Source organism: Lytechinus pictus, chromosome 13 (genome assembly GCF_037042905.1).
Source record: "Lytechinus pictus isolate F3 Inbred chromosome 13, Lp3.0, whole genome shotgun sequence".
NCBI lineage: Eukaryota > Metazoa > Echinodermata > Echinoidea > Temnopleuroida > Toxopneustidae > Lytechinus > Lytechinus pictus.
This window is the reverse complement of record NC_087257.1, coordinates 20,944,402-21,084,432: the sequence shown is the minus strand read 5'-3', so window position 1 is coordinate 21,084,432 and position 140,031 is coordinate 20,944,402. Positions and strand designations below refer to the sequence as shown.

Sequence of the window (140,031 nt, the reverse complement as noted above, 5' to 3'; positions counted from 1 at the left end):
AATATTTACCAAATACCAGAGGACGACACCTTGTACCTATTTACTCATCATCTTCGTGAAACAAGACCGCAGACAGACACACTTTCTGTTTTTAAGTTTTAAGAACATGATAATCATTAGTTCGAGAATGTTTGTTGGTGTGGTTTCCTTGGTAACAAGCGAGGACGTCCTCATTTGTTAAAGTCGTATATTCACACTGACTTGCCTGTTGTACTAAACACCTTCATTGTTTCTTCCTTTTAATCAGTTAAAGGGAGTGTCAGGCTGGAGATATTTTTACCTAAATGAATAGAGTAGAATTCACAGAGCAAAATGCTGAAAATTTGATCAAAATCGGATAACAAATAACAAAGTTATTAAATTTTAAAGTTTTGCATTATTCCGGTGAAACAGTTTTAGGCATGAATATTCATTTGGTTGGCTGATGATGTCATATTCTCACTTGTTCCTTTGTATTTTATTATATCAAATTAGGTTTATTCACAATATTTCTACCAAGAACTAAACTAATGATTAAGTGCATTATAGTTATTTATTGCCGCAACCTATTTCATCATATTGGAGACACATCATGTATGAAAAAATTAAACATTAATGATTTAATGTAATAACATAAGAAAAATGAAAGCGGGGATGTGACATCATCAGCCCACCAATATATATATATATATATATATATATATATATATATATATATATATATATATATATATATATACACACACACACACACATAATACCCCTTTCATACTGCCCTCTTCATTTTTCACCGGCGAACTTCTCCGCCTCGCATTCCTCACTTCCCCGGCGAAGAAAAAAATGTACCCTTTCGCACTGACATTTCTTCCCCGGCGAAAGTCAACGGGCGATTGCAGAACAAACGAAAGAAAGTTGTAAACATTACTTCTTACCTATTACAAAAGGTATAAAAAAAATAATTACAACATATTTTGGAAGTATTACGAGAAAAACAAACATTATCACCTTGTTTTTATATTTTAGCGCATTTTATACATGTAAAAATTGCTTTTTAATAAACATTGTTAGTAAAAAAAAATTATGTTCGAGGGTATCTACTTGGCCATATAGCATTCAGCTGAGCTTGCAACTATCGCGCGCGGAATCTCGGTACAGGGGACTTCGGGAGAGAAAAAATTGAACTCTGACGTCATTAAAGAGGAGAAGTTCTCCGGTTTGCTTTCATACTGGCCTTTTCACCGGCGAACTTCGCCGGTGAAACAGTTTCGCCGGCGAAGTTCTCCACCTCTAGAGGTGGAGAAGTTCACCGGCGAACTTCACCGGTGAAGTTCTCCTGTGTACCTTTCATACTGGACACTTTCCCCTTCGCTGGCGAACTTCGCCGGTGAAGTTCGCCGGTGAAAAGCGCAATATGAAAGGGGTATAAGTTTGTCACTCTTATTCTAGATTTAGAACTCAATGTTTTCCTTATGAAACCCAAGTTTGACATTAAATCTAGATCTACAAAGTAGCCTAGCCTAAATACACCTGTCTCTATTTCTAACGTCAACATTACAACTGAGTAATTATGTAAAGCCTTTTCATAGCTTTAAATCAAAACATTCACTCTGAGCGGTATAATTCCCGAGATAGATCGAATTTAATTGCATTTATCCCAATCGTGGGCTTCGTGATCTTTTTAGTAAACATTTCATGCTTTTCTTACACTTTTTTTTATTTGCGTGAAATCCTGAACGATAATGTTTGTTGTTGCTACTGTAGTTTAAGCTCTTGTTTAACGAGGGGTGCATCGGGGCCACGCCCGGTGATGGCTAATTTACCTGTTTGGTGTTTACTAAAAAGGTTTTCCCTGTTGGAAAGGGGGACAGGGGCATATACAGTGCGTCCCACAAAAAAACGAAACCGAGATTTATCGATGATTTATCATAACTCAATCGCAAATACAATAGTCAAATGACCTACCATTTTAAAGCTTAGAATCTCCTCTTTCATCTGAAATTGCTTAGATTATTTCTCATTCACGCATGAGTGAGCAAACACAATTTGAAAAGGGGATACCAAAAAGTCACTTGGCGGGCCGTATCTGGGTTTTAAAAAGAAAACCACATTTTTAAAATGTTCAATATCTGCTCTTTAATTTGATACCTCAATTACAGAAAATGGTCAAGAAATAACAAAGTTCTGGTTATTTGAAATAAGGCTTGAATTTCAATAATTTCATAAAATGAAGAGGTTTTACAGGCTAGCGTTCAAACTCTCTCGACACTCCGTTTTGTTGACGATCAGCCATGCATTAAGTCTTTTGTAACCGTGCGATAGCTTCTGTGGGAAACCGGTGAAAACACGTTTATTTAATGAAATTATGAAAATACAAGCATTGTTTCGAGGGATCATAACTTTTTTACTACTTGACCATTTTCTGTGATTTAGGAATCAAAGAAAAGAGAAGATATTGAACCTTTTAGTCATGTGATTTTCTTTTTGAAATTCAGATACCCCCCGCCAAATGAGTTTTTGGCATCCTTTCTTCGAATTGTATTTGCTCAATCATGCGTGAATCAGGAATAATCTAAGTAATACCAGATGAAAGAGGAGATTCTAAGCTTTACATTGGTAGGTCATTTGTTTATTTTATTTATGATTAAGTTATGATAAATCATCGCTAAATCTCGGTTTCGTTTTTTCTGGGACGCACTGTATATTTTTATTTAGAATTTCAACAAAAAGTTAGTTGATGTTACAGATTCCTCCCCCCTCCAAAAGGGCGCTCACACTGTAAAGGACGAATTTCTCATATTGAAAAGTTGCTTTTTAAGGGCCAAAGTTCTCAAATAAAAGAATGATAGTTCTGGGGGACTTTGATTAAATCTTCGCCTACCATTGGTTTTTATTCCAATTTCTTTCACATTGTATAAGAAATAATAATTGTGCCTTATTCGATTATCTTCAGTTTCTTCTTGTTTTCCTATTCGCGACGCAGAACATATTTTCATTATTCTCTGTCATAATATGTATGTATGTATACAATTTGTTAGTCCACGTATTATGATTGTGTATGAGAGATCTATTATAATGACAATATCATGAAAAGACAAAAAGGAACCTGCCAAACCTAACTTGGAATTGAAATGTCATATTCATTTTGGTAATTCGATAGCACACTCGACAGCTGCCTTATCTCCGATCCATAAACAATCACCTAACTTTGACATTCATGTGCTATTGTTGATCTGCTGATCACGTGATAACCTTGTCCCAGGTGTCCATGTTTATTAACAATCCATATGTTCTCCCCTTTATCATTCCTCTTCTAACATGGCCCCCATAACATGAAAAATATGACTATTTGGGGAATTGATATTTCTTCTTCATATTTTGCCGACGAATCAAAATGTTGAAACTACACAAAAAAATGTATAGTTTATTAATAAAATATGAAAAGTCTTCAGATGTGCGGTAAAGACTACTTTTACGAAGTTAGAAATCGGTATAGCTATGATAACCTACTTTCGGATGATTTTCACACCTTAGATGGGATTAAACAATCGATCTTATCTGATGTTTCTAACCTTTATCCATGTTATCTCGTTATTTGACATATGTATGTTAGTTCATCAATTATGATATTTCATAAGATATGATCGTGATATTTATATTCTGTTCAAGTCCCATCCCAACTTAGCTATTTTTTCTACCCTTAAATAAAATAAAAAAACGATTTCAAAATCGATATTCATTTACCAGTACTCTTCGTGATGTTTAACACATTTTGATTTATTTTCAACACTTCGAAATGCTTATAGATTTAAGGTGTCTCCAAAATGAATGATGATCTCGATAAAAACTTAATAAACAGATATAAAGAAATTGTTCTATATAGGTCTTTTTTTAGTATATCAGGTTTAGAAACTTATAGAATTTCGAAATTTACCCCTTATCACAATATATTTATAGATAACTTTAAAAAGGTAAAATTCTTCGGATACAAATATTCCTTACCGACCTATTCGGTGTAGGAGAAAAAACAACTTCTAATATGTGTATATTGCATTCTTTCAGAATTATTTCATGCCTTAATGATTAGGAAGATAAAAAAGGGGGGCAAGACTATTACGTACATTGTTAAAAATAGTTTAAACAACGCTGTTTACTATTTGAATCGCAAAGTAGTTTAAACATTTTAAACAAGTGTTTAATATCTTAAACAACAAAGTTTAAATTCAAATATTTAGTTATCAATAATTTAAGCATGTTTGTTTAAGATTTTAAACACTTCTTTAAATTGTTGAAACAACTTCTGTGCGATTCACATTTTAAACAGCGTTGTTTAAATTATTTTTAACAGGGTAAAATCTAATTTTCAATGCATGTCGACATGGTATAAATGCTTTTCTCTATAATATAGCTCATAAATTAACGATAGATGTATACATTTGGTATATATATATATATCGTTAATGTATGGGATATATAGAGAAAAGCAATTATACCATTTACATATTCTAAGGAAAATGCAATGTCGGTAACGTGAATTCCATTCGAAATACATTGGGTCAAATCAAACGACAAACACGTGTTACGTCATTGATTACGTCACATAGCTCATTAACGATGTACCTGTCCTTTAAATAACGGAATTGAAAGTCATATGGACTGACCTGTCTGTGATAATTGCTGGGCGGGAAGTCTCCGAAAAGGGTGTTTATTAAAAGGGCAATAGAGCAAGCGTTTAGGGGTGGCAGTGGATGAGTGGATGGGCCGCCCCATTATCTTTGAAATGTCTGACTTAGTGTGAATAATTTATTAACAACATATAAACTCTTGATGTACAAAGATGAATTGCACTCTAGACCACACTTAATTCTTCGTGAAACAACCTAGGTATTTGGCGAGTGGTTGACCGCCCATTATGATTGCTTATGTTTTAAACAAAACAAAAAAGTTTTTAAAAAACAAGGAAGTGGGGTGAAATGTCTGGATCGTGTTACACTTTAAACCCCATTTGATTTAATTTAGAAAAAATATTGACATAACCTTTTTTTTTGTCTAGCCCCCTATCAAATATTCTGGCAAAGCCCTCATTATGCACCATGTACCCAAACTCGTCGGTATTTTTTTCCCCTGTTCGGAACCAATCATTGGTTGTGTTGTTTTGTTTCGCTCTATTTCTTGTTTATGTAATACATAAACAAGAAATAGAGCGAAACAAAACAATTTATGTACATGTATTTTCGCTTGCATTTTGCTCGGTGTGCTTGGTTTATTTATTTGGTAGGCCTCTATCCGCAAAAGGTATAGGAAAATCCTGAAAAGGGCCAAGTAGAATAATGAAGACCTGCCATAAGTCAGAGATTATTTAGGCCTAATTAGTATAGCATTGGGCTTTCTGGCGTACTGTTTAAATATAGCAATAGGCATCTTAAAGTAAATAATTGTAGACCTTTTTTACACATCGTATTTCTTTTTAAAGAATACCTTTATTTGGCCGATGTGATTTTTTTCAGATTCAAATTTATTACCGACGTAATCATCGATTTAAAACTCATGTGTTTTTGCCAGGGTCAATTTGCGGAAACAAGATTTTTCAAAAGAACATGTTGACAGATTTTCCTAGAATATGGAATACAAACTCAGATTCAGCATGTTTAATGTCGTAATGAAACCAAAAAAAATTTAAAGGGAGCCAAACATAACGAGTGAGCGAAAAATTATAAACAGTCGCGAGTGAGCGAAATGAAGGAAAAAATATGTTGGGCGCTTTTAAATGACAATCTTATTTCGTGATAAATTGTGACATAATATTCAACAAATAAAATCTTATTTCACCCTTTTATTCCCTTTTTGTTCTTGGCCGTGGAATTTTACGAAGGAGCAGAGCCGCCCCCATTAAAATTAAAGAACAGTGCATCAATACATCAAGAGTGAAAGAAACATGTATACGTGCGCTTCCGCGTGTGCATAAAAAAATAACATGTCTTGGTTGGGCTGGGAAACAATCGCTTTTTGAGATTGAAAACGATGTTTTTGACGCTTTACGGTGACACAACTAGACCAAAACTATACCTAGGAATTTAGACTGACCTCGGCCCCAGGGGTGTACTAATAGCCCTCCCTTCGGACGACTTGTCAGAATGGGAAAATTTGCATTACCCTAGAAATATTGGCTCACGTTGTCATGTATACGAATCAGATCCCATCGTTTTCCAATCATCCCCCCCCCCCTCCTCCCACCCCCCCACCATGTCTCTCTTTCTCTCTCTCCTCTATCTCCATTTATCTGTCTTCTCCCTATTCTTGTTGACATGCTGTTATTCGTCCTTCACGTACTTTCTTACTTGTCTTCTTCACGTTCTTCTCGTCATCTTTTTTTTTTTGCTTTTCCTCCTCTCCCTTTCTCCTCTTCTTCATCTTCCATTCTTCTTCACCCCCTTTCCCTCTCTTCATCTTCATGAATTTTCTCACTTTCTGTTTGTTACAATTTCTTCCTAATTTTCCACATGTTTGCTTCTACTCTCAACTTTACCCTGCTTTACAATTAAAGCAAACGCTATAGGGGAAGACGAGTGAGATATGATATCAAATCGATCTGCGCATTATCAGTCATAAACTGACACTGAAAACCTTGGTGTTAAAAACAACACTGGTCGGTGTTTGGGAGATGACCGCAACCTAAAGTGTTAAAATACACCTTGGAGTTTGAAATGTCAATGTGAAAAAAAATAACCCAGAATAAAACCCCGAATTTGACACCAAATCAAACTGATTGTTGCCGATGCGACAAGATCGACTGCTTTATATAGTTTTAACACCACTTTTTCTATAGCAGCTCTTCAAGGGGGTACTCAAGGCTGAAAATAATATGATTTGAACAGATGAATAAAGATCAGACAAACAAAACACTAAAAATGTGACCAAAATAGGACAAGGAATAACAAAGTTATGACATTTTAAACTGCATTATTTCGGCGACACAGTTCTGTGCATGTCTTTATGAATATTCAATGCGCAATCTGGGACCCGTTGCATAAAACTTTTGCCATTAAAAATTCTGGCAAATTTTTTGCCAGAACGTTTTAATGTGTAGTTTTCAATGGCATAATTTTGTTTGCCAGAGTTTTTGTATGGCAAAAGTTTTATGCAACGGGTCCCTGATGTTGTCATATCCCCACTTGTTCTTTTGTATTTCATTACATGAAATTATGTTGTTGTTTTTTTCTTCCAAGAACTAAGAAAAAAAATGAATTGACAACTGATTTAATGCAATAGACATTCATTGCTGTAAGTTATTCTATCACTAGGGAGACATATCATTCAAATATGAAAAAGGAAATGGGGATGTGACATCATTAGCCCACCTAATGAATATTAATGACGACGTGCATATAACGATTTTCACAAATATTGCTAAACTTTGAAACTCAATAACTTCGTTATCCGATTTTGATGAAATTTTCAGCATTTCACTCAGTGAATTTGACTCTATTAAGTTAGATGTAATTATTTTCATCCCGGAGTACCCCTTTAAATATCCCATTCTCTTTGCCATACATCTGTTTGCTAAGGTTTCCTATTATCCAGAGTGTTGACTGACCGTACCATACCTGTCATTTTACTCTGGTGTTATACTTTGGTGTAAGTTCAACATCTTTGGGTGTTATCGCAACACCTTTGGCTACTACTTTTACCCTATATGGAATATGGTCAATCAATAGGGTGTAATTTTTAGCACCTTGGGGCGTGGTCCTCTATATACATATGATACAGGTGCATCATCTGGTGTCAGATTTTACATCCCACTTTTTTTACAATGAGCACACACTAATATTAACACAAGAGAAATGCTAGTACATGTATGTACATGATATATGCCTTTTATTTCATATTATAGGATTTTCAGCTCGAATTTGATATTCATAATAAAGATACGGGTGTATTTTATTACTTCAGTATTTCCTTCCCCACATAATATAAGCACCATGTGATATATAAGAAGAATCAAATCATAAAGGCGCGCCTTTTTAAAGATTTCACAAAGAAAGTGAAAAGCAATACCTACGCTTGTTTAAAAAAAGATATTAGCAGCCGGAAAAAGTAAAAACATGATCGAGAAATGGAATAGATGAATCAAAACTCCCATCTACCTTGATAGATAATGTACAAAAAGTAAAGTTATTCGTTATTTTTACACAGATTTAAATTAAATTTCATAATTGTAATAACTCGAGAATATCACCGTGTCATCATGGTCAGGTCAGCAATTATTGGCTTTCCAGATTTTTGTTCATTCAGTCAAGCATTTTAAGAAAAGAATCGATACGAGAACAGAAATCTAAAATTTTCAGAAGTAAAGAATCGATACGAGAACAGAAATCTAAAATTTTCAGAACTACTATGTTTTTTTTCTTTCATGAGTCAGTTGGGACAGGCAAAAGAATGATTTTCTGTGTTTTCCGTTTTGGGATGAAAGAAAGTAAGCACGAATTAATATGAAAGTTTCTGTCCAGTGAGTCTAAGTTCTACGCAGTATAGTGGACGCGCCTGGAGGAGAGATAGACTCCTCAGCTTATTCTGGACTCAGCCTTATGACTTCAGATAAGCGTCATTTTTCAAATATGTATATGCATTATTTTTCAGCGCGTGGTTTATGTATCACTTTCTCGGCGATATGAATGTATAATGAACCAAATAGTCTATTTTCTACAGTACATTTTAAAAAAGATACAAATACATATATACAGTGCGTATCATAAACAGTTTACACTTAGAAAAAATCCTGTAAAATTATACATCTGTCATATCCTGAAGATTTTTCCGCATTTTAACATTGGTACAAATACATTTAAGTAAATGACGATATAACTGTCGAAAAATACTTCCGCTTGAGTGAGCACCACTTACTTTTGAAAATTTAATGAAAAATTATTTGCGCAGAACTTTGAAATAGTTATGCGAATAAAAGTAGACCTTAATCATGAAGAACACATGGAATTTAGCTAGTAAAATTGATTTGAAGATATCTTTTATCTTTTTTAACTTGTTTCCTTGCCCAAAACACTTCGAAGAGTGCATTGCGCCCCACCCCGATCCCCCACACACCAAGGCCATCGTGACAATATTTGCTTTACACCGAGTTGTGATTTACATGAAATGGCTTAAGCTTGAATTTCATTTTGTTAATCATTGTCGAGCTTGCAAAAAGTGTGGAGAAACAAGTATTAAATGAAAAATGAAATGTAAACCCACTTTAAATGATAACAAACTTAGTGAAAAATGCTGGAGATGTCTAATATAAACTTTTGTTCAGATTCAGTTATTTCCTCAGATCCAGCTGGCACAAAAAGGGTAAAGGTTGTGCTTACTAACAGGCGCGTAGCCAGGGGGGGCGGTGGGGGCGGTCGCCCCCCCCCCAAAAACGTCCCCAAAAAGAAAAAAAAAGAAGGGAAAAAAGAGAGGAGAAAAGGAAAAGGGAAGGGAGGAAAGGGAAGAAAGGTAGCTTTGTGTTTTTTTTTTTTTTGTTTTTTTTCTCAAAAGAGAAACTCCTTCACTCTTGCTCTAAATTTATGATTATGAATTTTGCTTCCGCGCTGCGCGCGGTTAAATTAAAATATTGAAGATCTCCATTGTTTCCCCCACCCTTTCTCTAACCCTGTTTTTCTACCTCAGCTATATGTGTTTATTGCCAGTTAAAGTTCAAATGTATACATTAGGGCATGGAATTAAAGTAAGGTTAGGCCGAAGTATATGAAGTTATCTTTTTTTTTAATTGATCGCGCAACTTCTGGTCGGGTCGGCTCCGGGCGGGTAAAATCTTTATATCAATTTCTGCCGTCACCTCCATAAAGTCAACTTCTCCCGCTTTTCAGCTCATTACTAAACAACCATAATTTTTGGGGCAAACAGGTTCCTAATCCAAAAAGAGGAAGGTATAAAATTCGTATCGTATAAGGGTATTAAATAAAAAAGTACAATATTATTTATCAAATTCTATTCAACTTCATGTCATTTCCCTGTACATTCATCTCCTGTCCTGTTTTTCGCCCTCAGTTTGAAATTTTGAATGACTCTTAAGTTTCTTTATAATTCAAAATGAAGCGCTTCAGGATAAGTCAAAGAAATTAGGCATCCTTTTTATATAATTTCAATAAATCACAGAAGTTTCAACTTTTTGCGCACTATTTTCCTTTTAATGAAGTTCAATAATCTTAGAAAATTAATTGAATTAGAGCCGATGGGGTATTGGAGATATCTGCATTATTTTGATGAAACATCCGCCATTTGAAATGTCAGAGTTTCGTTGCTCTGCGCGGGGAGGAATATCTTCCTCCTGGCATATACACTTCTTCTCCTCTGTTTTGCGAGTTAAAGATATGCACTGTCGCTAAATTGTTTGTAATCAAATCTGATCTTTCCAAGGGAAGTATTCAATATATGTTTGAGAATATCCTTTTCTCGGGACCCTTTTCATGGCAAAAAATTGATAAAACGCTTTAGCTTCCGCACTTCGCGCGGGGTTATTATCATTTTAATTTCCTCCATTGTATTCCTTTTTTGTGCGTTCACAATCTTTTTTTAAAACAAGGTTCATGAAAACCAGGTTCAAAATCACAATATAGTCAACTGAATTGGAGCTGATATAGATACTAGAGACAAGAGAGACGACTCCTTTTCATTTTAATTTATGAAACACCAAAAGCTTCGCGCTTCGCGCGGGAGGGGGAAACTCCCCCTCCCTGCACCCACCCCCTAGGGAGCGCGCTTCGCGCGCTCTGTAAGCTTTGGCACGCTTTGCGTGCATTTACCGCCCCCTCCAAAATGAAATCCTGGCTACGCGGTTGCTTACTAAGTGTTGACATTTTTAATTTGGGTGGCAAAATTGTTACAAAATGCTTGAATGTATCCGTTTTATTTCAATTGACTAAAAGTGCAAGGGAAATGTATGAGAAATATTTCGCAGGTTAAGTTTGATTCCGCCCTTTCCCCTTGACACAGCGTGAAAACGAGCATTTCTGCGCAAACAGATTTCTGCGAGCTTTACAAAAATGGACAGTGCTCACTCAAGTGTAATATTCTGTCAAATTTTTTACTTTCATTGGATAGATGAGACCCAAACCCAAGATTATTTGTAAAAAAAATACCCACATGTTGTATATTTTTTAATTCCCAGGGCTTTTTCAAAGTGTAAACTTTTTTTTGATACGCACTGTATATATATATATATATATATATATATACTGTGTTTATATATATCCTAGTCATCGTCGTCCGTGTCCCAGTCGGAACCGCCACTCTCAGTACCCGTGTCCTCATCTGAGCTGAGTTCGACGGCGATCCGACGTCGTAAGATCGCCTCGACGCTGTTATTTTCAGGCTCTTGCGGTTTGTCCCTCACCTTGACTTCGACTCGTCGAAGTTGCATACCTGCAGAACAATACAGTTAAGTAAATATATTTCATTATGATTAATGATGAAAATAATAATGATAATATTTATCTGCTTTTGTATGATAATAATAATGATGATGTCTTATTGAGCGCACACACCATCCAGAGACGCTCATGGCACTAGTGCAGCATAAATACAACAACTACAAATATATTAAATGAAGTAAGAGAAAGAGATCTTAAGTTACTAAAGTACAGTTTTGCATCACCCACTTGAATTCTTAGCTACATCCTGGTGGGGCCTGGCGCCCTCTTTGCTGCTCCGTTCACCGACAGTTTAAGGGGCAAGCCCAGTCAGCTCAGTACTCACAGGAGCTCTAGCAAATAAGGGCACCATTCCCAATAGGAAGCTAGTCAGACCAGTGTGTGATGATAAATAGAATGTACTTTACACGTCTACAAAACAAATTTTATTTCTAATTTAATATGGATTGAGTTGTTGAAGGCACTATACCGGTTGAACAAATAGGTCTTTAGATGCACTTTGAAAGTGTCATGCATGCACTTTAATGCAGCGGGTTGACTGAGACATGTAAAAACTGTTTTTTTTTATCCTATAATCAAAAGGAGATTGTACTGGACAAAAGCTATAATGAATGGTGCTATAAAGGATGTGATGTCAGCAACGTAATTATGTTGATGATAGGATGCAGGAATGCTTACAATTGTTACGAAGATAATGATGATTGGACTATATCATCCGATATAGTGATCCGAGATTCGTTATTCCCCTGAGCTGTTGACGAGGGAAAGATGAAATTCCCCGAAGCCCCCCCCCCACCCTCCCATTCTTAGATTGCGTTGCATTGTGTACCATTTTAAGCAACCTCTTTCCCCCATAGTTATTTGCTAGTATTGTAAGTATTTATTTCCATATAAAAGAATACAATATTCATGTTTAAATCTATCAAATCGTATAAATCATATAAAATATGGAGGATATTGCTATGTTATTTTTCTGCCCATTTCAGCGGTATTTACAAATTACCACTGTTCTTTCAAATTGTTATTTTGAGGAATATTCGGGGGGGGGTGGGTATTACCAGGGTATTACAAACCTTGTTTAATTGCTGATAGGAGATCGTCACGTGCACCAGTGACTTGGGACACAGCAGTAGTTGGTCTTGGGTTGTTGGTTGTCCCACTCTGTTTGGGGGTTGGTGGCGGTAGCGGTGGCCCTCCAGCAGCTGAATGATGAGAATACGAATATACTAGTGACGATGACGTTGATGAAGAAGGAGAAGAAGATGATGATGATGATGACGATGATAGTATGATGATGAATACCATAATAATATGATGTTGATGATGATGATGATCATGATGATTTATGATAATGGGGTTGATGATGATGACGATGATAATATGTTGATGACGATGATGATGATAATGATGGTGATGACATAGTAGAGGAGGTAAAGTTGATCAAGACGATGACATGATCATCACTATCATCCTTACCATAATGATTGAGACGGAGGAGATAGTGCTGATGCTGAAGGTAGTAATTATGATGATGGTGACAAAGATGATGTACATAGGTGATGGTAAAGATGGTGATTGTGGTGGTTAGAGTGATGAAGATTGAGATAATGATAATGATGATATTCATGACGGTGAATTTGATGACGCTGAATATGATGATGATGACTACGATGGCGAAATTATTAATAAAAATCTGATCAGCCTTATTAACATTTTTCCAGTGTTAATCTTGTTTGGGTTATTATGTTATAGGTTTATCAAATTTCAAGTAATTTCAAACAATTCTGATGGCGACACTGGAGGCAATAATGATGATATAGATACTGGAATATAGTAAAGATTGGAAGAGGATGAATTCATTGAGATAATTGAATTAATGACAACAATAATGATTGTGGTGATGAATGCAATGGTTTCCTACGAAGAAGAACCGAACTGAGATAAAGATAATTGCATAGAACAAAGAATGAGAAAGAGTCTACAAACTTTTTCCCGCTGTATCATCAGAAAGTTTCTTGTTTTTTTAATTTTCGTTCACAGTGTTTGTACCGTACCTGGAAGTGGTGGCGGTGGTGGAGGTGCAGGTCCAGCTGTTGAAGGCATAGGGGGCGGAGGAGCTGGTACCGGTGGAGCCCCTGGAGCCATCGATGGTGGGGCTGGAGCACCGCCATTGATGGGAGGAGGAAGCGGCAAGTCCCCTACCTCCGAGTAAGTGCTATCACATTCAAGCGGAGGCGGAGGGAGCGGGAGGTCGCCCGAGTCATCCACGCCTCCACTCGGGAAAGTGGGCGGGGGAGGAGGCCCCGGTGCAGGAGGTGGAGCCGTGCCAGGTTTCCGTACGGAAGATGGGGTACCAGGAGCCCTTCCCGACGGGGTGGTGACAGGGCTTGCATTTAGGGATTTTCCTTGACTGCTCATCTTCTCTGGAGACGCGGCATCTGGCGAAGTGGCGCCGGATGCCTTCTGTTCTTGCTCCCTTTTCTCTCGCTCCATCTCCGCGAATTCTATCCCCAGAGCTTGGTCTTTGAATTTCTCTTTGGTTGTCAAAACTTTCTTAGGTTTGCTCACATTGCTGGAGTGTGGTCTCTTCTGTGAAACGCAGATAACAGAAAAGAGTAGACAAATTGAATGTAGATTTCGGTCGAGGAAAAATAATAAGAATTAGGCCTATACATACCAGCTGACTACGACTATGGATTGTGATTGAAATTCTTGGACTTGAAAGCTTCATCTGGCCTATCATAGAGCGAATGTCTCACTTCAAATGGGTAAATGCGCGCACATTGATAAAAAAATATATTTTCAGAATTTATTAATCGTATTTTTTCAATAAGAAATAACATAATAACCTAACCCAACCCCCCCCCCTATTTTCGGGGCAGACAAGAATATGTAAACTTTAGGAAACATAATTATGATGATGGATCGAAGCGACAGACCCTATCAACGTGATAACAGGACCTGTTGTTTGTTTTTCTATTCAAAGGTTGAAAAGAAATGATTTGGCGCACACTTTTGGAGTATTTAAGCGAAAAAATTGCAAAGATAACGAAGAATATTTTCTACCTTGCTTGGGAGTAACTACGTCATCCCGGCACCTCTTGCGGACGGACACGATCCCTATTCTCAAATATTTTTTTTACTCATTATGATATCGAGCAATTATTGTAACGGGGTCTTTATAACAAGCAAAAATTATGGTCGCAGATATGTCGAGTCACTAATAACCCACCTTTTTCTTCTTTTTCTTCTTATCGATATCCTTGTGCTGTTCGTTTTTCCATCGTTCAAAGAAGAATTTTGGATCTGTGTAAAGCTTTAGACCATCCTTGCCGTCTTGTCTAGAATTAAAAAATAAACATAAAACCAGCATTAAATAAATGATTGAAATTTGAGTATCTTTGCATCTAAGGCAGTATGTCACAGCCACAATGAATAGCGTCACTTCAAGTCCTGTTCGTGGCGGACTGCAAATTTATATGAAACCACCATTCTGATTGGTGCGTAGTCAGTGTTTTGAACAAAATGCGCATGCACCGATAATTTTGATTGATCGCAAAACTTCGTGTTACCATGGTTATGGAGCCCTAGGTTCCATCTTACCATGGTCCTACTACTCTGTTGGTCCATGGTCTTACAAAAAGTTGCGATGATGCCATCAACCTCAACTGTATGGAAATCCATCGATGTCATACATTTTCCTACAGGAAATCTGCACAATGTCCCCTTGTCGTGTTAAATAAATCCCCCATGATACAAGCCTATCTTGAGTTAAGAAGTATGCAAGAAGCATCTTCTGAGATAGCTGTGAAAGTATTTTTTTATGTATAAAACATGGGAATTTGTAGACATGTCACATGAAAGACATTTCCAATTACAATAAATTTAGACTTTTCAAACTTCCCATTTCTTCACTGATTTTGATGGATTTTTTATATGCTTCTTTCTACCCTTTCTGTTGATTAAAAATTATTCTCGCCAGGATTTTATTCTCCTTTACGTGATATAATAATAATAATAATATAGGGTATTTATAATGCGCACATATCCACCTTGTTAGGTGCTCAAGGCGCTCCTATATTACCCGGCTAAGCTAGGCGTTCATAGCGCACACAGCTTTTTAAGGAATCACTTCCTACCGGTACCCATTTACCTCACCTGGGTTGAGTGCAGCACACTGTGGATCAGTTTCTTGCTGAAGGAAATTACGCCATGGCTGAGATTCGAACCCACGACCCTCTGTTTTAAAGTCCGAAGACTAATCCACTGGGCCACAACGCTCCATATATGCTTCTTCCATATGCTTCTTTCTACACTTTCTGTTGATTAAAAATTATTCTCGCCAGGATTTTATTCTCCTTTACGTGATATAGGATCTATAGGATTGTTTACCTGAACTGGTTGAGAATAGACAACGGTGGGGGCTGCTCACATCGGGTGTATGTCGACTTCATTGCCGAGGGCATGGTACGAGAAGAAACGACCTCAGCGTCGAGAATGAGAGAGCTTTGGAAGGCCAACCGGGTGTTGATATCCCTCACGGATACTGTGAATGAAATAAGATTGGGGAAAAATACTTATTTTCAGAGGAATCAATGCCAGTAAGATATTTCAATAAAAGAAGTTGCCATAGAAGATGGCTTCTGCAAATGGCCCAAAATTTCATGCAAAGGGCGGTTCCAGGGTCCCCGGTGGGGGGGGGGGGGGGGGGGGAGAAGAAAAAAAAGGAACAACTTAGAGGGTCATTGGTCATCACCAAAGAAAATATATTGAAATAAATGTAATTCGTTTCAGTTCATTTCATGTTTTATTTTTCAAGTAAAACAATCATACAAGTCATACCACAGCTAGAAAGCTGAAATGAATGCATTCACAATAACAATTTCACAATACATGTAGGATAAAACAATATTGAAATGATGATAAAAGTAAATGGGACAAATGTGTATTTTTCTTTATAAAGAGAGCCTCTCATGCAATTATATTGGTCGCTAGTGTTTTGCAGATTTTGTTTGTAAGACAGAAAAGGCCCCGCCTCCGGAAAATATCCGGCATTCCTACTCACTAAACAATTGTGAACTATTGTTCACAAAAGGAGGTCTCTGCTCCTAAAAGGACAGTGCACAACTTTTGGCCAAGTGGGGGTTCATGTCCCATTTCTACATTATAAAAAGCTGCGAGCGAAGCAAGCGATCAAAAAGTTGACCTTTTTGATACAAAAATCTAATTTTGTGATAGACTTTAACATAATATTCAGAAAATTATATCATATTTCACCCTTTTCCCTTTTCTTTCTTTTTCTCCTTTTTCTTAATGATCGTTGAACTTTTTTGAGGTCCATGGCCTCCAAGTCCCCCAGGTGTATGTCAGTGCCCCCTCCCCCTTCTCCCTTCCCGAACCGAATATACCTGTACTTTCTCCATACGTCAAGAATATTAATTCAGTTGCTTCAAGCATAACGGATGCACGTCGGGTTAAACTTACTTTTCTCCTGGACGGATTTCACTTTAAATTGATTAATACCTCGCTTCTTCAATCATTGTATAATATTCTACTTAAACTCTGTCTAACCCATTTTCCACTGAAAAGTAACATACTTTTCCGTGATGAAGATGATTTGCTTGGGGCATCAGTGCATGTTCGCCGCTATGTTAGGCGAAATAACTGTCACCGATTTAATCTCAATGTCAAGTGCGTCCGATATGATCATTGAGAAGTTTTGAATCGAAAGGAATTGGCCTGTGGGAATGCATTAACGAATATGATGATTAGGCCTGTACCGTACATGCCATAATAAGACGGTATTTCATTGAACCAAATACCGGACCTTGTCCATGGTAACGATTATGGGGGGGGGGTCCAGAAATTTTTAAATTCCTACTTTTTATATTGCGAATTTACAGATAATTTCGCCAAAATTTGCACCAAATCTTTTATTTCAGTTATTAAAATACATCAAACACATTCGTGTTGTATCTTTTTACCAATGCTTAAAACTACAGATTTTTGTCCACAAGGGCGGATCCAGGATTTTTCGAAAGGGGAGGCACATTTTCCCGAGAAAAAATTTGACAAGCAAAAAAAGGGGGTTAACCAAAAATTAAGGGTATTTCGTCAACGAAAAAATTTGACAAGCAAAAAAAAAAAGGAAAAAAAAAAAGTCTTCACTTTCAAAGGGGGGGGGGGCATACTTTTGTTTTAAAGGCATTTTTACATTACAAATTTTAATTGTGCCTCTCAAAAGGGGGATCCGCCAGTGATTGTCCAGGATTGACAAGGCGAGAGCAGTGGTGCAGAAAAAAAATCTGACAAGCCAAATTTTTTTTTAAAATATCAAATAATACAGGTTCAAAGTCACCTACATGTACATACAAAAGTCACCTACATACCAAATAGACAATATATACCAAAGATACCTAAAGAAACGTCCTGGGGCAGATGTAGGATATTGTCTTTTATAAGGGAGTCTCACATAAAAAATATTTGAAAAAGTTAAATTTACAACTTTTCGCCAAGAAAGGGGGTCGGACTCACTGGAACCCCCCCCCCATCCCCCATGGTGTAATGGGCCAATATTTTTAGGGGCTAGACATCGTGAACGGGGCAAAATTTCTTCATGAAAAAAGACTGCGAGCAAAACAAGCAAGCAAAAAATGAATATTTTAATACAAAAATCTACGTTTGTAATAATCTTTGACATACTGTAGTGAGTAAAACGTATTATATTTCACATTTTTCCTTTCCTTTCCCTTGTTCCTCTTTTTTTTTTTTTGGTCTTGAAACTTTTTGGTGTCCAGGGCCCCACCCCATGCGTACCTGTCTCTCCATACGTCACGAATATTAATTTGCATCAGGGATGACGGATGCAGGTGTGAGGACGAGTGCTTTTCCTCGTGGACGGATATCACATAAATTAATACCTTGCTTCTTCAATAGTATTTTACTTAAACTCTGTTTAACCCGTCTCTCGACTATATATATTCTCTGACGATTAATTACTTCGGGCATTAGTGCATGTACGCCGCTATGTCGGGCGAAAGTGCTGCCTGCGTATCCTTCACAGATTTAATCTCAATGTCAAGTGCGTCCGATATGAACCTTAAATATTAATGGAGATGTTTCGAATGAGAATTGCCCTGTGGGATTACATTAACGAATACGATCATTAGGCCTATACCATAATCAGACGGTATTCGTTGCCCCTTCATACCGGATCTTGTTCATGGTTATGATTGTGGGGGCGGGGTACTGGCGGATCCAGGGGGCACATCCGGCCCGTCCCCCCCCCCCTCCCTTGAGAGGCATAATCAAAATTTGTAATGTAAATTCGCCGTTCTAACGCAAGTTTGCCCCCCCCCCCCCTTTGAAAGCGAGAACCTTTTTTTTTGCTTATCAAATTTTCCTCGGGAAAATGTGCCCCGCCCCGTTTGGATAATCCTGGGATCCCAATAGTATTTCAATTCCTACTTCTTGTATTACGAATTTACAGATATTTTCGCCAAAAATGTGCACCAAATCCTATTATTTCAATCATTAAACACATTCGTTTTGTATTTTTTTTTACCAACGCTTATCAAAATTAAATTATTTTGTGTGGGGGTGTGCGCAGGTGTATGTGTGCGTGTAACGTAAGGGCGTATGACTGTGAGCGGTTGTGGGTGGTGGTGCGTGCGTGCGGAATCGAGGTGGGAGGGACATTGTCCTCCTCTATGAAAACGTACACTCGAAATTATTGTACCCTAAATTTGACTCAAATCATGGACCTACTAGAGTAGTAGGTCCATGTCTATGCTAAGTTGAACTCGGGGTTGAGGCCAGCGATGGATCCAGGATTGAAGGCCAGCGGGAACCAACTCAACCCCACCCCCTACCATGACACCATGCTTTGGTACCCATGTTTTTACACTCACATATATTGTATTTTATAATAACCCCCCCCCCCCCCACCAAGGGTGCGGACCCTTAGCCCCTACCCTGGCTCCGATCCTGGTGTGGGGGACCCAGGGGTGGGTGGCGATGTGGGAGTAAACAACCTTACCCGAATCTGTCTTCGAATCAAGCTTCTCAAAGGTAGTATTCAGCTTGTCCAGGCGATCCTGTACGGACCTAGCCCGTTGGGTCAGCGATGTCGCCTCGCTGAGGAGATCGGCAAAGATGTCCTCGGCATGCTTGCCCAGATTCCCCAACTGGCGGATGATGCTGGCCAGGGTGAAGTTGCTGACGCACTCGAGCTCGTCCTTGACCTCCTTCCCGATATCGACCTGGCTGACGAGTACGGGTGCGACCTCGCGCTTGATGAGCGGCATGGTAGTTTATTGAGAAGGACCACGGAAATCTGGAAGACCAAAGGATGTGAGAATTACGTGGTTATCTCAATTCATTTTGAACCGGTCAGTACACTTTCAATTGATTTTCAGGGGGGGGGGGAGTTAGTTGGTTAGACATTTCAAAGTGATCTTTAAAAAAATCCTAAGCCCGGGATTCAAAACAAATTAAAAATCCATGTACACAAAAATCCATTTCCTTTTCAGTTCCAAAGACGCCCAATTTATTATTCGAAATTCAAAATGCAAGATTTAGATTTTACAATTAAAATTTCGAAATTCTAAAATGCAAAATTCAAAATTATAGATTCAAAACTCTAAGATCTAAATTATGAATTAGTGATATGAATTATGAATTCTTAAAGATCAAATTTCATAGATCATGATGACCAAATTTTATTTTTATAGAATGGTCTGTCAAATAATATATCCTGAAAACTAATACGTTATAGTTCAAATGTCTTATAAGGTTATTTTGCGTCAAACTTCTATTATGCATTGATATTGTTTGTATTATTTTCTATTTTATTAAAGCCAACATGGCGTCGGGGGCTCGGGGCGGACTTTCCATTTTGAGTATAGTCAAGTCCTTCAAGCACTCCACTCGGAAGGATGATTACTATATTCCTTGCCGTATGGGGTGTTAAATCTATGTATATTCAAGGGGTGGTTTTTCCAACGAGCTATACAGCTGCCCTGTGTATTCACACTATACACTTGAAATTATGACTGATCTTCAAAATCAAATTGACTCGCCAAAGTCACTTCTGATAGAAAAGCTTGCCCACGTAGGAGAGTGAAAATAGAATTCCAAAGCCCACGCACCATTTCCATCCAGGGGCACTGCAGGTGAAAAATATTTGCAAAACCACGGATTTTCATCATTTAGGCCAAATTTCATAGTTAATAGACAAATTGAATCGCTTGTTATTGGGTATGTATAGTTCAGTGTGAGGTCAACTTCATGCACAATGTCTGCTGATAAATATGGATAATTAAGTTCCAAATGAATAAAAGATCACTATTCTTCTAAGCATGCTTAGAAGTTTGTTTGGTTTTCTTTTAAAATGAAAGATAAATTTTATCTTATATTGGTATTCACAATCATGGTTATCGTCGTTAGTTTTATATTACTATCATTAACATAATTTATTGATGGGTATTTACATGCTTTTGATTTACATTCATCATCATTGTATCACTTATGCAATTATATCCATAGTTCTAAATGTCATTGCCATCATTATTTACAAGTGTTGTCAGTAATATTATTGAAATTGTTATTATCATTGTTACTAACTTTTATTATTATTATTACTATCATCATCATCGCCATATCATTATATTACCATTATAATCATCTTAATCACCACCGCCACCAATACTACCATTACAAACTTAAATGTTTTCATAGTTATACTCATCATCATCATCATCATTATCATTCATTACATCATTGTATAAACATGATACGTAGGCCTATGTAATAACAAAACAATCGGTAAGATCGAAGAATAAATTATACCACAGCATCATTAAGCTTGCTCTTTTATTTTCGTCATAAATAAGGAAATAAAACAAATTCAGAAGATGAACGTCAATTTTCTCACAGATCCACTGTCAAGTAAACGGAACCGCGTGGTTTTTGTCAAGCAACGGGACATGCTTTGAGGAAATGAAAAAGTCATGAATTCGGAGTGGAACTGACCTTTGGACGAAGGCAGAAATTATTATGATTATGATTAATATACCTAATTTCCACTGTCACGTTTTGCGCTATGATTGAAGCGGTGATCTTATTAATCTGGGAGTAATCGTAGTGAATATCAGATCAGTCGTGGCAATCGTATTGATTGAAGAAAAAAAGGAATGGTTCAAAAGTTTTCGCGATCAGTTACGAAAGGCCAATCGTCGCGTTCGTAACGGATCGCACGACACTGTGAACGAGGTTTTAATAAGTGTATCACCGATTCTTTTGGAATTGAGAGATGCAGGATGTTTTTAGGGTCTTGTGTTTCATTGAAATTATATGGCCTAATGAAATTTCCTTACGGTGTTATACTGCTTAAAAGTCTACACTCTCAGAAATTTGTCCAACCAACCCAAAGGTTGGTTGAAATATGAATTGATCAACTGTTGGAGAAAAAAATATCCTATTCATTTTGCACGCATTTTTTTAACCAATAGTCAGTCCATATTTGAACCAACTTATAGGTCGGTTTAAAAAAAAATCTGAGTGATATACACGACATTTTACTATGGTGTCAAATCCCTTAAAATGTGGCGGAAATCGAGAGGGGCAGACTTTTTCATCTGGTACACTTTTACCACTAGTATATAGGTGAGAGCGCGTGCAGTAATTACTTTAAGTATAAAGTTTTTTTGTATTTGACGGGGGTGTTAGTGGGGGTGTTAGGAAGAAAGGGTGCAGAAAATCTTGTTCTTGCTTCCGAATTCTTTATTCAATTCTTCTTATTCTTATTCTTCTTATTTTCATTATTATGATTCCTCCACCTCTTCTTATTTCCCTTATTTCTTTGCTTCTTCTTCCCCTTCTTCTTCTCTTTCTTCCCCGTCTGTTTCTTCTGCCTCCTTTTCTCCTTCTTCCTCTTTCTTTTCCTTTTCTTCCTCTTCTTCCTCTTCTCCTAATTCCTCTTCTTCATCTTCTTCTTCTTCTTCCCCGTCTGTTTCTTCTGCTTCCTTTTCTTAATCTTCTTCTTTCCCTTTCTTCTTCTTCTTCCTCTCCTTCTTCTTCCTCTTCTTCTAATTCCTCTTCTTCGTTCTTCTTCTTCGTCCTCTTCTCCCTCTCCTTCCTCTTCTTCTTATCCTTCCTCTTCTTCTTCTTCCCCTCCTCCCCTTCTGCTACATATTTACTCCTTATCAATTTCATGATTGGAATGTATCTATGTCAATACCGTAACAACTTAATCAAATAACTTATTCAAATAGTTTAGTAGATTTGGCTTTAATATTCACTTGTACTTCCTCATATGCTTTCCTACAGACAACTTCTTCAAAAGACTTCCCGCACCCCCCCCCCCCCACACACACACAACTAGCCTAATGTTATCCCTTAAGAAAAAACTGCTATGTCAGGTAGTTCTGACTCGGCATGGAACAATTATTTATGTACAGTTTTCCATAACAATGAATACTGTGAATGTTAAACTCTGCTCGATAATATTTCTTATTCTATCCACTAGCTATGTGCTATACACAATATTTCGAATGCAGATTATTGCATTTGAGCGTTATTTCATTAATATCAAGCCATTAATGTATGGTAAATGCATAGCAGTTCTAGTCTAATATCAGTGTAGTGGTTACACAAGCGCAATATACTTACCTGAACGTAGGATGGTCTTATGTTGACGAAAAAGGGCAATAGTAATCCATATATCCCGATCCCTCGTGCTTTAATGCGATGGTAAACTGACAATATTGAAAGATATTTCTACCTATTGCACTGGAACAACTCCTACATGATCGCTCCACACAACACTGTATATATCTGTATATCCGAAAGGACAAGTACAAGTTTGGGTTGTGTTTATATCGCACAGTTACTTCCTACTTTCAAAGTCTGATTGAGACATGAGAGTTAGGGGGGGCAATCTGTGGAATAACGATAAATTCCATTCATTTATGGCGGCTCTCTAAACCGTGAAACATAAAGGGAGTGTTCCGATTCTGAACTTTTGTCCTTTTTACGGTTTGTGATTTCAACCAAAACAGATCGGGTTGATTTATTCCATTATCACCCCCTTTTATTTAAGTTCCTGGGAGTTGTTCATAAAACTTGTTATCATACAGAACGCAGTTGCTGAAAACTATTATTCAGCTTTATACTGGCTGCCAAAGCAAATGTGTGATTGATTTAAAACTTATCATTAATCCGGAAATATTATTGGGCATTGGTATATAGGGGTCATGAAATATTCCATGACGAAATAAGGACGGAACAATCGTACACATAAAGTAAGGGATATCGGAGGGAATGGGAGACGTAAGTTCGCTTGTCTTCTATATCTTGGAGCAGCACTTCTATTGGAGGTAGAATTGAGACGTTTTCAAAAGATTGTTCTGTTATACTACGAATTTGGGTGAAAAATAAAGCAATATTATGCATAATATCCGTCAGTTCTGATTTGAGAATACAATAACAATCTACCCATGATTAGGCCCTAAATAGTTGCTTCGCTCCCACGCGTCTAACTCTTACCCCCCCCCCCCTTCCCAGGAACTTCGCTTGTCTTCTATATCTTGGAGCAGCACTTCCATTGGAGGTAGAATTGAGACGTTTTCAAAATATTGTTCTGTTATACTACGAATTTGGGTGAAAAATAAAGCAATATTATGCATAATATCCGTCAGTTCTGATTTGAAAATACAATAACAATCTACCCATGATTAGGCCCTATCTAGTTGCTTCGCTCCCACGCGTCTAACTCTAACCCCCCCCCCCCCCTTTCCCGGGAACTTCGCTTGTCTTCTCTATCTTAGAGCAGCACTTCCATTGGAAGTAGAATTGTAGACGTTTTTAAAAGATTGTTTTGTTATTACTACGAATTTGGGTGAAAAATAAAGCAATATATGCATAATATCCGTCAGTTCTGATTTGAAAATACAATAACAATCTACCCATGATTAGGCCCTATCTAGTTGCTTCGCTCCCACGCGTCTAACTCTAACCCCCCCCCCCCCCTTTCCCGGGAACTTCGCTTGTCTTCTCTATCTTAGAGCAGCACTTCCATTGGAGGTAGAATTGAGACGTTTTCAAAAGATTGTTCTGTTATACAACGAATTTGGGTGAAAAATAAAGCAATATATGCATAATATCCGTCAGTTCTGATTTGAAAATACAATAACAATCTACCCATGATTAGGCCCTATCTAGTTGCTTCGCTCCCTCGCGTCTAACTCTTACCCCCCCCCCCTTTTTTTTTCCGGGAACTTCCTGCGCAAAACTATGAAAGAATGAACATGGGCGGCTGAGCAAGATCCATTTCCAATATTATTGCCGGATTGGATGATAGAATTCGTATCAGGGATACGATTAACTTTAAAGGTCAAGTCCACCCCAGGCCGAAAAATGCTGACTTGAATAAATAGACAAAAATCAAACTAGCATAGTGCTGAAAATTTCATCAAAATCGGATGTAAAATAAGAAAGTTATGACATTTTTAAGTTTCGCTTATTTTTCACAAAACGGCACAACTCGGTGACTCAGTCGATGATGTCCATCACTCACTATTTCTTTTGTTTTGTATTGTTTGAATTATACAATATTTCATTTTTGCAGATTTGACAATAAGGACCAACTTGACTGAACCATATAAAATTAAACAATGCTAATGCCAAATGTTCAGGGAGGAATTAATCGTATCACTTGACAATGAGGAGAAAATTAGAATATTTCATATAATAAAATACAAAAGAAATAGTGAGTGGATGACGTCATAGTCTCCTCATTTGCATACCAGCCAGGATGTGCATATAACTGTTTGTGAAATTAAGCGAAACTTTGAAATGTCATAACTTTCCTATTTTACATCCGATTTTGATGAAATTTTCAGTGTTATGCTTGTTGGATTTTTCTCTTTTTATTCAAATCAACTTTTTTTTTTGGTTTGGGTGGACTTGTCCTTTAACTTTGCCTTACGTTTTGTATCACGCAAAATTACTAGATGACCCATATCTATTTCCTTTTATTATCCCCGTCCCGATTGCTACAATAATATTTATCAACGTATAGGCATGTAATAGGCCTTTATGTGTGGCATTCTACTATCCTTTCTGCTTTGGGAAAGCATTGGTTTTATTTGTTTAATTGTAATATATCCGTATTGTATAGTGCATCCATTATATCCTACAAAAGGAAACTACAAAATACGATCTTTGACTATGAAGACAGTGCGGTTGAATTGAACTTCGCTGTTGCTTCCTGCTATATGTCAATTTATACTTGATATCGTTTTCTCATTCCTTATGATGGGGTGGATCCAAAGGGGATTTTAAAAGGTACTTTCCCCTTTTATAGACTCTCCTTGAGCAGTGGCGTAACAGGCGGGGGGCAAGCTGCCCCCCTGGCGGATTTCACCGGGAAAATTAAAAAAAAAAGGGAAAAATCTTTTTTTTTAAGGAGGAAGAAAGAAAGGGAAAGGGGGAGGAAATGGGAAAAGGAAAGGGAAAAGTGAAAAGAAAATGAAGATTTTTTTTAATGGAAAAGGAAAAAAAGCGGGAAAATGTACGAAAGAAGAAGATTTGACAAACAACAAATCATTTCGAAATAGGCTTATGTAATGCAATAGCATGATGGGAAATAAATTAACAGATGACAAAATGGCAAACAATAGCGGGAAACGAAGGTAGAATGGAATGAGTCAAAAGCTAAATTAGAAAACAAAGAAAAGGGACAAGAAAAAATAATAACACGACCGGGCTGCCGAGGATTGAAAATAAAGAGCTGGAAGAAAGATGGACTGCATACAACATTGTGCTATAACTATAAGCTTGCTAAATTTTATGCAAATAACGTAATAGGGGCTCTTGATCTATGACCATAAAATGGCTCTATAACGCCCCCTTTCAATCACGTTCAATCACTGGCGTACAGGCGCGGGGGGTCTTGGTTCCACACCCAAGAGGAAATAAAATAAATTATAGGAGACAACGTATAATGAAATGAATGGAAGCAATGAAATGTGTTATTTGCTGAATATAATGGAAAAATCTATCACATACATTGTAATTAGAATTTAATTTCAATAGGCTTTTTTTTTTCCAGCTCGCTTTGCACGCTGGCGACTTTTAACAATTCAATTCAATTCACTTTACTCACATCCATTCAAAAGGTACAATATACAATAAACAATATTATATGAACAATACATAAACAAATCAATATAATGACAAATAGAAAGAGTAAAACCAACATGCAGTGGATGTAGGATGTAAATGTTCCCACATTGCTATGTTTTGCCCCCTCAAATATATTTGGTTCATTACGCAACTGGGTTATATTAATGTGTTGTGTAAAAGCTACATTCTGTATATACCCGCGAATTGATTGAAATAGCAGCAATCTGCGAGGTTTAAATGGCTTTGATATCAAGAAGTTCCGGGGGCTCCGCCCCGGACCCCAACCGCACAGCACTGCCGTATATGAGTATGGAAGGGTTGAGCCATTGGCCCCCAAAAGTTCTACAAACAAGAACAAACAAAAAGGAGGAAAGAGAAGCAAAGGAAAAGTGTAGGATATCATTTTATTTACGAATATAATTTCAAAAATATCTCAAAGTTAGAATCGCATAAAAAGTTGATTTTTTTCTCGCTCGCTTCGCTCGCTCGGGACTTATATTAAGCAGCTTTTTAGCACATGTGTCATACTGCGCCCCTCTTTTTTTTACTCTTCACGCTACTGCCGCAAAGAATCCTGTTCACAGTGGCGTACAGACCACAAAAAAAATGGAAAGAGAGTAAAGTGAAATATATTATTTTCTGGATATCATGTCAAAATCTATCACAAAATTTGATTTTTGTATTAAAAAGGTCAATTTTTTTGCTCGCTCGCAACTTTTTTTAAAAAGATAAATTCTGCCCGATACGCAATATCTGGCCCTCTCAAAATAGTCGCCTCATTACGCATGTTCATACCATGATATGACCGGGAAATTTTTGGCTCTTGCCCTCCCCTGGCCACTGACCCCTGTAACGCCGCTGTCCTTGAGACGAGGAATTGACGAAATTTTGACCATCTGAAAAGTTGTGATGATGATGGTGGTGATGATGATGGTGATGATAATGATGACGACGATGATGTTGTTGGTGGTGATGGTGTTGATGATTGGTTGTGGGGGTGGTAAAGGTGATGATGATGTAGAGATAGTGACATGGTAACAGTTTATAAACATTATTGCTATCATTTATATTAATGATCCATTAGTATTAATCGTTATCATTATTGTTATTCTCACCGACTGACCACAATCATCATCACCATCATCATAAAGATGATCATGATTGTTTCCTGTGATTGTGCGACTGACAAAGGGTTGATTTCGGGAGATACGATTTTTTTCTTTTTTGGTGTGCCTTTTTACCAGAGGAAGTATCTATCCCTTTTCTCCGTGCCCTTAATATTAAACTTGCTCCACTCTTCCTGTCTTGACAGAGGAGCTACATGTATATCGGTATGGTACCCATATTACGGGTATGAGCCCCACCCCCTACACATGACACACGCGACTACCCCCCCCCCCACAACCACGTAGTCTGACACCTTTTTAAACCCCTAATTGCAGATTGAAACTTTTAGTGTGTGGTGATAAATGCCAATTATCCATTTGGACTTTGATACGAGTGCATATACATAAGACACAATAGTACCATTAAAATCATGTCTACACAATGAAAAAATAGTTGTGGAATCGTCTCTGGTTTCTACCTTGGCCAGAAAGTGTGGTGTCTGATAGAAAGGGTTTACCGGTAAGGGGGAGGGGGCGTTCTGTCATTTTCGATAGGGAAGGGATGACGAGAGAGATCTTTGAGTGAGGTTGAGGGGGGGGGGGGTCACATGATTATAAGGTTAATTTGGGAAAATAACGGATCATTTTGTCAATTCGTAAAAAAAAAAGTTGTTTATTAGATTAAGATTGCGTTTTATTTCTTGAGGACATACTGTTGGCCAATGAAATGTTGAAAATGGTACTTTGTAATCAAAACTTTTGATAATTTTTCATTTGCCACAATCATCTAGTCTTGAATGATAGAGGACATGAGTTAACAGGTGACACAATAATGCACCACGCGTATTATGTATGATAATACTATGCATTATATCCCACAAATTCTGAATCCTGCTGTCCAGTCAGTGGATGACATGATCAATTGTAGATTTTCCCATCAAATACAATTAAAGGACAAGTCCAACCCAACAAAAAGTTGATTTGAATAAAAAGAGAAAAATCCAACAAGCATAACACTGAAAATTTCATCAAAATCGGATGTAAAATAAGAAAGTTATGACATTTTCAAGTTTCGCTTAATTTCACAAAATAGTTATATGCACATCCTGGCTGTTATGCAAATGAGGAGACTATGACGTCATCCACTTACTATTTCTTTTGTATTTAATTATATGAAATATGAAATATTCTAATTTTCTCCTCATTGTCAAGTGATACAACGATTAATTCCTCCCTGAACATGTGGAATTAGCATTGTTTAATACTATATGGTTCAGTCAAGTTGGTCCTTATTGTCAAATCTATAAAAAATGAAATATTGTATAATTCAAACAATAAAAAACAAAAGAAATAGTGAGTGATGGACATCATCGACTGACTCACCTAATTGTGCATATCACTGTTTTGTGAAAAATAAGTGAAACTTTAAAATGTCATAGCTTTCTTATTTTACAACTGATTTTGATGAAATTTTCAGCACTATGCTAGTTTGATTTTTCTCTATTTATTCAAGTCAGCATTTTCCTGGGGTGGACTTGTCCTTTAAGGTACGTTGCTATGTCAGTGCATAACAAATTATTTTGTTCGTCATGCTTGAATCCACCAGTTGCAAATTATATGAAACAGCACTCCATATCGGCCAACACTTTCTGATGTTAGAATAAACAATGCCATCCGCATGTCTCGGGATGGGAGGGGGAGGGGGGTACGGTGGGGGCGAGGCGGGGATAAGTGAAAACAGGATCGAATCCAGGGGGTGTAAACCCCAAGTGGCAAATGAACAAACTTGGAACAAATGGACAGAAAGATGGACTGACTGACTGAAGGACATACCAGAAACAATCATTCTAGACTCATAGGCCTGTATTCTGAGCTCTGGTTTAATTTAAACTCTGGTTTAAAGTTGTGGTTTAACTATGGACAGCCAATATTTGCATAAATCTCTAACAATATAATATAAATATATCAGCTCATTTTTTCGCTCAAATAATTCACAACTGTTTCGGAAAGATAAATAAGATAGTTTCTTCACCATTCACGTGTTAGGAAAGAGCACAATAAGCTTAAGAAACATGCAATGTAAGGAAAATTTTAACATGTTTGGCTTTCCATAATTTTAGCACATAGACCATTGTCTAAGTTAAACCTGACTTCAGAATACAGCCCATAGGCCTGTATTCTGAGCTCTGGTTTAAATTACACTCTGGTCTAAAGTTGTGGTTTAACTATGGACAGCCAGTTGTGAGTGTGGCACAATTCTCTAACTCTACCAATCAATTTATCATCATATGCAACACTCGACTCATTCATATCTGTCTTGGAATAATAATAAAAATTGTAATCTTCAAAAGCATGGGGTAAGGGCATAGTAGACAGAAGAAATATACAATGTAAAACAATTTTGACATTCTGTGCTTCCCATAATTTTAGCACAGAATTAGATATGGCCAAAGTTAATCTGCACTTCCAAAAACAGGCATATGGAAACAGACTATCATTTGAATAAAAAAAGTTCTTTCTCACAATGATGTTCATACAGATATCAAATTTAATCATAAATACATTCTATGGTACATATATTTCACAAATGCTGCAGATCACTACAACATGTACAATACATAATTCATTCAAATATATTATGATGATATATCATGTAAGGATTCAACAGCTTTTGCAATCAATCATTGGCTAGGAGCTGTCATATAACAATATTTTACTTCTATCGACATCAAACTACTGACCGGTATTTATCATCTTTCGTGGAATTGATCTTCTTTATTCGGGTGGGTGTTTCATACAGCCGATTGTAAGGTACAAGTGACTTTACACACGGCTGGTGACCCTTCCTTATGCTAAATGATATATCCCTATATGTAGATGACTTAGCACCTAAGAACATGTTCCAGTTACGACTGGTGATCCTTTCTTGTGCTAAATGGTATATCCCTATGATTGACTTAGCACCTAAGAAAATGTTCCAGTCGTGCGTGGAACTGTGCATAAGTTTACGAACAGCTGTATGAAACAGCCCATCAGCTCCAGTATGTGTGTACAATGCTTTTCAGAAAGCTGTTCATAAGTTAAAGGGGAATCCTACCCAAATAAAAACTTGCTTTTATAACAAAAAGAAAACTCAGACAAGTTGATAGGTGAAAGTTTGAACAATATTGGACAAACAACAAGAAAGTTATGAATTTTTAAAATATGTAAATATTGGTAATCACTATACTCATGGAGACTTCAAATTGGCCGCATATGGGATGTCATAGTGATGTAAGGCAAGGACTACTCTTCCATGTACTCCAATACATATTATGGCTAAAATGTCATTTTTCCCAAAAGTTTTATTTCAAATTATATTTTTCTTTCATGAGGGCATTAAACAATATACTACCTGGGTTATATTTAGATTACTGCCCCAGGGGAATGGGTACTTGGGAGAAAACCACAAATCCCTGATAATAAAGTACATGGCCTATGGGAAAGTTGTCCTTGCCCCTTGTCATAATTTACTTACACAGTTGCCCATTTGAAATCTACATACTATTAGTGATCTCAATTTTAAAGTAGCTATAACTTTCTAATTGCTTGTGCGATTTCTTTCAAACTTTCACCATTCTGTTTAATTTATTTTTCTCCTTCCCAACACAACATTTTATGGCCAAGGCTGGATTCCCCTTTAAGAGTGCTTTGAGAACGACTGGTGATCCTTTCTTGTGGTTCAATGGTAATTATTTAGTGCATAAGAAAGGTTCACCAGTCGTTCTTAAAGTCGCTTTTAACTTAACAGATTTATGAGACACCCACCAGGGTGGAGTTTTATTTTTATTTGTTTTTTTTAACGTTACGCATAAAACATGTCTGTCCGATGACCTATTCTTGTGCTACATGAGACACACACACCCAAAATTTGACCTGTCTGTTATAGTAGGGCTGAATTACCCACAACCCTAATCAAATTTTTAGAAGAAACATTGCATGGAAATGCTTGATTCGTAAATTCTAATATAAAAAGATTGGATTTCACCTTTAAGCTGATGGGAATAAAAAATGATTGATAATATAATATGACTTGACCCATAAGAACAGATAACAAGTCGTCCTTACTGCTTCAGGAGAACTACCCCTGGGATCCCCTCCATCTCCCACTGCTACTACTACTACTACATGTACAACATAAAACTAATGGATACCTATACACAATTTACAGTATACATATATACAAGCATGTGATATAAATAAGTTATGAAACCAGTGTGATATAAAAAAATTCAAACAGATTCCTGTCTTGGTAGATTACATCCCCTATCATTGTGATATAAATAATTATAATGGGTGTTTATGTAGCACCATCTATCTACATATAATCTATTTTAGGTGCACTATAAATATTACGACAACTCTACCTGAAGCTGTTGCTTCCAGCTCTTTGCATTGTTGAAATTAAACCAGCAACGTGCCAATTTGCCTCACCTGGGTTAAGTGTAACACAATGTTCATAAAATTCTTGCAGATAGAAAAAAAGGAGATAAGAATCCCCTTTCCCTCCCCCCTCCTAAAAATAATGCACGATTATGAAACTAATTATTCACAAAGGTGGTTATGATAAAGCATCCAATAATCAATGTTGGTTTTTTTTTCAGAGTGCTGAATTGAAAGGTTACACTTACAGCATTAATGAGCCCACTGTTATTAATAAATGAGTCCACTGTCAATGTTGATTAATTAACATTAACTGTAAGCTCATTACTACAGTAACCTTAGTAACAAGAGTCAACTTAGCATTCTGTGGCAGAGGCACTATTTGTTAAAGAACAAGTCCACCCCAAAAAAAAGTTGATTTGAATAATACAAGAAAAATCCAACAAGCATCACATTGAAAATTTCATCAAAATCGGATGTAAAATAAGAAAGTTGTGACATTTTGAAGTTTTGCTTAATTTCACAAAACAGTTATATGCACGTCCTGATCAGTATGCAAATGAGCTGACTGATGATGTCATCCGCTCACTATTTCTTTTGTATTATATTATATGAAATATAATGATTTTCTCCTTATTGTCCTATTAAACAAAGTTTTGTTCCTCCCTGAACATGTGGTATTACCACTGTTTTAACATTTGATGATTCATTAAAGTTGGTCCTTAATGTCAAATCTGTAAAAATTGAAATATTGTGTAATTCAAACAATAACAAACAAAAGAAGTACTGAGTGATGGACATCATCGACTCTCTCATTTGCATGTCACTGATTTTTGCATATAACTGTTTTGTGAAGAATAAGCGAAACTTAAAAATGTCATAACCTTCTTATTTTACATCCGATTTTGATGAAATTTTCAGCATTATTCTTGTTTGATTTTTCTCTATTGATTCAAAACAACATTTTTCTGGGGTAGACTTGACCTTTAAAGAGTAGTGTTCACCCTGTGTATTACACCTGCCTGTCCATGGCAAACCCCAAAAGTAGAATAATACAATAGGTGGACTGTACTCTGAAACGGAAGGAGAGATGGATAAAAGATGAAATCTGCATAAACCATGGTCTCAAATCATGGATTAAAAAACACCTTTATGAATTTGGCTTAAAAGAAATGACAAGGTTGTCATTGTACTATGCTTCGCTTTCTGTGTTACGCATAAACTATGATTTCAAACCATGATTTTAAACCACGGTTTCAAAACCACCTTTTGTGACTTTGGCATAATTATGGATGAAATCTTCACGAACCATTTCAAACCACCTTTGTGAAGTGGGACCATTCAGTTTCATCATGATCATGCATTATGTTGAGGGGAAGGGGAGAAAGGGGATTCTTATTTCATTCTTCAATGTGATTGATTCACAACTGGGCAATCCCATAATGCATCGGTCCGACTCCCTATGGCCTATGGACATGAATGGGGATACTGTGTATTATATCCTACATAAATTAAATCATGTATACTGATTGGTTTAAATAGCATCATGTGACCAAACATATTCTCACTATTTTGCGATGATGTTGAAAATGAAACGACCACTGAAGAAAAATTATTATTCCGTGACGTCAATGATGGAATAGTGCTCTATTCCATCATTGACACAGATCGCACAATCTCTCGGGCGCAGGCACAAATCCGCGTTCCGCTGAGCACCTAGCTTCAGGAAAAGTAGGTCAGTCAATGCACAGAGCGCGTCATCTATATTTTGGTTCAGATTAAAAAAGATGAACTACGTGAACAAGAACTAGATTATCAGGATCTGTTCTAACTTATTAAAATAATGTAGGATATAAAACAAGTATACCAGGCCTTCATTTCGAAAGTATAGAGGGAATTATTCATCCTCGATTGTACTGGAAAAATTACCATTTTTCCCTCGGGGCTCAGGGAAAAATAGAAATGCCAGTCCAACCTTGGACAAATAATTCCCGCTATACTTACTCATGCCTGGTATATTTGTATTAACTATGCTTCACTTTCCATGCTCCCTTGAGATTCTTCTAATATCGGTACGATGAGATTATCCTTCGGCATCAGATTGTATTTCGTCACAAACGTCGAGAAACGTCGGCAAAGAAACGTCTCGTTCTAGGAAATAAAGGAAATAAACAAAAAATTATTTGATTTTAGTTCATTCCATTTCAATACAATGTCACTGACAATATACATAACACAAATACCAATTAAATATGCATATATGTTAGCATATAAATATCTTATTTTAGGAATAAACAAGAATTCATTCTTCCTCTTCTGTATGTGTTGACAGACTTGCTAGTCCGTGCAGAGACAGGGGAACTAAAGTATGGGGTCATAGTCTAAAGCGTTCTTTCAGGAATTTCACAGGGTGGGATGTATTGATCCCAACTTGATGGCATCATCAGGAAATAACAATATTCTTTCAATTGCATTTCACTCAATTTCAATGCATTGTTCATGCTAATAACATACAAATTATGAATATTATAATTACCAACTATGAAAAGGGCTGAATATTATTCCATGAATTTTATTCCATGAAAAACAAAATTATGTTTTGTAACTTAAGAGTTCAAATTATAAAGAAAAAGAAAAATATTACCAAGACAAGGTGCTAAAAATGCTCAAATGTGATTTTTTTTTGCAAAGAATCAGTGGAAAAAAAACCCTCCAAAATGTCACTTCTTTTTTAAAAGATATTTCAACTCCACTAAAATTCATATTGCAAAGTTTGGAATATAAGGTACGACAATCAGAATTACTATGCAGTGTTATTTCAAAATTTCTCATTCAATAATGCTTAAATACAGGAATAACATACATACCTCATAATCATCGAACAGAGTACGATGATGGAAGTAAGCATGTGAGAATATCCTATAGATACGCCGGCAAACAGATCCAAGCTTGGCTACTGAGGATTCCTTGATGCTCACACTGAAATAAAATCATGAAAGTTACCATTTGAAAATACAAATTAAATTGAAATGCAATTTAATATTAAGATTTTCATTCAACTTCATCTTGAATCTATGGGAAGTGTCATGACACAGCAGTGCCTGGGTTTAGATTAGTGCTGGTCGATATTTGATATCAATGTTTTTATAGTCAGTTCGGAGTTCCATTCTGCGCATGATCAGAAGAAAGTCATTTGTACTAAAGTGACATGGCAGTTTAATATTTAATGAGATAAGCACCAACTTTGATGTCTTGATTTTTTCATGTATTCTTTTGAATTGGATTTTTCATTAGATCCACAAAAAACAACAATGCGTTCATTAGCGACTGGTATTTCAGTTGGCCAAGTACATTAATATAACAACATGCTAATGCATTCATAGCAGAAATGCAACAAATACCTTCATAGAGTGTTTATTGTGTGCTATTTTAGTCAGCTGATCTATGCAATTTCTGCATCCTACTGTGTAAGGCATGCTTACATCTGAAATCTTGCTCTGAAATCTGCCTATCATAATGAAAGAAATGAAAGGTAATTTGACCAAAATTGCCAAGCTAAGTATCCTAGTTGCCCCACACCCAAACTTAGCTACATTCACCTTAAGGCCCGGTCCCATTGCACTTACGGATGCAGAGAGGAACCAAAACGGAAAAGAATCTCGCCATCCGTTGGAAAACGTTATGTATCCGTTGTGAACTCTTTGCATACGTGTTTCATACGCTCTATATCCATCGAGCATCCGTCCACTGTGATTTCATTGTTTGCCCGTTTTGTCCATTATTTGGAGCGGATGAAAACGGATGGAGCCATCAACCTGAAATTTTGCTTGTCCACTGTATCCGTCATGAATATGTTTTATGTCCGTCCGCCAGTGGGACCAGGCCTTTATATAGGGGTGAGGGTGGTACTGACTTACCGGCTCGGGAAGTACTTGTTGCTATTGAGGAGGCAAGCTGCGCCATCTAAGGTGTGTCTTGTGTAGTCTATTGCTGGACACTGTGAATTAAAGACAAATCATGTTTACCTTCAAAACATATTATTTGTAAATGTATCCCTCAAACTGAACTGCAATCAAAAGTTATCTTAAAGGGGAAAATCAGCCTGAAGAAAAGTTTGTTCTAAAAATAGCAGAAAAAAAATATTGATGAAGGTTTGAGGAAAATCAGTTAAAGATTAAGAAAGTTATTAGAACTTTAAGTTTTGGATTTGTGACATCATAAATGAGCAGCTGCCACATATGTTAAGTAATATAAAATGCATGAGTTTCATTTTTTAATGGTTCCTGATGACTTATTTTTGTTTTCTTTTCATGATCGGGTTTGAAATGATTTCTGTTGATAAACAAAAGGTACAGTAAAAACCATTTTCAATTTTCTGAGAAAATGACATTTCATTGAATTTTTTTTACCATTCGCTATGTAGGAATGCTGCTCGCATATGAGGTCACAAATCAAATAATTAAAATTCTAATAACTTTGTTATTCTTTGATAGATTTTTCTCAAACCTTCGGCAATATTTTTCATTATTTTTTCTGCTATTTTTACAATAAACTTTTTGTCAGGGTGAACTTCCCTTTTAACAAATAAATTGGAAGCCACACCATGGCACTGTGACAGAGTACAATTGTTTTAGGCAAATGGCCTAATTGTACAGTTCACATCAAACAAATAAAATAATCCATTTTGATAGATGATTTGATACTTCAAAGATTTTGGGTTGATGTTGCATGGAGCAAATATATCTCCAAGCCAGTAGTCACAAACAAAGGCATCCAGGCCATGTACCACAAAGATATGCAATCAATCAAAATAGATTGGCCACTCCAAATCTTTGTTGGATGCACAACATCATTCAGTGACTTGGAAGCAGCCAATCAGAAGCCTTGTTTCAAATCTCCAAATGAGCACAAGTCCTTGTGTTCAGGGATCCCTAGTATTTCACTGGAAGTGATATGAAGCAATTTGCAGTCTCACCTCTTTTGGTGTCTTATGTGCAGCACAGAGAAAGATCCACTGTTCTGTTGCAGTCATCTGTGAGCAGGTGTCTGGGTTACATTCCAGCTGTTAGTGACAAGAAAATAAAGTAAACATTTAATTGTTAGGTTAGTATTGTACCATACGAGTAAAAAAAAAAAACTTGACACCTCACAAATCCCCAAGTTAAGGAAAAATTATGCCATGAACACATAATTATAATATATGCCCTGAAAGAGTATGTTCGCTCAAATAATTTGATACCATATTTATGTGGTATGTGTTAACGCTTGAATGATCAGGAGGTATTCTTTGCAGTGATGTAAATTTTGATTTGGGCCAAGTTAAGGCATGACTGCAACGAATGAATCTAGATGTCATAATCCTACAACGGTTGCATTAACATCCATTTCAAAACACCTTTTTAATAATTCACATTTTAATTGTTTAATAAACACTGTTTAGTATAAATTCTCAAGTTAATATCATTGAAAAGGACTTGCAAATATGTTTAATAACTCTTTCCAGCCATATATAATGATTATGTGTTCATGACATATTTTTTCCCTTAAAATTGGGATTTGTGAGCTGTCAATTTTTTTTTTTAATCACACAGTAAACTCGCTTAGACATTCTCAAATATAGATTTGAAGACTGAATACATATGGAGAACTACATGTACATGTAAATCTAACGCTATGAAGTTTGAGGGAGTCAAAAGTAGGATGGTACTCTAATAACTGTCTCCTTGCAAGTTTATATTGCTGTCAGATAATTAGAAATCCGGGTTCCGTATTAACAAAAAGGTTGGTGATTAATCGTATGCTTGATTTTCATGATTGATTGTACATTGTTGTATGGGCCACGCATGACAATTAAGCTTGGGATGACAGAACCATCACATGGGTCGAAATCTTCAAAAATTGTCTTCAAAGGTCATCCTCAACAGAAGAAATCTCGCAAGGAATTGTCCATACGAGCTTTATGATGGGTTGGGAGTGTTAATTATGGATTGATACCTACCTGTAACTTGACAGCGCGCTCAATGAGCTCCACACAGAACTGCTAGAGATGTTCATACTATTACTAGCTTTACCAAAAAATCTCCTGGGTTGAGAGTCAGCCACTGAAACCTACCTGTAACTTGACAGCTAGTCCGTTGAGCTCCATACAGAACTGCCTGAGATGTTCATACTAGCTTTACCTGGGTTTTGAGAGTCAACTACTGAAACATACCTGTAAACTTGACAGCTAGTCCATTGAGCTCCAGACAGAACTGCCTGAGATGTTCATACTAGCTATACCTGGGTTTTGAGAGTCAACTACTGAAACCTACCTGTAACTTGACAGCTAGTCCGTTGAGCTCCAGACAGAACTGCCTGAGATGTTCGTACTTCCAGACACCCTCATCCTGGCCCTCTGGAGGCTGTAAGATGCCATCGATGTTGCTGATATCTTTCCTAATGCTTTGCTGAATGAACTGTCAACAATGAGAGAAGAGGAAGACAAAAATATGATAATCAGAGATGGATTTGTTTCACTTGCATTTCACTATTCCAACAGTGTTGTAAAAATGCCAGAAGGGGCAGCACTACATGGGGGGGGGGGGTGGCCCTTGCCCTCCCATTCTCTGTAAGGTTTTTCTTTCTAGTAGAGAAAAGGAAAAATGAGGAAGAAAGAAGAGTAATTTGTATGCTCTATTCTCCTTGAAACATGACCCCCCAAAAATCTTCAGACTATCATGCACTAGATAAATGTTCAGTACGACAAAGAGTTGGTCATTGAATCAAGAATAAAATGATAGTGTATGATGTCTGTCTATCAAAAATAGATATAAGTACCACAGAACAGCATCTCTTTCCCTTTGTCTGTCTAGGGTGCTATTATTCCCAATTGCTATAATTTAACAGGGTAAGAGCTGATATCCTATAGATCACAAACAATGACATTATCTCTGATATGTCATGGAGCAAGGGGGAATGGGAAAACAATTGCATCGAACAGCTGAAGTGAATATTGCTATACACAGAGGGACACAAGAGGGCCAAAGGGAAGAGTAAGATCAATGACATACTAACTTAAATTTGATCATGTACTTTTTTTGTATTTTTAAAGAATAGCAGTGTGAAATCTCTTGATGAATAAACTTTGCCCGACAGGCAAAGGACATACACGTACAAATTTCATTAAAAGCAGCTCTGAGCGTCACCTGTTCTAAACGATTTAAGGACTGAACTGGTCTGGTGTTGTAATGAATTTCAACCATGTGAAAGTGTTTTCATAGCAACTGGGTGTGGCTAACTAGGAGTTCAACAATTTCCTTTATGTTTTTTGTGGCACATTGGCTTACCATTCATTTGTACTGGACTGGTCTGGTTTTGTAAAGAATTTTTACCCTGTGAAAGTGTTTTCATAGCAACTGGGTGTGGCTAACTAGGAGTTCAACAATTTCCTTTATGTTTTTGTGGCACATTGGCTTACCATGCATTTGTATCAAGAAGAACCCAGATTCCCTTCAGAGACATGAACAGCTGATTCTCCAGCTGCACATAATGATCAATGTGTTGATAAAACTGAAGCCAAGATTCCAAACTTAGTTCACTGACTCACTCAGTAATGTGCATTGTTTTAATCTTCATAACATCTCAATCTTGTGTCATATTTTTTTTTCTTCTTCCTCTGACATGAATATCAGCTGAGTCAATACAGATGACAGTCACCCTGATCATGCCTAGCACACATGACATGAGCACCCATGATCATCACGTTTACACCATTTGTGACATGATTTTGTTAACAATAACATTCACAATTTATGTTGTTGACATTTATACAGATTTTATTACCCGCTATGATAGAGAAATCTAAAATGAAATCGTCTACATCATAAATCTTTGGGATCACGCCGAACACGTATCGTTTATTTTCTCTCCCTTCATGATCTCGGGAGGTTTTTCTTTTTCATGAAAACTTACTGACTTACTTGCTCTCCACGACACCAATCAGGTACAATGATTTGCAGTCGCTTAAAACAAAAGCCAGTGAAAAAATATATTGATAGTGAATATAAGCCATTTCTGCGCATGATCAGAAGAAGGTCCTTATGACAAAAAGTGACATAGTGGTTTAACATCTACTGAGATAAGCACCAACTTTGATGTCTTGATTATTCATATGTTCTTTTGAACGTTGTTTTTTATTATATCCACACAAAAAAAACCAATGCGTCCACTAGCGACTGGTATTTCGCAGTTGGTCAAGTACATTGTTATAGCAACTGGTTAATGCATTCTATTTAAAAATGCAACAATGACATGTACTTTCATAGAGTCGTGTGGTCCAGTGGTTAGAGCATTGGACTCATAATTACAAGGTTGTGAGTTCGAATCCCTACTCTGCCATTGTCTCCACTTTGATAAAAAGGCCCAAGAGTAATATCTGTCGTCTATAAGGTCAGCCACTATGACTGATTAACCTAGACGTAAAATGTTTCCTAGGTAATTGGTTATATACCAGCAATAGCGTCTACCAGCAAAACGTTGTCCTGCTAAGTTCCTACAGGAGTTGCCAGAAACAGAGTGTTCATTGGTGTGCTACAATAGCCACCTGCTATGTAAGGCATGCATACAAAATATCTTGCTTTGAAATCTGCCTATCATAATGTAAAAAATGAAAGGTCATTTGACCAAAATTGCCCATGAATTAATACCGAACTGGTCTATTGTGACACAAATCTCTAACAGTAATTTATCAGCTCATCAATTACTCAGATCATTCATAACTGTCTCTTAATGAATGAATTAGTTTTCTTTGCCAGTTTAGCACAATCAAAGAGCACATATGAAACATAATGTTAAACATTTTTCTGACATTTTCATCTTCCCATAATTTTAGCACAGAGTTAGACCAAGGCCTATTAAAGTTAAACCGGAATTTAGAATATGGGCCTTTGTATTTGTATTTAAAATATTTTCATATGTTGCCAAAATTCTAAGATTGTCAAAAGACTATGTGATTGCCATAATACCATGCCTATCATTTACATACGTGTATCAATCATGCAAAATGAAGGAAATGCATTAAATATTAAAAGAAAATGATCATCGTCTTCTCGATCCCCGGCTCATTAATTACGGGATGGGATGGGAGACCGGAAACAGGGGCATGTGAAACGGAATAGATTACAATCTCAGGTTTCAGATCAGCTGTGCATCATTGGGTCCTAAACAGCCCCCAGGAGGAAGGGGTTGCCAATTTGAAATGGAGGCAGAAAACAACATGATGAAGAGCTTGTCATGTCCGCACCTCGAGGGTGATCCGTCAGCTCCAAAATGTTTCCATTGAGGACAATCGCTACGAAAGAGGAAAACCTTAAATCTTTGAAAGAATATTGATTTGCCTGTCAAACTTTAATTGGAAGCACATGCCGTAAAATGCAAAGGTTATCATAATAATGAAGCTATTTAGATGCAACACAATCCTTCTTGTATTGTTTAGGGGGTAAAGGAACCTTTTTTTTCCTATTTAAGTTTTATGAAGGAACCTTGACCTACATTAGCAGTTAAATGAACCTGACCTATTTAATTCCTGGGGTACATGTAACTGATGCCCCTCCTCCATCACCCACCCTCCCAAAAAAAAGTCCTCATGATCAATAAATTGCCTGATTTTGGGAAGACAGACTGAAACTTCTGTTCCATAACTGCCAGCCCTGACAGCAAATAAATCGTAACAAATCACTTAGAAATTCCCCAAAACTAAGAACTTTTTTTAGTTTCCTATTAAATCCTATTTAAAGCTACAGGAACATTTTCTTTTCCTCAAAATATGAATGTTCCTAGTTAAATATGAAGTTGGCATGTATGCTATTTTCTGTACTAGAGAACATTTTTGCCTCTAATGCGCAATTAAACATTTATTGAACCATCTTGTTTGCTCTTTTACTAAAGCTTAAAGATCAATAATGATAAATCATTGTTCTTTGATTATCATTTGGTCCATACCATATTCATGAATTCATGTTGTGTACATATATTGTCTTCAAACATTGAACACTGTGGTCAGGGTATGAATTTCACTGCAGTGCTACATGTAGGTCCTTTGGCGAGCTGTTAAATGTAAATCTATATTTGCCGCTCTCTACACAGGTGAGGAAAATGGGTACCCAGTTGGCAGAGACTGCTTGAATGCTTGTGTAAGAACGAGAACCATGCTAAAGTGTAATTCTGCTGTGTGGGATATTCAATTCAATTCATGTATTTGACATCCTTTAATAATATACAAACACGTGTACATGTACAAGGATAATATGATACAACATAAAGAGTAAAAGAATTTTAAATCATAATATAAGCAACAACAAAAAATAGAAATGTAAAAGAAATGAAAAGGTTATGTAGCGGATGTACATGTAGAAAGTCCGAAAGGCCATTGACCTGTCAAAGCCAACTCCCTTGATAACTTCATGTACATTATCATACAATTATAACCAATGTTACTGCTATCAATAATCACATTTATTATCATTTAAACCACTATTGCTCAATCCCATCAAAGATACATGTAATTAAAATAGTTATTAAGCTTGAACTTCATTAAGTTATTACTTCAATGATCTTTTCTAGTTTTACATAAATTTTTCTTTTCGTTCATTCCCCTCATTTTTTCATCCATTCATTCTTTTTAATACCTTTCTTTTGAGTTCTAATTTTCATTTATAATAAATGGGCTCATACTTCCTTTCACATGATACAGGGTAATTTTCAACTATTGACACTGGGAAAGATAAAAGTTCATCATGTCTGAAACTAGCGGGTCATGAACTTTGACATTAATGATTTGATCCATTGTATTGTAATGATCTGCCGAGCACTGTTATCGACTCCAGCAGTCTGGGCCTGATGGAGATTCAAGAAAGGATGTTTTTCATCACTTGCCGACTACTCCCCTATATTCTGTGTGTCATAAATTCTCTTTAAAGGGGAAGTCTGCCCCAATAGGTTTAACGATAAAATTTCATTAAAATCAGATATAAAATGAGAAAGTTACATCTGTACATGTATGACAATCAAAAGTTTCGCTTGATTGTATGGACAATGTATGCAAATGAGGGAACTCATGATGTCACCCACTCACTATTTTTTCTTTGTAATTACATGAAAGGAGGCGCGATAGCTCAGTTGGTAGAGCGGGGGATTTGTATTCTGGTGACCCGGGTTCGATTCACACTTGGTGTGCTAGTGCCCTTTGGTAAGGCATTAATCCTCATTACCGGGTCCTTCGGAGAGGACCTTAAGCCGTCGGTCCTCTGGTTGCTTGCTTACAAGCATTCATGCTTTCTTAGCAATCAGGTAAAAATCCCCACCAATCCCCACCAATCAAATACATTTTTTTAAATTTTGTCTTCTTTATAATGTGAAACAAAGTTTGATTACTCCTGAATATGTGGAATTGTCTTTGTTTGCATCCTATTGTGATTTGACAAAGTCTCCTTTAAAATTCAAATCTGAAAAAATGAAATGTTATGTAATTCATTCATTAAAATACAGGAAAAATAGTGTGACATCACAGAAGATCTCATATGCATATCACTGTGCTGTGTATAGGTGTTTTGGAAAAAATAGCGAAATTTCGTATTTTTCTTATTGTATACCTGTTTGATTTTTTCCCTTTTAATCTATAACATTTTGTTGGGGTGGACTTTTCTATAAGAAATCACCCACTTTCATGGTATATTTATATATACACTACATTTAATGCATTTCACACCTATTAAACTGTTGTACACTGTACAGGTAAAAATCAAACTGTAAAAAGAGTTTATGGACTGTATACCCAAGTCACATTTGCTCTACGGCGGTAGTATGGCGAGTCGAAACCAGCCGATACAACATTTTTGTACCAGCTACATGTAGGTGGTTTGAATAAAAATTAATAAAACGGCTGTTTTTTACTTGCCGTACGGCCGCCACAGAACAAATGTGACTGTACATGTATTATTAGTGAACTAAGCAGTAAGAGAGAGCAGCTTGCAAGTGAAACAACTAGCACATCAATGATGTGGAGCTCATCCGGCATCTCGCAAAGAAATTTAACACAATTTTAATTTCAGCCCAGTTGACACTGTAGTGAATTATATTGGTGACATAAATTGAGGAAACAGAATTGAAATTGATGAAGAAGTTTAAATACAGAGAAGCATTTTTTGTGAAATTTAACACAATTTTTAATTTCAGCCCAGTTGATACTGTAGTGAATTTGGTGACATGAAATTGATGAAGAAGTTACAAAGAAGCATTCTTTTGTGATTTTATGAATAAATTTCCTATAATAAATTTTTAAATTCTGTGTAGAACCTTGATGAACCCCATGTAGCTCTCAGATGGAACAAAAAAATAAAAAATCGGTTAACAAATAAATAAGAAGCATTTTTGTGTGTGACTTTTTAAAAATATGCATAAATCAGCATATCTAATGAGTTTCAAAATTCTGTGTCCCCACCTAGAGCTTTCATATAAAGCAAACAAAATTGAAGTTGATCAACAAATGAAGGAGAAAAAGCAGTTTTTGTGATTTATGAATAAATTTTGCATAAGTTAGCTTAATTTTCTAGTCAAAATTTCAAAATTCTGTGTGGAAGTTTGGTGACCCTCATGTAGCTCTACCACATGGAAGAAAAAAAATCAAAATCGGTCAACAAATAAAGAATGAGTCATTTTCTGTGATTTATGAATTAATTCATGCATAAATAATTTTCTACTCAAAATTTTAAAATATTGTGTACAAGTTTGGTGAACCTCATGAAGCTCTACCAGATGGAAGAAAAAAAAAATCAAAATTGGTCAACAAATAAAGAAGCATTTTATGTGAATTTTGAAAAATACTCATAAATTAATTTTGAATAAATTAGCATAAAAATTTTTCTAGTCAAAATTTCAAAATTCTGTGTAGAATTTTGGTGAACCTCATGCAGCTCTACCAGATGGAAAAAAAAATCAAAATAGGTCAACAAATAAAAAGCATTTTTTGTGAATTTTGAAAAATGCGCATAAATTAGCATATTTAATGAGTTTCAAAATTCGATGTAGAAGTTTGGAATCCCCCACCTAGTGCTATCATATAAAGCAAACAGAATTGAAATCGGACTTGAAATGACCAAGAAGAAGCATTTTGAAATTGTGGACAGACGACTGACGCCACGGCAAAAGCTCTTTCATGTAAATTATGGTAAAGCTCTTTACTAAAAAGATTTTAAGGAATTTCAGAATAGAAAAAAAAATTATTTTGTAAATTTGAGACTTTTTTGTTCTTGTTCTTACCTGTTGAACAGCTAGTGTGCTATCCATCTCATCAAAGGCTTGCTCCTCCCATGAGAAGAAATCCTGTAAAAAAGAGAGATGCAAAATATAATAATAAACTGCTTTTTACTTGCAATTATTTCTTGGGGGGTTGCTGTGCAAACCCTTTCACTCATGAAAAGGACATGCAGTCTGAATATATACAACATAAAGGGCCTGGCTAGAATAAGCATTCTCTCGCTTAAATTATGCTAACCTTAATCACAAGATCCATTTCAAGCAGGGTCTTTGCCTACAGCAAGGCTCCACATTAACTTTTTTTGGTGGTGGCCCATTCGGGCCACCAAAACCTTCATATAACATTTTTTGGTGGCCCGAAAAATATAAAGAATAACATTTAAAAGGAATGAAACACACTTCTGAAATGTTAATTCTGCAGCCACAGGCCACAACCACTAAGTTACAGGTACTTTCACTTTGTGTATCTAGTTACCCTTGTATGTATTGTAAACATTGTTTGCTGTTATATTTTGCAAATTGATTTGTGGTAAAATATAATTTATTTTATCATTGTAAATATGAATTGAAAGAGAATAAATCAATTCTAGACTATTGTTCCCAGGTTGTGTGGACTTTTTTCTTTGATCTACGCATACATGTACATGTGATAAACACACACTCATAATGGTAAAGTAAATAAATTATGCACAACAAACTCAATACGCCGCCATCTTGTTTCTTATTGTACTTCCCCAACGTTACGGACGCGAGCGTCGCGTAACGACTAACGTTGGGGAGGTACAATAAGTAGGGACAGTGATTTTCCGCGATCGCGGAAAACGGACGGAATTCACGGAAAGGGTGTTTTGAAACGGAAAGTGTCATTTCAAACGGAAAATCACGGAAAACGTATTTTCCCTCAAAATACACAGAATAGCAACAGAGATTACTCCAAAATCACAACAAAATGAGAATATTAAATGGCCACAAAACCCCAGAAAACACGATCTCACTTCGCTACTTTCATGACAATTCACACATCGTGACTGCACTCGACATCAGCACACTTGATTGTACCCCGCACCGTAGCCGTACCCTGCCGGCGCCGGGTTGGGCTTCACATAGTACATGCACACACATATCGTTCACTGCACGGTCGTGTGTTGCTGCCCTCTACGTTTGAAGATGTAACAGCACGATATCATGGTCTTAAAATCCAAGATGGCGGATTGGCAAAAGCCGTTGACTGATGATAACGATGTCCAAAAAACCCCAAAATTATCGATGAAATATTTCACCGTGAAATAATGCTAATAATGTGAAAGGTGAGGATGTATGCATGCTAAATGGGGTTGGAAAAATATTTTTTGCACCCGCATAGATCCGATTAGAACGGATTCTATTGTGTTGTTGGTACAGTAGCAGATACAAATTTTGACCAGTGCGAGTGTACGGTATTCAATGTGTAAACGGAATTGTCACTTTTCCGTGTGTACAAAGTCTATGGGGAAACGGAATTTCCGTTTTCTGACATGCTGAAACGGAATTTGAGATTTTCTGAAACGGAAAAGGCAATTTTTTGAAACGGAAAATCACTGTCCCTAAATAAGAAACAAGATGGCGGCGTAAACATCGGGCAAGTCTCTTCCTTCTTTTCACAATATTTTTTCATTTATTTTGATGAATTCTTGTTTAAAAATAACGAGAACGTAGAAATGTCGGAAAAGAAGTTTTATCCCAATCCCATGTAGGCTACATGATTTAGGTCTAGATCTTTTAATTTTAGAAGGAAAGTAGAAATCTCGGGGGGGAAAGTAGAAATCTCGGGGGTGAAAGTTTCACACACAGTCACACTCACAAGTCACAGGTTTTGGCTTCCTTTGTGTGGGTCTATGACTATGACTGAGATAGAAGCCCTGGCTTCGTATGAGAGTAACCTTACGTTAGAGAATGATTTTTACTCTCTAGAAGCCGCCTGGCTAGGTGCGGCCTACGAAACAATCAAACGTCAAACCAGCGGACCGGGAGACTCGGTCTCGGGCCCGCGACGCGCCCATGGACTGGCGCAAGCCAAGGCCAAGGCAAGGGCCTGTCCAAAAAGGCAAAGCGCCAGAGAGCCGAGACGGTTCCGGCATTGGCCTGGATTTTCGTAGCCCAGGAACTCAATTTTTGACCACAAAGAAGTAACTGCAATTTCAGTTCCACATGTATATAATCATTAACAAATAGTCTGTCAAATCTTGAACAAAATAACGACATAAACACATCAAACTGATACCTCAGCCCTCGCCCCTGCCCGAACTCTTCGCAGAATTCCAACTTCTCCCTCCGCCATTATGGTATCTTCAAAATGAAAAATAAGAAAAGGGATTTGATCATGATCGATATCATATCGGAGAGAAGAGTGCGCAGGGATTGTTTTCCATACCATAGGTTGAGGACGTTGACGACGCAGTTGGCCGCGCGTGCGCATAGCTGGAGAATTAAAGGGGGTGGCAGGGGCGTTGTTGTCCCAAAGAAAATGTCTACATTTTTTTCAGAGGACAAATTTCCACAAAATCCATGTGAATTAAGTGTGAACCCGATCATTTCTTAACTTTGAAATGCACAAACGCTTCCGTTATATATAAGCAGCTCGCTATTATATATAGCTCTATATATAGGACTACCAATATTTTTCTAATATTTTACATAATTTTGCTCATTACCCCCACCATTCTCAAAATATCATAATACTCAGCAATTGCCTCATTGATATTCATTATTTTGTCTGATTTTCAAAATATCCCATAACTTTTTATATTTGGTCCGCTGCCAAAAAATAATACTTTTTCAGTTTCGTCGGGGGCTACTTTTCACAAATTACTGCCTAAAATTCTGCAACATTGGATAAGTTTTAACATTGCAATGAATGAGGAATTCCCAAGGCTCCATTATTGAGTTTTTAGGGCTCTTTTGAACATTTTGGGGGCTATCACCCTCATAGCCCCCGTTTATCCCCCCCCCCCCTGCTGTCCGAGTGACACTTTTCATCAGTTATCTTTTAATTCACGCATATCATTTTATTATCAAGGTTTGCCATCTGTTTTCGATATTTCCTTTAAATTGTTATGATTTAATCAATGAGCTAAACCTTGTTTTATACACGGGGGCATTCAGTCGGCAATCGGGCAAACTGTATAAAAAGTGTCGAGCGAGCAAAAAGTCTACATTCTTATTATAGTAATCCAATTTGTGATAGATTTTTGACACAAAATTCAGAAAATGATTACACCCTTAATTCTGTCTTTTTTTTTTTTTCTTGGTCATGATAAATTTAGGAGGAGGGCAAGAGCCCCCCCCCCCCCCCCCTCCATCTGTACGCCACTGTTGGAAACTATAAGAAAATGAACAGTATGCATATGGGGTCAAACATTAATGATACATGAAACAGAATTTGTCAAAATTGCATTTTGGGCGTCTGAGAATATGATATTTTCGCTAATACATTAGGCCTTATAAACACTGCGGACCACTTATACGTACAGCGGCGAGGACGACCGCCCGTTGAAACTGGAGATGGGGTCTTCAGCCCCCTTCATCTTTTTTTTTTTCAATAAACGTTTACAGTGAAACATAACTGACTCTGATTTTCTATTTGGTCAGCCCCCCTTCAAATCATTCTGCGGCCCCTGCTAATATGATTTTTAAACTTCAGTGAAAAAGAGAAAAGATCAAGAAAGACAAGGAAGAGAGAAAGGGAAGTGTTTAAAAAAGAAGGGTCTGACCGGGTCGGCGTGTAGGCATAACTCTACTGAAAGAAAGGTGACATCACCCTTACTTGTCTCCCCCCCCCCCCTTGATATCAAGTAGGTGTCGGACCAATTGTTAAATGTACACAAAAAAGAAAAAAATTCAAGAAACGAAGGCCTATAGACCGCATCAGAGGTGGTGCAAGGATTTTGAAAGTGGGGATCGGGTGGCAAGTACATGCATGGAGCCTATATGGAGGGCAAAAAAGTAATGTTGGGGGCAGGGGCGGATTACTTTACCCTTTTTTCGGGGCAATGGGTGGGATTATATTGTATCACTCTTAACTCTTTTCGTCTCTGACTTCAGGCTCAACGCCCAGTAAGAGAAGATCCAAAACTGTTTTGGATTGATACAGGGTGGCCTATTCGTGTATTTTGGTGGAGTTTTGTGGAAAATTTTGTTACCCAAGTGGGGGGAGGGGCAGATATGGCGGATGGAGCAATTTTTTTTTTCGGGGCAAGGGGTTATATTGTATCAGCCCCTAGCTAGTCCTTAACTCTTTTCGTCTCTGACTTCAGGCTCAAGGCCCAGTAAGAGAAGATCCAAGACTGGACTACAGGGTGGCCTATTTTGTGTATTTTGGTGGAGTGTTGTGGAAAATTTTGTTACTAAAAGTGGGGGAGGGGCAGATATGGCGGATGGAGCAAATGTTTTGACCTTCAAATTCAAATTCACTATATATAGTATACCATGTATACAGCAGCCCGGAGCCAGTGAATGTGAGTGGTGATTTGTTTACTAGTCTGCAGGCACAGACCCTCGTTTTTCGCAATTCGCATAGTGCATAATACAGAGTCTGAATTAGTGAGTCTATAGATTCACTATATGGCTGGCTCTGCACATCACATACGAGTCTTTGGAGTCTAGTCTTCACTCTAGACCTGTTATTGGTTGAAGTGTCAAATACGATTCTGTGCCTGAAGACTATTTTTTACCTAATTGCTAGCAAGCATATAACAGGGGCGGATCCAGCTTCCGCCAATAGGGGGGGGGGGTCCGATTTTTTTTCACCCATATTTTCCCCGATCGGCTGCTGGAAGTTGATTTTTTTTTTGAAGGGGTTGTCCTAGTGGCATAATGAGCCTAAAAAATTGAGGGGGCTCGATATGGCGTATTAAATTAAAAAAAAGTTGCGAGCGAGCTAAGCGAGCAAAAATTTCGACATATTTATCACAAAAATCAAAGTTTGTGAAATTGTTGATAAACTGTCATAAAAAGGGGTTTTAAGTATTTTGGTATAGAATTAGTATAGAGTATAGGCCCAATATACTATATATCAAAACGCGAGCGCACGGCGCTAGCTCATAGGCCTGTGTTTTGACTATCAGACACAAAAGTGAATATTATATATGGAATAAACAAAGACCCCGGACAAAGACAATAGGTAGCTATAGGCCTAATTGGCAGATCAGATAAAGCGAGCGCACAGCGCAAGCTGAAAATATTGACATTTACACCATAAAACGGACATTTTACAGGGGCGGATCCAGCTTCCGCCAATGGGGGGAGGGGCAAATTTTACTGAAAAATAGCGAATCTTAGTACTTTTCATCAAAACCTTCAGAAATCCCCTAAAATGCATTAAAAATCTCTAAATTTATTTTATTTCCCTAATAATTGTTTCCATCCCCAAAGGCTTCTCAAAATTTTCCAAATTTGCAATGGAAATCCCCATATGGCAACACTGATTTCAATACTACCGCAATTCCATAAGATAATGTGCTATTTGCAAACGCTTGATAACGAACGAGCTATCGCAGCTCGAGTCAGCAAGGGCAGGGGAATCAAGTGGGTTTTAACGGCGCCTAGCTGGCTATCAGCGGGAAAGCTTCGGGTACAGATCAACTCAAGCCTCCGTACTCATTGCCTGGAGAAGTGAATCAATCATGGCGGCACAGCAGATATTTAGGGTTGGAGTTTCTTGCTCCAACTCCAATTTGGCCGTGTTGAGGCAGACTTTTTTGGTCGGAGCCACTGTAAAAGGATCATGTTCGTTGCATCTAAATGTAAGCATGAACTAGTCTAGGCCCTATATAAAATAATGAATGAATCTAGGCCCTATGCATAACTTGTTAAATGTTCTTCAATATCAAGTTCAAGACAGAAGTTGAGTCTGGAAAGTGTTGTTGGAAATGGAATGAAATCACACTCACACTCACAGGTTGTGATTTGTGCTGTGACTCTTAGTCTTTTACTGAGACATGCGTCCTTTCAAGATCTGTTAACTCCGCTTGAAATGACCATTGTTCCTTGAGTTGAAGATATAAATTCTATGCCAGATGTTATCGTGTATGGTGGTGTGACCTAATTTCACTACCTCGAGCGAAGTTTGTGCAGGCTCCACTCCACTTCACTACCGCTACACTACGCTCCACCTACCCGAACATCGGGACAGTGAACTAGATCGGATATTCCGAGTCATAAAAGGTGGGATGGCAATCATGGTTATCGTAAAAATTAAAGAAAAAAAATATAAAGAGGGATATGAATGACTTAATATCTTACTTTACATCCGTATTTCACTCCGTGTCCATACTCCGGTTATCCTCAAAATTGGTGATTTTGGGCCAGTATCTTTTTCCTCACACGTATTATTCATGGCCGATTTCAAAACATCGCATGCGATCGGTCGCTGATCGATCGCGATCGCATGCAAATTTGCAATGTTTTGAAATCGGCCGTGAATAATACGTGTGAGGAAAAAGATACTGGCCCAAAATCACCAATTTTGAGGATAACCGGAGGATGGACACGGAGTGAAATACTGGTGTAAAGTAAGATATTAAGTCATTCATATCCCTCTTTATATTTTTTTCATTAATTTTTACGATAACCATGATTGCCATCCCACTTTTTATGACTTGGAATATCCGATCTAGTTCACTGTCCCGATGTTTGGGTAGGTGGAGCGTAGTGTAGCGGTAGTGAAGTAGAGTGGAGCCTGCACGAACATCGCCTGAGGTATAATTTCACGTGCTGACGTGTTAACAATAACATACAGCTGGCAGCCGTCTGTTTCCAGGAGTTTCTAACATTAAAAAAAAAAAATCTTCGTACACAGCCGCCATTAGGGGGTTAACAATTAACAATGCAAAATCCCCCCGACGGGGCTCATCCATTTTTGTCTTTATTTCATAAAAATGTATGGCAGTGAGTCCAAACTTCGCGTGTGTCCAGACCATACTTATACTTCGAGGACGGTCATTTTCTCAAAAACTAGATCTAGCCAATATCCTTAAAATCTGACATCATCCCCGGGGGGGGGGGGGGGGGGTCACTCTCCACATGGCCTGCTATGCACTCGCGTCCAGAAAAAGCGTCGAAAAGGGTCCCGTTTCAGGCACTCGGGCGGCGTCGACGTCTTTGGCAGAAAGGGTTGCATTTCAGCACCATTCGCTTGTAAATCGCCGATAAGGGTAGCCTTTTCTTTCTCTCTTCACGCCGTTTAGGGTTGCTAATGTAGTACGGGGTTCTGTCAATTTCTCATTCCTAGTTCTCTAAACACAGAGGCAGCCCAGCAGACATGTTGTCAGGTTGAGAACTTACTGGCCAACTCCCAGTTTTTAATATATTAAAGCCTTGTTGCATTCTAAGCAACATTCCATTCAAATTAGTGAAGGCATATCAATATTCATATAAATGTAAATCAATAGAACAAAGTATAACTGAATATTCAAATACACAACAAAAGATATATATTGACTATTCAAACAATATGCAAATTATTATCTAAGCTTGAGTGCATCAACTTAACATTATAACCAATCAGAAGGAGAGAGGTGGAAGGAGAGGGAGAGAGGAGTGAAGAAAGCTGTATGAAGAATGGTGGAGTGATTTAATACAAAAGAACCTTGTGTGAGGAGTGTACAGCAGATAGTGTATAGAGAGCTGTACATAAAGAATAGAAAGTTAGGATGAAAAGGGTGAATATAAATGAGGGATGTTCTATTAGAAAAAGGGGATGATTCATGAATAAGAGTGGAAAGAAATATAAGTTCAAAATCAATCCCTACAAACTAGACTTTCCTTCACAAATAAAATGTCCTCATTTTATAATTCGAAATATCTTTAACAACTTCGAAAATTTATAACATCATAGCTATTGAAAATGTACCATTGTTTTGTAATAATTGGAAAATGACTATCAAGCTACAAGTATGTCCTTTTCCCCAAAAAAAATTAAATTGTCATTAGTCGCTATAAAAACAATGAAATTCACCAAATGCAGTACTTTCATTTGTATACATGTAAACGTACCCAAGTGATTGACTTATATCAACGATACTATCCATACACCTGGATGGAACTATTCTTTCTTTTTTTCTTTTCTTTTTTTAAACAGATGATTCAACTTTAAGATCTATTTAAAAAATTACCTTTTATATTTTCCTTTATTTTTTTGTTTGTTTCATAAAAGATTATAACAATTTTTCTTTTTCAAACACCATTTCTGCATTTTCTTCCCTTTCTTTTTTTTTGTATAAAATAAAATATCAATGTAAAGAACCTTTTTTTTGTTTAAACAAGATCATGTCTGTACCAAATATGAAATGAAATCAATACATATATATGGATAATCTGAGAATTTTTAATTTTCCAAAGTTACATGAATGATTTCAGATCTCCATGATTTTATCATTTAGACACTATTATCAGTGCAGAAATTACTCCTTTTTTTCGACATGTATCAAACCATCGATATTAAAGTTCAATAATTATATAAAAAAAATTTGAAGTCACCTGAGTTATCCTTGTACTCAATAAGTAAACTGATTAATTTTCCACTTTAACAAAAAATCAAACTACCAACTATCCTGCTATACACAATCACTAAAATGAGATACCGTGAATCATTATCATCACTATCCTAACATTTTATACAGTGATTGTACTGATATATTTGAAATATAGCACAAAACTATTTCATTTTAAATATGACATTTCTTTTTTTCACTTTTTTTTTTCTAAGCACATAACGATTTGATTAGAGTAGTACCTTCTGTGCAGGACTGAAATCAACTCAATAATGTTTTAAATACTCTGCACCACTTATCACATTGAAATATATTCAAATGTTTTTTTTTTCATTCTGACAGGCATTCTTTTCCTCTTGATTTCTGGAAAACCATCAAAATATTATTTTTCCTATATCAATAAATTTACAATTATCATTAACAATTTTGACCAACAATATAACATACATGTAAATTGCTGTCTGTCTTTGAAAAAAAAAAATTTCCTCTGGAATCAAAGTTTTGCATGTATAAGTATGAATAACAGTATATAAAAGACAATCTTATTGTTTTGTCAAAGATTTCTGGTTTAAATAACATTTCTATCTAACTATGTATTCTATATTGTGTCACGTTAAATGTTTGACTTGCAATATTTTGACAAAGAAATAACAGTATTTTGCTCAATTTTCCTGTCTACAAACTTTGCATGTTAATAGTCAATCAGTCAGATGAAAAATAAACCTAGTACATGCATGATTTTCAAATTCATATTCTGATACTTTGACTTGCACAGTATAACAACTATCGACGTTCAAATGTTGTCCGTATTAAAAATTTTCTATTTCAATGACTAATCCATATGATTAAAGTTCATTGGAATTCCTTCATCAGCATGTTGAAAAAAAAAATATTCAGTTCATATGCTGATGTTTTGACTTGCAGATTAATAATCAATGAAATAAGAGTTCGTTCAATATCGAATCATGAAAAATCATGTTGTATGTGATGAATTGTTGACTCTTCTAAATATTAATCTTGGTTCGTAGACGTCTCTGTCCGATATAACAGTTCATTAAAAAAAATATTCACTTTTAATGTCAATGTCAGTGTTTGACGCGTCCAGTTCAGTTTCCTCTTCTTCTTGGATAAAGATGTCAAATTTGAATTAATTAAATGTTCAGATCTTTCCTTCAGGAAATATTCTAAAATTACCATCGATAATCATAACATCTCCAGTTTGATGAAATGCAAAAATGTCTCACTTCCAGGAAGAATCATAATTGATAATCGCTATACTTCTTTGGTTTATGTATAGAACGGCCTGAACGAGTCCGCGAAATTTGTGTCGAAGCGGAATCTTCTCGCATACAAGTTACACGCTGGCTCACAGATTCATCAGTTGATGGTCGAGGGGGGAGTTCTCGATTGGTGACCTCCGGGTTGTCACCTTCATTCTCTCTAGAGGGTCCTGGTATATGGGATTGGTCAGGAGAGTTTACTTGACGTCCATGAGAATTAACCTGGTTTGGTTCCAAGGGTTGGATGGATTGGTTAGCCCGCTGTTCTAAAGACTGAGTGGACGGCTGTCCCATTGACTCTGACCAATCCCATACACTAATTTGGTTATGAAAATTATGCGGGAAATTATGCCATTTAGGGGTGCAAATTTGAGGAGACCCGGGTCCGGGAGCAGACAAGCCATGAACACCATGAACAGTAGAGGCGCACGGCCAATATTGGAGACTGTCTCCAATGTGGGAGATTATCTCCAATATCAGAGACTTTTGTAAAGAATTTGGGTATCCAATTTCAGAGACAGTCTCCAGTTTTGGAGTCCAATTTCCTTTGTTTACATTTGCTGCAAAAGGATTACCTTGGCGGCAAATAAAAATGTGATAAGCAGATTCCTCATGAAAAATTACCCCTTTTCACCGTCTACTTTAAAAATTCACCGCCTACTTTTATTTTGATAAGGAATTTTGTTGTCAATCACACACTGTGACACAAAACAAATGGGCTTCTGACCTCAGCAGTCAGTCCGCAAGCCCCTGTGTTAATGAGCAAATGAGCAAGATTTATCCAAGTCCTCTCGTGGCTGAATTCATGTCCCTGCAAAATCTCGTGAATTGTGAGACTTTCTTTCTCAAAGAATTTAACCACTTTCTCCTTGAGTAATATTGATTATTTTTGTACCATGGGCAAGAGTAAATGTTACCCTTTTATATTGGTCATTTCTTTTGAATGAAATATTTTGATAAATAAGTGAATTTTTTACCTGAAAAGATGCATCAAACAGAATTTTCTTCCTCTGTTTTCACTTGCAAATTGTGCAACATTTTGTGTTTTAGGCACCAACATTATTTATATCATCAGAAAGCTCAAACTCTATACTTTCTTACAATGTCACTCTTGATATGTGGCATCTTTTAGATGGGTCAGCAGCCAGTTATTTCCATCAAGATGCAAGACGAGATTTCTGAAATTTCTGAGTAACATAAAATCCAGAGTTCTGATTGGCTGAATACTGTTTTCAAAACAAACAGGCGCGGGTAATTTGAAGAGATTACCACATGGTGAGTGTGACCTTGCAGAGGCCCAGTGTGGGGAACATTGGAATATGCGTGGGTGTGTGGTCTATGACCAATCAGAGCGCAGTATTCTAGTTTTTTAGCTGCAAAATGTACTTGGCCTATGAAAAGCTGGCTGCTGACCCATCTAAAATACATCTTCTTATAAAAATTATATCATATTAAAGCTTAGATCTTCAGCTTTATCATGATTTAAAAATCATTTGTGCCTAAACAGAAATTAAGTGTGAAAACAACAACTTTTGTTGCATGAAAAAAAATATTTTGTTTCATGTTTTAGATCAAATTTTTTTCCTATATTACAACATTCTTTTAAAAATCCAAACACATGACCTAAAAGAATGATTCTTCTTCTTTACAAAGATACCAAAAACATGAAATTTGGTCAATATTTAGAGCAGCAATGGCCGAATAAAAAGAGGTGTTTTGGTTCGCACCAAGCTCATTAACTATGCAAAAACCCTCTTGTCATGAATATCACTTGGATAAAAGAAGCTACTTTTTCAGGGCTTGCGGACTGACTGTCAGTGAGACAAAATTTTGGGTGGAAAAAATCATACTTTTGTTGGTGTTGTTTCTTTTGTCCTTTTGCAAAGCAAGTCTCCAATGTGGGAGATTGTCTCCCCTATTGGCTGTGCGCCTCTACTGATGAAAGGCGATTTTAAGGGATACAAAATAATCCTCCCACACGCCGGCGCAGCCAGAGCAGCACTTATGAGAGCATGGACCTATTACTATTAGATCCATTTTGGGTGGAAAAAATCATACTTTTGTTGGTGTTGTTTCTTTTGTCCTTTTGCAAAGCAAGTCTCCAATGTGGGAGATTGTCTCCCCTATTGGCTGTGCGCCTCTACTGATGAAAGGCGCCTCTACTGATGAAAGGCGATTTTAAGGGATACAAAATAATCCTCCCACACGCCGGCGCAGCCAGAGCAGCACTTATGAGAGCATGGACCTATTACTATTAGATCCATGATGAGAGTCTGAGAGTTACCCCCCCCCCCTTGTTCAGTTCTAGCTAGTCTCTGGCACCTGGCTCTATACTTACTAGGCAACATGCGTTACCCACACGCCCACAGGTACAACATCGATTTTAATGTTTACGCCACTTAGGGTATCAAATTAGGGGATTTTCCTGTTCACGCCGTTTAGGGTGGCTTTTCTCATGGGTTACGCCATTTAGGGTTGCAAATTTACTTAATGTCATTACGCCATTTAGGGTGCATTTCTGAGGTTGTTGGACACGGGTGGGTAGCAGTCCATGTGGAGAGTGACCCCCCCGGGACATCATCAACGTGAAAAGCGACCTAGAAATACTGTTTGGCTTAAGTTTCTTTAGGATGAGTTCCGTAATCATGAAAATAGAGAAAAAATATAGGCAAATTTGTCACCGTTAGCGCCCGTTCAAAAGAAACCTGATATTCTCAACAAGCATCACGATATCAGCAATTTGCAAGCAGATATCACAAAAAATGTGAGTTAAGTGTGGTACTGACTGTTCTATAGCATTTTGTCGTCAATCTGATATAAATATCTCACCTTTTGAGCTTGAGTTTTTCTTTAAATCTCCACAAAAACTTTAGTCTGCGAATTTAGGTCACACTTTTTCAGAATGGTTTTCAAGGACATCGCGCATTCTTCTTTTTGAGATTGCGATACCGCCGAAACCCCTTGACCTACTTCAAATTTTTTGTCAATGATTTTATAGTTTAGGATCTTGCTGTCAATGTGGTAACTATTTATTGAATAGGTTTTATATAAATTGTGAATATTTTGTGAACAAATTTAAGCCTGATGAATATTTTTGAAAGTCCTCGAATAGGATAGACACCCTATCATATGAAAAGAACTGGACCAAAACAAAGATTATTCCGTTTTGGCCTGAAATGCACCAAAACGGGAAAAAATAAACTTAAAAGGACAAAAAACAGTGACTTACTTCGGCTGTCACGCAACTCCACTTCCCTGGTTTATCCGAACTTAATACATAAACATATGGCCATAGAGCCCCTGTAGTTGATTTTGTATGAATTGTGAGAAATATAGATTGAATATCAACTTCATGATAATTTTTAAAATGTGTGCAAATTATGGTTGCCCCATCATACGAGAATAAGATCAGTAGGGCCTAATGCCCTCAACTACATGTATGTCTATGGACGGTAAAGTTCTCCAAGATTAAGTCTGCGCAGTGCCCCTTGAGTGCAATTGATACTAATTATAATTACTAGCCGTAGCATTTATTCCATTCAAATTAGGCATGGAATAGTCAATTTCGACAAGAAAATTTATTAAATATTCACTTGGTCTCGCAGATTTAATAGTGGCTAGGCATTTAAACGAATTTTGCCCAACAATTTTTTATTTTCTCAGCAGCAGCCAAGGAAATAGAATTAGATCTTTCCTTTTAAACATCTAGGTTGCATGTGAGCTAAGAATGTGAATATTAAGTTTGTTTAATAATAGACTAGCAGGGAGTGATGGACTAAGTCTTGTCATTTAATTTCTTTTATCATGTTTATAATTCCCATTACTTTTTCAGCAACCTTCTCGAAACAAAGGCACAAATAGCATTCTAGGCAACTTCTTCGGCTACAAATTCTTTGATCGGTTCGATGAACGAAGCAAGATTGTTGTGCTAGATGGCAACATTGGTGCCGGGAAGACCAAACTGGCCAAGGGACTAGCTGACCAGCTTGGGATGAAATACATGAAGGAGGCTACCATTCATTATTTTGATGAGAAAGAACTTGGAGAAGGAAAGAAATATGATGACAAATTCATGGGTAAGACATTGAACATGCTGTTTCAAATGTTTTTTCTTTCTTTGAATTTGGAAAGAAATACCTTGAAGAGAATTTCTTTCCTTTTTTAGTTTGATTTACTTTTCTTTTTTTAATAGTTACCAGTATTTTATTGTTGTGGTGTAGAATGTACTTCACTTCATAATGCTGTATTTTTGTAATAATTCATGAAACATATTTTTCATTGTAATGTAAATCTTGAGAACATTCTCACAAGAAGGAAGGTACAAATGCAAGAATGAGAATCTTATTAATACTATCGAAACTGAAAAAGATACATGTATGTTCAACAGACTTTATTTTGCACACATTTTGTGTGTACGTGTAATTTTTTTCCCTGTTCACTTAGCTTTGTGTAAACAGGCCCCGGAACTACACTACGAGTCACAATTCTTTGACTACCGGTACCTGTTTCAACCAGAGAACAATAGATTCGGTCCACTGAATCTATTTTTCTCTGGTTGAAACAGGTCAACAGGTAGTTAAAGAATTGTGACTTGTACTGTAACAGATTACCGGAGATCCAAATACTTCATTAGCTCATCTAAATGTAAACTCCGTTTGATGAGAATGCGGTTTAATTTCCATGTTTGTTTCCTTGTCAATACCATAGGGTCCTGCTCATTGGAACGCTTCTATGCTGATCCCTTTGCAAAGGACGGGCATTCCTTTCGCTTCCAGCTTGCCATGTATGCAGTAAGGTTCGTCCAGTATGCAGATGCACTACAACATCTCCTAGAAACAGGTATCAAGTCAAGTAAAACCTCATTCTTGAATGAGTGACTGTTGGAATGTGGAATTACATGGAGGATAGGATAAGTAGGATCAACTTGCTCTGTTTTAAAAAAGTATATTCTGCAATAATTATGTAATATTGGCCTCATGGGGAGCATTGGTTATAATTACTGCATTAGAATTGGAAATTAAAGTTTAAGTTGAAACTTTATTACAAAAAATTATACTCGCACACCTATACATCATGTCTTTGAAAATAGAGGACCACCGAATGGTAATGTCTGTTAATCAAGTGTGGTCGCCTGTACATAATAAACAACATCAAAATGAGTGGATACATGTTAACCCTCAATCTCCCGGGGTATTTTGATTCTTGTCATTCCGGGGGGGGGGGGCCATTATGGCCCCCCCCTTAAGATCTCAACCGCTGATCGCTCGAGCGACGCAAAAATTTGCACGCTGGTTGTGTGCGATGTAATCTACAAGGCTGTATGGTAAAATTTTCCAAAATAATGAGATTTTATTTTATATGAATTAATTATGCTAATTTATGCATAAATCATACTTTTTGCTCTAATTCACTAAATAAAGCTCCTAGAATGCTAATTTTTGGTTAAAATATTCTTTGTAGCATTCTTAACAATCGCAGTTAAAAAAAACTTCAGTTTGGAAATCAATTTCTTATGTATTTTATTGTTTTATGAATTTCTTATGTATTTCCTTGTTTTTTTTACTTTTTGTTTTTTTATTGTTTTTTCAATGGAAATCGTTCCAGACTTAATTCTGATCATAAGCAAGGCAAAATTAATTAAATTCAATCAGTAAAAGTAGAAATAATGATACATTTATGAATTTTGGCTAAATACACAATTTGCATTGGATTTGTACATGAAATCACGTTTGTGAGCAATTTTGGGTCTGACATGCACTTACATAATGTTGCGTAATGTCGTAACCGCGTATCCGGTCGTCACAAATTTGGTCTCAAAATTTGCGCGAGACTTGAAAGTAAAAAGTCAGTGAGCGGCGAGGTCAAAAAAATTTGCGCAGCGGATATATCGCGAAAATTGTCGAGGGGGGGCCATTATGGCCCCCCCCCCCCCCCCCCCCCGGGAGAATTAGGGTTAATTCTCTAAACACACCTTTACAAATCAAATTCACATTGTACTGTGTCAGGGAAATGTGATTCTTTACAGACAACATTTTTTTCATTTTCCCCGAAAAAGAGCCAGTCAGTTTTATAATACCTACAGCCGCATGTCATTCAAGGCTATTTTTCGAGCAAGTGAAATACATATATTCTTTGTCTGTTGATTACTTTGATTTCAGGTCATCAGTTTGGTATTTGATGGTGACATGTGTTTTTTTAAGTCATTTACAAAGTTGACGTTATTCATTTTATTATGTTCATTCTTTTCCCCCTACCTTCAGGTCAAGGTGTAGTGTTAGAAAGGTCAGTGTATAGTGACAGTGTCTTCATGGAAGCCATGTTCAAAATGGGCTACTTCAGAAGAGAATGTGAGTTGGATTCTGTAAAGTTCAAGTCCTTTGCTCAACTTAAATAGTTGACTTTGTACATTAATGGTTAACAGAATAAGACTGACAATTTATCTTTTCTTCAAATTTTTATTATGATTTTCATTATTATGATCACCATGATCATGATTATCATTACCATCCCGATCATCCTCATCATCATCACCACCATCGTAATCCATCATCACCTTCCTCATCATCACCATCATCAACATCATCACCTTCATCATCATCATTATTGCTATCATCTTCACCATCATCACCACCATTATCATCACCAAGACCACCTTTGTCATAATCATTATATTTAATCATCATCATCACCACCATATCTTCATCACCATCATCATCACCATCATCACTACCACAATCATAACCACCACCATCTTCATCATAACCACCATAATCAGCACCCTTATCATCATCACCACTACCACCATCATTATCATCATCGACACCACCATCATTATCACCACCATCATCATTAGCCATGTCTTTCCATGAATATACTGTACATACAATTAAGCTCTATAGACTTCTGAAGTGGTTTTGACAAGTAATTTTGGTGCTTGCTATTTCTAACCGTTAACATATCTTAATTTCAATTCATTAGGTTACGACTATTATAATGAAGTCCAAAAGATCTCCCTGTACCGTCTCAAACCGCCTCACTGCGTCATCTACATGGACACACCTGTTTCAGATCTGATTGACAATGTCAAGTCTAGAGGTTTGGTGAGTAGATAAAGCTTGGATGGAGGGATGGGGGGGGGGGGGGTTGGAGAGGGGAGGGGTCAATAAACTAACTGACAATGTCAAGAGGTTTGGTGAGTAAGCAATGCTTCAATGGGGGGGGGGGGGTGGAAATGGGAGGGGTCATTAAAACTATCTGCCAATGTCAAGTCAAGAGGTTTGTTGAGTAGGCAGTGCTTCAATGGAGGGGGGGGGGTGGATATGGGAGGGTACGTCAAAACTTACTGAAAATGTCTACTCTATAGAGGTTTGGTGATCAGATAAAGCTTGGATGGAAGGATGGATGTATGGGGTGGGGGTACGCGAGGGGTCAGCTGGTCTGATTGACAATGTCAAGTCTAGAGGATTGGTGAGTAGGAAATGCTTGAATAGAGGTATGGGAATAGGTCACCATTTTATCCAATAATCCAAGATATTATCTGATGTCAGTTTAGAGTTAATATCTGACTACCCAGTTTAAACCCTCACTAAGTTGAAAAGCATGGATGTCTTTAATTTGGGCTTCAAATATTACAATTTGAAAATTTGAAAGAACACTGCATTCTCTACGTACTCATTTCGGAGGTACATGTCATGGTTCCACTATGTACATATTTTGCTTTTACATGTACAGTCAAAGATGAAAAGTAATTGTTAATGAAGTTTGACAGCTTAATTGAAACTTTTTTTAATTAAATTTGAAGTGGTTTCATATTCATTCAAAGCAATGTTTGTGTGCATTCCATGTTCCAGGCTTAGATAAGATTACATTTTCATACATTCCGAAAATTATTTTCATTGATTGCAGTGAATACATAAGTACATTTTTCAATGCATCATTAAGATAAACCCATAACTGCAAATGCTAACATTTGAGGCTTTTCCATTTGTACTTTTTCACTCCAACTCCATCCCTCTCTCCGTTTCCTTTTTTCTTTTCTGCTCTATTTCTACATGTATTTTGTTCTCTCTCTCTCTCTCTCTTGTTCTCTTGTCTGTCTTTCTCCTGCATATACTTTCCCCATTACTACTACATGTACCTTCTGCACTCTTTCTGTCTGCCAATTTTATTTTCTTACCTTTTACCCCATTGCATTTTCATGTTTGTATTTCTTCCTATTTCCCTTCTATTTTGACCACGTTTTCTGTATTGTTTCATTTTTTTTGCATCTTTTGTTCTATTATTTTGCCTCTATCTGTCTGATATCCATCATCCTTCCTCTTCTACTGTTTATCATTCATCTGTTGTGCTGCTGCTCTGCAATTTACATAATATGCACATTACCTATGTGTCCTGTTGCTTCATTCCTGCTTTTGTTTGTTCTTGATTACTCTTTTGAATTTTGGTTTGGGGTTACACCCTTATGTGGTGCTCTGTTCACGTTTCCGTTTTTTGTCTTTGTACCTGCCCCTGTGCCTTGCCCTGTTTGCTCTATCCCCTTCTCCACTTGCCTTGCCCACACAAACCCCACACCTCTCCCTCCCTCCCACTTTCCATCCTTTCTCCATCCTCTCTTTTTTCTCCTTTCCTCTCCTCTGTCTGCCCCTCCCCTCCCCACCCCTCTTTTCCCCTTCCCACTCCTCTCCTCTCTCTCCTCCCTCTTCTCTTCCTTCTCTTCTCTTTCTCAATTCAATGAAGGAATACGAGCAGAACATCCCTGTTGAATACCTAGAAGCACTAGAGGAAGAATACAAACACAAGTTCCTTCCAGCTATGCAGGAGACTTCGGAGGTCATGGTCTATGACAAGAATGCTCCTCGCGATGTAGAAAGGGTAAGGTCACACCCACCATCCCCACAACCACCACCCTTAGAATTTAAAAAATATTGTAATGATATATAGATAAGAAAAAATATTTAAAAAAAGATATAATGAACGAACGAATGAACACAAAAATACCAACCAACAACAAATGAATAAATAAACAAATGATAAATAATATCTTTAAAATATGTTTGAAAATAACTAACGTTTCATGGACAATTAGTCCTTGCCGAAACATTTTCATCATTAACATTTTGTTAATCCTCAGAATTTCTCAAAATTATTGGCCATTCTTTTAGTATGATGTTTATTTCTAAGAAAACTGATCAAATCTCTGCAGAGTTAACCGACCCTGCAAAGTTTAGTTACGGTGCAAGACATTTTTCACATACTTAGTTGCATAAAAAAAATGCATGATGAAATTTAACATTTATGAATGATTAACTTTTTTTCACAGTTTTTGTTGTACCCAGACAATTTAAATGTTTATTTCTTTATCACTATGAGCAGAGATATTTAAAAGGGCCAGAGCATCTGGCCTAATAACCACCCTGAAATAGTGCAACAAAAGAATGATACTCAGAGTTCAATCTGTTTCACAAAACCCGCTTCGTTTTTTTTTTTTATTCAGTTACTATAATGTTCTCTCTCTCTTTTCTGTTATTTCTCTCATAGGTGGTAGAAGATTTTGATATGCTAAAGTTTGAACACCTACCATGGAATGAGATGACTGATGACAACTTTGACAAGCTTTACAGATTGTAAGTACTTGACTTCGTTTGACCTTTTTTCATTCATTTATTGATTCCACTTTTAAAACAAATAACATAATATACATAACAAATGTATTCGTAAACATAGTGTATCAAAGATCAAATTAAATATCTAACATAAGTATTTAAGCATAAGGTACACTACAAAATGTAAAAAAAGTGAGGAGCCTAAATAAAAAGCAGAGCTTGTAGAAAATTTGGCTCCCATTGGGAGACCTCTTGGTATTAACTTGACCTTAAATTACCTATGACCTCTGAACTTGACATAAATATTTTCCATAATTGCCCAACTGCTGATCAATTTCTATTCGTTTTTTGCATTGAGTAGGTTGGCAGTCAAGTGTTAAAATGTAATTTATTGTAAGAATTGCAATTAATTTAGTACCTGAAATTGACTCACAATGGATTCCAAGTTTCCTGTAAAGCTCCCTATGACAGTTCAATATCTGAATAAGTTGACATTCCAGGAAACGAATAGCCGTCTAAAGTCGCAACAAGTTTTCAGACTAGAATAAGCAAAGCATATTTGCGTCTTTTTGTTGAATGTCACAAATCAAACAAATTAGTGTCATCCAAAAAGATTCAACTAATGTAGATTCACCTGTATGTAAATAGGCTATTTGTACTAAAACAATGCTATATTTTTAACTATCCCACAGTGTCCGTGACAAGAGGAGGAGGGTAGCACAGTGCATGTGGATGCCCAAGTACTAAAATGTTATTATTTTTAACTATCCCACAGTGTCCGTGACAAGAGGAGGGTAGCACAGTGCATGTGGATACCCAAGTACTAAAACGATGCTATATTTTTAACTATCCCACAGTGTCCGTGACAAGAGGAAGGTAGCACAGTGCATGTGGATGCCCAAGTACTAAAATGTTATAATTTTTACTATCCCACAGTGTCCGTGACAAGAGGAGGGTAGCACAGTGCATGTGGATGCCCAAGTACCTCCCTGAGATTACCTTTGGTGCAGAACAGTTCAACGAACTCACCGTTGAGTTTGAAGAGGTAAGATCTTCTGGCATACACCGTCATTTGAAATGAATACCATAGCTGGATAATAATGTTTGTAGGACAGGGTTTACGAATACGAATCCTTTCCAAAAGAAGTTGAAAGACATATCATGTAATGTTGTATATAATTTTAAGCAAGTTTCATGTACAAGTATATAATTAAAAGTAGGGAACTGCATATTCTTTATTGAATGAAATGGATAGCATGGCTTGATATTTATGTTTGTCTGATTTGAGACAGAAAACAAAAAGAAATATGCAATATAAGCAATTTTCACATTTTTGGAATTCTACAGAGTTAGACCACAGTCTATTAAACTGGATATTAGAATACAGGCCTATCTATTTACTTTTCTTTCTCTGTATCTGTTATTTATTGATCTTTATTTCTCTCTATATCTCTCCATCATAATCCTATCCCTCTATCTGTACCATCTTGCTACCAACCTGTTATTTCTCACTCCCTCTACCTCTTCCCCCTCCCTTATCCTTTCCCATTATCTCTCTGTCATTGTAAAGCTGGCGTAATACTGTCATTGGTAACAGGCCTAAACATAATGAACCAATACAAATCCTTGTTTTCTATTTCTCTCCACAGAAGCATTCAGTAGGAAAAGGTTATGCACCAGACTTAAATCCTGACCAGCCTTTCTCCAAGCTTTTCTTCAAGTAGAACCTTTGCAATCAAGAATTCAACCAAGGCCACTATCAAAATGGACACCAAACTAGAACTAAACCAAACACCCTCAATATCATACCATGTAATGGATGTTAATAATGACATCAGTCAGTGTTAATGAAGGACAATACCCTTACGTGCTAAGGTTACACCCTGGAGTTTGAACTTGAGCAACAAATAACATTGGAAAAGCAACAAATGTGTTACAACACCACTGGATTTTGAAATGCATGAAACGCATTAGAATAAGCACTGGTGTAAATGTCTAGTGCAGTCTGCTACAATGTATGTACAGCTACGGTGTAATATGTTAAAACCACAACTTTCAGTGTTTACGTGGCTTCCGTGGAAATTTGGTGCTGGTGTTGGTGTGGTGTTCATGGCATGAATCTGGCTACCTGACATAGCTACAGTTCCAAATGTAGGTTTAGAAAACAGATACCCAACACAGTAGTGATATCTCAATATTGGCCAAACACCAGCACCATATGTTAAAACTGAACTGAAAGTTACCAATTGTATATGTAGCTGCTGTAATTATTTTCTACATTGCAATTGTGATTTTGAGATGAATCATTGGTTTTCCTTCTTTAGTGAGTACATGTAAGTACCCTTTAAAGCCAAATTATGTAGAAGAATCCCAGATATCTGTCGAATTCTGGGTCATTATTTTCGATGTGGAAGATCAGTATATTGCAGGTAAAGCTTGTCAAATGATAATGAAAGGATAGGAAGAAACCGGTCCACTCCATTTTGATATTGGCCACTTATTCAGTATTTAATGTATATTTATGAGAGGAAGGTAATGTTCCCATTGCCTTATTCTTTACCCTTCGTAAAGCAGATGAATGCTTAGGTAGTCTTTTGTCTCCGTGGGAACATGTCATAGAACGAGAGACATGTGGCACCACACAGGAAGCCACTACCGTAACGGTCACATGTGATTTCTTGTGCTTGCCTTGGTCCCAATTCATAAAGACTTCTTACAATAACAAACACAATTTCTATAACAAATTTATTATCAGCCAATCAGATTGAAGGATTTCAGTAGCTTTTAACTGATACTGTGCAATTGTTATTATAACAAGTTTTATGAAACAGACTCCTGTTCCTTAATACAGATCTGGATTTTAACTAAGCATGTTCAGTCATTGTGTATAGCACATCCATTCACACTCTGTGTGAGTGGTGGAATATGATTTTACCTACAGTACATGTTGTATTGTACAATCCTTGCTTGTAGAATGTGAATAGGGCAGTGGGAATAGCTCAGTTTAACAGATCAGTACATTTGCATCACTGCATGACATGACTGCGGAACATGGATTTAATCAAGTCAAGAAATCGGTATGGAGAGAACTTCTGGCATAAAATCTAGTAGCAGCTAACTGTTTGTGACAGCTGTAAAATAAGAATATCTTTTAAGTCGAATTTTGTCTAAAAAGTCAAACAGATTTTGGTTGTCCCAAGGGATTTGACTTAGGCAGTCCCTGTACCACCAAGCATTTCAAGGCAAGCAGTGCTGGAGGCCACCTGATGAAATTCACCTGCGGTTGATTATATAAATCTAATGCAGTAGGTTACCAAGTCTCTGCAAGTTAACGGCATGCAAGTGTATTTATCTGTCGATCTCATCCGTTTGTAAATAAAGGAGTTTTGAGATTTTAAATGAAGATTAAACACTTCTCTGTAACGCAGGCAAGTGTGAGAGAGAAATTAATAAAGCTATAGGACTTGCTATGCGGCAGTCTGAAACATAATGAAACTGGTCAACACTTGTTTTATTTTTGTTCGATTCCAATCGTATTTGAACCTTTGATCTTATATTTATGAGGATAAAAGGATTTATTTCCTATTTACATTGGATAATCATCGCAAATTTCAAGAATTCATATTTTTGTTGTTTGACATTTTTCAAAATTTCACAAATATTCTTTTCGGTGCCCTGTTGCACAAACCCTAGTGAATGATTGTAGAATTGATCATATTGATTACACAAATGATGGATGCAGTCAAACTGAAAAACAATCTGCCTTATGATCAATTGCCAAGTTTTATGTTACAAGGACCTGTTTACCTTTGCCGACGACAAAAGGTATTTTCTATGCTACATGAAACCAAGTTTAGAAGAAGAAAAAAAAAAACCTGTTGGGATGGCCATCACTCCCCAGAAATACATACAGTGGTGCTCAATAGTTAGTGAACCCGACTAGAAAATAAACATATTTAGGTTGTTCAAGTTCTGCTATGTTTTAGATATTTGATTGCAAAGGCAGGTGATAGAATATTACATTCAATAAAGTTTGTTTTTCTGGGCTCGCCAATCATTTGGGTGTTGTCTGCATTCAACACACGGCATGAAGGAGTGCATTTCGTGGTGGGGTTCACTAACTTTTGAGCACAACTAAAGCCAGTCTAAGGCTTTGGTAAAGTAATGTGTATTACTCTCGCGTTATGCTCGTTTTTTTGGTGAAAATTCAAATTTTAATTTATAAGTTATCATGGCCCTTTGAGCTCCTACCTTACGAACTTGGTGATTGAATACCAGAGAGCTACAAAGATTATCCTGAAATTTACACCATTCCATGCTTGAGAAGTGGGTGTCCGTGAATAGATTTTTAAAAAGTTACAAATTTATCAAATAAAACATTTATTTATATCCTCAATATTATAATTGTTTTCGGGCACACACATTCATACTATCCTGTAATGAACAGTGGCATTTACTTTGGAGGGAATTTACCAAAATAAAAAATAGGTTTTAAAGACATTCTTTTGCAAGCCAAAATTCATATGCATATTGAAGATTATCACCCGTATCAGACATCTGAGCTGGTCATTTACAAAACCGTATTTCCCTGTATTTTATTATTATCAGGAAGGGATAGGTATATTGTTTTTATTTTCCTCGGTCTCAATGCGCGTATTGACTTTGCATGCAGAGACGACGCAAAATATACCTTTGTATTTTCCCTGGTCTCACATCCGGGCCTTTGAGGATGCGAATGAAGTGATACGCTTCATAATGTTTCGCGCACCAACGATCTACGTCATAATAAAGACAACGCTGGATCTGGGCGCTTGCAAGTACGTCATAATGGTAAAGTGCAGAGCCTAGACACTGATATCATCATGACACAACAGAACTCTATTCTTAAAAGATATCACTGTTATCATGATTTTTGCTCTAGATATCTGATTTGGATGATAATAAAAATATTGACTGCCCTTCTTTCGGGGAACATCAAATATATTGCCCTTAAAAGACCCATATTGCCCTCGTCTAAAGACTCGGGCCAATATGATTCTTTTGCTGGCAATATATTTGATGTTCCCCTCAAGACCAGTCAATATTATATAAATATTATCGCTAATATTTTCCCACCACGTGGTAAAACTAAAAGACGAAGCGGAATATTCATTTTTCATGTTAGTGAGAATAATAAGTGTATTTTCGGGAAAAAAAGTACAATGAGCTTGACCTACTTTAAAGTCACCTGTTGTTTTTAAACTGCAGAGTACATCTTTAGTTTTAGTAAATCCCACCAAAAGTGTATGTCACTATAGTTGTGTTGTGAAGGATAAAAACTAAAAATGCATTTTTTTTATAAATTCACTGATTAATTTGATCCGGTGCCTGATCAAAATAAAATATCTTTGTATTTTTGTCTAAGACCATCTCGAGCATGGAATGGGCTGAAAAATTCAGGATATAATCTTTGTCAGAAGCTTTCTAATATCCAACTACTACATATGTAAAGTAAATGCTCAGACAGCCATTAAAAAAAATAAAAACATTCCTGTGAGAGGACACTAGATTTAAATTTAAATCACAAAGGGTGGAAAAATGCTATATTTTAATTTTTTTTTTTTTTTTAATAAATAAAAAGAGCATTTAATGACTACCACGCTTTTGTAACATTTTAAAGCGACCTTCAATTGACAAATCATGGGGAAATTGAATCAATACGAAATTTGCAAAAGGCAAATTGACTTGCATAATATAATAGTTTCCAACAATTCCTAGACTCTTAGCAGGTCTCTTGATTGCTAACCCAAAATAAAAAACCTCTGAAGTTATGTCTCAAAGTGAAAACAAGCAGTTTGCTTCTGGTTGGTTAGTCTACTAACTATCGCTCTCCCATATTAGACCTCCCAGACATGTAGGCGTCAATACATAACACCCCCAGGCATGCAGCCGAGTGAGAGACTTGAATCCCTTCTCTGTTCTGAGATTAGCCTTGATTTCCCCACTGCATGATTTGTCAATTGAAGGTCGCTTTAAAGGAGAATGAAACCCTTGAAACCAGCTGAATCCATATCGAAGAGAAAAATCAAAGAAACATATTGTTGAAAGTTTGAGGAAGATTGAATGAATAATAAGAAAGTTATGAGCATTTGAATATTGAGATCACTAGTGCCATGTAGATCCTCCCATCGGCAATGCGACCAAGATCTGTGATATCACACACGTACAACTCCCTCATTACTTTAGTACTTATTTCACGTATATTCTCACTTTTATAGAGTCTATCACAAGGTGAGGTGTTCTCATTATGAGATGACAAGTACAGAGGTTTCACAACATTATATCATTGATGAATCGTTTGTCATATGATTAGAATGAGCAAAAAGATGTTTTGGGGTATATTTTCAGTGTCCGAATGGGAGAGTTGTACGTGTGTGACATCACAGATCTTGGTCGCATTGCCGATGGGAGGATCTCCATAGCATTAGTGATCTCGACATTCAAATGCTCATAACTCTTTTATTGCTAGTCCTATTTTACTCAAAGTTTTGTTGATCTTATTCTTTGATTTTTCTGCTTTCACAAAAGCTAACTTGCTCCAAGAGTTTCATTCTCCTTTAATGTTCAATACTTGAGTATGTACTCGAGTATAGTTCACATTACTCACCCTTTCCCAAAGCTTTAGACAGACTTTAAGACAATCAATAAATCAACACCTTTTCACATGGTAATTTAGATTGCATTCTTTTAATACATGATATCTCTCTGTTCAATATATCTATGTACAATTATAAACACGATATACACACACGCACAAAAATAGTAATCCAACTTATTACTTCATTTCTTCAAGAAAAAAACAAATATAGTTCCACACATATACATGTAATATCAAATTCTATATCATATTTACATAGCAATGTGTGAATTCACATATGATATGCATTAATAGTAATGATGGAGAAAATAAATTTGTATATTTCCATGAAAAAATGATAACAAAAATATAAATATGCATGTACTCATTAAATTTATCTCTTTTTGCAATATATTTGATATGGATATGGAGTGAAATAATCTTCATTTGATGATATATATTTGAAAATAATATGTTAACTTACACTTAATGTTTATTGTGTATTACAAAAAACATTACTCTCAAATGACACGAGAGGGACTAGTATTGAAGAAAAAAATATTCACAGGATAAACTAGACAAAACAGAATGAGACTCTTACCAGTAATTTTCAAATTGGATTGAATTAAATTGAACATTATTTTAAAACTTTTAATGATAATCCGAGTAAAGTACTTCATACTTAGGTTCCTGACATACATATTATTACATTTCTGAATCTCAAAATTGTTTTTTTTTTAGTTAGACATACAAATAGATAGATGGAATCAATGAGTTTCATTATCGTAGTAAAAATTTGAATGTTCCATTGTAAGGTTCCTGATATACATATTATTACATTTCTGAATTTCCAAATTGTGCTGTTAGACATTCATATATATGGAAACAATGAATTGCATTATTGTATTAAAAATTTGAAGTCTCCCCACCCCCTTCCTGATCATGCCATGACAACTTTCAAGCAATACTTCCCATTTCATGTTTATTACTGTAATTTTAAGATTTTTCACAATTTCCTTCTTTTCGTCTATTTAATATGGGATTAGTATCCAGGTGGTCATACATTTAAAAGATATACAATTTTTTTTTATAAAAACAAGAACAGAAAGAATATAATAGGAAAAAGCAGAATAGAAAAAAAATGGAATATGAAAAAAAAATAGAATAGGAAAAAATAGAATATAAAAAAAAACAGAATGTGTGTACAGCCTACAACTTGGAAGATACTCAACCTCTTAAAACTTGTTATAATCAAAAAAAGTGTACAAAACTATTAAGTTGATCTTTTTAAAACATTTGTTATGCTCTTTTACATGGCTTTGGTAAAAAAAAAAAAGATCTATCCCATCCACTGCACCAACTCTTCCTGTTAATAACAGTATGTTAACATCAATAATAGAATTGGGAATAGTATCACAATGAAAACACATTTTCGCCAAGTTACATAACACTACTATTCAATGTTACAGAGGTAATGGAGTCATGATAGTGCACAGAGTGGCTCTTAAAAAAACTCCTTGAAGTTGCATTAACAAGGAAGATAACACTGTGGAATTTACTCCACAGGGCGACGCTGTTAACCCGTTGACTACTCAATTCTATAATTTCCATTGGCATTGTACATGGATCCCCCGGTTCCAGTAGGCAATGGTTTAACAATGAAGAAAGCAGTAGTACAACGCAATTTACGACCTTTGAAGACGTTTCTAATGACACCATACAAATACACCTGGAAGGAAAGAAAATTTTGTCGGTGATTTCACTGTCTAACTTGATCTAAACCAATCAGAAACAAGTATTTTCAGTAGCTTATAACAGTTAAAAGTGAAAATCGCTGACCAAATTTTTCATGAAATGCTTTTTGCCTGAAAAAATGTTCCAGATGACACCTTAGAAATAGACCTGGGTGGGTTTCACAACAAGTTTTGTAAGGTTATTTCACTGACAAAATTTGCTCTCGTCCAATCAGATGCGAGTATTTGCCACAGCTTATAACAGTTGTCAGCGAAAATCACTGACAAATTTCTTCATGTAATGGTCTGAAGGGTTCATTTATAAAATTGCTGGAATAGACTGACCACAATAATATCAAAATTGATGGGAGTATCAAATCTTTCACAACTTTTGTACATGGGAGGATCACAAATTGACACAGACATTTAATAGCACATCAATATTCTCAAGATGTTCCTGGTCTAATATAAAGAATTTCACTAAATATTTCCGAGAACCAATCTATGTTACTGAACATTCACAGAATCACGATTCTAAAGACAATATCAAATGAATTTCATTACACGAGATCTTGTGGACGAGTTCGATTTCATTTTGAATAATGCGTAGAAAACAGTTTGCAAGTGAAATGAAGGACAATAATAATCATAATAGAATAGCAATGCGCAGCAGACAAATTGTGAAAAGAGCTTCCCATGTGACTTTGCTGTATCAAAGATATAAACCCCTTTTAAAGGTCGTCTTAATACAATCTTATTTTGTCAGTTGTAACCATTTTTTCCCGGGAGATCATATTAAGATTTAAAATCAAATTGATAAGTACTAATGGACTTGAGGCATCACCCCAGCAATATCCCATTCCCCAGCCCTTGAACCCCCCGCCCCCCCAAAAAAAAGAACCCCTGACATTCCTATAAGGTCTAAGGTCAAATGTTGTCTGGTGAGCTAAGAAAAAAGCCCCATTTTTTTTGGGGGGGGGGGGCTGCTGGGTACCTATGGGGGGTGGAAACTGTAATGAATGGTAGAACCCTGAAGCAACAAATGCTTCAATTTGGGACATCATCAAATTTCTTTAATCAAAAAGCAAATTCTGATATCCTTTGACATTGATATATTTGTGTCTCTCACATACTACCTTCATTTTAACATACAAAATTATTCAATACTAAACTTCAATACCAAGCTACAATATAAACCAGAAAATATTCCCACTATTAAATCTATGACTGTATTGCACAAAGGTATACAAAAACTATCTAGATTGATTCAATTGAATTAAATAAAGAAATGCCGCAATGGTAGTAGAGTCATAAGCATGGCAGTATAGAATTTGAAATCATAAATTTCCAGTCATGGAGCTTAGAGAGTTTCACAAACAGTTTGAGTGTAAATTAGGGGGTGTTGAAAGTATTGATCGATTGCAAATTTCTGATGCAAATTCACAATTGATAATAAACAAACTTGATATTTAATTCTTGTTGCAAGAACAAACAAGTGCAAGTTTGTAATTTATTGCCAGATTTATGATTGATTTCCACCACAAATGACTTGCAATTCGGTGGATTCACAAATACGGTGCGCCATCTATCGGTTGCAGCGGACAGGCCAAAATTCACAATGCCTCATGGGAAAAAGTCGATATCTGTTGCATGCTAGAGCATGCATGCGATTATGCTGTACTGGCCGACACGGCTCGACTGGCTTGCATATGCTGTTTACAAGGGTACAGGTGGTGGATGGAGGAGAAATTTGCCGCATATTTCTTTGCGAAATTTAGACCGCTTTTGGTGAATTCTGTCTCCACTTTTGCCAAATCGTTTTCACTTTCTAAGCATCACAGTCACATTAGCACTATGCGCTGCCTGCGCCTGGTGTTGATCCTGAAGTTCAAATTTGGCCTGTTCACTGCAACCGATAGATGGCGCACCATATTGTGAATCCAACGAATTGATTGCAAATTTAATGATTTAATGCAATGCCCCATTAGATTCATGCTGCTAATGCATCATTGTACATAGTAATGCAACTAAACTCTCATTGATGAACATGCCATAGCATGCATCTTCTAACCATGATCTGACCAATGCACTGATATGATGCATTACATTCCTCACATAACGAGAAGTTAAAGTGACATTTTAGTCGAGACTTAATTCTTTGTGAGACACCCCTCAGGGCCTAGTCTCACGAAGACTGTAATCCCCACTATATTATCCAATGACAGTTGTTGCTATAACAGTGCTTTTTTAGCCAATGAAAACCAAGGACTGCACCACTGTTATCAATGGATGGCAACTTGTCAGTGATAACAAGCTTTATGAAACAAGACTCTGTTGCTCAAAGAATTGCAATCAAACAAAACCTGACGTTTGAATCAACATTCAATTTTGTTAGGTTGCATTCAAATTTAAAATGCTTCTGCAACAGACAATTACAGATTGAATGAGACTGAAGATTTTGGGGAAAAACAAACAAACACATGAACAACAATGCTGTGCTTGTGAGAACAAAATGTTATACCACTATACTAACTTTGAAAATAAACTTGATTTGTAAATTTTGCATATAATAAGCAGTGAAATTTTAAAAATGAAGTGCAGTTAAAATGGTTGAAAGAAAACGCAATAGAAAAAAAAGAGTACTGAAAAGAAAATGATGCAAATAAAAAAGAAAACTACAATGGCATGGAATATAAAGGAATGTGCACCTGGATATTTGAACAAAGAAAGTCCTTTAAACTGACACGCATTGTGGTATCAATTTGGTCCACTGATTTAGAACTGACCTTTGTGCACCCGCTACAGATTTGATGGATTGTTAAGAAATACATACACAAACCAAGTGACTACAAGTTTGAAATCCTGTCTGAGGGGGTGCAAGCTTGCTTCATGACATTAGAAAAATCAACTTGACTGTGAACCAAGAATTATTGGTTTCAGAGCCTGTGTTTGGTATTCTAGGTCTTGCCAAAATGAAAGTTGGTATTTAAGATATACCACTACTCTCTTTTGTATATTATTCCTTCATTAAAAAAAAAAAAAATAACACTTTTTTTTATTTTCACTGAAGCATGTTTTTAAAGCTATTCTGCAATATCTACATGCAAATATTTCTTTTATTAGAGTGGCTTACTTGGTTTCAACAAAATGGAATATATCTGCATATTATCATTCAAAGTGTACTAAGATAATTCATAAGGTGCATATAAATCAAAATAAACTTGCATTGTAATCATGTGCTTAACTTCAACATTTCAGTAGTCAAATCATATAATTCAAATATAACTTACATGTACAAGCTAGCAGACAAACAACATTTCAATTTCACATTGAGACTTACAAGCCTATAGCGTTTTCTCCTTTAATAACTTAACATTATTTGGATATTGTGGACTTCTACCGGCAATTAGGCTACCAAAATTTGATTGAGCGGTGCCACATACATCTCCAGACTGGCTTTATATAATTGAAAGAGTTCAATATTCCCGTCAACGGTCAACATCACCATCAGTCATCAGATATCATATTAACAGCAGCAGAATTGAAAGAATCACATGAGTATATTTCAATGATTCACTTGATTGCACATTGATCCAATAATTAACAAAGTTCCATCCAATAATTAACAATCCACAAAGACTTGTTCACGGACGTTGACAAAAAAGAAAAGAAAATGCCTCATCAAAATCCACCACAAAATCTGCCAGAGCAAAAAAAAAACAGAACATCACTCTATTTTATTAGGGTTTCTGGGATATGTATGAAGTATATCAACTCGAGTTGATATATCTTGGACTCCCATATTATTATGAGTACCAGAAAAATACAATACATATAAATGATGCATGTACACACAGCTTGCTTGACAGCAGTAAATTGCGAGTTCAACTTAAAGGAGAATGAAACCCTTGAAACCAGCTGAATCCATATCAAAGAGAAAAATCAAAGAAACATATTGTTGAAAGTTTGAGGAAGATTGAATGAATAATAAGAAAGTTATGAGCATTTGAATATTGAGATCCCTAATGCCATGTAGATCCTCCCATTGGCAATGCGACCAAGATCTGTGATGTCACACACGTACAACTTCCTCATTACTTTAGTACTTATTTCACTTATATTCTCACTTTTATAGAGTCTATCACAATTAAGGTGAGGTGTTCTCTTTATGAGAGGACAAGTACAGAGGTTTCACAACATTATATCATTGATGAATCGTTTGTCATATGATTAGAATGAGCAAACAGAGATGTTTTGGGGTATATTTTCAGTGTCCAAAAGGGGAGAGTTGTTCATCTGTGACATCATAGATCTTGGTCGCATTGCCAATGAGAGGATCTCCATAGCATTAGTGATCTCGACATTCAAATGCTCATAACTCTTCTATTGCTAGTCCTATTTTACTCAAACTTTTGTTGATCTTATTCTTTGATTTTTCTGCTTTCACAAAAGCTAACTTGCTCCAAGAGTTTCATTCTCCTTTAAAGACAATTATGGTGATATCTGCTTAAGATTCCACAAGTCTGCATGTAATAGATATAGACCGATACAGTGTGGGTTCTGGGTTTTTTTAATGGTAATTTCTAACTCGAGAGCTTCAAGCATGCCTGACAAACTATGACTTATGCACTGACATAGGAAGAAGGTTTTTTTTCATAATGAAACATATCCACCTTCTCATTAAGACCACAAGTGTCCATAGGGTGGACTTCATATACAGGTCCCTGTTAGGTATCTGTTAAATGTAGGATGTGGGAGAAGAAACTATAGAATGCATTATCATCTTGAAAGAATCAATCGACACCTTCTCATTTGCACACACTCACCCACCCCCACCCCCACATGCACAAATAATTTCACACACTCCCACTTTACACGCACACATTTTTCACACACCCGCAACATGGCAGAAAAATCATCCTGATAATGAAAGGCGACGCTTTACGAGAACTGAGTCATGCCTCAAAGCGTTAAAAAATCCAACTTCTGAAGTTGTTAAAAAGCTTGTGTTGGTGAAAGAAACTTTGCAACATTGGGAAATGCAGGATATTACAATCTTCTTTATACTTCATACCTCAATAACATGGCCGAACCTTAAACAACTTCATTCTGATATGAGAAATTTTTGTAAGGCTTTTGCACTTGAAAGCAGCTGTGCAAATGCTCCTCCGACAGCTAGATACATCGATATGTGTACAGTCAGACCTCTCTTATCCGGACACGTTGGGACCAGCACCAATGCGGATAAGGGATTTATCTGGACCTGGAAGACCCAATATTACATACACGCTGCTGCCTCCCCAATGGTAGCTACACGTAATCTATTGTAGTGGGCGCACACAGACAGTATTTCCCTGCTGTCGGTGCAAGTCATAAGCGTTTTTTTACGGAAATGAAATCGATTTGTTGCCAAAACTCTTGGATAATTTACCTGCTGAAATGACTGAGGAAAACATCGAGCAAACCTCAAAAGAACAAGAATGACTCAATGAAACTGACTTTGAAAAATTGGATCATCGCTGCTTCGCAAAGTCAGCCATTGTTATACTAACTGTAGGCTCAAACATGATAGATGACGCTGTCCGTAATGCAAGACGAGGCCTGAGCGCACGAGACATGTTTTTTTCCCCGAAATAAAAAAAGAGAATGTGATAAATTGGTTGCGCTGTGCCCTGATTTACTGGAAAATTATACTGTGTAAGTTCTTTTGGTGATTTGGGTGAGAGATATTTTCATAAAAAATAATGTGGTTGTAGGTAGACTATATTGGAAAATATATGTAATCAAAGTAAGTTTGCATAGGAATTTTCATTTTAGATTGAAATATCATTTCCCCACGTACTAGATTGAAAAAAAAAATTATCAGCAAGTGTGCGTCCAGATAAGGGGAGGCCGGATAAGAGAGGTTGGACTTTACCAATTTTCAGAATATCATCATTATTGTCAAGAATGGAGTTACTCTAATTTGGTTCAATATACACAAGCAAAGAAAATATGAGAATTACCGATTCCGCTCCCTCCATATTTTTCATAATAATAATGCAAATTATTGAAGTGCTCAATCTGCTAATAATTTTTATTAAAATCATTTTACAGATTTTATGTGGGGGGGGGGACTGATTGATGTTCTGTGAATGACTTTTGAAGCATTAATATGATCAAATATCTTCCACTCTATGCTTTGGTTCAATCTGTAATCTGTTGCTATCGTGTGAGTGAGGTATAGCTTTTGCTGTTTTCTATTCATATGCAACAAGTTAAAAACAAACATGTGATGGTAATAATATGTCATGATATTATTCTGCAATTACAAATCATCACATTTGGTGAAGAAGATAATCAATAAGTGTCTTTGGCTTTGAGATATGGACAATGCCCAAACAGATCAATGTGCAGAGAAAAGATCTTGAAAGAATGTGGACCTTGTATCACAAGACATTATAAGTCCCAAGTTCATGGACATCCCATACAATGTGTGGTTAATAACTGGGCTGTCCACAAAATTAAAGCAGAGAGTATGTTGTGAACCCTCAAACAGATTGTCTGTATTATTTGGATCAGATTCCTGAGGATAAGAAACCAATCAAAACCCCCAACACAATTTGAGGGTGTGGTCTTAAACCTGATCGCAAGATCGGCACTCTGATTTCCCAGTGAAACCAAGCAATTCTACAGAATGGCTAGGAATTAGACCTTGGGACCGCATCATTAAAGTGGGCTTCGGTAACACCTTACATCTTCCAGCCTCACACGTTTGAAAGTCAAGCTACAGAAATCAGATGGTCGATTCTTGCAGCATTCGCCGTGTGTCACCTGACGTCTCTTCGCCTGCTGCGCATCTCTTGCTGCTGTGCCGCCCTCTGTTGTTCATGCATCTTCTCCTTGCGGACTCGTATTCTTGGCGACTGCGAGTGGAGCTTGTGGAAGATCTCGCCAAACTTGTTCTCAGGGAAGAGGGTGAGGAGGAGGTTCTCGAGGAACACGTAGAAGAGTCGTTTGTTGAGCGTCTGGTTCTGGAGCATGTTGAAGGTCCTCAACATCCCGCGTCGCGTCGTCTCAGAGCCGATAAAGTTCTTCAAATCATCTACATCAAAAGAGATACCGGTGAACAGGTTATCAGATCATCAACATAAAAATTCCATGTACACCCAACCCACTTTATATGGGACCCCTATGAAAATAATTGTCTCTGTTTTCTAGTGCCTATGAAAGGTTACAATGCTCTCAAATTATCTTGGTTTGAGCAGCTCATGAAGTGATATAGAACTTGAGAGAAATAGTGGTCGAACATAAATAAAGAATAATTATCTGTGGAATAATAATCAATAATACATAAACAAGGCATTTAGAAACCCTATGCATAGTATACTATTTCACAGCGTTTACACTGTACATCAAATTGACAACAGTAAAAGGCTACATCTATGCTGGATACAAGTAAGTTTTCAACTGTTTCTTAAATTTATTATAGGAAGTTTCAGATCTCAGAGTAATGGGAAGCTTATTCCATTCTCTTGCTGCAGTAACTGTAAATGTACGATCGCCTGCCCTGCTACAGGTTACCGGGTAACTTAGCCAATGAAGATCTTCTCGTTTTGTGAAACTGAAGAGTCCACACTATAATCTTTAGTGGGCAATTCTATAAGGTGAGCTACGGTTTATATATCCTTAGAAACACATTGTGATTTACCTGGCACACTGCCGAATAATTCAGCCTTTGCAGCAACCCTTGTCCTGAGTTTCGTAGCTTCATCTCTAGGTTCAGGCACCTCTGCTAGCACACCACCAGGCCAGAAAGACTCCCTGGGAACAAGATTGATATAATAATATATCTGTAAAGCACTTGAGGCCTGGTCCCTCTGGCTGACGGACACAAAACATATTCATAACGGAATCAGCGGACAAGCAAAATTTTGGGGTGGCTCCATCTGTTTTCATCCACTCCAGACAATGGACAAAATGGGTGAACAATGAAATCACAGTGGACGGATGCTCGATGGATATAGAGCGTATGAAACACGTATGCAAAGAGCACGCGATGGATACATAACGTTTTCCAACGGATGGCAAGATTCTTTTCCGTTTTACATCCACTCTGCATCCATAAATGTTGTCCTGATATTTTAAGCACTACATAAAAGCCGAATATCGTTATTATTAGACATTCATATGGATAAACCGAATGATGGATTATGATACAAAAAATGAAATGCACGTATCAAAATAATTGAGATCTTGTCTGGAGATTGAGATCATGGTGAAAATTTGCATAATGGTAGAAAATTATGACATATGCAGGGTTGCATAGCTACATTCCCGACAATTGTTTTTTATTCTATGTCATATGAATTATGGTGTTTCATGCATGAAATTTGAACTTGGCTGTAAATCTAAAATAAAGCCCCTGAAATGCCAAATTTTTGTTTAGAGATTCTTCGTAGAATTCTGATCTAACAAAATGTTTAATTAGGCTAAAAACAGAATTAGCATTGATTTGTAAAGGAAGATGCATCACAGATTTGGACTCAAAGGTTGTGCGAGACGTGAAGAAAAAAAAAAATGAAACATTGTGGCGCAAGCTTTTTATGATATGGATTTGTTGTGCAAAGCCATCGGACTATCAGGGACAGGTGGAATGGTTTCAGTATCTTTCAGCTCTAGCTTGCAACTTGCAATACCCATCAAGGCCTAATAAGCAGGGATGACTGCATTACTTACTTCAAACGTTTCACAAGTTCGGCTACATGAGCTGGCGAAGTGATAGTCTCCACCCCTTCGATGATCCTGGAGTTTATCTTGGTGCCAAATGCTGCCTTGATGATCTGCCGTAGAAGAGTGACGACCTGTCGACGTAACCACTGATCACGGTTCTTCAGGTCAAAGACTTCGTCGACCAGCAGCAGCATGACCCGCAATGGAATGTTGTCATCATCCTGAAAGAAATATTGATAAAAGCAGACAAAAGTTAAGTTTCATGCAAGCCTTGGAGGTTAGTTGCAGGTGATTGCCCGCAATTCACCCGCAACAAAGTTTTGAGCAGGTTCAAAACTTTTCTGCATGCAAATCAGACTTGCGTGTGCTCCTGCGGGCAACTGCGTGTGAGATACTGTCAATGCGGGTGACTTGCGGGTAGCAAAAAAAGTCACCTGCAAGGCTTGCATGGAAGGATGTGACAGGGCCTTTACCATTTACATTTAATACTTTATTATATCAATGTCTCTTTTTAGTCTGATTAGAAGGAATGATCAGTACTTTACTAGATCAAATAGTAAAAGGGGATCAAATGGATCAACTTAATAGACAGAGTGATGAATGGGCAAATTGCAATCAGGCACTTCAAGCTGGTCAAAACAATGAAAGATCAATTATCATTGCATGGACCTCATGTATTCTAAAAGGAGAACATTAGCTCCGGCGACAATTGCTCAGCTCTAAATTTCACATACTAATCGAATTACCAACTTCAACCCTGGGTTTAACACAATACCCTACCCGAAACCTAACCCTAAACCCTATTGTAACCCTAACCCTACATCTTAGACAAAATAAAGCCCAGAGCAATTGTCGCAGGAGTAAATGTTGTGTCACCCTTTTGAAGCACTCAAATCTCCTCCTATTGTGCAAAGGTGAAGATCTCGGCCTATTGCATAAAAGTTGTTATGATAACTCTATCATCCAATGATAACTACACATGTACCATAGTCAAACTGATGAACAACCAATCAAAATCAAGAATTTCATGGAAGTCACCATTTTTACAAATGGTTACAACGTTTACAAAACGCCTGAGAACCACGGTCAGTAAAATTTGAGGGCACCCAAAACAATGGTCTTGTCATATTGATTTTCCACGAGGAGTGGTGAACAAGCATTTCCTGGGGCCAGTTTCATCAAACTTGTTATAATAACAAATTTGCAAGAAATGTGAAAAGCTACTGGAATCCTTCAATATCTGATTGGCTGATAGCACATTTCTTATGCATTTGCTATCATAATAAGTCTTTTGAAACAGTTCCCAGGACATTCTGAAGCAGATTTAGTCAAAGTACATGACAAGGTGAATGGCGACTTACCGAAGAACTGATTACAGAAGACACCCTCCCGATATCTTGCAATTGCTTCGGAGGCTACAAAAAAGGACAAAAACATAAACGCCATCAATTATTACAAAGACTAGATATTAGACTTTCACACTTGATCAAATATCACAAAATAACTAGCAAGAAATATCAACTAAAAAACTTCTTGAAATAATGAATTCTACAAGTATCCATCTGGCTCAATCAAAATTTTCAAAGACTTTAAAAATCATCCGCTTACCTTAAAAACTTTATTCACGGTATCAGACATCTTATCTGAAACCATGGCAACACCATCAACAAGGTTGCCTGGGACGGATTTGACTGTGTGGGCCACGTTACGAACGCCAGTCTTCAAAGGGTTGACAAAATGGTCCATCTGAAATGATAAGGAAAATAGGTGCAGTTAACAAAGTATCAGAGTATTACAAAAAATAATACATTGATCGGATGGTCAACTACCTACTGATCCTGTCAAGTCTCTGGAGATACCAGGGATAGGAATACTTAGTCTAGTGTGCAAATCCCTCACTCGAATTCAGCGGTCTGAATGCACAGCCTACACTGATATGTGCAATGAAGGCCAAAATGGAAACAGAAAATTTTATATGTGCTAGTATTGTGTGAAGACCCACTTGTTGATAAACTTTTCAATAAGTGTCAGTGCATGAGGAATAAGTAGAAATACTAGAGATAGCCATGATGACATTTTTTAATGCTATCTCTCCCTCTCTCCCCCCCCCTATCTTTACCTGCTTCTCCTGTGACATTTGACCTTTGACCATGATCCGAATATCAACAAAAGCAAAGTTTGAAGTTGATATCAGGGCCCCGTTGCATAAAAGTTACCATTATGGTAACTTTGCCATCCAATGGTAACTTGCATGAAATCCTTGATTCTGATTGGCTGTTGATCATCGCCACCATGGTAGTTACCATTGCATGGCAAAGTTACCATAATAGTAATTCTTATGCAACAGAACCCTGGAATGAAGTCGAGGCCGGTACTTCTAAGTCATAGGGCCGCTGGAGAAAAGCAACACCCATAGACTTTGTGCATATGACTCATTCCAAGGCCAAGGTCATGGCCAGCACAATCAGGCCTCAAGGCCCGCCTTGACTACATCCCTGGTTGATGTGTCAAACAGTTCTTCAGTTTCTTACCCGTCTTGCCAGAAGACCTTTGCCTCGATGATAGACACCAGGTTCCAGAAAGTTGCAGATAATGCTCTGCAGACCAGGATTGCTGGTCAGAACATCTTGATTTAAAAGAGTCTAGAATAAAGAAAATGGTGATAAAATCATCATATCACCTAAAATATGGCCAAGCCTTTTCAGAATCATCAGTTTTCATGGGGAATACAACACCATAGAGCAATTATCAAGTAGCAGGTGTAATTCATCAGAATAAAAGTCATGAATACAAGACCTAATGCAATGCTATGTTCATGCTAATGCTAGTGACAGATCATGTAATTGATTGTTATGATTGATTGTACATTATGGTCAATGCAATCAATAACACAAATTCTTTCTACAATCAATCCCTATGATTAATGTTACAGATCTAAGGAACGTGTTTCACAACCCTGTAAATAAAATTGTGACTTCATGCATGCTTTCATGACTTAACTGTACTTCAAATAGCTTATTGTATTACCTGTAAATAAAATATAATTTATCCACGAAACGTGTCTTGACAGTAAAATGTTAAATCAACCTCCACATTCAAATCCAGGAAATATGATTGACACACAATTGGTTTGCCATATTTCTACTTGTTTGTCAAGTCAGGCATAACTTTCCAAAAAGCTTTATGAAACACACCCCAAGACGTAGACATTAAGGCTCAAATACCTGAAGATATTGCGTGAGCGACCTAGCCCTCTTTTCTAAGAAGCTCTTGTTGGTGTTCTTGAAAGCACGTTTCCCCGGCAGGAGTAGGGTCCGAAGCGACTCATATTTTTCCACGAGGCACATGTGAAGGTCATGGAAGTCACTGTATCGCCTGAAGACATCCCAGATCTCCGTCACACCCTGGCTGTCGGTCCTTGTGACGTGGATTGCGTAGACAGCGTAGGATTTGCCTTTCTCCTTGACGATACCTACATGTGCAATGGGTTCACAGCAAGAAAATATTAATTATACGCCCTAACACTTCTTAATTAATAACAATAATCGGTTTATTTATAATGCTCTTTGGACATACATTGTACTTAAGAACTTACAGAAAGATAATTCTATTTTTATCACAAATATGCAACAATTTTATGAATAATTAGTGTTGAACATTCTAGATTTTCACAATAACCAGACAGTCTGAACTCCTCACATGGAGTATCTTCTACTCGGGACTTTGTTAACTTAGAAGTCATATGACTTTTACCATGTTTATCTTCTAACAACCTTTTGGCATTCACAATGGTTCATACATGATGTAAACACCTCGGAGTGTATCTCACAATCATAAACTCACTTACAATGGCTCCTGAAACCTATGATAGCTCCTCACATTCTAAAAATGCTCAGTTTCCAAATGTCCAAGACCTAAGTTACACATGATCGTAGGGCATTGCAAGAAACTTACCATCGTTCGATTGCAAATCAAGGGTGTAAGTACCAAAATCAAGCATAACGAGGCAATGCCAGAAAATTGAAATGCAATTCAATGCACGCCACCTACAATCTTGGGTTTAAATAAATGACCTCACTTGATTCAGAGACTTACACTTTCTTGCAGTCTGCCATAGACGCAAACCCTAAAACCTAAAAACATGTCTGATCACCCTTAGATTATAACAGTTCATCAAAATCAAAGTTTTATAATGGTAGCTTACTATTGATTTATCAATCACAAGTATAGCATATTGATTTTTCATTCTTGTTTCAAGAGGCAGACCAGCAATCAAGTGCCAGTTTGCAATAAATTGCTAGACTTTAATTGATTTTGGGACCAAAAATGGACTTGCAATTGAGTACCCAAATATAAAAAAGGCCCAAGTCCACCAGACAAAAGGCCCTACCCACAAGTAACATGAATAGTAATGTTCATAAAAAATGTACACTTAAATTTGTTTTATGATGTTCTCTGATGTCTTTTGGTCAAATATACTTTCATTGCCCAAATTTTTAAAAAAATATCAATTTTTTATTTTCTTGAAATGACCTCCTATGGACTTGGGCCTTTTTTATATTCATATACTCCAATTATTGCAAGTTTCTTGAAATCCCCCCCCCTATACTTCTGAAGGCTCTTGATGTGGGATATAAAGAAATGGTATGACTTACTTGCATGAGTGATGTATGCAATGATGCATGGTTTGCTGTTGTCTATGTGACCAGGACTCTCAAGATCATTCAGATGCTCTATCGATCCCTGGCTACCTAAAGACGATAGGTCTTCAGAAGACTAGAAAGGAAAGAGAACAAGAAATGTTATCTCAGAAAATACATTCGAGGAGCAAGTTTTTTTTTCAAACTATCCGGAACTCTACAGGTCCCTGTACCTGTTCTGACAACCCAAGTATATTACCAAGGAATTCCTTAAATTCCTTTAAATTCCTTAAAAACAATGAATTCCCTGTATAATATTTTGTTAAAGGATCTTAAATTTTTTTTAAATTCAACTCATGTTGTTATATCTATATACAATTTAATTTTTTTTAAACTATGTACAGGCATGGATCCAAAGTCAGAGCTTTACGGGGTACGAATTAGTCTTTAAAAAAGGGGTCATCGGTCCAACTGAAGGACAATTGATCTCCTGAAAAGCTTGACAAGCAAAAATAAGATTATCACTCATTTAATGGGGTGCGCAGTGAAGGCATTCTACGGGGAACACCATATTTTCAAATTCTACGGGGTGCATGCGCCCGCACCTTCCTCCACCACCCTAGGTCCACGCCTGTACACGGAGGGACGGGGCATCATGACGAAAGAGCTCCGTTTGATAACACTATACCCCTCTTCTCCAAGTATGAAAACCCTACTGCCCCAGGCATGCAATGTAAGTATCAAAACACCTGTTTCTTGACCTCGGTCCGAAGATAACACGACAGCCCGAGTGCGGTCCGGGAAAACATGTCGCCATTTTTTATTCACTTACTTTCCTTATTTCGAGGTTGATTTTCTTTGTTCGAAATTGAAAATGGGCTAGCATTGAATTTCTGAATACAATATGCCTTTGAAAACGTGATTAAATATCGAATACAATAATTTAATTCCGAAGGTCCTTCTACAGGCAGAGAAGACTTACGTAATAGCACAGCTGTTGTTATCATTTCGTCCTTGGCTCAACGCTCATAATCTGGCCTGTGGGGATTACCTGGCCAAGCGGGGTTGATCAGGCGGGTGTTTCATAAAGCTGTTCGTAAGTTAAGAGCGACTGGTGATCATGTCTTGCGGTAAATGGTACAACTGGCGATGATCACCAGTCGTTGTTAAAGTCGCTCTTAACTTACGAACAGCTTTATGAAACGACCCCCAGGGCTTGGAAATGATGTTTTAGATTTTCAAACGCAAAATGGGGTGAAATACCGCAGTTTGCAATCCGAACTGCGGTCCGTTCCCAAACGGGGGTAAGACGTAATGATACTCACAGCCACAGTACTGTTGTCGGGCGATGAATCAAGCTGGACGGAAGCGTCATCTCCTAAACGATTAGAATCGTCGTCTTTCAGAAGGTCGAGTTCAGCCAGACACTTCACATAGCTGGGACTCTGCTTAAAGGCAGGCAAGAAACGATCCTCTTCTAATATACTAAACACCTGTAGTCAACAATACAATTATGGGTGTAAGTTGAGAGGCTCGTTAAGACACAGTATGGAGAAACATCAGATTTTTTTCAAATGTGAAATGAATTGTATATGTATATGGCAATGGTACTATACACATGTAGTGTATACAAGAACCTCCTCTTTTGAAGTATGTAATGAGACTCGTCTTGAAGACAAGTAAGAAAAGGACCTCTTCTAATGCCATAAGACAAGCAGAGCCACATAAATGATATGTATTTATATCTAAAGGGCACATTTCTTTGGCCTCTAAAGTACCAGTGAGATCAAAATCAAAAGAAATTTAATAATTTACCCTTTTCTGAGCCTCATCAAAGACAGTATCCAGTGAGGATTGTTTTTGTATTCTTTGGTGTGTTCTCTTGACCAGCTGACCTTCTAGTTTCACTCGGTTGGTTGCCTGTCAAATATCAAATTTAATCATTGAATTAAGATAAAATCCTTAAGTTGGCAATGATTAATTGCATCACTCAAATATCAAAATTAAAATAATCTTAATTATCTAAAAAAAAATCCTTAAACAGATAATTGCATCACTCGAATATCAAAACTCAATCATTTAAATGAAGAAAAAATTCTTCAGTTCGCAACAGTTATTTGCATCACTCAAAAATCAAAATCAATCCTTTTATTGAAGAAAAATCCTAAGTCACTCAAATGTCAATATTAATCATTTCAATGAAGAAAATCCTTAGGTTGGCAACTGTTAAATGTACCATTCAAATATCAAAATTAATGGTTTAAAGAAGACAATTTTAAAGTTGGTAATGGTTAATTGTAACAATTAAATATAAAATCAATCATTTTAAAGGAGAAAAATCCTTATGAAACAAATTAAACAATATATATACATGTATATATATATAACAAAATATATAAATCAATCTATCTATCAGGGATATCTACAAACGAATGACTAGACCGTGTAAAAAGACATATATTCACAATATACGAGTCAATTCGGTAATATCTTTGTAACAATGTTAAATGGTAGGTTTTGATATGGTGTTTGCTTTCCCACTTAGCCTTTAAAGGGGAAGTTCACCCTGAAGAAAAGTTTATTGTACAAACACCACAAAAAAAAATATTGGTGAAGGTTTCAGGAAAACCCATCAAAGATTAAGAAAGTTATTAGAACTTTAAGTTTTTGATTGGTGATGTTATGTAATAGAAAGTACATAGATTTCAATTTTTAAATGGTTCATGATCGTTTCTTTTCCTTTCAGTCGCGGGTGTGAAATAATTTGTTGATATACTAAAGGTACAATAAAAACCATTGTCAATTTTTTGAGAAAATTTTATTTCATTGATTTTTTCATACTAGACGATATATGGGGAAGCTTCTCGCAAACAACGTCACAAATAAAATAACTCCAAATTCAAATAACTTTTTTGATTTTTGATGGATTTTTCTCAACCCTTGGCCATTTAAAAAAAAAAAATTCTGCTATTTTTACAATAAACTTTTTATAAGGGTGAAATTCCCCTTTAATTTAATTGAAAGATTAAACACTAACATCTTCTGCAAGGTACTCTGTAAAGATGTTTAGGGCTGCGGCTCGAAGCATCTCCATGACGTCCGATTCCTTCTGAGGTGCACCATCGGCAGGTTGGACTTTGGACAGCTGGACGGCGGAGAGTTGCTGTTCGGCCATCACCCGGTATCCCTCCACCGTGTGCCAGAAGAAGACGTAGGATTGGCAGTTCTCTTTTCTCATGAAATCTGTTGTCAATGAACAGATGGAAAATGAAATCAATGTGCTAAATCAAATTGTTTGGTTTAACCCTGTCTATTCACTGATGTTCCTTCAACTGGATATCTGCAGGCACTTCTAACAAGTTAACTATTATGAAACACGATTTGGTTGAGCATCAACTTGCAATTTACCTTGATATTTTACGTGTATTCTCATTGATGAATTAATGGTACTACACATTTCCTGAGCATGAGAGCATGATCTGATGAATGTTGCAATCCATTATAATTTGTCTCCATTCTCCTGAAGATGACAAGAACACATTTGTCAAACATCGAGTTTGGGTGTTCCTTTTCAGGACCAACATATGCCCACAAAATAATACATGGCATACAGTGAATCCTCTGCACCCCTGTTCTTCACCATGGAAACCTTCATAACTTAAATCCATTATACAACGTTTAAAACTTTGGATGGACATGCAAGTGAGACTTTAAGTAACAATTTCCCAAGCACCACCTGGTATAAGAATGCAAAGGGGGTGGAGATCATTAGACAAGAAACTAAAAAAAAAAACTATCATGTCCAAAAAATAAATTTACATATAAGTCTTATAACTACTTACAAATTTGTAACTGATAGACAGTCGGTTTCTCACTCAGAAAGCATAAGCTAATAATATATCTACTTGCAAAACTCCCTAATTATGTATTTTATTGACTTGATTTTAAAAAGAGAATGAGAAGTTAAAAAAGGTTGATAAGGTCAGTCTGTGAGTAAACATAAAAATGAGAGAAAGAAAGAAAAGAGACAATCTACATGCCACACAAATATAAACAACTTTTTGAAATGACAATTCTGACACACCACAATATTCATAAGTTGAATAACTCACCTATGAAGTAGGAAAGTGCTATGCTGTTGACCAGTACAATGTTGAGAGGTAACGAGTAGAGAGTCTTGGGATCTAACGTCTGATCTTCATCGTCCTGGATCGACAGAAGAATGAATGAATGGATGGATGGTTGGGTGGATGGGTTGTTAGATAGAGAGGGATGGAGAGATGAATGCATGGATGGAAGGATAGATGGATGGATTGACAGATGGATTGGTATAAAAATGAATAATAGATGAATGATTGATGGACGGATTGGTGGATGGATGAATTGGTGGGCAAATGAGAGAGCAGGGGATGCAAAGATTGACAGATAGATGGACAAGTTGAACAATCACAAGATGGAGAAAAAATGCATGAAATGGGAGCAATTTATTGTTTTTTGCAATCCACAACACTTATTTATTACAATAGGCATTGCATGAAGTTTACTTACATGTAACAAAGAAGTTAAAATGATCTTTTCTCTATTCATATAGTAAAACTGAAGAAATTGAAACTACCTTACAACCTTAAACTTCATATATTCAATGAACCATTCTGATAGGTTTTCGATTAAAGACCACCGCAAACCTTACGACTGTTTGCGAACCGATTTTGGAACAAATCGCAGTTTGCTCATTTTCTAAAAATGTGAATGGAACATATCATTTTAATTGAGGTTTAGATTAATTGAAAAGATACTAATATTACCATTTTGAAAGATTGCAAGCCTTTATTTCGGAGTAAAGGCCAAATTAGTTTCAAATCATAGCCAATCGTATAACTGATATGACGTCATTACGACTAGATATTAAATTCGCTTTTATTCTAAGAAGGATGATAGCATAGTCACAGATTTGAACATAGGTATTCGTACGATGATTTAGAACATTACACAGTAAGATACTCCAAGTCTCAATGTTAGCATCAAATCCTATTATATTTTATTCTGAAATCGGGTCGCAGACCAATCGTAAGGTGTGCGGTCGCCTTAAGACATATTCATTTAGCAGTAGGGCGACTCCATAAATGTCTGCAGAGCTTTCATGAAATTATTTGGCATTATTTTTTAATTAATATGAGCACTGTGATGCCCTCAAATTATAATAGATTAAGCAGTTCACAGGGTGAAGCAAGAATGGAGAAAAAGGAGGTGAGATGTACAAAAACGTGTAATGCTTTACAGAATTGCCCAGTTGGCAAATACATGTTTTGCTTTGAAAGAAGTATTCAAATAAATGTTATCTTAATCCCTGCTTTGTAATCATACATGCACAGGTACCTAAATGATTTTTAATCTTTCACTAGATTCTGGCAGTAATCAATCAAATTTGCTTGGTTGTGTTCATAAACACGCAACAGTTCCATAAAATTATACTTCAATCCGTTTCCAGTCCCACTTCTGGTGATTTATTGAATTTAAATCAATTATGTATATTCATCTATTTCCTTTTTTTTCTTAGTTTTGCTTTGCATTGGTTATTTTTCCATAAATAAAATGAGAATTGGCTGTGATGATTTTTTTGAAAGGAAGACACACAGTGGTACAGTGTAAGAGAAGGTAAGAAAGCAGAACACAAATGCAAAATAAGTTACCAAAAATTTATTTGTAATTGTAATCCATAATTTGCCATTCTCCACCCGGGTGTTAAATGGATACCCAGTAGGATGAGAAAGCCTATGTAGTATGAATAGCAATTGAGTTTAAGATCTCTTGTTGGAATGCTCCCCAAATAGTGGAGGTGCATACATTGTATGCGGGCATGACAGGATCCGATGACCGGGGTAAAAATATATATGTCAAGTGCTTAGAGATGTCGTTCCGATGTATTAAGCGCTACATAAAAGCGGAATATCATTATTATTATTAATCTTACCAACATGAGATATTATTGTGATAGGGTATTTTAAAGTTGGAATAAAAATATGCTTATTTTGCTTTTCATAACTTTGCTCTCCAATAATATTGCAGAGGTTTATTGCACAGCGGCCTGTACTTTAAAGTCTCCCCATAGGGTATTAACGTACCAAACTTTCTGTGCAATACCATGCTGTTTTGCACAGTCTAATTATTAGGCAATGTTAAAGATAATAATAAATATATTGAGCGACTTTCTGAATTGGGATACCAGAAATACTCTTGTTCAATTTGTGAATTTTTAGGATGTGGAATACTTCTAGTATCCCATCTTTAGCCATTCAATATAATACAATTATTATCTACATTGAGTGTTTCTTCAATGCTTAAAAAAACACATATCTTGGTCTGCATAGTTTGCCTGTTCAATATGAGAGCGTTTTGAACAAAGTACCAAAATCTGACGAATATCTCATAGGCTACCGTACAAAACTTGCAGTTCAATATGGTACCATATTGCAAAATTAATCTTATGAAGTGAGGCCATATTGACTAATTTTGCTAAGTGACATGACTTTTTCAATCAATTTATTCCCTTTTTTATGGGGGGGGGGGGGGTGGGTGAGGCATTAATAATTATATTGGATGACTTTATTTCATGTAATATAGGAAATATTCCACTCTTTAGCACCAATATTGCACCCATCGATTTATGCAATATTACCCCTAACTCGTGGGATATCTGTGGTATTCCACCCTGAGGAATCCAATATTGCATTCCATACTAGCTTATCTATCAAAGGGGAGTAAACTGTGTGTGGTCTTTCATTGACTGTGTGTTATAAATACATCTTTCTCAGATATCTACTAATACTACAGAGAATAAATGACCTATAATTGTATTTGTATAGGGAAACAAAAATGCTTTGAGAGGAAAAGTAATTGTTTTACTACTTGGTAACATAATCATTGGGATATAAATGTATTGAGTAGTTAATTAGCATGGTATCATTCAAGTGGGTCTATATTTCTAGACTACACTAGCATTATGGGTCAGGAAACTGGCCAGGTATGAGTAGTTGAGGACTTGAGATGGCACTATTGGTTCGTATCTTCTTTAAAAGGGGTCAAAAGGGGCTTTAAAGGGTTTTTCAAGTTAATGAAAGAAAAAAAATAATGGCAGCACTGTCTCTCACAATACTGGGCTCGAGTCCGTCACACCAGACAGAGGGCGTTGGAGCTTTATAAGTGTGAACTCACCACCTCATCTGCTGCATCTAAATCTTCACCAGAGAGAATCCTGTTGATTGTATCTGAACACATCTGTCTCAAGAATTGTAAACTCTTCAGTTGCGTCTTGGCATCTACACCTTCTGTGGAAAATCATTCAACCGCAATGCTTTCATTTGAATATTATTTTAATATGGGAGTCTGATAAGCTTTATTAAAACACAATTTTGTCGTGTGATGTTTTGATTTACAAATCTAACTATTCTCCAGAAAATTCACACCGATTATCATTGGTAATACAAGAGGGCAACAGGTGATTTTGCCCCAATGACAGCAAAAAACCGCACCTAAATTTAGCAAAATAGGATGCTTAGGGGAGACCATCTTTTCTGAAGTTGCCCCAAGATCTGCCACAAATGATATCAAAGAACATCAATTGAAAATCAATACTCTACATACAGCAGAATAATGAGATATACTTTTACAGCACAGTTGCTCATGGAGCAAAAAGGTATCCCTTGAAATAAAAGAAATAGCCCCAAATTCAGCAGTAGCCAAAATGTGGGGAAATACCCTTAAAAAATAAAAATTATTTGCACATCTGACACCAACAACATTGCCAGACCTGAGGAATATTGCACAATCAAATTCTAATATTTTCAAAAACTTTCATAATCTAATCAGGTCATCACTATATGATCTCTAAGCTTGTGACAAAAAAAAATCAGATCACATAACTGTCACTTCTACACAACCCAAGTTAAAAGTTGATCCATCAATTGGTTCTAAAGATATTTCAAGAAACAAAAATTGTCTGTTATGCTAGAATATGAAATGTATCATGTGTTAAGTTGTTCTTCTTTATAATTTAATTTCTTTTTGATGACTGAAAATATTTTTTTCCCATATTGGACATTTTGCAGCACACAAACAAGAGACCACTATCCTTACCATCTTTCATGAGTCTATTTGTGTCTCGAGATCGTTGCTTGTATATCTCATGGTCGACAATGCCAATCATGGCCTCCAGCTCGTCAATGTTTGCAGCAGTCTTTATCGTAAGTAGAAAGGCTTCTGTTGTAAAAGTACTGTCTTTGCACTGAGGGGAAACAGTATAAGAAAAAAAAAACATCGAGTAACTCTTTGTGTGAATGATCACAATGATTTTAAGAAAATAAACACATACCATCCAAATGAAGATCTTAATCATCATCACCATCATATTCACAATCATCAACATCATCACCATCAAAATCATAATCATAATCATCATCACCATCAAAATCATAATCATCATCACCACCATGATTATCATTGCCATCATCATCCTCATCATCATCATCATCATCATCATCATCATCATGAACATCATCATCATCATCATCATCACCATCATCATCACCATCATCATGGAGATAAAAATTATAAAAGTGGTGTTGAAAATTGTGATGGGAATAGTGCGGGTGAAGATGACGGTGATAGCGATGTTTATCATGGAGACAATGATGACGGCAATGTCAACTATTGATTTGATAAGTACAATGATGGCAATTTTTTAACTCTTTGCTATCAACTTATTTCACATAGCTACTATGAAATACTGCATCACTTACGATCCATATAATGGTTTGGTTAATATAATCCGGATCCGTAAGCTGCTCTATCATCGACTTGATCATTCCATTGGCTATCACTTCCCGAAGCGCAAAGCAAAACGGCTTGCTGTGGAACTCACGATCCGGAATCAGCAGGAATAATAAGATTTCAGATATAGCTCGAAGATATTCTATGAGAGAATATGAAATAAGAAGGAATTTGTAACGTGATGAAAATTATGGGACATGAAAATACAAGATATTATTTTGTACTACATAAAAAGCGGAAAATATATTCAAAATTAATAAATGTTGTTATCTTGTTTCCATTGATTGCTGTTTATGTAAAGCCCCTAACACACGATGCGACGAGACTGCACCGAGATCTGACTGCAACAAAATCACAGAGTGTGCGGCATCCTACAACATGCTGCAACTGTGACCTGCTTTGTTGCAGTAGGGTCGCAGACCAAATCTGTCTCAGACATTTGACATGTTAAATCTTTCTGCGATTTTTCTGCAATTTTGCTAACTTCAGCAAATCTTATTTGTCCTAGACGATGGCGTCATGGCCAGTTTGCTGCGTTGCATGCAGCGCAGACAACATATGCCCAAATAAGAGGCGCCATGATATGCAGCGCGTTGCAGAGCTGCTGCAATATGTGCGCTGGTTTGCGATGCGATTGCACCGAGTTGCGATTGGCAACTTGTTGTAATCGCGTTGCATAGTTTGCGCTGGGCTTAAGGAAAATTATCAAAAATATTGCAATATTCTGTACCAGCAATAGACTTTTTTCTCTAAGAGCCTTCTTAATATTCAAACCGCAAAGGCAATTCCAGATAGGCATATCATATTGGTAAACTAGATAGATGACTCTATTAAACTTAATGTATGCAAGCATCTTTCAAGGTTAAGGTTTTATATTGTCCTTGTCTCTATTCATCTTTACAATAGTCTCATAACAAGGTAAAGGGGGGGGTAGGGGAGGTAAAGGATCTGAAGCTATCAGCACTCACAATTTGTTTTTTTTCTTTAAAATATGGCCTACATAAATGGCTGAAACTTTTTTGGTTTGCTTACTCAAATTCCACTTTGTATATTTTCTGTTTGTAAAATATCTAATCCAATGGAAAACAAATTTCTGAATTGCGGATGCTAAAAATAGATTCAATATACACACCTCTCATTCTATTGACAGGAAAGTAGGGATGATTTTGTTCAAAATAGGAAAGAAACATATCCCAAAGGAATTTGAAGTAAAGTTATCAAGAAAAAAAAAGGAAAATCATATTCAATCAAGAACTCAGAATGGTCAAAGAATGGTTTCGAGGTCTGCCACGTATGTTGTGAGTCTGAACTGCTCACAGACTGGCCTCACAAAGACAGTGGCCCGTATTCTGAAGTCAGGTTTAACTTAGACCATGGTCTAACTCTGTGCTAAAATTATGGGAAGCCAAAAGTGTCAAAATTTTTATTAAGTTGTATGTTTCTTATGTTTACTGTGCTCTTTCCTGATTCATCGATGGTGAAGACAATAATCTATTTATACTTCCTAGACAATTATGAATGTTTTAAGAGCCAAATGAGCTGAAATATGATATCTCTACCGTTAGTGATTTATGTTACAATTGGCTATCCATACTTAAACCACAACTTTAAGCCTGAGTTTAAGTTAAACCCGACTTCAGAATACGAGCCAAAGTAAATGAAAGGTATTAGAGGTTGTCATACCCGCTTCTTTTTCTTCCGATGTGCAAACAAGATCTCGGCAGATCCCATTCTCCATTTCAATCTCCAGATCAAAGAAAATGGACTCCAGGTCAGGTGGAGGCGCCATTGATTCTGCAAAGAAAGACAGTTGAAAAAAAATGATAATAAATAAATTACTGATCTGTACAACTTACATGTAACTTCTTCCTGACAGCCTGAGTTTATCAATGAATTAATCAGCAAAAAAAAGATCCATTACAAAAGATTGTTCCTTAGATGCCCTATTAACATTGAACATGGTTCCAGGACATTTGCTTCTGCGATGATTGCTCCGCTGCAAATTCCACACATTCATGCAATGACCAACTTCAACCCTGGATTTAACACTATATCCTAAACCTATTATAAAACCCTATTGCAAGCCTAACTATACATCTTAGATGAAATAAAGCCCGGAGCAATTGTCGCCGGAACAAATATCGTGTCACCATTCAACATATTACCCCCCCAAAAAAAAAAAAAAAAAAAAAGTTCCACAGTCCCATACCAGCATTCTGTGTAAAGTGCTAAATAATTTCTAATATTGGTGATTCTGAAATTGCTTCTAAGGTGCTTTATAATAAATATTTCTCTATCATTTTAGGCACTTTCTTAGAACTCAGGTATACCTCATGACCAGAAATTAGATTTACATGCCATCTTTCAACTAGGTACATGTACAACCTCATACCTAGTCTGCAGGCACAGACTCTGATTGAAACTTTGATCAACAAATACAATTTGTGGATCTTCTACAAAGTCTGAATCAGGGCCTTTTATCCTGGGGCCACACTAACAAAGCAGGCTCCAGACCGATCAGATATTATGTTTGTCAAATGGTATATCATCGGTTGGTTTGGAGTTTATAGTTTCCTTGTTGAGACTGCATTATAAGACCTATTTCCTCAGGGTACATGTAAGAAATAATTTTTACTTTTAGGGCTTCTTTTTCTTTACCACATAGGGCAATTTCAGAATTTTGGGGGCTATTGGCTATTTCTTTAATTTGAAGGGCTACTTTTAGGAGTAAAAAGTAATTGTGCAGTAAAAGCAAATATTATTTTTCTGCCACAGTTAGAATATTGATTTTCTAAATAATCTTGGATAATGTTTAGAACAGATCTTGGGGTGACTGTGGAAAGAATGGTCACCCCAAAGCATGCATTTGAGGGAAATTTAGGGGCGATTTGGGCTGTCATGAGGGCTAAATGGCCTGTTGCTGAGTAAAGGGTTCTGTTTGCATTGCAAACTCCAGTACCCAATCCCTCTCATATAGTGTATAGTGATAGCTCTACAAACCTTCTGATCTGATGATGGCCCTGAGTTTATCCTGAGAATTCCTGAATAGTCTGACGTGAGAGGCGACATCATCCACTAACTTCCTGGTAAAGTAGGTCAGCCAATCCACATCTTTAGATCTGAAAGAATTGACAATAACAATTAAAAAAAGAGTGGTTGAACGTCATATTCACTTGAATAGGCAAGATAATCTGTTAAAAGGGGATATTTTTTCAAATTTCTTCAGAGAGGTAATCCAAATCATAATTGAATTGGTTAATGCAATTATATGTACCATGTTTTAGCAGTCGAGCAGTGAGTTTGTAATTTCATTACCCATGAACATTTTACCATCTGACAGACAATTATCATAAAAGGAAAAGGAATTTGGTCGCCATGGTGACAATGTGAATTTTGCTTTCAGTGTTCATAATTCCATACCCGATAAACACTTTCCTATCGGATAAAAAGGTGGCAAGAACTAAATGGTTACTAGGGCAACATGTATGTCACTATGAGTGAGTGTTCAGTAGCAAAATTCAAGTAGTGGTAATACATTTTCTCATCTTAGACAGCAACAGGAGAAAGAGATTACAAGTAGCTTTGTATATAGTATTAGTATTGATAATTATATTACATTAAGTTTCCATATTCCATGTACACTAATTACAATGGTAACATTGTAAAAACATTTCCAAACATTTAGCTCATCTAGGCATACATGTATTAAACTGTGACTTCACTCAGTTATGATCAACCTTAATCAAACAATTTTTTTTTAAACTTCCATCCTAAAAAAAAAATCCTCACTTGAATACAATTTTGTAAAATTTGTTAACTGCAATGCTGCTTTAATAAAAATTTCTAAAAATCTTAAAAATCTAAATCATTACATTACATACATGCATAGACACATGTAGGTATAACAGAGTTTGATATCTATTCAGACAATTTTGAAATCATAGAAATCAAAATGGCAATAATATCTTCAGAGAATATATATTAAAATCAGAGCATACCCGCATCCCTTTTTTTTGTATACTTTATATGCTGCACATACATGTACATAAAATGCTCAATATTGCATATTGATATAGAGTGAAAACAATGAAGGCCTACATCGCATATCACCTATTCTGCGTAATTAAGATTAAAGCTTATGCATGGATATTGCAGAGACAATAAATCTAACGGAACTTTAACACATCAACTTTGCAGTACAATATATGGTATATAGTATCGGGAATGCATACGTGTAGGTCAATTAATCTCATCTTTTTACCTTTCATTTCCATTCCAATTGCCCTTGCACTCATGACAAATCAAATCACTTTGGGAAACGGAGTGGGCCGCTTTCATTTTTAATCGAGCCACAGAGAAAACAATCAATCAAAATGGTAATGCAATCACGCATACATGTAGATCAGGGTATGTTATCATCGTTTAAAGGTAAAAGACAGTAGTTAAAGCAAATAATTATTTAAAGAGAAAGTCTTTTAAATCAAGCTTGTCAAAATATTATCATACATCTAGATCTGGTACATTAATGTAAACTTATCTTCGTAAAATCATTCAATCTTAGCTCAAAATCGATAACTCTGATAATCACTAACACAGAAAAGCATATGTGGGACAGTGTATAAATATTGCTTCATAAAATACCCAACATTTGATGGAATTCCGTGCTTATTTTGCTCATTTCTCAGCAATTACGCCTTTTCTTCCTGAGCTATTTGGCACATGTTTTCTATTTATACACAAACACTATGGTGGTAATTTCATTGGATTCTGTTCGAAGTAATTTTGAGATCGTTACCCCAATTGATATCTATCTTTATTATAGTATCTGTGTGCAGGATTTGTGCAAGATTACAACATTATACTCCTCAAATTGACGTTATTTTTTGTTTCAAAATTCATGTATATCAGAAATAAATAGATTGATAAAGATTGTCTAAATAAAAGTTCAGAATTTTGCAATTTGCTTGAAAAATATTTATAGGTGTTTATTGTGTTGCCAATTAAAGAAATTCATGATTGTTTTCTTTCAAAATATTTTTTTAGGCATCCTACAGTGTATGAAAGATACATTACTGTGCATGTATAAAATCAGGGATGCCACTTTCAGTTTTAATGACAGGACATGAAAAGAAGTCAGAACCACTATTAAAACCCAATGCATGTGCTGTACATAGGAAATTATCAGGGCCCAAAATCATGTTATACATGTAAGCACTGTAGATTTCTTCTAATTATATCAATGATTATCTTAACTGACAAAAGAATGGGACTGGGCCAACCCACTGAACACTGAAACTCTTTTTTTTTTTAAATAAAATAAATTGAAATTATTTCCTGTAATTTGGGTGTTTTTTGGGGTGAAATTACCCCTTTCTTGACACATAAACAGAGATCCTGCCTACATCAATGTATATGTGCTTACTAGACACTACCAGAGATTAGTCTGCACTCTGCAGTCACAGACCCCGATTGAAACATTGATCAACAAGTTGGTCTTTGGACAAGACTATGACAAATAAGACTGTAGAACAAGAGGGACTTTCTGTACACAAGTCATTATAGGCTGCATATTCAGACCACTTTCCTCAAGTGAAGGGTTTACTTTAATAGTAGGCTAACAAGAGGTTGTCATAAAAAAGAACACTTTTGTATATGATCTTCAGTACATAATACTTTGACTTTAATCTCTACTGTTGTTTATCATATTAAAGGATAAGTCTACCCTAGCAAAAAGGTAACTCAAATAAAAGGGGAAAAATCCAAAAAGCATAACACTGAAAACTGATGTAGTGTAAAATAAGAAGGTTTCGACATTTTGAAATTTTGTTTAATTTATAAAATAGTTATATGCACATCCTGGTTGGTATGCAATTAGGAAACTGATGAGATCATCCACTCATTTCTTTTGTGTTTCATTATAGAAATATGAAATATCTTAATTTTCTCCTTATTGTCACGTGATACAAAGTTTTATTCCTCCCTGAATATATAAATTACCATTGTTTTAATATTTTGTAGTTCAGTCAAGTTGGTCATTATTGTCAAATCTGTAAAAAATTAAATATTGTTTAATTTCAAACAAGAAGAAACAAAGAAATAGTGAGAGAGAGACATCATAGACTGTCTCATTCGCATATTTTGTGCATATAACTGTTTTGTGAAAATAAGCAAAACTTTATTAAAAATGTCTTAACTTTCTTATTTCACATCAGATTTTGATGAAATTTTCAGCATTATACTTGTTTGATTTTTCTTTCCTGATTCAAATCAACATCTTTCTGGGGTAGACTTGCCTTTTAAAATCAGGAAACTAGACAAGATCCATCCATATTCAATTAAGGGAATGAACAATGAATACATACATACTGTCGAGCAGTACAAACATGGACATGTACATGTATGTACCTAGATGAGAAGTGAGTTGTATTATAAAGGAATATATTTCAGCCAAGCTTCCTTATCTAGTACATTGTATATTGCATACATATTACAAGTTTGTTACAGCAACCCCCCCCCCTCCCTCCCCAACTCTTACGAAATCTGCTTTTCTATACTGTACATAAACACGTACTGTATTCTCATAACAATATCTATCACTCTATTCAATATCTGTGTGTGTGTTTGCATATCCTCTTTCTCCCTTCTACTCCTATAATTTATAGCATTAAATAATTAAAAGTCAGTCATTCAAAATCATATTTTCTATAATTTTTTTTTTCCAAATATTCCTATTTTCCTGTATGTATTGCATTGCATAATTCCCTCTGCAGTTTTAATGCATGCATGTACAAGTACATCTCTTTTCATGATGGTATGGTAGTAAATTTGAAGCACAGGTCAAACATTCTAAGAGCAGAATCATAGAATTTGCTCAACGTTGAAAAATACATGCACTTTGATTTCAAAAGAAAAAAAAAGTAATGTGGCTATATTATGTGGCCTATTTGACCTAGGGGACTATAATTCACTTTAAAGGGGAAGTTCACCCTGACAAAAAGTTTATTGTAAATATAGCAGAAAATAATAAAAATATATTGGTTAAGGTTTGAGGAAAATCCATAAAAGAATAAAAAAACTTATAAGAATTCTAATTATTTTATTTGTGACATCATATGCGAGCGGCTTTCCTACATATCGGATGGTAAAAATCAATGAAATTTCATTTTCTCAGAAAATTGAAAATGGTTTTATTGTACCTTCAGTATATCAATACACAAAATGATTTCACATCTGCTCCTAAATAGAAAATAAAAAGTCGTCATAAATCATTAACAAGTGGAATGCCTCTGGCCGTCTCACCTGCATCACGCGATTCAATATAGCAGCAGTGCTGATTTTGAAAACTACTATAACTCGCACAAGATGTTCAGTGATACTTGGTTACTCTTATTTCCACGTTGAATATGAACTAGACCAATAAACTTATAGAGATATGATGGCAATTCAACAAATACCCCCAACTTGGCCAAAGTTCTTTGACCTTACATGACCTTTGACCTTGATCATGTGACCTGAAACTCGCACAGGATGTTCAGTGATACTTGATTACTATTATGTCCAAGTTTTATGAACTAGACCAACACACTTTCAAATTTATGGCTGTAATTCAACAAATACCCCAATTTGGCCAAAGTTCATTGACCCTAAATGACCTTTGACCTTGATCATGTGACCTGAAACTTGCACAGGATGTTCAGTAATACTTGATTACTATTATGTCCAAGTTTCATGAATCAGATCCATAAACTTTCAAAGTTATGATGGTAATTCAACAGATACCCCCAATTCGGCCAAAGTTCATTGACCCTAAATGACCTTTGACCTTGGTCATGTGATGTGAAACTCAAGCAGGATGTTCAGTGATACTTGATTAACCTTATGTATAAGTTTCATGAACAAGGTCCATATATTTTCTAAGTTATGATGACATTTCAAAAACTTAACCTTAGGTTAAGATTTTGATGTTGATTCCCCCAACATGGTCTAAGTTCATTGACCCTAAATGACCTTTGACCTTGGTCATGTGACATGAAACTCAGGCAGGATGTTCAGTAATACTTGATTAACCTTATGGCCAAGTTTCATGAACTAGGTCCATATACTTTCTAAGTTATGCTGTCATTTCAAAAACTTAACCTCAGGTTAAGATTTGGTGTTGACGCCGCCGCCGCCGTCGCCGCCGCCGTCGCCGTCGGAAAAGCGGCGCCTATAGTCTCACTCTGCTATGCAGGTGATACAAAAAATTAAATTTATATATTTAAATCAATAATAAATGTATAATTTATAAAACATATCTGGCAGCTGCTTCTTCATGACATCATAAATCAAAAACGTAAAATTCTATTAACTTTCTTAATCTTTAGGGCTATTCCACGGTTACTCACGTTACATTTGGAGACACCTTGACTCATACTTGGAGCTGTAACTATATTATTATTGATAGGAACTAAACATCTCCTTATCACAACAAAGTACACAGTCTGACTATCCTTTGTATAAAAACAAAACTTGGGAAATTTTATTATGCTCCTGGCAAATCTTTGGAATGTGTCAGTTACTCACGTTACATGATTTGGACATGCATAAAATGAAAAGTCGACATAAGTGAAAAGTCTCCTCATACAAGGCTTTTATGAAAGTTGATTATATCCATTTCAAAGAAGTATATTAGGGAGACAAACTTTGTACATAATTAAAAAAATAAAGAACACATGGTTTTTACTTGGGGTGCAGATAATATGGTTACTCACGTTACGGTTACTCACGTTACATTTTGTCCATGTATAGTTAACAACACAAATGTCATTAAAAATTCAATGTGTGTAAAATTCATTGCTAGGAACATCAAAAGAGATTTTATACAAAAAAATTTGAACAATTGGAGCTTTATTAGAAAGTAAGAGGGAAAAGTATGATTTTGCTTACTAATTATGCATAAATTAGCATAATTGCTTAATACCAATTTGCATGAAGTAAATTACTGTATAGTATTGTAGATTATGTCAAAGACAACCTGCGTGCAAATTTTCGGCGTGATCGTGCAGCCAATGGCCGAGATCTCAAGGGGGGCCTGGGAGCGAAATTATTTTTCCCACCGAGTTCTGGACCAACATATGAATATTCATGACTTGCGTCTTCGGATTGAGAGTACGCATGCGCGTAGACTTCTTTAATAATAAAACATAATACATTTTAGGTTCGAAAATCGCAGATTTTGAATCGTGCTTGCATCAATTATTGTTTAGTACAGTACTGCTAATGGTTACAAAAATGTATAGAATGTTGCTTTATGGTTGAAATATCACAAATATTTGGCTCGCTTCCTGCACTCGCATCAATTATTGTACTCGTTCTCTTCCCGTTCACAAAAAAATGCTTAGAATGTCCAGTTTTCAGGTTGGAATATCACAAATTTTTGAGCTCGCGCTTTGCGCTCGCATTATTTTTTATTGGTGAGTTTTCTTATTTAAAATGCAGTAATTAACTAATTAATTAACTGCTTCCTTTACTGGTCAGTATATAAAAAGAATTAGCGAGCGCAAAGTTATTTTTTAGTTAGATACACATCTTTTTCATGATTACAAAACCAGCTCAGAATAAAATAATTTCCATGTCTTATTACACGACATGTCAAGAAGTTTGAGCTCGTGATTCGCGCTGGCAACATCGCGCAAGGAAATTTCAACAATGATTAGCCCCATAATTGACCATAAATCAAGTTTTACAACTTCAGAATTATTTTTTTTTTCAAAACCGCTTGCTCGCTATGCTTTCTCGATGAGAAGTAAAACCTAAAGCAAAATATCTATCTTATAATTAAAAATCACTTTAGAAAGCCTTTGCTCAACTTAATTTCTATAAAACACACACTTACTTCACGCAGTTCATAATCTCATTTTTAAAATACATGTATCTGTTTGCACAAAAAACTCATTTTGAAAAATGGGTGCCTTTTTGGCGTTGACCCCCCCCCCCCATAATAATTTTCTGCTGCCCCTGTCCCAGAGAGTGGAGAAAACATACGTTGAGAATGCCAGGATCAGATGACCGTGGTAATAATAATTATTGCAATGTAAATCGCCTATAGAAAAATTATGGATTATGTGTACACAGGTAACTATATCATTATTTTAATATGTCTCTATCATGAAATTATTTTTGTTTTAAATGTACAAAGGTTTTTTTTTTCTCGCTCAGTCCCCTCGCTCACATACATTTTACCATGTGTGATGTCTGCCGCCTAAGTATTGTTATAGTTCATTGTTCTGTATATCGTAAGTTTGAAATGCCTTGGCCTTGAGGTTTTCAGGCCTTGGCCTTGGGTTTCCATGCCTTGGCCTTGGTCTTTGGTATTGAAGCCTTGGCCTTGGGTATTAAAGCCTTGGCCTTGGCCTTGGAGGTTTGAGCCTTGACTACAATACTGAATAGCTGACTAATGCCATGGTTAACTTCGAACTGGTTAATTCCGAACTTCACGTTTAATTAGGTTTAGACAAATATTAGCTTATTTGCCATGGTTTAATATGTCTAGTCCGTATACAAAACCAGTCCTAGATCTAAAAAAAATTTATCTTAGTTCTAGTCTAGTCTCTATATATCTAGACTCTGATCTACGCTGCATCAGCATGGAACCACTAGTGTACCAAGTGGGGGGGGGGGGAAGACTGTCCCTCTGACGAGTCACAACTGATTCAGGGGACGTGCCCCCTTTGAGAAGCCAAATTAATAATTTGTAATGTAAAAATGCAATGAAAAAGACGTATGTCCCCTTTTTTGAACGTGAAGATCTTTTTTTTTTGCTTGTCAATTTTTTTTTCAGCTAAGAAATCCATAATTTGGGGTGAATACCCTTTTTTTTTTTTGGGGGGGGGGGCTTGTCACATTGTTCGCGGACGAAATATCCTCTAAAAAAATTGCCCCCCTTTTGGAAAATCCTAGGTACACCAGTGCGTGCATGGAACGTATTCTAACGTCAGGCACAAATTAACGTCAGTGATCTTGATCCCCGTCTTCACCCAAAATTATGGATTTCGTAGCTGAAAAAAATTTGACAAGAAAAAAAAAAATCTTCACATTCAAAAGAGGGGACATACGTCTTTTTCATTGCATTTTTACATTACAAATTATTAATTTGGCTTCTCAAGGGGGGGCACGTCCCCTGAATCAGTTGTGACTCGTCAGGGGGGCAGTCTGCCCCCCCCCCTTTGGTACACTAGTGGTTCCATGCTGATAGCGCGTAGATCAGAGTCTAGATCGAGACTAGACTAGAACTAAGTTGTTGTTTTTTTAGATCTAGGACTGGTTCTGTATACGGACGAGACATATTAAACCATGGTAAATAAGCTAATATTGGTCCAAACCTAATCAAACGTAAAGTTCGGAATTAACAAGTTCGAAGTTAGCCATGGCATTAGTCGGCTATTCCTATTAGTATTAGGCATTAGACAGGTCCAGATTTGAGGTAAAGTTAATGCGCTAGCCTAAGCTAGCCCTACCCTAGCACATGTCTTGCCATTAATGGCAGCTAGTTTGATAAGTGTTTAAGAATTGGATGTATATATAGATCTAAGCCTATAAGGCCTATAGAACTATGTAGGGCCTAAGGGTACCGGTAATTTGACGATGCTAATTCATTCTGAGCAACGTTAATGCTTACGATCGGCACTGGTCGAGGCCAAGTCCACGCGCATGCGTACTCTCAATCCGAAGACGCAAGTCATCAATATTCATATGTTGGTCCAGAACTCGGTGGGAAAAATAATTTCGCGGCCTGGGAGGCCCCCCCCACCCCCCCCCCCCCCCCCCCGGGCCATATTAACTCCCAAAATACCCCAGCCTAGATAGGGTTACAGGTAAGGACATTCAATGTGTTGTTCGAACACTCTTTAAAGTTTGGTTAATCGAAACCAAGTCTTACTAATGCTCTCTCGCATTGTGAATACTTCTACTAATATTCAATTTTTTGTGTGATTGTATGACCACTGATATTTTGATGAACAAAGAGTCACATCAAAGAGGTGTACCCTCATTTTGCTTTTAATTAATCAAAAATAACTTCACAACTCACCATGAGACTTAAAACTTGACATCCCACAGAAAATGTTACCTAACTGCATAATTTTTACTGGTTACTCACATTACATGATGGTTACTCACGTTACAAAGTTACTCACATTACAGTTTTTCTTCATCATTTTTATAAAAAATTGTACTTTTTAATGATTTTGATAGTCATCACTGTGTCAAAGATTGTTTGAAGGAAGAGAATTTAAAATCCCACCAATTAACTGTGAAGAATTTTTCTCTCAGAAAACAAAGTCAGTTTTTTCGGTTACTCACGTTACATCAACTGACCAGGTTGCAATATTCATTTTTGAATGAGTACTACAAATTTACTTGAAAAGCTGTTGTGTATTTTAGGTAATTTGACTCTTCTAAACTTCAGAAATATATGAAGTGGTATGTTGTTGCAATAACAAAATGGTAATAAGGCATATTTCATTTTTCACTATTTTTCTTGTATTTTGGTACAGAATGGAAGACACAACTTTTGACAATTTTTTTCCAAAGTATAGATATGAAAATAAACTTTTTATTTTTTGTTTCTGAAACTATCATGTATGAAGGACTTAAAGTATCAAAAAATTCAAGAAAATATTGAATTTGAATTTTTAAGCTCATGTCCACCAACCTGTGGAATTGCCCTTTAGTAGATTTTCTTCAAACCTTCACCAATATGTTTTATTACTTTTTCTACTATTTTTACAACAAAGTTTTTGTCAGGGTGAACTTCCCCTTTAAAGGAGAATGACCTGGGAACAAGTTAATAGCTTGTGTGAAAACAGAGGAATCAAAGAAACAATTCAATGATAGTTTGAGAAAAATTGAAAAAATGATAGAGTAAAGAAAGTTATACAGTGTAAGCATTTGAATGCTGACATCATTAATGATATGGGGGGCATCCACAATCGGCAACGTGACCAACATACTAGTGAACACACTACATTGTAAGTCACAGCAGTACAACACACCAATCACTTTTCTACATACTTATCTTTCCACTTTTTAAGTCGATCTATCAGTGCTTTATTTTATAGTAGGACATGTTATAGTGGTTTCATAAAATATATCATGAACAAAGAGTTTGTATTACCATTATCATATAAAGAATGAGCTAAAAAAAAATGGATGATATAATTTTTTGATTTTTTTGTTGTTTTCATACAAGCTATCTTGATTGGAGGGTTTCATATCCCCTAATAATCCAATTATTGTTGGCATACAATACACTTAAAATTATTCTTATAAAAAGGCACATAAAATTAGATAGGATCGAAGTCCAGGTTGTACAGCGTACACATACACACACCTCCATGATGTTAATGAGAGTAAACAAAACCATGTGATTTGATAAAAATAATTTGTTCTTTGTTTCCACAAACAAAGGATGGAAGTGACTCATGTAGTTTTGGAATGTCCTTAAAGGGGAAATTTACTGTTGATTTGAAATTACTCTTCATATTATGATGAAAAATAGAGAAGCCGTTCAGTTAATTAAGAAATGCATGTAATAATAGTAATAAAAATGGTTATGGCGGTGATGATGATGATGATGGTTATGATGATGATGGTGGTGGTGGTGGTGACGATGATGATGATGATGGTGATGATGATGATATATGATAATAATAACAATAATAATAATAATAATAATAACAATAATAATACTAACAAAAATAATAATAATAAATAACAATAACAACAACAACAACAACAGCAATAATAATACTAATAGTAACAATAATAATAAATAATAGTAATAGTTATAATAAAGCAATCATCATCATCAACATCGTAAACAATGACTATATTGATGTTGTTGATGATGATGGTGATGATGATTTGATGAATTGATGATAATGATGGTGATGATGGTGATGATGGTGATGATGATATGATGATATGACAATAATGATAATTATAGTAATAATACTACTAATAATAATGATAATAATAATAAATAATAATAGTAATAATAAAACAATAATAATCATCATCATCAAAATCATAAACAATGACTATATTGATGGTGGTGATGATGATGATGATGAAGAAGATGATAATGATGAAGAAGATGATAATGATGATGATGATCATTTAATAAAAGGAATGATAACAAGTATAGAACTAATGAAAATATATGAAAAAACACTGAAATGAAGATTATTCAAAACTGATTTCATTAAAAGGCAGTTGCAATCTTTTCATGGCAATCACTTTTGCAAAGAAACTTGTTTAACAACCTGAATTTCAATCTACAATGATCATAATTCAATTTCATTTGATGGAATTAAAATGAATGAAACTCTGATTAAGCATCAATGAACAGTGTCCTGACATCCATCAAGTCATGTATAACTGTGCAAACGACTTTAACAAACAACCCCGCAGACTGTAGACAAAAGAGGATAAGACTGACAAATATTCACTTGGGATTACAAAAAAGAGGCCATTCACACTATTACATATTCTCAATTCAGGACGCAAGAAAGATTAAATGCTTGTATGAACACACCACACCTGGTCGCCTTTGAGATGTTGGAGAATGAAACTATTTTTTAATAATAGATTTCTCAGAAAAAGAGAAAGACTAAAAGTGTCAGTTGACTTTTGTCAGACTTACTTTGTAGCAACCGATATGATGGCGTTCTGGATGACTTGTCGTATTTCGTGAGTGAACTGATCGTCGTTGCTAAGTTTATGATACCAAGGATGGACGTAGTCACGCAGAGTTAGCAACACAACCTAGAATGTATACAACATACAATGGGGGTGTTCACATTAGCATGAATGTAATGTATAACCTCAATAATGTACACATGGAAAGCTCATTTCAAGTAAACTGCTCACTGATACTTGGTTTAAGATCGTGGTGTACGATACTATAAGAATGAACACAGTCATGAAGTGTTAGACAAACAAAATACAAAATGTACACTGAAAAAGCGTGTGTTGAATTTGCTGATTAATCCAATTAATATCATCTACATGTATGAGCATCTGATGTGTAAGCCACATGCACCTTATATGTGAACTGCATTTTGATAGTTGCTATAAAATCAAGATCAAATATATAGATGATTCCCACTTCAGAGTTATGTAACTTTTGGCAGCCATACCTCAGCGGTTTTCAAAGAAAATACTTTCATAAGGCGGTGCTGCACCATCCGGAGTTTGCTCAATCTCGAGATTTTAGCCCGATCGGCCCTCTTCGCGATTAATCTCGAGATTCAATAAATAATGCCGAGTGCGTCTGCACCTACGAATTAGCGCGATAATTCGTAAAATAGCGCGCTATTTTGCAAATAACCCAAGTTGACTTGGGATTGCAATCTCGAGATTAATCCTACGAACTAGCGCGATAATTGCGTCTCCATTGCAAATAATCTTGAGATTGTTCAGATTGGGATAATTTGCCGGATCAGAAATAGAGCGCTAATTTGAAAACTCGGGATGGTGCAGACGGGCCCTAATGCAAGGCTCGACATTAGCGGTGGCCCGGTGGCCCGGGGCCACCAGAAATTCACCTCGGGCAACCATTAATGAAAAAATATTAAGTTTTGGTGGCCCGAATCGGGCAACCAATAATTTTCAGAATAGCGCAATTTTTCTCCCCATTTTGCACGCATTTATCAACTTTCGGCACCCAACTTTCTACAATTCAAATTGCAAGCCAGTTCGTCAGGCGCCCTTTTTGTTGATCTACACACAAAGTTGGCCTACCGCTATAGCATTAAGTAGCTTTTATCCAGCCGGCTGCGCCGGCCGGCTGGCGTGAGCTTTGCATGCTTGAAGCAGCTGTGCGTTAGCAGCCTACTCAGACTCAGGGAGCTGCGATACGAAATGTTGCTGCTAAGAAATCTTCCACAGAACTATGAAAATCCAAGTCAAAGTCACATTTTACACCAATGAAATGCCCTTCTACAGACCTTTTTGCTAAAATTTGGTGTATCCTGATTATTTGCAAGCATTAAAAAGAGGAATCATGACCTCTCTTTTGACTCAAAAAGACCGATTTCCAAATGAAAATGATATACATAAAAACACATAGGTGAGTACATCACAGTCCCACATGTGCATTTGTATGTATGTTTTTACTTGGTTTCTTTCGAAGCTGTGTCTTTTCCGGTCTTTTCTAGCCAAAAATAAACAGACAGTTACTTTCTTTCTTGTTTATAAATGATTTCTTAAACAACTCGTGAGAAAGTAAATACTTTGGGAAGGCATTTCATTAATATGAAATGTGAATTTTTCCAACATTTTGGCAAATTTAGGGAAGGAATTTTCTCACACTTTTTTTTGCCGTTTTATTATTTTCTTTCATTTTTTTTTACAGTGGTTAAACAATTTATACCCATTTATTCATTTTTAATGTTTTTCTTTATATTTTTCGGGCCACCAAACTTTAATATCGGGCCACCAAAAAAAATTATTCAAAGATTTTGGTGGCCCGAACGGGCCACCACCAAAAAAAGTTAATGTGGAGCCTTGCCTAATGGGTTATGTAATGGGGTTACACAATGAGCCGTACCAGAGTAAAGCCCCCAGTTAGAAATTGCTATACAAAAACAGCAGAGGGTTATGCAATGAGCTTTGCGAGTAATACCCTTTGCAGGCATACTTGAAGCCACCCTCCCCCTTTAGAAATTACCAAATACAAATAGCTAAATATAGCATCCAAACCAAACGATTCACACACATTTTTTTAGAAAGTTTCTACATGTACGATTGTATATTAAGTTCATGGACCTGACCACGGAGGATTATCTATTGTTACTGGTGGTGCTGTGACAATGCTCAGCACCCCCAGTAACAATAAAATTCTCCATGGACAGGGCCCTGATGAAGTTACATGTACATGCAAGTCAGATAATGAAAGACTTTGAAAATTAATTTCTAATTCTATTTTGAACAGCCCAAGTGTAATGTGAAGGCAAGCAATGACCATGGGTGCCAGCCTCATCTACATGTACATGTACTTTGCTGCCTTCAAATTGCCCTTATAAATGACAGTGGTCCAAACCATTTTTTTGTAAAATGACATAATGGAGGCTTATTGCAAGGGCTGACTTTCATAATACACTGGCCAATATTCTGGGCCCTGGTGTAATTATGGGAAGCCAATGTCATATCAATCTCTATATTAGGTGATCAATTTATCACCGCATCTGATTGAAAATTGTCTTGAAATGATAATTAAAAAGTTTTCTTCACCATTAAAACAAAGGAAAGATCCCAGTAAACGCAAGGGCCCGTATTCTGAAGTTTAACTTAAACTCAGGTTTAAAGTTGTGGTTTAAGTATGGAAAGCCGATTGTTACATAAATCACTTACAGTAGAGATGTAATATTTCACCTCATTTGGCTCTCAAATCATTCATAATTGTCTAGGAAGTATAAATAGATTATTGTCTTCACCATCGATGAATCAGGAAAGACTACAGTAAACATAAGAAACATACAACTTAATACAAATTTTGACACTATTGGCTTCCCATAATTTTAGCACAGAGTTAGACCATGGTCTAAGTTTAACCTGACTTCAGAATATGGGTCAAGAAGTATAATATAGAGTATTAAATGAACTTTTGTCACTTTTGGCTTCCCATAATTTTAGCCCAGACTCGGAGACCACATGGTTTAAGTTAATCCAGAGTCAAGAATACAGGCTGAAGGCACCACTGATGATGTATGACATCATCAGTGATGTAATAATGAACGTCAAGTCCAATAAATGATATCAGAAAAAACTAGCACTTCACCTCTTGAAGTTGATCATCGATGATACTAGCTCCAGTAAGTCTCTTGTCACTTTTATACCGCCTTGGCTTAACTTGCATCTCACCAACAATCTTGTTTGATGGAAGAGAGAAAAAGCAACTTATATCATAACAATTATATTTATGATTCTCATCAAATGTACTTAAAAAAAATCAATATCACAATTTTCTAATGTACTTTATTGTTTTTTAATTTCTTATGTATTCCTTTGTTGTCAGACTTTGTTTTTTATTTATTTTAATAGAAATTGTCAGCGACTTTATTTTGATCCAAAACAAGATAAGATTAATTGAGATTAATCAGTAAAAGTAGAAATAATGATACATTTACAGCTTTTGGCAAATGAACACTATTCACATTTGATTTGTACACAAATACACGTTTTTGAGCAAATTTAATCCTGGGGGCCTTTCATGAAAGGAGTTGTCAGATGTTTTATCCGACAAGTACTGTTATATCCGACAGTTACCAATCATTCTCAAGGAAATTTGTCAGATGAAAATGTTGATGAAACGCTCCCCAGACATGCATATGAAATGTTGGGTAATTTGAGAACCGTGTACAAAGAGGGTTACAAATTAGGCCTCAAAAGTTGCACAAGAATTGAAAGAAAAGTCACGGCACAGCGCAGCACCTGCTTTTCGTGTTAGAGATTTATCATGAAAAATGTCAAAGACTGAATAAGCCCCTCCCCTCCCCAGTCTTATTAGGTTTAAGGGAGTGAAGACATCTACTGGTACAATGAATCTTTTTAATTTGTGTAATCAATTCATTCTTATTTTTTAGATACCTGTCTTGCTCCGATACTCTCTTCACGAAGCTGGGTAGCTGAGCTGATTGAATTCAAGATGGCTGTCGAGTCCAAAGCCCCCGGTCCTCTGTACACGATCCATAAGCCCCTGTAATTGTAGAAAAATAATGGGAGATATTTTAATAAGATTTTCTGAAAAAACTGTTTTAAGAATTTTCAAAAGAAATGAAAAAAATATTTTTGAATTTAGTCAAAATGGAAAGAAAATCAAATATTTTTCTTTCTATCAATCATCGAACATTTGTTAATAAAATGAGGAAGCTTGAACTGTCACTGTCTTGACTAGATACAATTAATTAAAAAAATTTGCTAACATAATACATTGTATGGTTTACAATGTACACATGTTTTGGCGTACAGGGCACTGTCTACATTTACGACTGATCCAATCAATCACAACTATGGAAAGGAGCAACGCTAACATCTACATATAATGTAAGATGCATGTTTGCTCAAAATGTTTTCTAGATATGATGTATATTCATAAATTCATTGTTTTCTTGATAATTCAGTGTGCTCCCCTCTGTTTACAAAGGATATTTTGCATTTTTTTTGTATGAAAAATTATGACACTGATGGATTTCCATAGAGTTACAATTGATCGGATCAATCGTAACTCTTTGTAAGATGAGGCCCAGGTCTACATGTACATTTTACCTGAAAAAACTAATTGTATTACAAGGCAAAGAACTTTGTACATAAGACAAATCAGCTGAATCATCTTGATCAATGAATTACCTATTATATGAAAAGCTAAATTTCTGGGAAATTCATACTACAAATAATATTCCCACATGTTTATCAAAAATGTAGTTTTTGAACATGAATTATAAAATGGAATATTTTCTTTTACATGTAGAATGTCCCTTTGAAAATAATTGTGTTACATATATCCATGGAAGTGATAACAAAAAGGAAAACAGATCAACGGAATAAATCACATTAAAATATAATACGACTCGATCCCTTTTAAATCGAATAAGCCCTCGAGTGAGTCCCCAAGTGACTCGCAAAATGAGTGTTAAATATGCATCAATTAATTCTGCTGGCCTGAACGGCTTGCATTTAATGTACAGTACATCAATGAGGCAATTATCATGTAGCTATGTTTGAACCGTGCACCGAAAGGCTAATTGTATTAAACACCAAACTGTCTATTTTTGGAAGCACGTGTACAACCAGATGCATTTCCTGTACTATTAACACAGATATACATTCATGTACATTTGTAATTTAGTATTGTACCAGGTCTGTACAAACATCCCTTTCTACATGTATATAAGGTAAGGTATTATGCATGTACATGTAGCTTGTGACAAGCTGGTGGCTGACTTAATATAGAAATTAAAGCTTCAAATGTAGAAAATGGTAGTGGGTTCATTTTGACAAAGCTTGAGCTTGAAAATTTCCTTTGCATGCCAAGCTGTTCACATACAATAATAATAATAATAATAATTTAATAAAAATGTGAACATAATATAAATGCGCCCCCATCCATTATAAAAAGATGCTCATGGCGCAATAAAGCAAAGAAAAGAAGAAAATAGACACCTACTTAAAAAAAATGTATGTATTTAATTATTACAAGCTTATCCACGAGCTGTAATCAGTACCTTCACTAGCAACATGTGCAAGTACTACATGTATGCATCGACAAGCTTGTGTGAGGGATAGAACATTTAAAGGACAAGTCTATCCAAACACCAAGTTGATTTGAATAAAAAGAAGAAATCCAACAAGCATAAAACTGACAATTTCATCAAAATCGGATGTAAAAAAAGAAAGTTATGACATTTCAAAGTTTTGCTTTATTTAAAAAACAATTATATGCACATCCTAGTCAGTATGCAAATGAGAAGACTGATGACGTCATACACTCACTATTTCTTTTGTATTTCATTATATGAAATATGACTTATTCTAATTTTCTCCTCATTGTCAAGTGAAACAACGATTAATTCCCCCTTGAACATGTGGAATTAGCATTGTTTAATACTATATGGTTCAGTCAAGTTGGTCCATATTGTCAATTCTCTAAAAAATGAAATATTGCATAATTCAAACAATAAAAAACAAAAGAAATAGTGAGTGAAGGACAACATCGACTGTCTCATTTGAATGTCACTGAATTGTGCATATCACTGTTTTGTGAAAAATAAGCGAAACTTTAAAATGTCATAACTTTCTTATTTTACATCCGATTTTTATGAAATTTTCAGCGTTATTCTAGTTTGATTTGTCTCTATTTATTCAAATCAACATTTTTCTGGGGTGGACTTGACCTTTAATATCACACACAGCCTACAGAGCATGCCAGAAAATGTATGAGAAAGTAGTTGATAACAAATGTATACTTGTATACAATTGCTCAGGGGCAGATCCAGGATTTTCCAAAGGGGGGGGGGGGGCAAATTTTTTGGAGGAAAAATTAAATTTTGACACGCAAAAAAAAAATTCAACCACAAATTAAGGATATACACCTCTGTTTTAATGGCATTTTTACATTACAAATTTTAATTTTGCTTCTCAAAAGGGGGGCACATGCCCGCTGTGCCCCCCCCCCCCCCTGAATCCGCCAGTGCAATCGCTGGATTTTTAACAAATTATACAAAGCACTTACTTTCAACAACAACAAAAACGCTGAATAATAAAAGTAAATACGGTAGATGCAATACATTTCTAAAAGCTTCTTTGAAAGAAATTATCTTTTCCACAGGCCTGCATGTACTGTATATTGTGTTGTTTTTGTTTGTCATTGCTTTTATGATCCCAGTAGCTTTGAAATGTAGGTTATCTTTCATTATTTTCATGAGAACTTTGAAAATGCAAAGCCATGTCAGGCTTTCCCAAATATTCTCCTTTTCCATTTTACTGTAAAATGAACATGTATTCTTTGTGCAGTACTGCAACAATTCATTATTATCACAATGATGTTATCAAAAAAGGAAGGAAAGGAGCAGTTTTCAAAAGAATGTAAAGGATGGAGAAAAAGAAAGTGAAATAAAGTCAATTGATGTTTGGGTAGACTGATATTGATACAAGAGTCTTTCCTGGGGTGGTATTCTGAACATTGTCTTTTCTCAATATTTTATCTTCTCCATTTTTAATATCTTGTATTATGTTCTATACTGTATGTATTGTGGTATAGTTTCACTCATCATCCATGACAATTTTCAAAATTATTTTTTCATGCTACAATTGGTTAGGCCTACATATAAATTCCTCCTTTTTTCTCTGTTATCCTTCTTTTTCTACTTCTCCTCTAAAATCCTTCACAGCTCCCTGTCTCTCTGCGATGCCAGCAACTGTATTGGGGATACGCCCTACCTGCCACGGGGCCTTCCTTTTGGCTAGAAGGGCTCCCACTGGGAACTAACAATGATTTTGATTGGTTTGCTTCCAAAAAGATGGGCAGGAACTTTGAGAGATATGACAGGGAAAGACAATGTTCAGAATACAGATTTGTGACAATCATAACGGTGTCACATCTCGGAGAGAAATGACAAAATTATTTATGACAGTGTTCCAGAATACCACCCCTGGATTTTACAAAGTACAGGGTCCTGTAGCGATTGATCTTCTGCTTGATTTTTATGATTAATTGTACATTGTAGTAAATTAAATCAATAGTCAGGATATTCTTCTACGATGATTGCTATCAAATAGCTTTGTGTTATGGGCCACTGATTATCCCTAAATGTACTTTCCTATTTGAGCAACTTTGCTGATTTTCCAATAGATGCCTTTTATAATTTTCATTAATTAACTTTGTAAGTTTATAATTATACAGTAAACGTTAATGTTGTCATTTTTTTTTTTGGCTAGTTGTTGGGCTGCTTAGGCACTTCTTTCTTTCTTTCTTCATTTTTATGTTTTTGTACAATATTTTTTTTTTTACAAAAATGATTGAACTGTGGGTTGGCCATAGACAAAATTTACTTCTTTTTTGCCTGCTACCCTTTAAGAACACATACAGTACATTGATAAAGTGTAAACTGTACATGTCATGTTTGTAGACTGTACTTTATTGTAAGCCCATAATAATTAATACCGGTACTTATAGTTATTTTCATGCTGAAAAGTATGAATCAAATTGAATAACAGGCTGATAGTATCGTACTCACCCAACAGCAAAAGCTAGGAAGGATGTAAGGAGAACCAGAGGGTAGCCAAGTCCAAACGTTGTGAGGAAGAGGGCAAGGCCTAGCACTATCCAGCCAACGCCCACCTTGCCCTCCTGCAAGGAGAAAGGATGGAAAAAGAGGACAATTTTGATTTAAATTCACTGATATAAAGAATTATCAATAAAAAGGAGAAAAATATATTTAAAAAAGATGTATAGTTGATATGCCCCCACTGTTCAAATGTTGTTTAAAATGGTAGGCATTGTTTAAGCCCATCACTCTATTAAATGTTCAAACTTTTAAATGATTGTTTAACTTTTTTAAACAAACTGTTTATAATTGTAAACAATTTTTCAAAAAAGTTTAAACAATCTATAGAGTTATGAGCTTTTAATAAACAACATGCTCAATATTTCAAAAAGTGTTTTTACATGTATATTGGCAAGAATGACACTAAAAAGGACGTTGGAAAAAACAGAGCAAAAAGCAGAGACTGTAGAGAATTTATATAGGGCTGTCTGCACCAGCCCGAGTTATCAAATAATCATGCTATTTCTGATCCGGCAAATTATCCCAATCTGAAAAAGAATCTCGAGATTATATGTAATGGAGACGCAATCATCGGGATAGTTCCCGGATTAATCTTGAGCTTGCAATCGTAAGTCAACTACAAACTAGCTTGCTATTTACGAATTACCCCGCTAATTCGCAGGTGCAGACGCACTCAAGATTCGACTCTGGATTATTTATTCATGGTGTCAGAATGCATCAATGCCTAGCTCAAGCACGTATTGCTCTTCCTGTGCTGGTGGAGATGGGGTTTCTTGAATCTCGAGATTAATCGCGAAAAGGGCTGATCGGGCTAAAATCTTGAGATTGAGCAAACTCAGGATGGTGCAGCATTTATAGAGCACACAATTCTGCCATCATTTGCTCGTGATATACATGTAATGGTGAAAGCATCAAGTCAGAATCCTGATGCAATGAATGGCATGAGTTTGAATCCTCATCTTGCTGGCCTATAATTTTTTCAGTTTGGTTACCTACATGTAGTGTTTATTCCCCTGAAAAAAGTGGAACACCTCTCGCAGTCTCACCTGCATAATACGCAATTCAATATATACACTGTAGACTACATGTACATGTACATGTAACAGCAGTGCTGACTTTAAAAATAAAGTTTAATGTTGTAAGAAGTATAATGATTATTCACAAAAACACCTTTCATATGATAATAATATACTACATGTATAAAGTTCACTGACCTTTATCAAAATGACCTTTTACATACTTGTACATTAATCATGTGAGCTGAAACTCAAGCAAAATAATACACTGATGTCCAAGTTTCATGAGGTACATGAACTAGTATGTAGGTCCATACTGGGTATACATGTACCTTCAAAGTTATCAAATTTCAATATTGATACTCCAACATGGTCAAAATTCATTGACACTATACTGACCAATGACCTTGATCATGTGACCTGAAACTTGTGCACGATGATCAGTGATACATACATGTAATATACTTGACTGACCTTTACATGTATGTCCAAGTTTCATGAGATAGGTCAATATACTTTCAATGAACATTACACTGTATGATGACATTTCAAAAACTTTAACCTTAAAAGTTTTTAATGTTGATGACACAGTCATCGCCACCGCTGCCATCGGAAAAGCGACACCAATACCGGTAGTCTCCCTCTGCTATGCAGTCGAGACAATAAAGAAACCAATTTTAAATTGATTCGCCTATTTATTGGTTTTATTTATTTTATACTGCAGGGTAGGCCTGTTCAGTTATATGCAAAACTGCTTTCCAAAGGCGGCCTGCAGTTTAACAAATAACTCAACATCATATCAATTCAATGTATGTAAAAACAGAATACATTATGGAATCATTACATTTACATCAAGTTATTCAGTGTAATTACATGTACAGTATGACAGTCAAAATTTTAATGGTTTACAGTGTTTTTTTTAATGCATGGAGGGACATGCATTTTTGTATACATGTATCACCTACATGTAGGTACAAAGAGATCAATACAATTTACATACTGAATTTCATACCCCAAATGTACATCCGTACCAGGTACCAATACTATCTGTAGCATTAGATCAATAAATATAGACAAAGTACAATGAATACAACTTTTATTATAGCAAATTACAATGTAGCAACACCCCCATCACAATATTTATTCTATAGATTTATGCGATACCTGTATGTATTCTAGTATCACTTCAAGATCATTACATTTATACTGCATATATTGATATTCATTGTAATCTTTGGGATTATGTCAACATAAAATCACTTTTTGGGCTGTTACTTTTATACAAAATATACATGAAATGATGTACTGTACATTTGCACCTTAGGCCCTTTTAAAGGGGAAAGTTTATGCTAATTATAAAAATAGAAAAAACAAAAACAAATGTTGTTGAAGAGTTGAGGAAAATCCATCAAAAATTATGAAAAGTTAGTAGATTTTTACTGTTCTTTTATTTGTGATGTCATATTAAAGTCAATGAAAATATTGCATGTTTTCAGGATCTAGGCCCATCATGCAATAGTGCATGGATATTAGTGAGAAACACCCGAGGCTGTAACCAGGGCTCGACACTAGCGCCGGTCCGACGGTCCCAGACCGGTAAAAATCACTGTCGGACCAGTAGATTTTCAGAAATAGCCAGATTTACTGGTCCGACATGACCAGTAAAAAATATCAGTGTCGGGCCAGTAATTTTTCCAAAAATAGCAAGATTTATGGGTCCGACATAAACAGTAATAAAAACTATTGTTGGGCCAGTAACTTTTTCAGAAATTGTCAAATTCGCTAGTCCAACATAAACATGAAAAATATTCCATGACTCAAATTGCAAACCATTTTCCTCCCGTTAAATTCTGGCATTCACACACAGAACACACACAGAATGAATCGCATGCAATTTTTGATAGGGTAACATACAGTGTACACGTGGCTAGCCAGCCACACAGCCCACTTGGTAAATTTCCTACTGGCTGCACGAACGAAGCTTGGCTAACCTCCGGCAGAAATCTCTCACAGAACTGTCAAAATTCACATTTCACACTAATGAAAAGCTCTTATAATGTCCATATTTCCTAAAAATTTGCCAAAATTGGGGTAACTCTGTCATTTGTAAGCAGTAAAAGGAGAAATTTTCACTTCTGTTTTAGTTCAAAGAGATCGGGTTTCGAGTGATATCGTCTGAATACATGATAGCCCCACATATGCATTTGTGTGTATGTTGATACACTTGGTTTCTTTCGTAGCTAGTACTAGTATATTTTAATTGAGCCAAAAAGAAACTGATAATTTATTTATGATGATAGTTTTAGCTTTCTTCCTTTGTTTTCTTTCAATCTTTCTTTCCTTCCAATCTTTCTTTCCTTCTTTCTTTTCAATATTTCTTTGTTTCTTCCCTCTCTTCTTTTACTGTCTTTCTTTTTTAATTTTCCCTTTTTCTTTGTCTTTTGTTCTTTCATTCTTTCTGTCCTGTTAATATTTTTCTCTATTTCTAATGCTCTTTCTTTTTCTTTCTTTTTTGATTTCCTTCTTTCTTTAATTCTTGAGTCCATCCATCCTATATTTATCTCTTCTTTCTTTCTTCATTTCCTTCCTTCTTTTCCCCTTTCTTTCCTTCATTCTTTGTTACTTTCTTTCTTTCCTCATTCCATCCATCCTTTCTTTACCCTTTCTTGTTTTTATTCCTTCTTTCAGCCCTTTCTCTCTTTCATTCCTTCCTTTCTTCTTTGTCTTTTGTTCTTTCTTTTTCCCCTTTGTTCCATCTATCCTTTTACCTTTTCTTTCTTCCTTTTATTTACTGCTTGCTTCCTTTCCTTTCTTTCTTTGAAGTTTGGTCTTTCTTTTTTGTTCTTCCTTTCATTTATTCTTTTACATTTTCTTTTTTTATTTTTTATATTGCTTGCTTGCTTCCTTCCTTCTTTATTCCTTCCCAACATTCCTTTTTCCTTCTATCATTTTCCCTTTTCTTGATTTCTTCCTTCTTTCAATCCTTTCTTTCTGTTTTCCTTCTTCCCATCTCTCCTTTTACCCTTTCTTTCTTTTTTTATTCCTTCTTTCTTTCATTACTTTGTCTTTTGTTCTGTCTTTCTATATTGCTTGCTTCATTTCTTTCCTTCTTTCCTTCATTCTTTTTTTCTTTTGTTCTTTCTTTCCTTCCTTTCCTTCTTTGGTTTTTTTTTTCCTTCCTTCACATTTTTTCTTTACTTTTTTCTTCCTTCGTTTCTTTTATTCTTTCTTTTTTCCTTCTTTCCATCTCTCCTTTTACCCTTTCTTTCTTGTTTTATTGCTTCTTTCCTTCTTTCTTTTTCTTTTTTCATTACTTTCTGTCTTTTGTTTTTTCTTTCTTTATTGCTTGCATCATTTCTTTCCTTCTTTTTTTTTTCTTTCTTTCTTTCTTTCCTTCCTTTTTTTCTTTCGTTCTTTCTTTCTTATTTTTGTTCTTTCTTTCTTTCCTTCCTTTCCTTCTTTCTTTCTTTAGTTCTTTCTTTTTTTCCTTCCTTCACATCTATCCTTTCTTTACCTTTGCTTTTTTCTTCCTTCCTTCCTTTCTTTTATTCTTTCTTTCTTCCTTTCTTTCTTTTTGTCTTTCATTCATTCATTCCTTCATTTTTTTTTTGGGGGGGGGGGGTAACAAGAAAGGACAGCAAAATAAACTCACGCCTTTTTTTAATGTTTTCTTTATTTTTTGGGACCAGTAGATTTTAGGTTCGGACCAGTAAAAAATTGAAAAACTGGGTATCTACTGGTCCGACATGAATAGGTTGGACCAGTAGAAAAAAAGGGTTAGTGTGGAGCCCTGCTGTAACAGACAGATTTAGAAAGTCTCTGCCCTTGGCATCCATGCTGAGCTCATTATCTCCATCAGCATCAACTGACATCCTTTAATATGATATACCCTGTGTTCAGACAATTGTCTAAGGGGACGTGAAACCATGCATCTAAAAAAAACTCTCTTCCATTTATCTTGTTATAAAGTCTGAATGGTCACAGAGAATCTCCCCCTGTCAATCAAAGGGGTTTGGGGACAAAATTTGGAGGGGAGAGCAACCTCAAATATAAAACTGTAATGATATGTAAGTATCATATTTTTGGCTGGTAAGCCAAAAAAAAATGCCCCTGAAATTCTTTATCGATTTTCTGCCTCGTGACAAAGTGAATAGTTGGTAGAGAAGCTTGGGAGAGACTGGGTATCCCCTAAACCTGACAGTCTGAATCCATAAAGATGGATGTATCTGAATGATGAACTGACATGGTGAAATAAATAGATGGATCATGCTGGTTTCTTCATCAAAAGGCGTTAAGGACTCAACCCAATAAGCTCTCCCTCCTGCATCTACAGTATAGGTCTGTACATCACACTTCATGTAGGCAATATAGGCATAATTTATTAGTGGCCCACATACATGTACATCTATCTAACAGTACACACTGTGCAACTGCCCTTGGCTACTGCAATATAAACTTCCTACGTTAAACATTGTACATAGATGGCATCAGCCTACAAGTTCATTTGAGGTAGATGTATGTACTGTAGCTTGCAATTTATAAAATTTACATAAAATTATCACTTTTGTTCCAAGTTCATGGGCCATACATGTGCATACAGCACCTGCCTTCACAATATACATGTAAGCACTCAAAAGGGCAAGGCAGTATTTTGAAGAAAAAAAATGTTGTTTTGGAACCACTGTTTTTAGTAATTAGGGAAATTCAAGAGCAGCAAGGCAGTTGAGGTAGTATGTACATGTAGGCATCCAGGGCAATTGCCTTTTGGTTTAATACTTCAAGCCTTATTTTTATATCACAAAGAATTTTGTGTACATACATTGTAATAAGTGGGCAGAAATTATCAGGATGGTCTTCTGGTGATATCGGTCTCAGTCAATATTAAATGTATTTGTTATCCACAAAGCATCTTTAGCAGGCGGAGCTAAAGCTGGGTACATGTACATTATTTGTAGGCCCCTACATACATCATCATCTATGATCTGCCATTAGTAGAATAAACTTGGTGCCTCATTTAAAAGATACTTTGTCCTACAGTATATTACCCATGAATTTCGATTATTGGTCAGAAAGTGATTTTAAAGCAATTCACTCTGTACACAATTCAACCTCTGTACAGATGGGTAGGCCTAATTAATTGAATCTTATCATAAATATCAATATAACACTCCAGAAAAGATGCTTTACATGTTCCAAGTCCCTTTACATGGTACTGTACATTTGCATTTTACTTTATAAAGCTATTATAAGACAATATCAATACTGGAAAGCATCCTAAATCCTGAATCATCATAAATAATTTGCAACACATCACACTGAAGCAATTATGCTACACTGCGGTGTAGGGCCTGCATGATAATACTGTGCATCACAAGATAACACCTACATGTAGAAGCCTTTGTATCGAAGTTATCTCCTCTGCCCCCTCCCCTACCAAAAAAATGTATGTCACAGTTCCATAATTCACTTGATATAACTACATGTACATGTACATTGATAATAGGGGGTGTGTTCATGGACATTTTATTTGTGTAGTCTGTTTGTGAGTCAGGTGCCAACATACTTTCATGATGGATGGGCTCAATCTTCATGCATGCACACATGCTACCCAGATCACAAATATCTTTCAAGTTTGATTAATCACTTTTGCATTATCAACTGCTCTGTAGAGTCTATTAATAAACAATAATGCTCATCAATCACAGGTCTGCAGGCATCAGTGTTATAGTAACTAGCTAGTAGATTTACTCAAGACTACTTGTAATCTATCCTTTCAGATTTTTTTTTAATGGCCAAAGAACTACTACAGCCATCCAAGGTCAATACATGCAAATGTAGGTTCATATTTTTAGTTGAAGCTCTTTATTTAATAGCAAGAAACGATCGAGCTTCTTGTAACTGTACCTAACAAAGGTCTAAGTTAACAAATTTCGTACAGAAGATCTAAATTTCTGCACATGTATGAAATAAAAATGGAAAGGGAAATGATTACCATCATTACCTAGAGCTACATAACTTTCCATCTTGTGATTTATTAACTTGAAGTGCCAGTGCCATGGCATTGCAGCAAGATAATATGAGAATGAAAATTCTGATCAGAAAGACCAAGTGAAGGTAAAGAATGTCTTTTGCTGGGACAGGCCATTAATTTCATAGATACATGCACACATAGCTTGCTCCACTGATATGACCACAGCAAAGTTCTGTTCACAAAGATGTTAAAGTAACACATGTAAATTTCAGTTGTGTGCGGTATATAACATCACAGCATTGGTCAGATCATGCACACGGGATGTGCACTACTAGATGCTCTACAGTGCTCTGTATTAAAAATGTCTGTTTATGGTCTGAGTATTAACATATCCATCAATCAGATCAATACAAATGCATCTATAGGTGGATCCATGGGGGTCGAGTGGTCCAGCAAAAATATACAATTAAGTGGAATGCCTCTGGCGGTCTCACCTGCATCACGCGATTCAATATAGCAGCAGTGCTGACTTTGAAAACTACTATAAAATAACTATTCACAAAAAACACCATTCATATAATGATACAATACTACATTCATCAATTGATATTTTACCTTGATCATGTGACCTAAAACTTGTCAGTGATATTTGATTACCCCTATATCTACATTTTATACACTATATCTATAAACTTTGAAAGTTATGACAGCAATCTATTACCTCTACAATGGCCAAAGTTCAATGACCTTAAATGACCTTTGACTTTCGTCATGTGACCTGAAACTTGCATGAGATGTTCAGTGATACTTGATGACTCTTATGTCCAAGTTTTATGAACTACACCAATAAACAGAGTTATGATGGTAATTCAACAAATACCCCTAACATGGCCAAAGTCCATTGACCTTTGACCTTGGTCATGTGACCTGAAACTCGCACAAGATGTAGTTCAGTGATACTTGATTACTCTTATGTCCACGTTTTATGAACTAGACCAATACACTTACAGGGATATGATGGTAATTCAACAAATACCCCCAACATGGCCAAAGTTCATTGACCTTAAATAACCTATGACCTTGGTCATGTGACCTGAAACTCGGACGGGGTGTTCAAAGATACTTGATTACTCTTACATGTATGTCCAAGTTTCATGAATCAGATCCATAAACTTTCGAAGTTATGACATCTGGTCAACAGATACCCCCATTATGGCCAACGTTCATTGACCTTTGACGTTGGTCATGTGACCTGAAATTCGCACAGGATGTTCAGTGATACTTGATAACTCTTATGTCCAAGTTTTATGAACTAGACCAATAAACTTTCAAAGTTATGATGGTAATTCAACAAATACCCCCAACTTGGCCAAATTTCATTGACCTTACATGACCTTTGACCTTGATCATGTGACCGGAAACTTGCACAGGATGTTCAGTGATACCTGATTGGTCTTATGTCCAAGTTTCATGAATCAGATCCATAAACATTCGAAGTTATGATGGTAATTCAACAGATACCCCCATTATGGCCAAAGTTCATTGACCTTTGTCCTTGGTCATGTGACCTGAAATGCACACAGGATGTTCAGTGATACTTGATTACTCTTATGTCCAAGTTTCATGAATCAGATCCATAAACATTCGAAGTTATGATGGTAATTCAACAGATACCCCCAATTTGGTCAAAGTTCATTGACCCTAAATGACCTTTGACCTTGGTCATGTGAAGTGAAACTCAAGCAGGATATTAAGTAATACTTGATTAACCTTATGTCCAAGTTTATGTCCAAGTTTCATGAACTAGGTCCATATAAGTTATGATGACATTTCAAAAACTTAACCTTAGGTTAAGATTTTGATGTTGATTCCCCCAACATGGTCTAAGTTCATTGACCCTAAATGACCTTTGACCTTGGTCATATGACCTGAAACTCAGGCAGGATGTTCAGTAATACTTGATTAACCTTATGGCCAAGTTTCATGAACTAGGTCCATATAATCGCTAGAGGGTATTCATTTGTCTCGCAATCTACTATGGTCAACAAGGAAATTCGTGATCACTCTCGCAAAAAGTGTTCACTGGCTTTCTAGGAAATTCATGATCACTCTCGCAAAAAGTGTTCACTAGCTTACAAGTTAGTGAACACTTTTTGCGAGAGTGATCACGAATTTCCTAGAAAGCCAGTGAACACTTTTTGCGAGAGTGATCACGAATTTCCTTGTTGACCATAGTAGATTGCGAGACAAATGAATACCCTCTAGCGATTATTTCAATCCGCAATAATGAACCTATTTAGTATTAGGTTCATATACTTTATAAGTTGTGCTGTCACTTAAAAAACTTAACCTTCGGTTAAGATTTGGTGTTGACACCGCCGCTGCCGTCGAAAAAGCGGCGCCTATAGTCTCACTCTGATATGCAGGTGAGACAAAAAAGGGGGGGAAGGGGAAAGAGAGGAAGAAAGAGGAAAAATAAGAGGAAGACGAGTGAATAAAATAAGGCGAGGGGGAGACTTGGAAAATAAAAAAAATCTTTCATGTCTCTATATAAATTTTTTCGCTCCCGCTCCGCGGTTGCATTGCCTGTTCGATGAGATACATGTACATATCGTGCTCAGTAGGATGATATAGAGCTTAAAATATAAAGTTTTGAAGTCAATATACAAAACATATTTCAGCTCAGACATCGAGCTTTCATTATTTTGTTTGATTTACAAATTGATTTTAAAAAACAGTGTTCTGTAAAATGTCTGTTTATGGTCTGAATATCAACATTTCCAGCTCGCGGTGTGCGCTCGCATTATTTGATTTGCTAAGTACATTGTACAGTACCTATTGTCTTCATGTATTCCATAAAGTTCTCAAAATAAATGCAGGTCTGATTGTCAAAACGTGAGTTATGTACATGTATACCTAAAAGGCTCTATATTAATACTATAACAAACTATAAAGTACTTAAAGTCCCCTTTTCATGACAGTTTATCAAAAAATTTCGGCACACGATTTGCGCTCGCATACACCTATTAAAAATATATTTTCAACCCGTTCATCCTATTCATAATTACAAAAGCGCTTAACATGTAAAGTTTTCAGGCCTCAACATCAACAAATTACTCGCTCTCATTAGGCTAAGGTAACATTTTCTTGAATTCTTAATAAATAAATTGCCCCCTTTTTTCAAAATGGAATATCGACAAGAGGCCCGAGGAATAGTCAGGTAGTCATCATATTCATATGATGACAAAATGTCCTGAGGATGACTAGGTCCTACATGTAGGTAAAAATAATAATAAAAAACATCAGCTCGCGGTTCGGAATCACATCATTAAGTGATTAAAATAGTGTTTTAACTGACCCTTTTTCAGTTCAGATTTCTTTAGAATATCAAATATTTTAAGCTTGCTCTTCGCGCTCGCATTGATTATTGATTTTAATGATAAAAAAATGTATTCAGATTGCCCAGATTCTAACCCTCGCGCATGCACATGCGATGTTTTGAAATCGGCAGCGAATTATTTATGTGTGAGGAACTCAATGTTGGCTCTAAATCACCAATTTTGAGGCTAACCGGAGGATGGATATGGAGTGAAATAGGATGAAAAGTAAGAAATTATAATAGAGCTTCTTATTCTTTTCAAGCTAGTTTCGGTGTAGGATTTTTACCATAAATATGCATTTTTCCCCACCTTTGGCCATAGACCAAAAGCTTCGGTCTCTGTTCTGTTGGTTGTTCCGCTGAACTCCGTTGGCTCCACTCACCAAAATACAGAGACCGAAGTTCTAGCTCGATCTGTACAGGGGACTCAATGGCCATATGTTTATGTTAAGTTCGGATAAAACAGGGAAGTGAAGTTGCGCGACAGCCGAAGTAAGTGACTGTTTTTTGCCATTTTAAGTTTATTTTTCCCCGTTTTGGTGCATTTCAGGCCAAAACGGAATAATAATCTTTATTTTGATACAGTTCTTTTTATATATTTTTATGAAATAAAGACAAAAATCGATGAGCCCCGTCGCGTCGGGGGATTTTGCATTGTTAACCCCTAATGCCGTGGCTGCACGATAGCGAGCCGTCTGTGTACTAGGAGAAAAAAGTAAAAATGTTAAAAACTCCTCGAAACAGACGGCTGCCAGCTGTCTACTTTGGCCTAGCGTGGAGGCGTCTGGGGAGTAAAATTATTTCTACTACGTAGGCTTACTCCCCATGACGCCTGGCACGGCAAGGCATTGGGCCACACGAAGGAGAGTTTTTGGAGAAAACAATGTTGCTCCAAAATACTTGATTTGTTTAACTTGCTAGCCACACAATTATGTAAATGGAATTATGGAAAAGAAGTTCAAATCCCCCCATTACCTACATTTAATTTTTTTTTTACACTAGAAATATTAAGAAAAATCATGTAAGAAGATGAGCAGATACTCACTGATGATCTTGTCGCCATTTTCCTTCTTTGTTCGTAGCCTAGTTACAAGACGCGTATAAGAGAGAGCGATGATATCATGAGCAGTGCCAATTAAAAAAAAAAAAAATTCAATCGGCTGATGAATATCGTAAATTGTAAAATACTTGCATTAGCCAATAAATATTCATGAGCTAATGCAAGTATTTTGCAATTCACAATATTCATCAGCCGATTGAATTTTTTTTTTTTAATTGGCACTGCTCATGATATCGTCGCTCTCTCTGATACGCGTCTTGTAACTAGGCTACGAACAAAGAAGGAAAATGGCCACAAGATCATCGGTGAGTATCTGCTCATCTTCTTACATGATTTTTCTTAATATTTCTGGTGTAAAAAAAAATTAAATGTAGGTAATGGGGGGATTTGAACTTCTTTTCCATTTACATAAGTGGCTAGCAAGTTAAACAAATCAAGTTTTTTGGAGCAACATTGTTTTCTCCAAAAACTCTCCTTCGTGTGGCCCAATGCCTTGCCGTGCCAGGCGTCATGGGGAGTAAGCCTACGCAGTAGTAATTATTTTACTCCCCAGACGCCTCCAGGCTACTTTGGCCACAAAGTATCAGACTTCAGACTCAGAGCGAGTTTTGGTCAGATTTAACTTCCTCTGTCTCTGAAACTAAGTAAAGTCAGACTCTGACAGAGTCTGAGACTGAGACTGAGTCTTCTGATCACTGTCTCCCAATCAGATTGCAACACTCAACATCTCTCTCATGGAAACGCCATTTCAATTTTCAGCTTAAACAAAAAGTAAACATAATTCACAATATTAACCCCAATATTCACAACCACAAATGCCATACTGTCAACACTGCAGACTGAGCTGAACTGAGCTGAGACTGAGGGAGGAATCGTCGTCGAGTCTAAAGACTCTAATTTTCAAGATCAAGACAACCAGTGCAGCAGTGATAAATTTTGAGCTCAGCTTACCATTATTCAATTTGTTGATGGGTCCCAAGGTCAGATAAGGGCTTATTGTGCTATTCCTTAAATGAAATCGTCATGATCTTATAATCAACGTTGTCGGAAGATAAATTTTCAGCCCGAAAAGTGTTCTGTTCCTACTCCTCCTCCTTCTTTTCAGCACAAATAAGTGTAGAAAGTATTCAGGCAAAATAAGTAAAATTGTATTTTAAAATTCCTCTTTTATACTTATGTTTTGTTGTAAACATTGTTATATGTAATAGAATGAAACATAAATAATAAATTTAAGATATATTATATGAAATATAGAGCTATTATCTTACAGACGTAATGAAACTTAAAATTTTATATTCATATTTGCCACAAGATATCTTTAATAAAGACTAGATATCTTTAATAAAGACTAAAGTATGGTCAAAAGATGGCGACATTGCTTTGTGAAAGTTGAGATGCCGTGGCCGAGTGGTAGAGCCACGATCCGATTTTGGAATGAATCGCAATTTGCTCGTTTTCTGAAAATATGAATGCAAAGTATTTTTTATTTGAGGTTCAGTACGTTTAACTGAAAGAATACTAATATAACAATTTAGGATGATTGCAAGTCTTTATTTTGGAAACAAATACCAAACTAGTTTCAAATCGTAGCCGATCGTACGATTGCTATATGAAGACATAATTACGACTGGATATAATTCTCTTTTATTGTGATAGCCATATAGTCACAGATTTGAATACAGGTATTCGTATACGATGATTTAGAACATGATATGTCATGGCAAGTATAAAAATAAAAACATATAAGATGCTCCATTTAGCCGGGGCAACGAGCAGGGGAGTGTTTGCATATATCCCCCACTTTTGTAATAATTAAACATGCACGTAAAACTAAAAACAACCTTTTGATTTCCCCCCCTGCCGGTCAGCCCCAATTTACTTTCGGCTCAGCCCCCTATGTTATGTTTAATTGTTTATATATATTATATAGGCCTATCATATAAATAAAGTTCCCATTGAGTGGCGGCATGAATGGGGTATAGCCATAGGGGCATTTGCGCCCCCATCTCGTCCCGTTGCATGCCCCCAGAAATTTTGAAAAACGAGAGAAATGATATTGGACCCGGGCCTATACTCTATTGCCTACAACTTTACTTTACCCCCTCCAAACACACACACACTTTAAACATCCGGGTTCCGCCACTGTTGAACCATGAGAACTATATATATATATATATATATATAGGCTCCTGAATGCCTGTTGGTTTCCAGCAAGAAACTATAAGAGAACACCAACTTCATTTGATTATTTACGTACTTCTGCTGGTGCAGGTGTAATCATAACACAGCCCGGGGAAAGGGTGGGGGGGGGGGGGGGGCTGGGGACTGACCTCCGAATATATGATCATAGATCCACCCCCACCCAGCTTGACCAAACCACTAAGAAAAGAAAGATACATTATAAGGCTTCCTTCAAGGATCATTGAAATATGAAAAGTCGCCAAAGAATTAGAATACGGATCGAGAAAGAAGTATGTCAGGAGAGAAGACAATAATGTGGAAGATGAAAAGGATAGGTTCAGGAGCATGCATCACTATTAATAAGAATCAGACCAGAAAAGGCAACAAACAGTGACCCCCTCGGCCCCCCCCCCCATAAAAAATATAATCCCTGATTCCTTATAGCTTATTATATTAAAATTTGGTCTGAGAGGAAACTATGACTGTACGGCGTTATAAGTTTCCGCGATTGGAAAATGATTGAATAATCTTTTCTGAAAAATATTTAAGTTGGTAAAACTTGTCCTGTACTGACTGGTCTGCACCACATAGATATCAGGTGATTCTGACTCTACGGAGGGGGGGGGGGGGTCCTATATAACTGAAAAAAGTTCTCTGATTTTTTTTTTTCATTTTACAAAGATGATTTTGTCCAATCCTTTTTTCCCCCAAGGAATAATAATAATAAAAACCTTCTAAATACCCCATTATCTTGCAGGAGTCCCTTTGGGACTTGGACAGCATGGCAGGGGCGGCTAAGCGAAGTTTATAAAGTCGGGGGGGGGGGCACAGGGGAAAAAAGGCACCTTTTCTTTCAAAAAGGGGGAAAAAAAAAATGACTTATTTACAGTGGCAGGGGTGGATCCAGGATTTTCCAAAGGGGGGGGGGGCGCATATTCCCGAGGAAAATTTGACAAGCCCCCCCCCCCCAAAAAAAGGGGGTTTTTAACCCAAAATCAAGGACATTTCATCCACGAAAAAAACTTGAAAAAAATAATAATAATAAAGCTAGTAAGGTCTTTTTACATTACAAATTTTAACGTGCCTCTCAAAAGGAGTGGTGTGATGAGAGACAAATTTCGAAGGGTAAATATGTCGTATCACATAAAGGTTATAAGAAGCTGTGAGCGAGCGAGCAAAAATTTCGACATTTTTCTAACGAAAATCAAATTTTGCAATAGATTTTGACATAACATTCAGAAAAAATATCATATTCCACCCTTCTCTCTTTCATTTTCTTTCCTTTTCTCTCTTTTTTTTTGATTGTGATTTTTTTTTTTTTGGTGAGGGAACAAGAGTCCCCTCATCTGTACGCCACTGCTATCTACCTAATTCACATGACTCATGAAACTTAAGGCACGTGGGATTATTCTTACAAGTTTTTTCCTTCATAAGTAGTATAGCATATAAAATGAGAATATTAATTGTTTTCTTGTATCAAAGCTCGTAAACACATAAAACTGGTCCTTCTCATGCAGGTGAAAGGGGCACAGAATTAAGCGACGTGTTCGTGAGGGGCACATTTCTTGGATAAAAAGGGGCACTGATACGAGAAAATGAAGGGCACATATAAGAAGGCAAAGGGGCACTTGCTAACGGCATTAAACGGGTTTTTCTCAGGTATGAAAGCGGCACAGAACACGTTCGAGAGGGGGCATTTTTTGTAAAAATTGGCACTGATACGAGAAATGACACTTCCCAGGACCAAAATCCAATTGAAACCAGTTGGATTTCCAACTGGTCTCAATTGGTTTCAATTGGTTTCAATTGGTTTTAACTGGTTTCAATTGGTCTTAACTGGAATTTAATAATTTCCAGTTGAAACCAATTGAAACCAGTTGGGCAACTGGAAATCCTAACTAGAACCAGTTGGGTAACTGGAAATGACTTCCAATTGGAAATGATTTCTAACTGGAACCAGTTGAGTAACTGGAAATCCCAACTGGAACCAGTTGGGCAACTGGAAATCCTAACTGGAACCAGTTGGGTAACTGGAAATCCCAACTGGAACCAGTTGGGCAACTGGAAATCCTAACTGGAACCAGTTGGGTAACTGGAAATGACTTCCAATTGGAAATGATTTCTAACTGGAACCAGTTGAGTAACTGGAAATCCCAACTGGAACCAGTTGGGCAACTGGGAATCCTAACTGGAACCAGTTGGGTAACTGGAAATGACTTCCAATTGGAAATGATTTTTAACTGGAACCAGTTGGGTAACTGGAAATCCCAACTGGAACCAGTTGGGCAACTGGAAATCCTAACTGGAACCAGTTGGGTAACTGGAAATGAATTCCAATTGGAAATGATTTCTAACTGGAACCAGTTGAGTAACTGGAAATCCTAACTGGAACCAGTTGGGCAACTGGAAATCCTAACTGGAACCAGTTGGGTAACTGGAAATGACTTCCAATTGGAAATGATTTCTAACTGGAACCAGTTGAGTAACTGGAAATCCCAACTGGAACCAGTTGGGCAACTGGGAATCCTAACTGGAACCAGTTGGGTAACTGGAAATGACTTCCAATTGGAAATGATTTTTAACTGGAACCAGTTGGGTAACTGGAAATCCCAACTGGAACCAGTTGGGCAACTGGAAATCCTAACAGGAACCAGTTGGGTAACTGGAAATGAATTCCAATTGGAAATGATTTCTAACTGGAACCAGTTGAGTAACTGGAAATCCTAACTGGAACCAGTTGGGCAACTGGAAATCCTAACTGGAACCAGTTGGGTAACTGGAAATGACTTCCAATTGGAAATGATTTCTAACTGGAACCAGTTGAGTAACTGGAAATCCCAACTGGAACCAGTTGGGCAACTGGAAATCCTAACTGGAACCAGTTGGGTAACTGGAAATGACTTCCACTTGGAAATGATTTCTAACTGGAACCAGTTGAGTAACTGGAAATCCCAACTGGAACCAGTTGGGCAACTGGAAATCCTAACTGGAACCAGTTGGGTAACTGGAAATGATTTCCAATTGGTTTCCAATTGGAAATTTTCCAGTTACCCAACTGGATCCAATTGAAACCAGTTAATTTGCATATTATCTGCCAGTGTGCACAGATTAATGTTTTATGAGATTCATCATCATTAACAATGTATCTATTTTTCTCTTTTCAATTACAAGTACCACACTTTTTAAAGATAAGTATTTAGAATACTTTGCAGTGAAAATCATGTTCATAAATGTTATAGATTATAATTAAAACAGATTAAACGATGATTAGTACACCACTAACTGTTACCATATTACATCAAATGAAAATACATATATTTGAAGATCTTCCATATAAATATATGTACATATGAAAGTCTGTATTTTATCAATGCCCTTTACTTTGGTATTAATAGACATATAACACTGCTTCTGTGTTGGCATGAGCAATAGTTAGTGCAAATGCTAATTAATTTGTAACTAATTAAGTTCATTCCAACTGGAAGTTCCAATTGGATCCAGTTGGAAACCAATTGGTTTCAACTGGTTCCAGTTGAAACCAGTTGCCTCCAATTGGTTTCAACTGGTTTTAATAGGGAAATTGGAACAACTGGAACCAATTGACACAAATTGCCAACTGGTTCCAGTTGCTCAATTGGTTTTAACTGGAACCAATTGGCAACTGGTTTTCAATTGGAACCAATTGGTTTTAACTGGAACCAATTGGCAACTGGTTTTCAATTGGAACCAGTTGTTCCAATTTCCCTATTGAAACCAGTTGGCCAACTGGTTTCAATTGGTTTTACCCTAATTGGTTTTAACTGGATTTTGGTCCTGGGTTGCTAATAAAACGGGTCCTTTTTAGGAGAAAGGGGCACAGAACATAATATGTTCGAGAGGCGGGACATTTTTTTTGGGTAAAGCTTGCAATTATACGAGAAAGGGCACATATCCGGGGCACATATAAGAAGGCCAAGGGGCACATGCTAACGGCGGGTCCTTAATTGTATGAAAGGGGTACACTAACACGTTCGTGACTGAAATTTTCTAAAAAGGGGCACTGATTCGAGAAAGGGCACTTCCAAGAAGGCAAGGGGTCAGTTGCTCATACATAAAACGGGGTCCTTCTCAGGTGAAAGGGGTACAGAACATGTTCGTGAGGGGGCATATTTTGGTTTTAAAAAATGGCACTACAATATAGCCTACAATAAAATAATGGCACTTGCTATAACACATAAAACAGCCTTCTCATGCGCAGGAGGGGGCACGTATAGAACACATTCGAGAGGGGGTATTTTTTCAATTTTTGGGGTAAAAATTGTCATACCAGAAAAGGCACTTGGTAACACCTAAATCGGGTCCTCCTCTTCAGGTGCAAGGGGCACAGTAGGCCTACACATTCGTGAGCCTGAGCTAGGGCATTTTTCATGCTTAAAACTTTAAGGGCACTTTTTCAGTGCTTAAAAAATGTGTGGGGGCACTGCGCCTAGCCCCCCCCCCCCCAGGATCGCCGCCCTCTGACCATGGGCCCCACAAATTTTCCAAGACCAAGGGGAAAAAGGGGAAAAAGGGAAAGATATGGGGTGAAATATGATATTTTCTGAAAGTCAAATGAAAATTGCATTTTTGTAATAAAAAACAATGACAAAACTTTTGCTCGCATTGACCTTTGCTCATGTTCAACTTTTTACAAATTTCGCCCAATGTATCTGCCTCCTCCCCCGGCTCCTCCCCCTTAACATTGTGGCTCATCTCACCACTGGTAGTAGGGAAAACCATGCACTCATGTAGTCATTCAATATTTTCTTCAGTGTTTATGGCATCTCTCAAGGCTAGCCTAGGATCAGTGAGACTAATCAATGGGTGCACAGTACTTGGTGACATAGGTCCATGATTGAAGCGACCAGCCGCCTGCCCGGTGGCGCGGCGCGCTATAAGCGCGCGCTCTCGATGTCAACAAAACGTTCGAAGTGAAGTCGTCACGATACGATTAGCGGATCGGAGCGCATTTACTATCTTTTAAAATGTCATTTAAGATAGATATTCACAATCACATTCTGCCAGAGAGATGGCCTGATCTGAAAGAGGTAATTATTGTCAGTGATACATTATTTGTTCTATTTTAAATGATTGGTTTGATATGTCTATTTTATCACTTGTTATGAACTTATGACTATGTCGATAAACGTTAACTGTTCATTTGATTTACCGTATGTCGTTGACGTTGTGTGCAGGGATAAATAACAGTGTCAAGTCAATGAATATGGAACTCAAAAATTCAACGTAGATCTAGATCTAGTACATGAGTCATGAGTATGGCTCCTTTCCAAATAAAGGAGGGAAACCATCAAATAATGTGTGGGTTCAAAATCCATCTAGGCCTAGATACATTTATATCCATTGGTTTTTATTCACTAAAGACAGCACTTGATGGCCATTTCTGGGTGTTTATTTTGGTGTTTGAACATCATGTTATTGACTATTATAAAATAGCTGTATTATTTCAAGCATCGCGATTGGTCAATACGCGTCACATGACATCCAACTTTTTTTGTGCACTGCACGGTAGTGCAAAAGGTGTGCAACGAAAATTGACATTGCACGCTCGAGCAAACCAGTGCGGTAGAAGTCCAACAAAACTGTACTGTAACTTTTAAAAAAATTGTTTCTGTGTTGCTATTTTATAAAACAAATAATGCACTTGCTCTGTCGTGCGTAAAAGTAAATGCAGAGAAAGCTCGGTTTCTTCAGATGGAGCACACTGGGCACTCGCCGCAAGCGGCTCGTGCACAGTGCGACTCCTATCTAAAGAAACCTCGCGTGCTCTGCATTTCCACTAACGCACTCGGCTGCATGCATTATTTGTATATTGTTTTGAACTTTTGATAAATTTCTGAATTTGAGTTTATTATTGATTCCAAAGCATGGCATGTCATTGGCAAAGCCAAAGTGGCATCACTGCACAGAAATTTCAACTGGAACTTCGTCGTGGAGTTACAGGTGTACCTCTCTACTGATTATATTATGAAAAAAAATGAACGATATATGATAGTAGTGGAATATTTATTAAGAGTAAATCCAACTTGAGTTTGGTTTTGCAATAGAACGATTCAAATTTCAATTGATGACTGATGACTTATGGAGCTAGAGAATACAGAGTTATGATGAAAGTATGAAATTGGATCGCACAAGGAATAAGAAGATGGCAAATATTTATACAGATCAGATGTTTAAACACTTATTCCAATAAATTTAAACATTAACATTGTTTTTTGTCTCAAGTTTTCATAGCATCAAATAGCACAAAATTGTGAAAGTTTGTGCTTTGTGATTGAGTTAATTTACATGTAGTTGTCTATAGGCTCTAGCTGTTCATTGACGTTGATCTCATATGTTCTTCTTTGCTTTTTATTCTTCCATCCTCATCAATTTTTCTTGTTTTTCCTCATTTTTAAACAAGAAAAGGCTAAAGCTTTCAAATAATATGCATGAAATATTGCTTGAAATGAAAAATTCTTGAAATTGCTGTTTTGTCCCGATGAATGTCCTGACCGGGGCCACTGGGGGTTGTTGTTGTTTTTATTTCTGTAAGATTAAAAATACACAATTTTACAAATGAAAATGTACATTATATACAAGCAAGATAAAATTACGGCTGGTACTTGGTAGCCCATATTCAGCTGCAACTATAATTATTGCTACTGGTCTTCCATGGGGCCAGTGCAATGTAAGACAATTAATATGAAAAATAATAACCAGGGGTGTGAGAGTTCAGATTTTTATCTGATTTCAGATTTTTTTCAGCTTAATTTCAGCTTATTTTTGGCTTTCCTCCTCTGTACATAAAGTATGGGAGCTCTTTCTATTTCAGACTTTTCTACAAGTTTCAGCTCTTTTTATTTGTGACCACTCACACCCCTGAATAACATGAAATATAATCCATTGATAATGATATAACAAATTACAAAACAAAACTAAAATAAAAAAAAGTAAAACATATATGAAAATAAAAATATATACATGTATAAACATGAACAAGAGGTATACCCAGTTGTTGTGTGTCCGGACAGGTTGTGTGTCCGGACGATCAATTTTAGAAAGTCATTTGGAAAAAATTACAAGCGAAGTTTCATAAATTTTTAGTACAAAATGTTAGGAAATATTATAAAAAACAAAATAGAAGATGATTACAAGTATTGAATTCATATTTTTAGTGTAATCCAAATACAAAAGAGAAGGCTTCAAAAATATAAAGTGTCCGGACACCCGACCCCCTATCCTACAACTTAATAAAAACTATAGTGTGTAAAGTTCATGAAGGTGATTTCTAAAGTTAGTTAGAGTGGGAAGTTGACGCGGATTAGTGGTTAATTTATTATATTCTGAGGAAGCTCTGTACATTAATGTTCTTTACAATAATTTGAATATGGTTTAGGTAATGTAAGCATGTTAAAATTTCGGAGGGAATATGGAAGAGATTGGGATATGTACAACTGGGTAGGCCTATACAGTATGTCGGCAGTATGGTGATTAGGGACAGCTATCCCCTTTGCTGTATATACGGTTCCATGACATTTGCTCCGGCAGCAATTGCCCCACCAATATAAATTCCATGTACATGTAAATGTAATGTATACATACACTAATTATGACAAACTTCAACCCTAGATTTAGCACTTAAAAACCTAACATACATGTAAAACCCTTTTGCAACCCTAACCATAACCCTTCATCTTCAACAAAATAAAGCCCGGAGCAATTGTTGCTGGAGTAAATGCCATATATGTCACCTTTACAATATATACATGTTGGTTTAATTGTGAGGTAATTTGGTCTTTTTTTGTGAAGTGCCTCTATTGAATTTTTTTATCAATCTACATCCTAAATCTGTATCATTGGATTAGCTTTAATATTGTAGACAGGGCTCGACACTAGCGCCGGTCCGACGGTCCCAGACCGGTAAAAATCACTGTCGGGCCGGTAGATTTTCAGAAATAGCAAGATTTACTGGTCCGACAAGACCAGTAAGAAAATATCATTGTCGGGCCGGTAATTTTTCAAAAAATAGCAAGATTTATGGGTCCGACATAAACAGTAATAAAAACCATTGTTGGGCCAGTAACTTTTCCAGAAATGGTCAAATTCACTAGTCCAACATAAACATAAAAAATATTCCATGACTCAAATTGCAAACCATTTTCCTCCCGTTAAATTTGGTCATTCACACACAGAATACACACAGAATGAATCGCATGCAATTTTTACTAGGGTAA

At 36.4% G+C, this 140,031-nt stretch overlaps 4 protein-coding genes across 8 annotated transcripts; 1 reads left to right on the top strand and 3 right to left on the bottom strand.

Annotated features, from left to right (window-relative positions):
- Positions 1 to 7,828: 7,828 nt before the first annotated feature.
- LOC129275145 (actin-binding protein WASF2-like) lies at positions 7,829 to 23,329 on the bottom strand. The gene is made up of 7 exons (XM_054911931.2): positions 23,076 to 23,329; positions 19,444 to 19,740; positions 15,798 to 15,951; positions 14,638 to 14,746; positions 13,460 to 13,994; positions 12,479 to 12,607; positions 7,829 to 11,397 (listed from the first exon to the last, which is right to left on the bottom strand). Exons 2-7 carry the CDS (start codon positions 19,709 to 19,711, stop codon positions 11,228 to 11,230), a joined length of 1,365 nt encoding a protein of 454 aa, XP_054767906.2. The 5' UTR covers positions 19,712 to 19,740; positions 23,076 to 23,329; the 3' UTR covers positions 7,829 to 11,227.
- A 6,898-nt stretch (positions 23,330 to 30,227) lies between these two features.
- Positions 30,228 to 47,816, bottom strand: LOC129274191 (MOB-like protein phocein). 2 transcript variants are annotated; one of them, XR_010295395.1, is made up of 8 exons: positions 47,670 to 47,816; positions 45,413 to 45,475; positions 38,431 to 38,574; positions 37,095 to 37,181; positions 36,037 to 36,116; positions 34,987 to 35,098; positions 31,387 to 34,270; positions 30,228 to 30,790 (listed from the first exon to the last, which is right to left on the bottom strand). XR_010295395.1 is itself a non-coding variant. In XM_064108138.1 (7 exons), exons 1-7 carry the CDS (start codon positions 47,724 to 47,726, stop codon positions 34,148 to 34,150), a joined length of 666 nt encoding a protein of 221 aa, XP_063964208.1. In that variant the 5' UTR covers positions 47,727 to 47,816; the 3' UTR covers positions 30,228 to 34,147. The 2 variants fall into 2 exon arrangements, 1 of the variants encoding a protein (XP_063964208.1); XM_064108138.1 differs by having other exon boundaries at positions 30,228 to 34,270.
- Positions 47,817 to 50,497: 2,681 nt separating this feature from the next.
- On the top strand, positions 50,498 to 68,314 carry LOC129275142 (NADH dehydrogenase [ubiquinone] 1 alpha subcomplex subunit 10, mitochondrial-like). Of its 3 annotated transcripts, none has more exons than XM_054911929.2 (9): positions 50,498 to 51,189; positions 59,050 to 59,293; positions 59,925 to 60,056; positions 61,478 to 61,564; positions 62,196 to 62,317; positions 63,954 to 64,088; positions 64,755 to 64,840; positions 65,756 to 65,864; positions 66,469 to 68,314. In XM_054911929.2, the coding sequence occupies exons 1-9, from the start codon at positions 51,070 to 51,072 to the stop codon at positions 66,541 to 66,543; spliced, it is 1,110 nt and encodes a 369-aa protein (XP_054767904.2). In that variant the 5' UTR covers positions 50,498 to 51,069; the 3' UTR covers positions 66,544 to 68,314. The 3 variants fall into 3 exon arrangements, with proteins under 3 accessions (XP_054767904.2, XP_054767905.2, XP_063964892.1); XM_054911930.2 differs by having other exon boundaries at positions 50,510 to 51,189; positions 63,966 to 64,088; XM_064108822.1 differs by lacking the exons at positions 65,756 to 65,864; positions 66,469 to 68,314 and adding an exon at positions 65,595 to 65,661 and having other exon boundaries at positions 50,589 to 51,189.
- Positions 68,315 to 76,289: 7,975 nt separating this feature from the next.
- LOC129275141 (sorting nexin-13-like) lies at positions 76,290 to 118,229 on the bottom strand. Of its 2 annotated transcripts, XM_054911928.2 has the most exons (21): positions 118,122 to 118,229; positions 113,977 to 114,085; positions 113,168 to 113,257; positions 110,030 to 110,151; positions 98,347 to 98,465; positions 97,030 to 97,140; positions 95,316 to 95,488; positions 94,654 to 94,801; positions 93,733 to 93,845; positions 90,633 to 90,726; positions 89,558 to 89,763; positions 88,336 to 88,440; positions 87,846 to 88,013; positions 86,536 to 86,656; positions 85,105 to 85,352; positions 84,412 to 84,522; positions 83,489 to 83,626; positions 83,242 to 83,295; positions 81,887 to 82,101; positions 80,859 to 80,971; positions 76,290 to 80,252 (listed from the first exon to the last, which is right to left on the bottom strand). In XM_054911928.2, exons 3-21 carry the CDS (start codon positions 113,243 to 113,245, stop codon positions 79,978 to 79,980), a joined length of 2,712 nt encoding a protein of 903 aa, XP_054767903.2. In that variant the 5' UTR covers positions 113,246 to 113,257; positions 113,977 to 114,085; positions 118,122 to 118,229; the 3' UTR covers positions 76,290 to 79,977. The 2 variants fall into 2 exon arrangements, with proteins under 2 accessions (XP_054767903.2, XP_063964246.1); XM_064108176.1 differs by lacking the exons at positions 110,030 to 110,151; positions 113,168 to 113,257; positions 113,977 to 114,085; positions 118,122 to 118,229 and having other exon boundaries at positions 77,742 to 80,252; positions 93,733 to 93,842; positions 98,347 to 98,461.
- Positions 118,230 to 140,031: the final 21,802 nt, after the last annotated feature.

Bases quoted from the DNA above. Each gene is read 5' to 3' on its own strand.
- LOC129275145 (XM_054911931.2), bottom strand. From the start codon at position 19,711: ATGCCGCTCATCAAGCGCGAGGTCGCACCCGTACTCGTCAGCCAGGTC. The intron at 15,952-19,443 runs GTAAGGTTGTTT...TTTCATTCACAG, and splicing joins TGATTCGAAGACAGATTCGG to TATCCGTGAGGGATATCAAC. The intron at 12,608-13,459 runs GTACGGTACAAA...CTCATCATTCAG, and splicing joins ACCACCGCCACCACTTCCAG to CTGCTGGAGGGCCACCGCTA.
- LOC129274191 (XM_064108138.1), bottom strand. From the start codon at position 47,726: ATGGCGGAGGGAGAAGTTGGAATTCTGCGAAGAGTTCGGGCAGGGGCG. The intron at 45,476-47,669 runs GTATCAGTTTGA...TCTTTTTTACAG, and splicing joins GGGCAGGGGCGAGGGCTGAG to GATTTCTTCTCATGGGAGGA. The intron at 35,099-36,036 runs GTAAGTCAGTAC...ATTTTATTTCAG, and splicing joins AACAAGTACTTCCCGAGCCG to TGTGAGCATCAAGGAATCCT.
- LOC129275142 (XM_054911929.2), top strand. From the start codon at position 51,070: ATGGCGGCACAGCAGATATTTAGGGTTGGAGTTTCTTGCTCCAACTCC. The intron at 59,294-59,924 runs GTAAGACATTGA...TCAATACCATAG, and splicing joins ATATGATGACAAATTCATGG to GGTCCTGCTCATTGGAACGC. The intron at 64,841-65,755 runs GTAAGTACTTGA...ACTATCCCACAG, and splicing joins TTTGACAAGCTTTACAGATT to TGTCCGTGACAAGAGGAGGG.
- LOC129275141 (XM_054911928.2), bottom strand. From the start codon at position 113,245: ATGCAAGTTAAGCCAAGGCGGTATAAAAGTGACAAGAGACTTACTGGA. The intron at 98,466-110,029 runs GTAAGTCTGACA...CAATTCTTTCAG, and splicing joins ATCATATCGGTTGCTACAAA to ATCTAAAGATGTGGATTGGC. The intron at 82,102-83,241 runs GTAAGTCGCCAT...TATTTCTTTCAG, and splicing joins CTTCTGTAATCAGTTCTTCG to GATGATGACAACATTCCATT.